This window comes from Pholcus phalangioides, unplaced genomic scaffold, assembly GCF_987345545.1.
Source record: "Pholcus phalangioides strain wild (caught in Gottingen) unplaced genomic scaffold, Ppha-v1.0 ptg000015l_1, whole genome shotgun sequence".
In the NCBI taxonomy this organism is placed as follows: domain Eukaryota; kingdom Metazoa; phylum Arthropoda; class Arachnida; order Araneae; family Pholcidae; genus Pholcus; species Pholcus phalangioides.
In genome coordinates, this window is record NW_028301608.1 from 92,639,417 (window position 1) to 92,775,974 (window position 136,558).

General features: G+C 38.1%; 6 protein-coding genes and 1 long non-coding RNA gene across 8 annotated transcripts; 4 read left to right on the top strand and 3 right to left on the bottom strand.

The window, feature by feature from the left end:
• Nucleotides 1–4,485: 4,485 nt before the first annotated feature.
• LOC149077058 (facilitated trehalose transporter Tret1-2 homolog) lies at nt 4,486–9,437 on the top strand. Its single transcript, XM_089242647.1, has 2 exons — nt 4,486–4,838; nt 8,019–9,437. Exons 1-2 carry the CDS (start codon nt 4,544–4,546, stop codon nt 9,185–9,187), a joined length of 1,464 nt encoding a protein of 487 aa, XP_089098773.1. The 5' UTR covers nt 4,486–4,543; the 3' UTR covers nt 9,188–9,437.
• Nucleotides 9,438–12,370: 2,933 nt separating this feature from the next.
• Nucleotides 12,371–17,529, top strand: LOC149077059 (trehalose transporter 1-like protein). Its single transcript, XM_089244795.1, has 2 exons — nt 12,371–12,815; nt 15,015–17,529. Exons 1-2 carry the CDS (start codon nt 12,530–12,532, stop codon nt 16,187–16,189), a joined length of 1,461 nt encoding a protein of 486 aa, XP_089100921.1. The 5' UTR covers nt 12,371–12,529; the 3' UTR covers nt 16,190–17,529.
• A 7,856-nt stretch (nt 17,530–25,385) lies between these two features.
• Nucleotides 25,386–29,524, top strand: LOC149077060 (facilitated trehalose transporter Tret1-like). The gene is made up of 2 exons (XM_089242330.1): nt 25,386–25,668; nt 28,172–29,524. The coding sequence occupies exons 1-2, from the start codon at nt 25,386–25,388 to the stop codon at nt 29,329–29,331; spliced, it is 1,443 nt and encodes a 480-aa protein (XP_089098456.1). The 3' UTR covers nt 29,332–29,524.
• Nucleotides 29,525–30,213: 689 nt separating this feature from the next.
• Nucleotides 30,214–31,041, bottom strand: LOC149077061 (uncharacterized). Its single transcript, XM_089242331.1, has one exon. It carries the CDS (start codon nt 31,039–31,041, stop codon nt 30,214–30,216), a length of 828 nt encoding a protein of 275 aa, XP_089098457.1.
• Nucleotides 31,042–43,779: 12,738 nt separating this feature from the next.
• LOC149077062 (trehalose transporter 1-like protein) lies at nt 43,780–52,862 on the top strand. Its single transcript, XM_089244797.1, has 2 exons — nt 43,780–44,186; nt 49,343–52,862. Exons 1-2 carry the CDS (start codon nt 43,904–43,906, stop codon nt 50,500–50,502), a joined length of 1,443 nt encoding a protein of 480 aa, XP_089100923.1. The 5' UTR covers nt 43,780–43,903; the 3' UTR covers nt 50,503–52,862.
• Nucleotides 52,863–54,057: 1,195 nt separating this feature from the next.
• Fuca (alpha-L-fucosidase) lies at nt 54,058–69,290 on the bottom strand. 2 transcript variants are annotated; one of them, XM_089244798.1, is made up of 8 exons: nt 68,897–69,290; nt 65,038–65,144; nt 63,358–63,488; nt 61,547–61,680; nt 61,351–61,448; nt 59,606–59,738; nt 56,316–56,486; nt 54,058–54,610 (listed from the first exon to the last, which is right to left on the bottom strand). In XM_089244798.1, exons 1-8 carry the CDS (start codon nt 69,238–69,240, stop codon nt 54,355–54,357), a joined length of 1,374 nt encoding a protein of 457 aa, XP_089100924.1. In that variant the 5' UTR covers nt 69,241–69,290; the 3' UTR covers nt 54,058–54,354. The 2 variants fall into 2 exon arrangements, with proteins under 2 accessions (XP_089100924.1, XP_089100925.1); XM_089244799.1 differs by lacking the exon at nt 68,897–69,290 and adding an exon at nt 66,574–66,967.
• Nucleotides 69,291–92,678: 23,388 nt separating this feature from the next.
• LOC149077064 (uncharacterized) lies at nt 92,679–98,893 on the bottom strand. The gene is made up of 3 exons (XR_016194136.1): nt 98,272–98,893; nt 98,035–98,154; nt 92,679–96,592 (listed from the first exon to the last, which is right to left on the bottom strand). It is a non-coding gene; the product is annotated as an uncharacterized LOC149077064 (long non-coding RNA).
• Nucleotides 98,894–136,558: the final 37,665 nt, after the last annotated feature.

The following is a 136,558-nucleotide window of genomic DNA, read 5'->3' on the forward strand; positions in this document are numbered from 1 at the left end:
TCCAGAGAGACCATCTTGGGATGGTTTGCGCTCTTTTTCCCATGCTGCTTATACAGGGTGTCCCAAAATTGATGGGGGAGGACCCGTTTGGAAAATTAATTAAAGTAAAATGGAAACGATAGAAGCTCAATGCGTTCTGCTTGGGGAAACAGTAAATTTCCAGGCAGACAAAATTCCAAAATTGGAAACAAATTTTTGAAACAGATGACGCTGCAATCTGGAAGAAAACTAAAATACGATATTTTCAAAATATTCACCATTTATAGCAACAACATAGTGTGGTTGTCAGAACAGAATTCACAGTTATAAAAAGTGCAAATGTCTCAGCAGGAATTTCAAAAATACTGAATTTTGGTTTTTCTAAGACTACAGCCCAATCTGTTAACGATTTTTTCAACTCGTTTCGAAATTCTTTTTGAATTCGGTTCAGACCATCCTGGATGCCTGGCGTTTGCATGGCTTTCGGCAAATTTTGTTCTGATACTGCACAATGTTTCATCATTGCACTTCACTCACGATTCGAAATATAGATGGCAGCGCTGAAAAATCAGCCGCTATGCTAGAGAAACGCACTCAGACAGCTAGATACACTCTCACACTTCCGGCATAACTCACTCGGTAGTAAATTGTGCATGGTGATAGACCAGAGTTGTGTTCGATTTCAAAGGAAGACTACACCACGAGTGTCGTCTTTACGCAAGGAGCCCGCCCAGGCACGGTCCGGGGCTCTCAAGTGCAGTGGGGGGCATCAAAATAATGAAGAGATTAAGCATGTGAAATGGTAGGCTCGCATTTCTAGTCAAATGGGGGGGGGGGGGTTCCTCAGAAAAATTTATTGGCCCGGAAGCCCATGATGGTGTTAAGACGGGCCCTGCACACTATATTGTTGCTATTAATGGTGAATATACAGTATTTTGAAAATATCATATTTTGGCATTTTTTTTTTATACCCCAGTCTACATCATGCCATCTGTTGCAAAAATTTGTTACTAGTTTTGAAATTCCGTCTTTCAAACCGAGCACAACTCCAGTCTCTCGTTATGGGCAATTTACTAACCAATGAGTAGTACCGGAAGTGTGCACGTGTACTCAACAAGTTAAAGTTCGCCTGATGCTCCTTGTCACGCGACTTTTGAACGGGAAGAACTCGTCAGTTTTGGTGCACCATTTATACAAAAACATCAATATTGTCCCACCTGTTCAACCACTACTTGTACACGCGGAAACCCGTGCAAACGTCTCAGCTAAAATGGCCTGTGAATTGAATTTAGACAGAATTCCGAAATTAGTTTGAAAGTTCGTTAACGGATGCCTCTGCAGTCTGGAGCAACTGACTTCCGAAATACCGGTGGAGATGTTTGTTCTGAGACTACACTGTGTAGTTGCTGTAAATGGCCGACATTATGAAAAATAACGTGTTTTTTTTCCTTCCCAGACTGCCGCACCATCTGTTGCAAAAATTTAAAGCTAGTTTTGAGATATTTCGTCTTTCTTTCAAACCGAGCACAACTCAAGTCTATCGCCACGGATAATTCACTACCCAGTGAGCTGTGCGGGAGGTGTAAGCGTGTGTGTGTACCTAACAGTCTGAGTGCGCATCTACTGTTGTGTCTGATTTTTCAGTGGTGCCATCTATGTCTCAGAAGTGAAGTGCAATGATCGAATCTTTGTACCGTTTGTAGGCCTGTTGCTCTCTGAGGTGAGATTTTTTTAACGGAGAGATCAGCTCGCATTTGCGCCTCAAAGTTGACAACCACATTGAACAATGAAGGACCGGAAACACCCTGCTTCCCGTCTCAGAGAGATATCGAAGCTTTCCCATGTTTGATAGGTGTATCCGGAAATTTATTAATTTATGTGAAATAACAAACAACGATATACATATATACTATAAAGAATCTAGAGTAAAAATTATGATCATATAGCATCATCCATAGATAATCAGTCCTTGTGTAAATAATCAAAGAATAGTCGACAACCACAGAAAGCCAAATTCATCCAACCACCACTGTGGCAACGGTGGAGTTCGAACCCGGATCCTCATAATACGAGTCATAGGCGGAGATAGACCTGGAAGTCTGGAGGGGCACCTGGGGGCATGATGATGATGATGATGTAAATTCATATATATTCACATTAGATCAGTCGACTCCACCTTTGACGCTGCCCCCCCCAGCGCTCCTCCACCCATGATACGAGTCTACCACTATGATCGCTAGACCACCACAGCAGCTGAGATTCCATCTGACCGCAAAATTTACTGCTTTCCCAAGCAAAATGAAGCACACGGGACATTTCTATTTCTTCTCATTTTTTTTCCCTTCTTCATGACCCGTCAATTTTGTGACACCCTGTATATGCTACGATTTCCACAATGGTTTTCACTGGACTATTTAAAAGCGTCGCACGAATTCGTAAGTAGTTTAAAAATTCATAAAAATTGAAGAAATTGGTATATTTTGATGTTTTTTGGCTTTCGAAAAAATTATTCTCGCGACGGGCGGCTTTTTTTTTTTAAAGGCAACAGAAACAATAGTTCAAATTTCTGTCGATTGAGGGCGCTGCACTCAGGTCCGGCAGGAGAGTGATGGGACACGAAACTTCCCCCCCCCCATCTCTTCTGTATCCAAAACATCACCGGCGCCACAGTGGTGGTCGACTGAAGTTGGTTTTCTGTGGTTTCCAACTTCAAGGCGCGAATGCGAGCCGATCTCCACGTCAAAAAGTCTCGCCACAGCGAGCAACAGGCCTACAACGTAACAAATATTCAATCATTACACTTCACTCACAATTTGAAGTATAGATGGCAGCACTGAAATATCAAGCACAACACTAGCTACACACTCAGACTGTTAGGTGCACTCACTTTGTTCCAGACTCTGCCACGAAGCTGGGCTGGAAGAGATCTCGGCAACGGGATAAGTCCGGTGGCAGAACCCCTGGCGTTCATTCATTCATGTATCCAAAACATTTGTAAAGCTTCAGCTGGCGATTCTTAGCTGGGGTAAAAAACGCCAAAAGTGCTTTGTCTACCAATGTCCCAACCTCAATGAAAACCTTGGATAAGCTCCAGTAACAGGAAAATTCAGAAATAAATTGCCAGTCATACACTCTGTATTTTATAGGACCCGAATTATCATAATTTCTAGTGATTTGCTTTTGCACAGCGCTCTCTGTCGACAAATATTTGAACTAAATTTTTTCTTTATACCCAAAATGAAAAAAAATCTATATATATAAAATTGATTTTCTATGTGTGTTCTCTATACAAATCTACAACTTTAGATCGATCGTCGCCAAATTTTACATACACACCGAATGGGACCCGACAAGCTACTTTAAAATTTCGTCAGAGTAGGGCAAATGCTGCCAAATGGGCAAAAAACTGTCCGGCAACAATGGTTTTTGGGCCTCAACAATCACTTTCCGAACGTTTACTTTGGTTACCGTGGTTCCCTAGCAATGCGTTTCAGACGTGTATATGCCTTTACAATGGTTTGCCATTTCTTCAACGCTGCTAATGTACGTATAATATTTATGCCTTTATAATAGTTTGCCATATTTTCAATACTCCCAGTAATGAGGCTTTTTGAATAGACGCCATGATCATCATCGGCATCGCTTTGAGGGTCGGGAAAAGGAATATAGTGTTCATAGAAATCAGTGTTAAAATTGCTGATTTTAGTGTAGAAATGCGGAAATTTGGTGATGTTTTCTGTCACACATCAATAATTTTAAAAATTGTATTGAATTCTCGATCTTCAAAATATTGAGTTCGCTTAGAGATATACGAAGCTCAGAAAATTAAATATAAATTCATTAGCCGGACCTACTTTTGAGTTGGATATCCATGCAATAACATTGATTTCAACTTCTTATTTATATCCTTTCAATCATGAAAATTAATGTCTCCGTATTGTCTCTTAATTCATTCATTTCTACGTTTCTTTAAATCTAGATTTGTTTCTTTCATGAGTCGCGCAGGAAGTCCTCATATTGGTTACCTTAGACACGGTTTGCATGTCCCTCAAAGAAAGAGCGAGATATCACGTGATCCAAAAAGCCTCATTGAAGAAACCCGGGCAGCGCCAGGTATTATAGCTAGTATATAAATAAAAATTTTCCTTCTTCACAGGAATAACTTTTTCGCAAAAAAACCGCGTTCATATATGCCAATCCCTTCAATTTGCACGAATTTTTAAACTACTGTATTTACGAATTTATGAGACACCTTGCATGTTTATAGGCTATTCTGATCTATTGGCACGAAGCCAAAAAAATTTTCCTTTCTATGATAAATGATCTGAGATATGTGATATACTCTTTCATATATACAATGATCATTCAAATCCCTTTGTCTACGTATCAGATGTTGTTTTTCCGCTCAGCTGTGAAAAGCGCGATGGTTTTCACGATTGTCAGAAGCTGATATAGTTAACGAAAAAGCCCAACACACACAATCCTCGTCATCCACGCGCGATTGACTGGTACTTCCATCACCTTGTCATTCGAAATAGGATCACAGAAAGACTTTCCGTTCAAAATGGACAACGGCTCCACTACTGCGTTATCGTGTGTCACGGACGGAGAAATCCAAACCATGTCCATGAATTCCACGAGAAACGGGAAGAAAAGATTCGACGCGGTTCCGAAAATGTACCTGGCGGCGTTCTCGGCCTTGTTCTTCCCGCTGTCGATGGGCCTCTCGGGGGCGTTCTCTGCTGTCGGCACCGATAACATGAAGCGACGAGAAAGCTGGATACATCCCAATGGAGACGAGATCACGTGGATCGGAAGTTTGCTAGCGTTGGGCGCGCTTTTCGGGGGAGCAATCGCAGGTGAGTGAATTTTTGAGGGCCGATCGAAACGTAATCGGACCGATTTTGTTCCCTTACAGAAGACATATTGTGATAATTACAATGTAAAATATAATACTTCAGTAAAGCAATTATTATAAACTCCAGGGACACTAAATTGCTGCTCGCGAGTTGTTAATGGTTGCTCCCTGGGCCAAGATGTAAAGTTGATGATTTTTTTTTTTTTTTGGAGAAAATAAATGCTCCCTTCGGGGAACCCCGTATGGCGAACTATGTTTGCCGGGCCGGGGGTTAGTATCTCTTACAGAAGACATATTGATAACCATCTGAAATGAACATGTTTTACCAAGTACGGAACAGAACAGACTGAGCGCGACAAGGCTCTGTCGCTTGTACGATTTTAGCTCGTTGCGTGGTCGTGCCGGAGAAAATTCTGAAACACCAGGAGAGGGGAAGAAAAAACAACAACTAATAATTGGGGTCCCTATCACAGGATCTAAATTACCTCTAATCATGTATGTGCATTCATACACCACCACCTATAAGCCCCGTTCACATTTCTTTCCTTACGAAGGAAAAAATGTCGTCAAGCGGGTGCTAGAGAGAACTCCCAATCCTACCGCAATATTTGCACACGTGAACGACGCTATAGAAGAAGGTCTCCGCACGAAGCTTGTGACGTCACTGAAGAAGGCCATTTCGCCTATAGCCATTGGATATATTGCAAAGGAAAAAAATAACGGTAATAAATGCGTCGGCCTGCTATATCCAATGGCCTTCAATGACGTCACGAGCTTTGTGCGGAGGCCTTTCTTCTATAGGCGGTGTTGATTTATAATGGGGGAAGGGGGGTGTTAATTCAGGTGCCCACAAACGAGGGAAAGTTTTTCTCGTTTTTGGTACACCGAGTAAAGGTGTCATTAAGAATATTTCATATTTTCATAAAGGGTGGTTGATGACGTGAGCCTCCACCCCCTTGTCATAAAAAGTGAGCAAACCCGACACCACCACCGTGCTGACGTATGACGAAATACTTGAAACACCCCCCCCCCCGAATGAATATCACGGTTTGTCGGTGTTACCGAAGGAGAGCCAAATTTTCGTCGATAGAGGGGCCAATGCTTAAAAGCGAATCACTAAAATTGTGCAGATCAGAGTCCTATAAAACGCATGGTGTACGATTAACAGCTTATTTCTGAATTTCCATGTTACCAGCACTTACATGAGGTTTTTCATTGTGATGTTGACGAAGAACACCTTTTGGTGAATAGTCGGCTGAAGCTCTTTATGAATCTTTCGGACGCAGAAGACATCGAAGAAGTTGTTTTCCATGGGATTTTGCGATTCTTTATTTCGTGCAGCGTTCTCTATCGACAGAAATTAGAAATAATTTTTTTTTTCTTTACGGATCATTCAAGTATTACGTCGTGTTATTTGGATACTTTTCCCAGTTGGAAGCATGCTTTTTGGCGTGTCCGGAAAATTCACCGCCATGCAATTCAGCAATTCACCGCTAGGAAAATTCACCGACAACAGTTCAATGCGAGTCAGTTAGCGAGGGAGTGAGTGAGTGATTGAGTGAAAGAGCGAGCTACTGACTCCGTGAGTGAGTGATCTACTGAGTGGATGAATGACCTAGTGAGTTAGTGAATGACCCAGTGAGTAAGTGAATGACCCAGTGAGTAAGTGAATGACCCAGTGAGTAAGTGAATGACCCAGTGAGTAAGTGAATGACCCATTGAGTTACTGAGTCAGAGAGAGAGAGGGAGCGAGTGTATGAGTTACTGAGTCAATAAGCGAGTAAGTCAGTCCGTTAGTGAGCGAGCTACTGAGCCCGTGTGCGAGTGAGTGAATTAGCGAGTAAGTGACCCATTGAGTTACTGAGTCAGAGAGAGAGGAAATGAGTGAATATGAGTTACTGTGAGTTAATAAGCGAGTCAATCCGTTAGTGAGCGAGCTACTAAGCCCGTGGTGCGAGTGAGTGACCTAGTGAGTAAGTGATTAAGCGAATGACCTAGTAAGTGAGTAAGGGAGTGAGTGAATTGGTTAGTTAGTTTTTAACCCAGTAGTGTCACAAATGATTAAAAAATCCGATTGTACTATATTATATTGTCTACATTACAATATTGACCTAATGGTATATTTATAGCTTCAGCGGTTTCGGCTCGGCGATGATGAATCAGTCAGTACATGTTATTTTATATACAGTATATAGATGTAGATACGCACTAAAACGGGATTTCTGAAAGTTCATCACCCGTGGGGATCATGAGGTGTTAAAGTGGTATGGGGGGGAATCATCGCTGAGTAAATTTGAAGATTGCAGAATCCACACCAGTGAAGACGCGGGTAACAGCTAGTTCATAGTAAGAAAAAATCCATTGGTTACTGATGATGAGAAATGTTTTTTATAATATCAAAGTGATAACAGGAGCTGATTTTAAGCATTTTAGGGGGTTAATTTATCGCGTATCCACTTACTTTATTATCTTTTAATTCTCTGTTATTATTCCTTGTAACGTTTCGTTAGAAGATTCTGAGTAAAATATAGAGTTAATGGAATTATTGAATACATTCTCTTGTGCAACAGCAAATTTGTAATTTCTTCCGTATCATCTGAATTTCTTCTAATAAAGTCGTTATTAAAACTTTCCGCCATATCTTTAGGATCACTCACTAGGTCACTCACTCACTGGGCCATTCACTTACTCACTAGATCACTCTCATCCACTCACGGAGTCAGTAGCTCGCTCTCTCACTCAATCACTCACTCACTGGGCCATTCACTTACTCACTAGATCACTCTCATCCACTCACGGAGTCAGTAGCTCGCTCTCTCACTCAATCACTCACTCACTCACTCCCTTTTCATCACTCACTGACTCAGTAACTCAATCGCTTACTGACTCGCATCGAACTGTTGTCGGTGAATTTTCCGGCGGTGAATATTCCTAGCGGTGAATTGCATGGCGGTGAATTGTTGGCGGTGAATTTTCCGTAAACCGCTTCTAGGATCAACGGTTGGCCAGTAATATGCGGAAAAGGGACTTTTCGTAGAGAATTCTGGTAGATTTTTTTTTGCACATTCTCATGGGATCCATGCTAATAGAATTGCCAAATCAAAGTGTAATGAATTCATGAAGACTATTATAAGAGAAATCTGCCAAACTTCATTGGTTTTCTTTTTCTATCTAATTTCAGGTTATGTGACCGAAAAATTCGGAAGGAAGGGCGCAATGATGATCTACTCGCTACCTATGATGGCGGGAGCGCTCTTCATCGCCTACGCATCGGACGTCACGTACATATATATCGGACGATTCTTCAGCGGATTCGCTGCAGGAGCCATATGCGCGGTCACTCCTGCCTACCTGGCAGAAATCGCGACGCCGGATGTCCGAGGAATGCTGGGAAGCCTATTCCAAGTAACTGTCGGATTCGGCATGCTCGTCGGAACAAGTTTCGGTTTTTTCCTGACGTGGAGCTGGCAGGCAGCGGCTTCTACGGTGAGCATGTTCTTGGCCTTGGCGACGATCAGTTTCATGCCCGAGTCACCGCAGTGGCTGGTATCGAATAATCAACGCAGTCGCGCTGTGCAAGCGCTCAAGTTTCTACATGGACCGGATTTCGACGCGGAAGCGGAATGCGCGATCATACAAGAACATCTATCAAAGCAGCCTCGAGGAGATGTCAAACCGAAGGAGCTATTGAAGCCGGAAAACTATAAGCCTCTGATCCTATCGCTCGGGATCATCATATTCCAACAACTATGTGGCACCAACGCGCTAATTTTTTACGCAGTAGACGATTTCAAGAATCTCTCGGTTCCCATATCCCCATATGGAGCCACGATGCTTCTCCACACGACCCTTATTGTATCGACTTTAGGTGGCGGATATTTATTAGACAAATTAGGTAGAAAGATATTGTTGGTTTCCTCGGGCCTTGGAATGGCTCTCACCTTATTTGTCCTGGGTGGTTTCACTTACGCAATGTACTCGGACGATGTTCTGCGCAGAGACTATTCGTCGATTCCTCTCATAGTCATCTTTGCTTACATCATGACTTTCTCCATAGGATACGGGCCGATCCCCTGGCTCATGATCTCCGAGATTTCCCCCAACAGGATCCGTGGTTTCATAACTGGAGTCTCCTCGGCGTTTTGTTGGGGGTTCGTTTTCCTAGTGACGAAGTCGGTGGACTTCCTAAATTCAACCATAGGAAACCACATGACGTACTGCTTATACGGCATATTTTGTGTTTTATCGTGCGTTTTTACTGTGGTGTGCTTGCCAGAAACGAAGGGGAAAAGATTCGAAGAAATTCAGGAATTCTTCGAAAAAAAACGGAGTACGAAACTGAAAAAATGAACAGAGAAAAATTGATCGGTTACTGAAGAAGTGTTAGGATCTTATCAATGTACGAGTCAATATGAACGAGATTTGGTTTAGTAAAAAGGTTTACTCGACCCAATCTACTAGGACAAGTGAGAATTAGTAAGAAAATAGTAAAAAAAAGTGTGTGCAGCATATAAATTATCAAAGGGTGACGTCACTCTCCGCTATCCATACAATTTTCAACACCTGGCCGTTGCGAAGATGAATTTCTGGAAAGAGAGAAAATTCAACTGCTTTTGCGGGGAATCGAACCCGCGTCCTTTCACTTTGCGGGTGAACACACTAAACTACAAAAAGGCAACGATTCTCTCAATCTTTCCTTGGAGCTCGTGTACACTGAAAGGGACCGTACATGAACCGCCCGACCTGACGTCCATGTACGGTCCTTTTCAGCGCACACGACCTCCAAAGAAAGATTCAGAGAATCGTTGCCTTTGTAGTCCAGTGCGTTCACCCGGAAAGTGAAAGTACGTGGGTTCGATTCCCCGCAAAAGCAGTTGAATTTTCTCTCTTTCCAGAAATTCATCTTCGTAACATTGCCGTTGCTAGTTGATGCGAAGTACAGAGCACTGAGCTCCCGTCTTCTTCGTCTTGGTTTCTTTACTTAGGTAGAGATATTGATCAGTCAATGGCAAAATGGTTGCTTAAAAACAACCACCAGTAATTTTTGTTTCTTTTAAATTATAGCCTATATAACCCTTTATACAAAATACCTCACTAATACAAAACAATATCAATACACTGTTAACGGTTTTCAGGGGTTAAAACATATTCTACCCCATCAGATTACACTTACTTTCAAAAATAAATCTCGTCGATTGCAAATATTCTCAATATCTACAATATTAAACAAATCAGTTTCACAAAGTGACCACTTTGCCACAAATTGCAGAAATTACCAATGTTTTACAACATAAGTTTACAGAATATTTTGCAATATATTTCCATTTAGACAAAAAATAATATGTGTATATACATGAAAACTCCAACAATGTCACTAAAACCATTCAATGTGATTTCTAAACATTTGACAAACATATTTGAAAAATAAATAATTATAAAATAGAGAAAAAGATTAGAAGGTTACAAATGGTCATCTTCGCAACGGCCAGGTGTTAAAAACCTTTGTATATAAAATTACCGTAGAATTCTTCTGAATGTGATAGTACACGTCCAGACAAACAACTTTTGCGGTAGATTCCAGGGTCGGAACCTACATGTTCGGGGGATACTTGCAATACCCCCGCCCTTTTCAGATGTCACCGAAATAAGGCAACTTTACTTCATTTCATTAATGCATACGTCATTTTCTTCATCACTTTTCATGCTCACATTATGAGGAGCGACAGGAAAATCTCGTGGTCTCCAGGAAATCTCCAGGTTTTCCCCTTTTTTTGGTGACAGTGGTTTAAATTTCTTTGCTAGTAATGCGCTGAAAATAAAAGTCATTTGAGACCCTGAGTTCCAATCGCAAAAATTGTCTGCCTGGAACTTGTGCTTCAACCATTTTGACGTTGAGTTTTGGATCACATTTTTGTTTTCTTTTACTTTTTTTGAATTGTCTATCATAGTGCTTCTCTACCTTTCTGAAAACAAGGACCAGTAAAATGTGTGAAACAATTGGACTCACCACTTGTGTCCCGTATTACGGGACAATCCTGTAATTTTCGTTTTGTTCCGATTTTTTTTTTATGCATTAATCACGTTTTTTCAACGATACTTATTCGAATTTGTAATATTTTACCAAAGTCGTGATATAATATGCTTGAATGGCAAAAATTATAAATACTTATCTCGCATATATTTGTGAGATTTAACGTTGTCCTGAATTTTTTTTTTGGAATTTTAATGATGATTGGTGATTGTGCCTACTTCTGACAATATTTTTGATGGCAATTGGCGATATGTTTTACGGATTATTATTCAAGATCCACAATTTAACGAATTTTTTTTCCTCACTGAAATACGGTCCTCAGATCATTTGAATGTTTTTCTCATAAAATACATTTTTGTCCATTGCGATTTGTGTGTAGCAGCTTTTTATTTCCATACTCTTTCGCAGTATATGGCAAATTGTACGTAAGACAAGAAATTGCATATTTTGGCAAAATTTTGTGATATCACGTAATTAGGATAGCAATTTCCCGCATTTTCCTCGATGATGTAAGGAGAACCTAAGTATGAAGGTTTTTATTTGAACCCATATGAATATATATTACTAATATCAATTGCAACGGGTGAGTAATTTTATCAAGTCTACCTGAGGACCACCTATGCCATAGTTTCCCAACCTTTTTGTCCCATCGCCCCCAATGCAATCTAGCCCATAGAATCCTATGTTATACCAATAGCTTCTACCAACCCCCCTTGAACATTCCATCGCCCCCAGGGGGCGTTAACCGCGTTGGGAATCCCTGACCTATGCCATCGTCACGGACCACCTCTGGTCCGCGGACCATAGGCTGAGAAACGCTGGTCTATATCACTTTATATTAAACAATTTAATGTAAGATATTCCAGCCAACTCACTTAGATAAGCGAATCTTTTTTGTTTTATGCAAATTTGTTTATGCAGTTTTTTTTTTTGTTTTATTAAAATAAGCTGTAGCTGAATTTCGGAAACAGATGGCAGCACTTAAACAGATGGTCTGAATTCCCCAAACAATCAAGATTACGTTAGGCAGGGCCCTTACTAGAAGGGAAAATGGGGGGGGGGGAGACCAACGGAACTGTGTGGCAAATTTTTGGAGGCAACAAAAATACTGCTGCAAAATCGTTGAATTTTACAGTGATGGGGGAAGGGCAAAATCATCCTTGGCAACCCTGCTCCCCCCCCCAAATGCTACTTACAGCTCTACGTTCTGTATACACACTTCCCGGCAATTTATCAGAAATTCCTTACAGGAATGTTCATCAAGTGCATGTGCGGTGTATTTTACATTTTAATACACACTCAGTTCCCGTTAAAAATGAATGTAATTTAATTTAATAAGCGATGGAATTTGTGCCGGAGGCGTTCCGTTTAATTATTTAAAAAACAAAATGGAAGCCTATTTGTCCGATAACATTCTCATTTGGTTATCTTTACTTAAAAGTTTCGCAACGCTTTTGTTTCATCTGATAATTTTACAACGTTATCATCGTGTTCGTATCAGTGTTTTTTCATCAATGTTACGTGGATAAGAGACCTATTTTGAAGTTGGAGCATATCCCGTGCTTATGTAACATAATAAGTTTCTTTTTTCCCCCTGCTCTTAGTTTTTAGCACCGTATTTAGTCGATGATAAAATAAAATAAACGAATCCCTCTGAGAACATGGCTCCTGGCTCTAGCGCGGTCCCATCGAGTGTCTCGGAGAGAGACACCCAAAGCGTGTCCAGCGAAGCTCCGGTGAAAAGATCCGGTGGCTTCCCGAAGTTATATCTAGCCGCATTCTCGTCTTTACTGTATCCGCTTTCGATGGGTATCGCCGGGGCATTCTCTGCGGTTTGCACGGACAACATGAACAGGCGGGGAAGTCGGATACGGCCCGATGAGGACGAAGTCACTTGGATTGGAAGCTTGATAACGTTGGGGTCGCTACTCGGGGGAGCGATGGCAGGTACGTAGAATTATTATTATTTTCAATCGTACAATCCCTCCACGCATGGGGATGTTACGGTGAATGTGATAAATGCGGTTGTTATACATAATAACCGGTTATTACGCGTAACCGCCGAGCATTTTTGGTAAGTTTGATGTGAATATCCTTAAATTTACATTATCATTTGATCATTTTTGTCGTACCACGCTCATTTTTCTGCACACGAGGGCTAGACCGGGACCTACAATTTATTGCCGATTCTGAACGGCAGCCTTGTTTTTTATGCTCATCGAGAGGTTGGTGCGCTAACCCCTCGAGGTGGGGGGGGGGACTCCCTGCGGTAGCAATTTTTTCTCGGGTCATGTCACCATTTTTGTTGTTCCCCTTTGTTAGGAAAGTTATCTGACAAGGACGAACCGGGTATCGATCTCGCGACATCTCTAAAGATCCTTTGGTACTTAAGGCGAATATCTTATTGACCTGGGAAACCGCTCCTAATTTATTTACCATTATCACTTTTACCGAAGATTATACATGGTACCCAAGCGTCGTATGTAAATTTGATAAATTTCCCTGCATTAATCTCTTTTATCAGCGATTACGCATAATACCCAAATGTCGTTGGTAAATTTAAACTCCTTTACGATCACCTACCTTATATTACGTCCAAACGATAGTGGAATAAATTCAAACAAGTTCTCTGTGTTTTCTTCCCCCCCCTCTCTCTTCACCATCGTGAAGCCTCACAGTAACCCTATCAACTGAAGTTGCTTTTTCTTTACCCTCCTTTCTTTCTATATTGCTGTTGATGACTTTTTTTTTACACACACACACATATATGTACCTTTCTACTACATTGTGCATGTAAGAGCGAATCAGACACGTAGGATGAGTGTGAAAAGAGGACTTTCCTTTTGTGTATTTTTTCCTTTCATCTAACGTGCGGTTAGGTCAGGACGAGGTTACCAGATTTATCGCCGGTTCGTAAAATAGAGGTTATATAAATTTGTTTCCAAAAGTTTGTACGTGAAGTGGTTAATAAATACTAAAAAAATTATCACTTTCACCGGTGATTACGCATAACACTCAATCATCGCGTCGTTGGTAAACATGATAAAACGTACTACTTATATGATATACTATGATAATTCATACATGTATTGTATCATTATATCGGGGTACGATCATAAAATTTGCTATTATATCGGGGTCCGATTATATTTATCATACATAATAGACTCATTTGGAATTTTCTTCATATTTATCAAATTCACTAATTACATTAGGGTGTTATGCGTAATCACAGACAAAGGCGATAAGTGTCAAGTATTTACCAAATTTTTGCCAACGAAATTTGGTTATTATGCATAATCACCGGTGAAAGTGATAGTTTTCGGTATTTATCGAATTTTCCAGTGACGGCGATAAAAACAAGAGACAATAAAACTTTTTCATGGTGCTATTCGTATTCAGCAGGTGAAAACCATTCGGAATTGTATGCTTCCATGTCAGAAGCGATTCCATTGTTGTCCGGTGAAATTAGAAGTTGATGTCATCAAAAGAGGAATTAACGGCTATTTTGTAATTATCTCGATGAACAACTGTCTTTCGTAGGCCCAGGACTTTTATGACCTAAAAGCCGACAGAATAATCTGCATAAAAAATGAATTTATACCCTAAGAAAGTTAAGAATACGCCGTAAAAACCTAAAAAATATGCCGTAAATAACCTAATAAGTATGCATTTATAAATAGGCTGGCCATGTTTCTTCGAGAAAAATATGAGAAATTATCGCCAATCATTGTCAAAAATTATACCAAAGATGCACAAATGAAATTTCTAATAGTTAATAAAAATCACTGGAAAAATCGCCAATTATTACCGAAAAACGATAGTCAATTATTGCTAAAAATCACCAATTAAGGGAAATGTGTGTGCGAAGCTAGGGAAGAGAGCTTTTGGGGAAAACAATCTTTCTTCATTATTACGCTATATTATGCAAAAGAATGCTCCAAAATATGAAAATGTGCCTTAAATTCTGAAGATCATAGAAAATTGCCCTAAAATTACTGAAAATCATGAGAAAATGCTCTATCACGTAAAAATAGCGAATTATGCAAAAATTTATGCATGAAAAGCATAACACACACGTACATATAACTCTTTTATAAATCCTTATTTCACAGAAATGACAGGCTTTTTTTTTTATCGTTGTAGGTTACGTAACAGAAAAATCGGGGCGTAAAGGAGCCATGATGATCTACTCTTTTCCCTTCATCGCAGGTTGGCTGTTCATCGCTTATGCGACGACTGTGACGCACGTATACATTGGACGTTTTCTGACCGGCGCGTGCGTGGGGGCCATATGCGCAGCCATTCCAACCTACCTGGCAGAGATATCGACGACGGAAGTCCGCGGAAGATTGGGAAGCCTGTTCCAGGTGAATGCGGGACTCGGTGCTCTCATGGGAACTAGTTTCGGCTTCTTCTCGAACTGGAGCTGGCAGGCAGTGTGGGCTTCGATCGTCGTTGTCTTGGCTTTCGCGTCAATCAGTTTCATGCCGGAGTCGCCGAGGTGGTTGTTATGCAACGGTCAGCGCAATCGAGCTATAAGAGCTCTGAAATTCTTACACGGACCGGATTTCGATGCCGAGTCAGAATGTGCATCGATAGAGAACAATCTGTCTTCGACATCTCAAGGAAAGATCAAAGCCGGTGATTTCTTGAGACCAGAGGTCTGCAAGCCTATAATCTTGGCTATCGGGATCATTGTGTTCCAGCAGTTATCTGGGACCCTCGCAATTATTTTCTACGCCGTGGAGGACTTCAAGAAGTTAGCTGTTCCCATATCGGCGTACGGGGCTACTATGATCCTCCACGCAGTACTGATTATATCAACCGTTTGCAGTGGATTCGTAATGGATAGACTCGGAAGAAAGATTATGTTAGTGACCTCAGGCCTCGGCATGGCCGTCACGTTGTTCGTTCTGGCGGGTTTCACTTACGCGCAATCCTCGAATGCTGATCTAGACAAGAATTATTCCTGGGTACCTCTCGTGGATATTTACGTTTACATCACGATGTTCTCGGTTGGCTTTGGGCCGATTCCTTGGCTCATGATCGCCGAGATTTCTCCCAATAAGATCCGCGGTCTCATAGGTGGTATCGCCTCTGCGTTTTGTTGGTTATTCGCTTTCATGGTTACGAAATCGGTGGATTTCTTGAATTCGAATCTCGGAAACTACGGCACGTACTGCCTGTATGGCGGGTTTTGTGTTTTATCCTGCTTTTTCGTGGTGTTTTGTTTGCCGGAAACGAAAGGGAAGAGGTTCGAGGAAATCGAAGAGTTTTTCAAAAGGAATATAAACAAGAAATCTCTGATTTCACCGTAAAAGTGGTTGCGTCGAACTGATGATCTGTGTAAGCTAGAATATTTTCAGTGCAAGAATTGTTATACATATCGGTTACTCGACATGATGGGGGGGGGGGGGGTGGCGGCAGCATGCGAGAAAATGTAAATCGAATTTCACTCTACATACGAAATCATAAAAAAAACTCAAGGTAATTTTGTTGAACTTTTTGGTTGAATGAAATGAAATGCCAATACAGTCAACCCTTCGCTTACAAACTTAATTCGCTCCTGAAGTCTGTTCGTTAACCAAAGCAATTTTTCCTATGGGAATCAATTTAAAATGAATTAATCCGTTCCCGGGAACCCGAAAATTTCTAGTGCGAGTTTTTTTTTTAAAGTGCATAGCGTTAAAACCAATGAAAGTCATTAAACTAACACTGAAAAACTAATCATAGGTATCAAACAGATGAAATGGAAATTATGTCAGGGCCATGTTCGTTGTCATCTATAACAATCTTAATGACGAAGCCCTCAAAATCTCTGTCAGCCATATTCATGATCCTACAACCTAGTTGACAAGATTTGTCAATAAGAACTATGCAATGTAGGGTATTAAAATAATGTTTGCAGAATTCTTTGACCGCTAGTTAACCCCACATAACCACATATTATTGCAAAACATCTTTGAAAAAAATTCTTTGGTGTAGAGCAGTATTTCCCAAAGGGGGCATTGGTTCGGGATTGGGGGATAGGACAGAATGCAATCGAATGGCTTGAGTTAGGGACGATGGGAAAAAAATCATGGTAGCAGGGGTGCGATGGAATAAAAGGTTTGGAAAACTCTGGTGTAGATCTGAAAGTTTAAAGTGACCTATTGATTCATGAGATAGAGAATAGCATTCATATTTGGGGGGGGGGGGAGCTTTATTCTGATGAAATTTAATTATTCAACCAAAGCTCTATCTTTCTATCAGTCTGAGCACAACTCCGGTCTATCTACCAATTGAGTTGTGCCAGAAGTGCGATTATGTGTACCTAACAGTCTGAGTGCGTATAGCGTTGTGTGTGAATTTTTAGTGGTGCCATATCTATTTCAGAGACAGAGCTTTCAACCAAAGCTCTGTCAAATGAAAAAAATTCGTCATGCGCACACAGGCATTTAAAATATGCTTTTTCATGGTTTAGTCCGTTTTGTATGTTTGCAACTCTTGCTTTTCGCCGGCTTGTGTGTTTGTAAACCAAATTATTTTGTAGTGTTCGTAAACCGAATTGTTCGCAAACCAACCCATTCGTAAACCGAGGGTTGATTGTAGATAGCAACACGCGTCTGTCTCTGAGAGTTTTTTTTCAAAAGAAATAAACAAATAAATCAAATTGTCAGTACACGTTTCAAGTTCAAAGGAATTCCAGAGTCTGACACAGAAATAAGGATTCATACGCGAGCACAAATGTTCACAGCAGATAGCGCCACTATTCAACAAAGAACAACGGGGTTTTCAACCAAAACAGCCGCTTTTATTATGAACGCTGGGTTGGGAGAATCATTCTGGAAATATGTCCCACGCCGTGTCAAGATTCCTTCATACAGACAACTTTCCTAATTTATGGTTTTTACGGACTATCTAGTCAGGAGCGGCTCATGAAAAAATCCATACCCTTGAGGAACCGATTTTTGGAACCCCCCGCCCACATCATTTTTGGTCCACAAAGCTTTTTTTTCACCCTTTCAACTCGGGTTTGGCGTACCTCCTAGAGTGGCGCCCCTTGTGGTCGCACGGTTCAAGAGCACCCCTGGTCAAAACCGTTAAAGATGGAAAATTCATAGCCAACAATTCACCGACAAAGTGACATGGTGAGTGAGTGGATAAGCAGATGAGTGAGCCAGTGAGTGAGTAAGCAAGTGAGTGACTGGATGAGTCACTCACACGGCAATTCACTCAATTACTTATTTTCTCGGTCACTCAACTAGTCACTCGGTAACTCTTACGGTCACTCACTAGCTTTTCGCCAGCTCATCCACCAACTCATTCGATCACTCACTAGCCTTTCGCCAGCTCATCCACCAACTCATTCGATCCACTAGCTTTTCGCCAGCTCATCCACCAACTCATTCGATCACTCACTAGCTTTTCGCCAGCTCATCCACCAACTCATTCGATCACTCACTAGCTTTTCGCCAGCTCACCCACCAACTCATTCAATCACTCACTAACTGATGACGAGAACTGTTATAGGTTATAAGTTTTCCTAAATTGCGCGGGGTGAATTGCTGTTGAATTTTCCAGCAGTGAACTTTTCGTAAATCGGCCTCTATATCTTACAGCCGGGTTTACAAGCTGTTATCTTTTGCGGGCTTCTAGACCAGGATTTTTACGGGCAATAGTAAATTTATAGCGTTAAAAAAGTAGAGAAGAGAAAAAAATATATGATTCGTTCCGGGCGGCAGCAATGAGGGTTCCTACCCATGAGGGTCAGGACTCAGCGCCGTCTTAACACATGGGCCCACCCGGGCACGGCCCAGGGGCCTCACAAAAATGAGATTTAGATGAAATTTTCTAGAATTTACCTGGTAAGGCCTCAAAAAAACCTCTTGGGCTGGGGGGGGGCATGATGCTCTTAAGACGGCCCTGTAATGACTTGACTTTCTACTGAATACACAGTAAATTTTGTACAACAAAAATTATTTGCTTTACTTCATAAAGCAACGGGCCGCGACCACATTCAGTACTGGTCGTTGGGAATGGGGGCGGCAAGGCAATCTTGCATTTCGGGTATCTCCCCATCCTGAAGAGTAGAAGAGATTGCGAATTTGTGTGTGGTGCATATATTATGCATGTTCTTACTAACACTGCTGCTTTTCTAGGCATTTCGGGAAAAGTGAATCGTAATAAAATTTCTCAGAACCCTAGTTGCGTCCATATTTTTGACCAACATATTTTTCGATAAAAAGAGGGGAAAAGAATTAATTTACGGTGATTATTAGGGCTAGAATTTGTGTATGACCTAAAAACCAACCAAATATCGTCCATGAAAAAATGCATTTATGAACTTAAAAAAACTAGGAATTTTTTATGCCGATATTACCTCGGATGACGATATTACTTCGAGAAAAATACAGAAAATCGCTAATCGTTGTCAAAATTGCCAATAATAGCGAATCATTACAAAAAATTGTTAATGGTAAGTCACCATTGGCGAGAAACGAAGTTTGCGATATAGAGAAAAAGATTTTAGTAAATATTACATACGTTCAAGGTACTTAAAAATATATTCTGTGCACAGTTAGTGTCACATTCTAAAAATTAATAAAAAATTTAATAATTTTATTTATTATCAAATAAAATTAGTATAAAAACTGCGATTGCTCTAATAAAATGTACCTTTCATGACCTAGATCTTTTTTTGGCGAAATAAAAAGCAATTCAAAATTTCAGTCACAGATGACGCTGTCTCTCAAAGAACTCAACGTAACAGAGAAAATGTGACATAAAGGGTGTAGATGGCGCAATAACTCAATCAGGAATTGCCATCGACGATATTGACGAGGCTTTAAAATGAAAAACTTTACGAACAGGCGTCATAATCATCATTAGCATCACTTTGAGGGACAGGCACAGGATGATCCCCATAGAAATCAATGTTAAAATTCCCGATTTTAAACCGTGGAAATTTAGTAGGGTTTTCCGCCACATGAATAATTTTAAAAATTGAATTGAATTCTTGATTTTCGAAATATGAGTTCCTTGCAGATACGAGAGAAGCCCCGAAAATTAAATATAAAATAATTAGCGGGACTTATACTTTTGAATTGGATATTCATGCAATAACATTGACTCTTCATCATTTTTTTATTTATATCTTTTGAAGCACTAAAATGAAAATTAATGTCTCCGTATTGTCTTAAAATATCCAACTGCATCAATCCATATAGTTAAGGACGTTTTGAAATTAGTTATGGGGCGCCCATAAATTACATTGAAGAAATTCCGCAGTTTTTATCAACAATTTTTTGAAGCAAAAATAGGCAGATCGATAACTCGAACTACAAGGAAATTTTCGAAATATCTAGCATCCCTCAAAAGAAGAAGAAAAAGATTCATTTACACGTTTTTTTAATTTAGATTTGTGTCTTCCATGATTCGCGCAGGAAGTCGCCATATTGGTTACCTTGTATGTCTCTCAAGAAAGAGGGAAATATTCACGTGATACAAAAATCCTCATAGATCGAGATGGGCCTATGTTTTTGTTACCTTTGGTTCTAGATCCACATCACCTTTTCCCCCCTCTTGTCCCCTGATTTATTGATACATGTCAAAGACATTTATGTGGTTATTCCTTGATAGTGTAACATCAAGGAACTGAAGACAAGAATTACGGAAATGATCTCCTACAATGGTTTGTTCAAATGCAAAAAAAAAAAAAAAATCACGCTTAATATGGCTGCATCGCATATATGTCATGTTCAATTTTTTTTTTTTTTGCATATGTAAAAGATTTTTAAAATCAATTTCTATTTAAAATTCTCACGACTACATTTTCTATGCAGTATATGCAAACAATGGAACAACCCCTCGAATGAATTTTTTGAAAACACTGAAAATGAAAACTCTTTTCTACTATTATTTTGAAATCTGTGAATAGAACGAACCTCTAAGAGGCCCACATCCGTCCCGCAGTTAGCCCATCACTAGCGTAACCAAAGAAAATAATTTGGATATTATTTTCCAAAGAAAACATTGAAAAATATTCATCTACAACCGCGCATATTTGTGTATCATTCATGTATGCGCGTATCGTAATGTGTTTTCACTTAAAAAGAAGCATTAATTTTTTTAGTAACAAAAAATTTCAATAACAAAATACTTATAATTTCTATTGACAGATGGCAAGATGAAAATATTTTAAACTTTAGGATTATCTGTTGGCAAATTGCCGTAACTATTCTGACAACAAAATTTTGCTAGTTAATAAAATCCTGTCTTTCTGTGCAAACTAAATCGTTCATTTTTTCGAATTATTGAATTTTTACCTTTTCTTTATTACCTTTTATCACCTTACGGATATTGAGTGAAGCAAAATTTCCCTTTTTTGAGAAAATGTGCTACCACCTATGGATGAAAATATGCAGTAAAGTATGTGTTTCGTAAAATATTAAACAGCATGTATAATTAAAATTTTTTTTTTCGTGTCATGAACTCAAAATTTCCACAAAATGTCACAAAAAAAAATTCCAACATATAATCAATTTTAGCCAATTTTTTTCCATTTAAATGGGAAATTTATCACTGCATGTAATTTTTTTCTCTCTCTCCACTGCTACATGCTAAGGCCAAAGTGCTAATTCTCGAGAGAGCGCCGACAATATGAACTGAACTTGCCGTTAAATTGAATCTCTCTTTTGCTCTACAAGTTCTTAAATAATTCTCCTACAAATGAAAACCGTACTTTCGCTTCAGAATACTTCTTCAATCAAACAATAATAAAACAGTTTTGAGAAATTTAAATAACATTCAGATAACTTAGGGCGTCAAACTTATGTCTGGAAATTCTCCTGGGGGAGCGCGTGCCTTCGCGTCTTAACTTCTATCAGTTGCAAATTACTGGAAACCTTTAAAAAATATATAAATGAATATATTGAACTAAACTTTGGGCATTTTTTCGTGAAAATAGTACATGTATATTCACAAACATAATGCTTTATATATAAAATTCTAATTTCAATCGCATGATGTTTAATTATAACATGCCAAGTTTTAAACCAATTTTTACAAAATTTACAGAAAACACATGACGCTACAAATGAGACATACTGTATAGAAATTTAAAATGTTAAAAATCCTTATTATTCAATGAGTTATGAGTATTTTCAGTAAATGAATTATTAATTGAGCATGCGCAAAAAATATAAATTTCATTTTTCATAATTTGATTGAAGGATATATAGTCAAATTATGAAAAATGAAACTTCTCGCGCATGCTCAATTAATAATTCATTTACTGAAAATACTCATAACTCATTGAATAAGGATTTGTCACATTTTAAATTACTATTCAGTATGTCTCATGTATAGCGTCATGTTTTCTGTAAATTTTGAAAAAAAAAAAATTCGAAAAGTGCGAAAATGCAAAATATTATTGTCAAAATGCCAATTTTATTTGCATGCAATAATTATGCGAATAAAATTTGAATTTTTAAAAATATATTATTTGTATTTTCGTGAATGAATGTGTTACTTTCACGAAAATTCACAAGAATTTGGAAAAGGTCAGTACAATGTTTTTCTGAAGTTGCAAGCCATTTGCAGCATTCACTGATGCAAAGGGTTGACCAAAAACTTTTTTTCATTATTTAATTTGTTTGCGGGTCCCCGAAATGTACTCATGACCAAATTTTCACACATATTGCACTTGATATAATTTCTAATTTGGCGACCCAAACTTGATTCTCACAGGCTTCAGAGATAGGTCGTATAAATTCACTTACAGTTCCGTTATAAATACCCTCAATGCGTCACTGGTTTCAATAATTTTGAAAGACAAACAGTCCCATGGGTCGCAAAGTTGATCTTGCTGTTGATTTTGGGTCGAGACTGAAAAAGATTAAGAACCCCCCTGCTCTAGGCTGTAATAATTGGTTTTTAGAGCAAACCGCGACTTTTTTTATATGAATTTGACGATTTGTTATTAAATTTTTTTAAATGTTTCCAGGACTTCTCGTCCCTCTGTGCGTTTTATTTTTGATGTAGCCCGGTCTACGAAGAGTGCTCATTCTAAAATGTAGTAGACACAAAGTGTATTTTTTCTAGCATTAACTATGCTCTGTGCACATTATGTGTTTTGTGAAGTTTGACCGTGGTACAGCGCTATCTGTGAGTGAAATGTTGAACAATTTGTTTTTCAATTCATCATAAAAAAGGCTCTCTATAGAACTTTTTTAAATAAATTGGATTGATTTTATAAAATTAATTTTTAAAATTAATTTCCAATGCGCCATAGACTTTCGCCCGCACAACATCCAACTCGGATGTTTATAGCTTTTTCTACAAAAAAAGCAGAAGAAGAAAATAAGAACCTTATACACCCATTTGGTAGGCAATTTCACTTGTTCTGCATGTACGTAAAAGCGCTTCATCATTCTTCAAAAATGATGACTAACTTTTATTAAGTATAACTTATTAAGCTCATTCTTATTTCCCATTACCGGTACAACTCTCATTAGCATTGCATCTAAGCATTTCTAGTGAAATGCAAGCCTAAAACCCATTCTAGGAGAACGGGGGTGGGGGTATTTAGAGCATGAAATGTGCTGGGCTTCAGTAGCCATTGCCTTTGACCAGCGGTCCCTAACCTGTGATACGCGGCGAGTCACGAAAAATGATCAGCAATGGTGGAAAAAAGAACTTATATCAAAATAAAGTGCAAAACATTATTATAAATTACTGAACGGGAACGCTTCTTACTATGTACGTACTCCTCTCATGCATTTTTTTTTCTAGGGACACGAAAAATCTCCTAGAAATTTGAGGGAGAAGCGATCATTTTAGGGAGAAGTAAGCTTACTACCCCCATTCCGATAGGTATGCTTGCATTCGCATGATTTCTACTGGGTATGCACGCATTCTGAGCATTCTGTATGCACGCTTAGGGAGGATACGCACGCATTTGGAGTATGTTTAGTGGATATGCATGACTTCCGAGCATTTTTAAGGAGTACGTACGCATTCTGAGCATTTGGGGGGGGGGGAGGTATGCATGCATTCGGACTATGTATAGTGAATATGCACGACTTCATAGCATTTCTACAGATTTGCACGCATTCTTGCCATATATAGGGATGTGCATGCTTCGAAGCATTTCTAGTGAATAAACACACGTTATGGGCTCTCCAGCACTAAGAGCGATTCGGAGTATTCCTAAGGATATCAACGCCTTATGAACATTTCTAAGAATATGAACGCCTTATGAACATTTCTAAGAATATGAACGCATTATGAGCATTTCTAATGATTTGCACGCATTCAGAGCATTTCGAGTGGCTACGCACTTATTCAGATAATTTTTTTTGGGGGGGGGGTATGTACTCATTATGGACATTTCTAACAGTATGCACGTATTCAGAGCATTTCTAGCTTTATGCATGTATTCAGAGCATTTCTAGTGAATACCCACTTATTCAGAGCATTTCTGGGTATGATTAAATTCTGAGCATTTCTTGAGGGGGAGGGGATTATGCACGAATTATGAAATTTCTAGTGAGTATGTGCATGCAGTCAAAGCATTTTTAGCGGTATGTGCGCAGCATGAGCATTCCGAGGAGATGGGAAGACGTACTACGCAGATTTTTAGCGGTACGTACGTATTCGGAGCATCTCTAAAGATTCGCACGCATTCGGATTATTTCTAGAGTTCATAAGGATAGGGCTCTTTCAATTATAAATTAGGGAACGGGGGGGAAGGGGAATGGTTTTAAAAATTAAATTTAGTATCTCAGTACATACACCCCTGATAAAAAAGTTGATATCCGTTGTATACGAGATGCAATTACGGTTCAGTAGTATATATATATATAGTTGTAAATAAATTAACAATTTCATTATATAAAACAAGTGAGCTTTAACGAAATTTTTTTTGAACTTTCAATCCACTCTTCTAAAATAGATATTTTCCCAAAATGTTCGGCGGGTCACGAGTAAAAGGGCCGAGGGCACATTGGGTCAGCTGATCATACGTACCTGCGTTAAGGGTTCCGAGAGAGTTTTTAAGTTAGAAATACTGTTCTGAGAACAGAGCTTACGGCTTAGGACAGAGGCACACAAACTACTTAGCATGTAAGTAGCGTGCTTTCGTGCTGTGTATATTTCGCCCTTAGGGATTACTTTATATATATTTGCTGCTCTAAAGCGTTATGTTAATTAACCCGCTGTTTATACAGTACGTGCGTATGCTGCGTCATTGCTGGGATTTTTTTCTGTGTGCCATCAAAATGAACTTTCATGGAGTTATTTTAATCAAGGCCATGCTCTTCCTAATATGATACGTCATTGTGTGCGTATCAGATCGTTTCCGCCGCAAATTGATTTCATTATTTTCAAAATCTGACGGTGAATTTAATCAGATATGCCCGAGTCGAATAGACGGTCCGCTTGCATGTTTCGCGAAGAATTTGACTAATACTTCCTTCCGTCGTCTTGTCCGTTGATATTTAATGATTGAAAGGACCTGTGCTTTCGTTCAACATGAACTCTAGCTGCAATAAGGTGAAATCATGCATCAAGATGGAAGAAGTCGATATCATGTGCATAGATTCCGATGTCCAAGGGAAAAAAGTTCCGAAGCTGTATCTAGCTGTATTTTCGGCCCTGTTTTTCCCGCTCTCGATGGGCGTCACCGGTGCTTTTCCTGCTGTTGGCACCGACAACATGAAACGACGCGAAAGCCCGATACGACCCACTGCAGATCAGATCAGTTGGATTGGCAGTTTGATAGCCGTGGGCGCTCTTGTTGGTGGAACATTGGCAGGTAAGTTATATAAAAATCATCACTCGATTATTTCATTATAGCCCCACATTCTATGAACACAGTGTCGTTCGTATACGACCCTGTAACACAGTGTTTCTCAACCTTTCTGAACCAACCAACCTTTTTGAACCCAAGTAATGCACTGTTTTACAAAAGTCTGTGTCCTTTTTGGAGTTCCGACATTTTTTCTCGAATTTCTAGAAAAATACTGGACGAATCGTTTTCGAATTTCGGTCATATAATACCTTATATTCGTGTTCAACATTTTCAGTAAACATTTATTCACTTGTGAGTTTTGGAGATGACACAAACCTGGAGATGACACAAACCTGGAGACAATACAACCCTGTATTAGGGAAAGCTGCAAATGACTTGCAACTTCAGAAAAATATTGTATTAACTATAGCACGTATATTCGCGAAAATATTAAGGTTTTCTATAAAAATACGAATACTAAAAATACTACGAAAGCAATTGACGTATTTTGCTGTATTGAAGGCCCCAATTTCCTTTAATGAAATATTTTGCTCTAATCATAATGAACGTGCTCTCCGTGGAACATACGGTTGATTACTGTGATTTGCAGTAGTCTTTTTTTTTTTCTTTTTCATTCCCCAAAAATTTTGGTAATGCAAATTTGCCTTTAATTACATTTTTGGCAACAATTGACAATATCCGATATTTTCTCCATAAAATATGTTTACCCATATAAGAATGTTACTAATTGAAACAATTACTAATTCAACAACTGAATACTTTTTTTTATCCAATTAGAATCGAGTAATCAAATCTGTCTACAGACTACCTCTGGTCTGCGACCATATTGCAGATTGAGAAACACTGCTGTAACATACTTTGTGCCATTTACCTGAATGATAAGTGGCCTGTTGAAAATAAATGAAAGTGCACATATTGAGGAACCGGATACGCTTCTTTTTAGATCTTAGAGAGATATCAAAGCGTTCTCGAAAGACGAGGGTATGCGGAAATTTTATTAAATGTATGGTCCGGTCGAATAACGGTCTATGTGGTTTTTTTTTCAACCTTTAGAGGAGTCACAATAAAAGTAATCGAGTCATCGCTAAATTAGGAAAACACCTTCTCTGCCTGGAAGTACGATAAACAGTTAGTTATTCCGTCATATTCCTATGTGGGAAGGTAAATTAAAGAAAACAATGAATGCAACGGTGGCATAGACCGTTTGTTCCAATTATAGAACTCACGATTGCAGATATGTAAAGTGGCATAGCAATGATATTTGTTGGCTTCTGCAGGAACTCACTGAAACTACACCATGTTTCTGCTAACGGTGAATAAGTATTTCGAAAATGTTGGTATTTTATTTATTTTTCAAGACTGCTGCGCTATCTGTTACGAAACTTTTAACTAAATATGAAAGTCTGTCTGACAGAAAACTTAATGAAAAGGGAAGGAAAGCTTTTACGGCCGGATTTTAGTATCCACGCTTTTTCGGGCTGCTATGCCGTGTTTCAGACATTTTAGAAGCAGACGTCCACTGCGGTGGACATCACCAGCGCAAGTGGCAATAAGCAAGGAGACGAAACGACCTCCTTGGAAGATCGTGATCAACTGACGCTTCAGCTGAAAAATACGGAAGAATCAAACTCTTCGTTTTGACGTGGAACAAGTGACGTGTCGATGTTGGTGTGACGTGACGGCTTCTGATTGGGTGCGGATCAGAGTCTTAAAATTTGTATGAAGGATCGGAATTCGGAAGCGTTAGTTTCTAAACTGTCATGAGAGAGATTGTCAAAAACAAAAACAAAAACTTAATAGGAAGGAAGAAGGGGGTTGCATTTAAGCAAAACATGGCACCGAGCAGTACGAAAAACCAAGACAAAGGCGGTTAAGAAACTAACGCTTCTGAATTCGATCCCTAATACAAATTGGAAGAATGATCCCCATCCAATTAGAAACCAACACGTCATACCAACATCGACACGTCACAACGAATAGATTGATTCTTCCGCATCTTTAGCAGATCGTCATCATCACTGTCTTCCAGGAAGGTTTTTCCGTTTTTTTCGCTTGCCGCCACCTGCACTGATGATGTCCACCGCAGTACTGGCCGAAAAGTCTGCTTGAAAAAAATCTGAAACATGACATTTCAGCAGAAAAGTATGGATAGTATTAGAAAAGTTACAATTATCCGAAGCAAATTCAGCGATTGCGATGTATTTCTATCTCGTCTCGTTCCATTTTTGATCATTTTTTAAATGGGGACCCCGTCAAATTTGGGACACCCTGGACTACAACAACACTAATATTACTTGTTGTTTAATAAAATTTCCAGACACATGCATCCTTCTGGGACACTACGATAACTCTGAAAAATGTGAAGTGGGGATGTGTCCGGTCCTTCAATGTTTAATATATACATTAATTCGTGAGCGAGCGGATCTGATGAAAATGTTTCAATACAATCAACATTTAGATAAACTGGTTTTTCTTATTTGCTTGACCTTTTGATATTTTATTCCAGGTTATGTGACCGAAAGATTCGGAAGGAAAGGTGCCCTGATGTTTTATTCGCTACCTATGATGGTGGGGACACTCTTCATCGCCTACGCATCAGATGTCACACACATATATATCGGACGATTTCTCATAGGATTATCTGTAGGAGCCACGTGCACAGTCACTCCGGCCTACTTGGCAGAAATTGCGACGACGGATGTCCGCGGATTACTCGGAAGTTTGTTCGTAGTGACTTCCGGATGCGGTATGCTGATCGGCACGAGCTTCGGATTTTTCCTGACGTGGAGGTGGCAGGCAGCGGCATCTACAGTGAGTATGCTGTTGGGTTTGGCGACAATCAGTTTCATGCCCGAATCACCGCAGTGGCTGATATCAAACAACCAACGCGATCGTGCTATACGAACACTCAAGTTTCTGCATGGATCGGATTTCGATGCCGTATTGGAATACACGATCGTAAAAGAAAATCTGGCTTCGCAGCCGGAAAAAATCAAACCCAGAGAACTGTTGAAACCGGAGATGTATAAGCCCATGATCCTATCGATAGGGATCATCATATTCCAACAGTTATGTGGCACAAACGCATTAATGTTTTACGCCGTGGACGTTTTCAGGCAATTATCGGTTCCCATATCGCCATATGTAGCCACGATGCTTCTCTACGCGACCATGCTCGTGTCGACAATAGGCAGCGGGTACGTAATAGATAAATTAGGCAGAAAGATATTATTAGTTTCTTCAGGACTTGGGATGGCTGTCACCCTGCTCATCCTGGCGGGTTACATTTATGTGCAGTCCTGGAATGCTGCTCTGGCCAGTGAGTATTCGTCGATTCCTCTTATAGACGTTTTCGCCTTCATCACTTTTTTCGCTTTGGGGTGGGGGCATATCCCTTGGCTCATGATCTCCGAGATTTCTCCCAACAGGGCCCGTGGTCTCATAACTGGAGTCACTTCGGTGTTTTGTTGGTCATTCGTTTTTCTGGTGACGAAGTCGGTGGTATTTTTGGATTCGAACTTGGGTTCATATGGAACTTACTGCTTGTACGCCGCGTTCAGTGTGTTATCGTGCATTTTCACAGTAATGTTTCTGCCGGAAACGAAAGGGAAAAGATTCGAGGAAATTGAGAAATTTTTCCAGAAAAGGCGAAGTTTATCAAACTGAAGAAAGAAATAACAATTGAATTTTATTGAGCATAAGCAACACAAAGAAATGACATATTGGTATTTCTAAATAGTACCCAAGGGTTCAGATTATTCGTGTTGGGTTCTGTATGTCGACCTATGGCTGACATGGGTCCAATCTTCGATGGAATGGGAACGTTTATCCTCAAAGCAGTAGCCACATTGATGACGTATAGGAGGTGTTTCAAGAAAATAGTTCGAAAAGAATAAGATTTCTACGATTGACTCCAAAATTGTAATAAAATAAATATGAGTTCAAAAATTAAAATTGAACATGTGTTATAATCTGGTTTTGGTCCGAGTGTTACGAAACTTTGTGTAGAGCGGGAATTCTCAAAGTGGGACAATTTGAGTTTTTCTATGAAGACTTGGAAACTTCCAAACTCCCTTCATTTTTTCCCATCAGTTCAAATTTTAAACAATTTCTAGATGACTTTGTGGGGTTTGCCGTCAAGTAAATACCCGACAGATGGCAGCATGGATACTGGGAGAAGGAAGGAGAAAGTCTTTCTGTGAGGACACGATATATCTGTCGACACCACTAATCTACGAACGGTGAGTTGTTCGTCTTCAACCGTTGAGTTCGTCATGTGCCGTCGCATTTCTCTTTCTGTGTAATTAATATATAAATATGTTTTAATAAATAATAATATTCGTTCCCGTGCCGCCCACGCCTTAGTGGTGGCATACAGCTCGAGTGGATCGGGATTGTGATTTTGCGAGTTGCGACCTACCGGAACGCATGATACGTCACTGCCGGTATCGATCAAATATCGACGATTTGTAGTCTTGTCGTAAACGTGTAGCCTGTGACTTATGGAAAGCGGTAAGCTACCACCCACTGGCTGCTGAGTGGCAGCTGCTACTCGTTTCCCGACTTCGAGAAAGTGCAAGGATCTCTGCATTTGCGAGCTAAATTTCCGAAACGGGCATGATAATAACAGTGTCCGTCGTTCAGTTCCGATGCGAAATTTTGACGTGGCTGTTGCGCCGTATTGGAGCCCCTAGAAAATGAACGTCGGTCACGAGAGGTCGATCGTGAACGTCGAAATCTTAGATGATTAACCTGCTCTGTCAATTTGGAAACTTGTTTTTGTAAGTCCGCTATGAGAGGCGAAATCACGGCAACAGCATTTGAAGATTCGTTATCGTTCGCGAGAGAATACGTCACTCTTGGATCAACAGCAACTTCGTGGATTTTATCTGCCAGCGTGGCAAGCTGCGTCAACTCCTCGGTGGAGGCGGAAAGAATAGATTGAATGGTCGTAGGCAACCGCTGGAGCCATAAGTTCTTCAAAAAGTCGTCGTCAATTTTGCCCCTTGATAACTCTCGCATTTGACGGAGCAGAAATGACGGTTTGTTGTCGCCCAACTGTAGGTCCCCCAAAAGTTTACGTATTCGTGTGGCTTCCGAATCAGCAAATTCTGCGATTAATCTTCGTTTCAATGCCTCGTATTTATTTGTTTCCGGAGGTTGGAAAACGAAATCAGAAACGTGAGATAAAGTATCTGCGTCGATTGAGGCGATGAGCGCGGCATATTTAGTTTCGTCTCTCGTGATACCCGATAAAAGAAACGACGCCTCGACTTGGGAAAACCATAAAGCGATGTTCTGGCGCCAAAAAGGTGGCATTTTTAGGCCTATAAGATCGATTTGAGCAGCGGCACCCTCGGCGTTAGTGACATTCATATTGTTGATAGCGAAAGTACGATACAATATACACAATTTCGTAATAAAATGATATGTGCGAGGACCTCGACTTTATATAAAACGGAAATTTACAGTTCCTATATACATGGTTCTGACGGCTCTCCCGAAAAGGACGAAATTGGGACTTACGTGATTATCGCTGAGTGATCTTCAGAAGCGAAAGTATGCACGGCATGCGATTGTCGTAAATATCCAAGCTGTCGGCGAAAATCCTTGGACGAAGGTGACGCACGATGTGAGTTCCCGCGTGAATTGGCTTCACAAATTGTCCACAAGTCCTGGCCTCAATGCCATTTCCATTGATGTCGATGGTACGTGTTTCGAGTCCTAGGGTCACCACTAAGGCGTGGGCGGCACGGGAACGAATATTATTATTTATTAAAACATATTTATATATTAATTACACAGAAAGAGAAATGCGACGGCACATGACGAACTCAACGGTTGAAGACGAATTCCTCATTGCAGCTTCAGAAGCTTCTCCTACCTGGAACTTCAGCCGAAGTCTTATGCGACATTTCCGACGGAAGAGTCAGACCGTATATACCAAAGGACTTTCGACTACAAGTCTTCAAGGTAACTCATGGACTCTCGCATCCAGGAGTGAAAGCAACGCAACGACTCATCACTGAGCGCTTCGTCTGGCCGTCGGTCAAGAAAGACTGTAAAACATGGGTGACATCGTGCATACCATGTCAACGGACGAAAGTGCAACGTCACACGGTCAGCGACTCGGGAACATTCTTGCTACCGAACGCAAGATTCGACCACGTACACATCGATATCATCGGACCACTTCCACCAAGCCAAGGCAACCGATACGCAATAACGATGATTGACAGATTCACACGCTGGCCAGAAGTAGTGCCTGTTGCAGATATCTCGGCGGAAACCGTTGCAAGATCTTTTGTGTCAACTTGGGTTTCCCGATTCGGCGTACCTAGTAGAATCACCACCGACAGAGGTCGACAGTTCGAGGCACAGTTATTCCAAGAACTGGCGCAGCTGCTAGGAATACAAAAACTTCGAACGACATCATTTCATCCTCAAGGCAACGGCCTAGTCGAAAACTTCCATCGGCCACTAAAGGCAGCTCTAAAGTGCCAACTCACCGACCGATGGGTAGATGTCTTACCAATTGTTCTCCTTGGCCTCCGCTCAACCTATCGACCCGAACTCAAGGCCACATGTGCAGAACTGCTCTATGGTGCCACACTAAGGTTACCCGCGGAGTTCTTGGTTCCGAGTACCGAGCAGCCCACGGATCCACTAACATTCGCAGCACAACTAGCGAACACCATGCATAATATTGCGCCCGTTCCTACTGCTAACCACAATAAACTGAAGGTCTTCATTCATCCAGCACTTCAGACATCGACTCACGTGTTTGTGCGCAGAGATGCCGTGAAGCCTCCGCTCCAGTGCACTTATGATGGCCCGTTTCAAGTCATGCAGCGGACGCCCAAATACTTCGTGTTACGGATTAAAGATAAGCATGAAACTGTGTCCATAAACCGACTAAAGCCAGCATTTTTGCTGCAGGAAGATGTGCTACCACAAAACTTTCAGCCAGTGAAAACGACCACAGAACCTACCACTCGTAGTGGGAGAAAAGTCCGATTCCCTGATCGCTATAAATCGTGACTGAAGTCACTGGTGGGGGAGTACTGTGGGGTTTGCCGTCAAGTAAATACCCGACAGATGGCAGCATGGATACTGGGAGAAGGAAGGAGAAAGTCTTTCTGTGAGGACACGATATATCTGTCGACACCACTAATCTACGAACGGTGAGTTGTTCGTCTTCAACCGTTGAGTTCGTCATGTGCCGTCGCATTTCTCTTTCTGTGTAATTAATATATAAATATGTTTTAATAAATAATAATATTCGTTCCCGTGCCGCCCACGCCTTAACTTCTTTCTTTTGTTTTTCCCTTCCAGTGGGCCTTAGTCAAACCCTAAGGGTTCTTAATGTTTTCTGTTCCACGGACACCCTATGCCAAAAAATAAAGAAAAATGAAAGCCACGAACTCCTTCAAAAAATATTCTGTATATAGCAATGTAAAAACAAAGAGTGTCAGTTGTTTTCTCTTCCAAGCTCACAGACACCAAAAGTCTCTTCGAGGAACACTGATAGAGAGAAAGAAGCCGCCGCTTTTGACTAAGTAAATGTAGACAAAAATGGGGAGGGGGCAAAGGCCCCTTGATCTAAAATTTAAGAAGGCAAAGCAAAAACTGGAAGCAGTGATGTATAGAGGAAGAGCGGGATGTAAGGAAGGCAACCCGTACTGGGAATGGAATCCTAGTCGCGCGAAATCACGTGATATATGCTAGTGGTCAGCCGACAGCATCGCTCAACAGGCAATCGGTTGCTTTTTATCTGCGGTGCGGAATGTTTGCGATTAAAGACAAGCAACGTGGTTTTATTCGTTTTTTAGCGACATAGAGTCAGAATTCTCTCGCGAAGTTCATCGGTGAACGAAGGCAGTGTACGGTGAACATACATTGTTATTGACTCGTATGCAGAACTACTACACCACACACTAACTCTGGTCATATTCCAATATAGCTACCGAACGTGTTAGGTTAGTTAGCAGGTGCTATCTATCGGTGGTCACCTCAGACTTGTTACGTTAGGGAAAAGCACTTGTTATTTGTGTTCTTCCCTCGGGATCGAACTTTCTGCGGACCAGACGGCTACCTTGGTGGTAGAGCACAACACCACTGGGGCAGGATGTACAGAACTGAACTGGCACATACGTTTCCGAAAGGGACGGGAATCTGTGAGTGATGATACTTTACCTGGTCAAAGTTACATCGTCATCACGGACGCTTTGGTGAAAGATGTCGACTAGATAACCAACCCAAACAGACGACGCAGCTTAAGAAAGAAACAACAGCAAGATGGTGGAAATGGGTTTTGGTTCCGCTCATGTAAGCGGTCATTACAGAAACTTCACTACAAGAAAGTGAGTGAACACAGTGGAAACGTTTGTGCCGGTCCTGCACACGAATCAATGACGGTGCATGTTCACCCTACACCATCTTCGTCCAACGATGCACTTCTGAGAGAGAGAGAGAGAGAGAGAGAGAGAGAGAGAGAGAGAGCTCCAATATCTTCTACCACTGAAAAACGAATAACTCAACGTTATTACTTTACTCGCAAACAGTTCACAACGCAGATGAAATAACAATCGATTACCTGTTGGAAGATACTGTCGGCCGACCGCCGGCTCACATATCACGTGATTCTTTGCGAATACCTGGGCAAGTCCATTCCGCAGTACGGGTTGCCATCCTTAGATTCCGCTCTACCTCTACACAAACTTTTTCACCACACTCATACAAAAATAAACCAAATTACCTGTTCCGTTTTAATTTGATTCACCCTAAGGGTATGAACACAGTCTACGCGTTTCCGATTCTGGAAATCCGCGTTGTCTCTGATTGGTTAAAAACCTGGATTTCACCTTTTTTAACTTTCAGGTTTTGGATTATTAACGGGAAAAATTTCTTGGAGTTTCCAATTCCTGCCATCGGTGGTGATCGGACCAATCCGAACGGGGGAAACGCTTCGCACATTTGCATAGCTGTCTCACTAGTTGTTGCCGGTTCGCTTTGCGCGAACAGTCTTGGACAAGAAAATTCACCGGAAAGAAAATAAGGATTTCGCGCGAGTCGAAGTACTATTTGCACTAGATTGTGAGCGATAAATGATAGTGATTAAATGATTCACATAAAATGATTTTTGTAAATTTTCTTATGAATTTCAAATTTGGAACTTTGTTAAATTGAAAGAATCGTTCAACATCAATTAGCAGTTAAGAGAAAATATAAAAATATTCACCGCACAAGTTTTTTTTATTGGTTAAGGAAAACTTTATATACAGTAAAACTTCGGTTAACCATCACTTGCTTAACCGTCAGTTTCCGTCATCATCATCTAAAAAAAAAAATTCGGAAAAAACAGCTCCAGGTTTTAAGGTCCAAATAGATCGGATCACTGCTATGGTTTGTGCAAATGCCACCGGCAATCATAGATTACTCCTGCTTGTAATTGGTAAATCCAAAAACCACATGCTTTCAGAAATTTCAAAATGAACGCATTGCCTCTGTGGGGAATCGGTTAAAGCCGTCCGGATATTATATATATTTTTCCTTGTGGTTGGAAGAGAAGTCAAAGCCGTCTAGAGATGACACTCGGTGTTTTGGTTGAGGTGTCACATGTTGTCGCGTATGTGTATGTCCGTTCCATGCGTATGTAGCGATATCCAATGATAGCCTGGATAAATTGGCAGAAATGGCTGATGCCATACTTGCCGCCGCGGAAAGCTCCACTGCAATTCATGCGGTTTCAGCTGAAGCTTCGCAAATGCAGACCATTCTAATGGACATTTCTTCCCGTTTGCAGCGTCTCGAAACGCGTGCTCGATCCCAATCAAGAAATCGCCGAGGATCTCGTCAGCGTTCCAGCAGTCGTGACAGAAATTACCAGCACTGCTGGTACCACTGGCGTTTCAAAGAAAAAGCAACCAAATGTGTCCAGCCTTGCAGTTTCAACCAGCAGGGAAACTAGTTGGGCCGTCACTCGATACTCAGAGTGACGGCAAACTCGAGTGCTTCCGGCTATATCTGTCTGACCAGTCATCTTCCGTGCAGTTCCTCATAGACACTGGCGCTGATGTATCTGTACTGCCACTACGCAAAGAAGATTCCCGACGTCAGCCAGACAAGCTTCAGTTGTTTGCTGCAAACGGAACTGCCATACACACCTTCGGTCAACGACTGTTAAAACTAGACCTAGGACTTCGTCGTGCATTTCATTGGTCATTCATCGTTGCTGCCGTTTCACGTCCAATCATCGGATCTGACTTTCTGCGGCATTTCGGACTGCTTATAGATGTTCGGCGCGGTCAATTAATCGATCCACTCACTCAGCTTCGTTCACATTGCAAGATTGCTGGTGCGGACGTACCATCCCCAGCAGTGAAATGCATCCGGGACAATAGTGAATTTCATCGAATTCTCACCGAGTTCCCTGAACTGACAGAGACTGTAGCAACGTTTAATGCTGTTAAACATGACGTCCAACACTGCATTGAGACAAAAGGCCCGCCAGTTGCATCAAAACCTCGCAGGCTACCACCGGACAAGCTGCGTGCAGCCAAGTGGGAATTCGATCATCTAGTTGCCCAAGGAGTTTGCCGACCATCTCAAAGTTGCTGGGCAAGCCCACTGCACATGGTACCCAAGTGCAACGGCGATTGGAGACCATGCGGCGACTACAGGAGACTGAATGCTGCAACTATCCCTGACAGATATCCCGTTCCGCACATCCAGGACTGTCTCCAGGTGCTAGAGGGGAAACAAATATTCTCCACCCTAGATCTCGCAAAAGCTTTTCATCAAATCCCTGTGAGACAAGAGGATATTCCGAAAACAGCCGTAACAACACCATTCTGGCTGTTCGAATTTCTCTTCATGCCTTTCGGACTATCGAATGCAGCTGCAACATTCCAGAGGTTCATACATATGGTGTTGCAGGGTTTCACCTTTTGTGTACCGTATTTCGACGATGTTCTCGTGGCATCTACAAACGCTGAAGAGCACAAGGAACATTTGCGACAAGTATTCAAACGTTTTTCCGAATTCGGAGTTCGCCTCAATGCTGCTAAATGTGTTCTGGGGCAACCATCAGTTCGATTTTTGGGTCATTTGATCTCTGCAACTGGCGTTGCACCTCTTCCTGAGAAAGTGTCGGTCATCGCTCAATACCCAAAGCCAGACACAGTCAAAGAGCTCCGACGATTTTTGGCCCTCCTCAATTTTTATCGTCGCTTCGTTCCAAAAGCAGCAGAGACGCAGGCACTCCTGCATAAATTTCTAGAGGGTTCCAAGCGAAACGATAAGAGGAAGATCGTTTGGATCAAAGAAGCCGATGAAGCATTCCTGAAGTCTAAGCGGGAACTGGCAGATGCAACAGCTTTGGCATTTCCAGTGGCAGCAGCATCTTTGGCTATTGTGGTAGATGCTTCCGATATTGCCATGGGCGCAACTTTGCAACAACGTGTGTCAGGATCTTGGCAGCCACTTGGGTTCTCCTCCAAGAAGTTATCTCCTGCACAAAAGAATTACAGTGCCTATGATCGGGAGCTGTTGGCAGCTTACTCTGCTATCAAATATTTCAGGCACATGGTTGAAGGCCATTCATTCGTCCTGTACACGGATCAGAAGCCTCTCACATATGCCTTCAGACAGACTACTGACAAATGCTCACCTCGTCAGCTTCGACACTTGGATTTCATTGGCCAGTTTACCACAGATATCCGACACATCAAGGGTGCAGAAAATGTTGTGGCAGATGCATTGTCTCGGGTATCCATATCTTCCATAGACACACCATCTCCCACCGACTTCAAACGAATGGCAGAGGAACAACTCAAAGATGAGGGTATTCAGCAACTACTCACCAATCCTTTATCTACTTCCTTGAAAATCCACTCTCTTCCTGTTGATGAATCAAAGCTTCAGCTGTACTGTGACGTCTCTACAGGACGCATTCGACCACTGGTTCCATCCTCGATGCGTAGGGACATCTTCACTGTCTTGCATGGACTGTCACATCCTGGAGTGAAGGCCTCTGTGAAACTAGTTCAAGAGCGTTTCGTGTGGCCCGCACTGAAGGCTGACGTGACCACTTGGTCACGTACATGCATTAACTGTCAGAAGTCTAAAGTGAGTCGGCATACAAAGAGCCCACATGGGGAATTTTCACCACCTGATGCCAGGTTTGAACATGTCCACATTGATATTGTAGGCCCTTTGCCTCCATCAGAAGGCTACACATATTGCCTCACCTGTGTGGATCGCTTCTCTAAATGGCCTGAAGCCTTCCCTATGCCGGATAGCTCTGCTGATACCGTGGCCAAGGTTTTCTATTCTGGATGGGTTGCTCGGTTCGGTTCACCTAACAGAATCACCTCAGATCAAGGTGTCCAGTTTGAGTCCTTTTTGTTCAAGGCTCTAACCAAGTTCTTGGGAACCAATCGCCAGAGGACCACATCATACCATCCACAAGCAAATGGTCAAGTAGAACGCTTCCATCGAGACCTTAAGTCTGCTATCAAGGCTCATGCAACTAACCGCTGGGTAACAGTACTTCCTACGATTCTGTTGGGTTTTCGAGCCGCCTGGAAGGAGGACTTGCAAGCTACAACTGCGGAAATGGTGTATGGTGCACCTATACGGCTGCCAGGAGAGTTTTTCGTACCTAGTCGTCATCACCCAGATCCATCAAGCTTCGTTGATCAGTTGAAGACCACCATGGAAAATTTAAGCCCAAGACAGACTGTTCGCCACGGAAAACATTCTGTTTTTGTCAGCAAGGACCTGCTGTCTTGCTCATATGTTTTCCTCCGCACGGACAGAGTGAAGAAAGGCCTACAACCTCCGTACGAGGGACCTTACCAAGTACTGTCAAGATCAGAAAAGGTGTTCCAAATACTAATAAAAGGTCGACCAGTATCTGTAAGCATAGACAGAGTCAAACCGGCTTACATCTGCGGTGATGACCTGCCTTTCAATGCCCACAAGCCTTCCAACGATCAACAAGAAACAACAACTTCAAAGCATCAGCAGACAACTTCTAACGATCAGCAAGCAACAACAACTTCACGGCAAGCAACAACTTCACGGCAAGCAACAACAACTTCACAGCAAGCAACCACAAGTTCAAAGCATCAGCAAGCAACAATAACTTCAAAAGATCAACAGATTTCCAGTGACGAGGACCAAACTTTCATGACCACCCGCTCAGGTAGACGGGTCAGATTCAGGTTGCCTTGCAGGTAGTTCTCTCGCTATCGCTGGTGGGGGACTACCTGTGGGGAATCGGTTAAAGCCGTCCGGATATTATATATATTTTTCCTTGTGGTTGGAAGAGAAGTCAAAGCCGTCTGGAGATGACACTCGGTGTTTTGGTTGAGGTGTCACATGTTGTCGCGTATGTGTATGTCCGTTCCATGCGTATGTAGTGATTTTTGTGATTTGTTTTAGTTTAATAAATAAATTGAATAGATTTTATCATCGTTAATCACTACACCTCTCTGTACTACATACTATACCCAATAAAGTGCTTGGATGGACCAAACAAATTTTTTCACAATGGTTCCACAACGTTTTCGCGCCTCAAGTTAGAGCTCATGTGGCCGAAAAGGAAGCACTGCTGTTAATGGACGATGCCCCGACACAATCCTCTTGTGAATTCAAAAACTGATGATGGCAAAATAACATGCTTCTTCCTTCCGGCGAATACATCTCCACTTATCTAGCCTATGGACCAGGGTATAATTGAAAATATGAATCGGGTTACAGAAAAGCTTTTATCGAAGGCTTGTTTTCATCTGACTGTCAAAGAATTTTACAAGAAATATAACACAAAGGACGCTATTTTCAATGTCGCCACTGCCTGGGCTGACCTTATGTTGAAGTTTATATTGATCGTTGTGTGTGTAAAATTGAATGCAATATGTATGTGTATTATTCACTTTTAAAGGATTTCATTTTCATTTTTGTCTCAATCTCGCAGTGAAATCACGAGTACACATGTACGTTACTGTACATATGTATGTTACTGTACATGTGTATTAAGAGATTTCTGTTATCCGTCTTATATATATATATATATATATATATATATACATTCGGTTATTCGTCACACCCCTGGTTCGGACGGTGACTGTTAATCGAAATTTAACTGTAATTATGAATAGTCGTAAAATCATTATACTATGTTTCGTGTGTTTACAAAGGCAGTAAAAACCCATAAAAGGTAAATGCCATACCAACCCTAAGGTTGGCATGCATCCATTTCGTGATCATTGTTCAAGCTATTCTTGTTCCAACAGCAGAAAACTACTTACATTCATTCAGGGGCGTACGCAGGATCGATCTTTGGAGTTGACACAAGAGGCTTGTTGGGGGCACAAAAATTTCGTTCTCGAGAAATTTTGAATTACCACCCTTCAAAAAGCATTTTGAAAACTTCAAAAAGTTTTGCACAGAAATATTAATTTTTTCCTAATTTTCGATTTGCTTGGGAAGGCACGGGCCCCTGTGCTCTCTCCTTACCCGCATACGCCTCTGCATTCATTATTGTTACTGACGAAAATAATTTCCTATGTTATAACTATGCTGCCTTTTCAAACACACAAAATCCTCATAAAGCTTGGAACATGGACAACAGTAATTGAAGAAAAATTGGAACAAAGGTTTCATTTGTGAATTCAAACTATGAATAGATTTGATGGAATTATAATTTGCGGAAGAAACTAATTTATGATGCATTACATCTGGCCGGGAACGCAACCAGATAAACAATGAATATGTCTATGAAGGATGAAAGGGAATGCAATGCCTATACAGTGTAAAAGTATAGCGACTAAATCGCCCGTGCTTTGTCATATTATAAGTACATATGACACGACAAACGAGCGAATTTCCTGGTCTCTTTCATTTTACTGGTGCGGCTAATACATGATGACCTTTATATTGGCCCTTGAACTGAAAGAATTTGTGATCACCCTTGCTTTATGGCAACCCTTTTTCCAGATGCTTTACTGGCAACCACGAGAAATCGACGCTACTTTTATTTTTTTTACTCTTTTTTCCCCTCCCTCCGGAAATAAAATTTTCAGTATAAAGTACAGCAGCCGAAAACCGGCTTGGAATATGTGCACCCTCCCGGCGCGAGTAAACCACGCCCACTCTCTGACTCGGAAACACTCGTGCACCCTTTTCGGGATTTCGGGAACGGCAAATCGTAATAAAAGCTCTGGAATCACTAGTTTTGTCTATATCTTTGACTAACATGTATTAACTGATGATATATTAACAAATACTAACATATATTAACTAGCTATTATACAGGGTGGGTGAAAAGTCCAATACATTCTGAGAATTAATTAAAAAAAAAAATAACCATTTTATTTATTGTCAATGTAGAGATTGACATAAAAACTGCAGTACAATAAAGTACCCCCTTGCGTAGAGTTTCGGTTTTAGATGAAATGAAATCACTTCAAAATGTCAGTCATAAATGCCGCTGTATCACGAAAGACTCGACTTAACATATAAAATGCGAAATAAATAGTGTAGGTGGCGCGATAAATCAATTAGGAATTGTCTGGCCGATAAATTAATCGAGATGAGCCCATGTAATTGCTACCTTGTGGTCTCTTATAGATTTAACTACCGTCTTCTTCCTTGATTTATCCTTTTCGGGATATGCCGAAGACCTTTATGCGGGAGAAACAAAAAGTGCAAAACAAAACAAGAGTTACAAAAGTGATCTTGATTGAGATTCTTTTACAATCTTTTACAATTGACATTAGCAGATACGTGGGTTGAAAAAAAATACAGGGTAGATGAGAAGTCCTGGACATATTTTGAAAATTAATACCAATCAAACATCTGACACAAAAAGGTGCAGTTTGCACTAAAATGCTCATTATGGCCTATATATATATATATATATATATATATATATATGTATATATGTATATATATATATATATATAGGCCATAATGAGCATATATATATATATATATATAAGGAAGGAAAGGAGAGAGGATTCGTTGACTTTGTAGTCTAGTGGTCTAGGGCACTCACCCATCAAGTGAGAGGATGTGGGTTCAATTCCCCGCAAGAGACCAGCTAAATTTTCCCCTCCTGGATTTATCTTCGCATCAGCCAGCTGTCGAAACCTTCGTAAAAGTCATGTGGTCTCCGTCGGAACTCGAACCCAGGCGATCTTGCAAACTGACCATCTGCACCACTGGAGACACAACCCTGCCTTCCTTCGTGTCCCCAGTGGTGTAGATGGTAGCATTCTTGCCCGGTTTGCAAGTGGGCCTGGGTTCGAGTACCGGTGGAGACCAGACGACTTTTTCTTTCAGAGTTCACCTTGCCGTAATATGTAGAAAATATCGATTTTTCCTGAAAAAAAAAGTTAAAATTTCACTCACAGATGGCACTGTAAAACAAAAAAAAAGAAAAAAAAAACGCGACATGACACATATAATGCAACACAAACAGTGCATAATTGATGGTTTTGGTGCAATTTGCGTTACTTAAAATTATCTCATTTCAATATGAGGACCCTTCTTAAAAGCACGGGCTACATTTAAACGGGTGAATTGATGCTCATCTTGAAATATGGAAGTTTTTATGTAACGCAAATTACCATAAATATTATGCACTTATGGCAACACTAATTGTGTTGCATTCTATGTGAAATGTCGAATTTTTCATTTTACATGGAAAATTTACAAATTCGAAAATACAAAACAATAAAGAAATGCAAAAATACAAAAACAATGAAGAAATGCAAAAATGCAAAAGCAATGAAGAAATTGCAAAAATACAAAAGCAATAAAGAAATGCGAAAATACAAAAAATTAAGAATTGCCAAAAACAATTAAGAAATGCAAAAATACAATGAAGAAATGCAAAAATACAAAAGCAATGAAAAAATGTCAAAAATACAAAAACAATAAAAAAAATGCAAAACAGTGCAAAAATACAAGAAAATGAAGAAATGAGAAAATATAAAAAATGAAGAATTGCCAAAAATACAAAAACAATTAAGAAATACAATTAAGAAATGCGAAAATACAAAAAAAAAAAAAATGAAGAAATGCCAAAAATACAAAAGCGATGATAAAATGCCAAAAATACAAAACTGCGCAAAATACAAAAACAATACAAAAATACAAAACGGTGCAAAATACAAAAACAACGCAAAAAGTTTGTCAGAATCAAGAATCAAAGAATCATCCTGTATATATATCCCCGATAAGGAAAAAAAAGTTTCTTTTCTTTCTTTTTCTCGTTTTCAGGTTTGCTGGGATAAATCAGCAATAAATATGGTAGCCTTGTTCTAACCTAACCACACGTTAGAAAAGGAAAAAGAAAGAGAAAGAAAAAGAAAGAGAAAGAAAAAGTAGAAGAAAAAAAAACGAATGAAAGAAAAACTGCATAATAGATAAGCAGATAAGAGTGTAGGTTCACAGTATATTTCTGTTTCCCCCCCCCCACTTTATTGTTGCTCTCTTTCGCTCTTATATGTCTACAGTACCTACATCATATGGGAGAAAAGGTCGGTGTCGACCACCAATCCACCCCCAAGAAAGATGGGTTTTTTTTTATGAGCTTCTCTCCCACCTTTTTCCTTCCCTACGAGGGGAAAAAAGTTGTCATGCCGGTAATTATCACCAAAACCACCCCCAATCTTGCACATGTGAACGGGGCTTAATAGGGGTATAGAAGAAATAAACAGAGATAAAAAGAACAACTTTGTTTTCTAGAGTTACAACAGCATTTTTAACTTAGCGAGAGTTAATTGCATTTTTAATTGGGTTACTGTACTTTTGGAATATATGACATCCATATTTTTATGGGCATCTTTTTCTCAGCCACCTCGTTGGGTATTTTGCCTGTTGTGGGATTGTATTTGTATTTAAAGCGTTATATTAACACCTGCTGCTTACACATTACGTGTTCATGCTACGTCATAGCAGGATTTTCTGTGTGCTATCGAAATAAACTGGCATGGAGCCATATTAATTCACGCGATGCTTTTTCTAATATTATACGTCACTGCGTATCAGATTGTTTTCGCGGTGTTTGATTATTTACAAAAACTGATGTCGACCGATATCAGATATTCCAAGTTGAAGAGTCCGCTTGCATTTTCCGCGAGGGCGGGGTTGATGCTTCCTTCCGTCAGCTCGTCATTAGAAATAAATAATTTAATGATTGAAGGGATCTGTGCTTTCGTTCAACATGATTTCTGGCTGCAATACGATAACATCATGCGTCAAGATGGAAGAAGTCGATATCGTGGCCATGGATCACAATGTTCAAGAGAAGAAAGTTCCGAAACTGTATCTAGTTGTATTTTCGGCATTGTTCTTCCCGCTCTCGATGGGCATCACGGGAGCTTTTCCTGCCGTTGGCACAGACAGTATGAAACGACGTGAAAGTCAGATACAGCCCACTGCAGACCAGATCAGTTGGATTGGCAGTCTGATAGCCGTGGGTGCTCTTCTTGGTGGCACATTAGCAGGTAAGTCATGTAGGTAAGTCAGCACTCGATGATTTCATTACAGCCCCCCCCCCCACATTCTATGAATTTTACTTTGTAGCACAGTGCTTCTCAACCTTGCTGAAGCCAAGGCCCGTAAAATATTTGCACAACAATTAGACGGACCCATCAACGTACAGTATGACTAGCGTAACCGTATTAAAACGGGATAATCTAGTGCAGTGATGGACAAATGCTGCCCGCGCAGAAGTTCTACTCACCCCGCAACAGATTTAAAATTTAATAGTATAGAAATGTTCCATAATAAATTACATTGACCAGCAGAAATTTTTAATTCACATTCATTTTTTTGCCCATTCCTAAAAGAGCTTTACCATTTTATATATATATATATATATATATATACCTTTTATTAATTTTAAACCGAGAGCATCTCTGGCCTATCGCCATGGACAATTCCTATCACTGACCAAGGGAAATATTTTTCTATTCCGACTGTTTTATACAACTGACCAATTTTTAACGTAAATAAAGATGATTTTCATACTTATACAAATTACGGTTATAAATATTAATCTTTCGCATTCAATGTTCGTTGCAGTGGAATCTTCCCTAACTGACACTCCCCGTTAGCGGACACCTTTCTGATCTCCGCTCCCGTAAAATGAGGCTTCTATGTATTTCACTCCCCGTTAGCGGATAGTAAAATCAAGCACTCTTAATTTTTTTTCCAAAACTCTAATTTATTGATTTTTCTTCATAAATCGAAAATTTTTAATATATATGTTACGGTAAAAGCCCGACACGAAGCACAGAAGTCGAGTTGGTAAAAGCCCGAAATACGCTTGAAAACGTATACATTTCGGGCTTTTACTAAGCACTTCGGTAAAAGCTGACATTTCATAACTTTCATCAAAATTAGTGAAAATGGGAATTTTCTAATTTTTATAAATTTGAAAGCTTGTAACTTATCAATCACAACGATCTTGGTGCTAATTAACATCAAAATTAATTAATTAATTAATTAGTCATTCAAATTCGTCAAAATTGGTAAAATTTCGAATTTTTCAATTTTTATAAATTTGAAAGCTTGCCATTTATTAATCACATTGATCCAGATGCTAATTAAAATATTAATTAATTAACTAATTAGTGATTAAAATTTGTAAAAAATCGTAAAATTGCGAATTTTTTCATTTTTATAAATTTGAAAGCTCGTCATTTAACAATCACAACGATCCTGGTGCTAATTAAGATCATAATTAATAAACTAATTAGTCATTCAAATTCGTCAAAATATGTAAAATTGCGAATTTTTTATTTTTATAAATTTGAAAGCTTGCCATTTATTAATCACAACGACCCTGATGATAATTAAAATCTTAATCAATCAACTAATTAGTAATTAAAATTTGTAAAAATAGTAAAATTGCGAATTTTTTAATTTTGATAAATTTGAAACCTTGTGATTTAGTAATCACAACGATCCTCATGCTAATTAAAATCTTAATTAATTAACTAATTAGGCATTCAAATTCGTCAAAATTAGTAAAATTGTGAATTTTTTAATTTTTATAAATTTGAAAGCTTGTAACTTATCAATCACAACGATCTTGGTGCTAATGAAGATCATAATTAATTAACTAATTAGTCATTCAAGTTCATGAATTTTTCTAATTTCGTCAACGCCATCGAGTGCACACGTTCCGGATATTTTAATGATCATTGGCAGTAAACAGTAATTATACAGCTCATTTCGGGATTTTTCATCTCGGGAACAACCGAAACCAATCGGCAAATTTTGGAAAAAGTATGTTACTATATAGTGTTGGGATATATTCAATCGTAATAACTGTAATTTACAAATTCTGAAAATGATTGATTACGATTGTCTAGGGAAATTTATTGAATTTAATTTATAGTAATTGTGCCAGCTAATGTGTTTTTCGAATAGCCAAAAATCTTATTCCTATTAATTATCTTTAAACGAATTTCCAATCAAAGTTGGTTCGAAGAAATGTTCTCTAAATCATTGTCATTGTTTAAGCAGCGTGGGTTCCAAGCGCAGTGAGTAGGAGTTGTTCCATTTTATTTTCTACAATTTTTGGAACTGCTAGAAATCTTGTGTGAAAAAAAAGCCAGCCATATTCAAAACCACTTGTCTGAACTATCCTGTATCAATAACTTTTTACTCTTTTTTTCACAAAAAAGTAATAGCGGCGAGAGACATCATCATCGGATATTATCAAAGCACTATGGCCTTCTTTCGAAGGGCTCGAACACTTTTCAAACGAGCAATAATGCGAACCAAATCCAGCTCCTGGAATAGGCTCTCCACGCAAGCTGCTATGGAATAGGGTATGCCCTATAAGGCAGTATTTCGACCCAGGCGAACGCAGATGCAACTTCCAATGCAGTCCAGCTCCACACCAAAAGATATATCAGAGAAACATCTGGCAAGCCTTTTTCGAGAAGTGTGTACATCAATACAGATCCAAAACGACCATCTGAATAGCCCTCTTGCATAGCCACCATTTGAAGAACATGAGGTCTTACGAATAATACAAGATGATTCAGAAAAGATTAGAGAAATTTTAAGAAGTTATAGTTCACCCAATACAAACAATTGTCATCAAATAATGCATGATCTAACATCAAACGTAAACGCGCTAGTGCCTTTCGAAACGGCCGCTTCGCAAACGTTAAAACGGCATTCCTGTTGAAATTCATCGAAATAAAAAGAACACCATGCATGTATGCAAATGTAACCTGGGGAAGAAAAAGAAACCGTATGCAAATCTGCGTCACAGTGAATAAAAGTCGTGGACTCAGTATTACTGAAGTGCGCCATTATCCAGTACGTTACAACTGTTAGAACGGTTGCACGCTGGCATAAATTTCCAAAGCTGAAGTCCGCGCCTTTTATTCACTGTGACGCAGACTTACGTACTGTTTTCTCTTTTCCCAGGTTACATTTTCATGCATGGTGTTCTTTATCTCCAGATAATTTTCAACAGGAATGTCGTTTTAATGTTTGCGGAGCGGCCGTTTCGAAATGCGCTCCCGCGTTTGCGTTTCATGTTAGACCATGCATTCCTTGATGACAGTTGTTTGTGTTGGTGTGTGTACTATCACCTCTTAAAGTTTTTCCCATCTTTTCTGAATCACCCTGTAGATGGACAGGAGAAAAAAAAAAGGTGGTCGAAAAACTTTTTATACAAAGATTCTCCTACTGTGTTGACCAGGACGGCCTCCTTCATATTTTCAATTTGGTTTTTGTATGGCTCGCTCAACAGATGATGCCCTTCATATAATGGAACAGATTGAGAATAGGAGGAAGGAACATCTACTCACTGCCGTTACCGACATTAAGAGAGCTTTTAATTTTGTGCGTCATGAGGTAATAACTAATAGCCTTCGAATTATGTCTATTCCTCTTCAGCTAAGAAAAATTTTGGAGGACATTTTCTCGGGACGCACCCTATCACTCTTAATATAAGTACAGCACCAGCATCCAAAACGTTGGTTTGAGGTTGCCCCCAGGGCTCATGTAGCGGACCCGCTTTCTAGGAATACTACATTCGATTCATTACTTCTACTCCAGTGGGCCTCGAGTATCACAGCATAAGCCTTTGCCGATGACTTCCTTCTCTTGATGTCTGCTAAGGAATCCACTGAAATTACAGCCTCTGTTAATGCTGCGTTGACACAGATCTCCGAATGCTTACAACAAAATGATCTGCAAGTGGAACTATCCAAATCATCATTTCTCTAGCAAAACAAGAGGAAAAAGAGTCCCACTATGAAAACTAACGGGGAACAAATTAAGTTTGCCGAAAAAGGTCTCAAAATTTTAGGAATATGGTTCGTCAACAAGCTAATATTTTTGGCACACTCACATTACTTACTTAAAAAAGCTACCAATACGCTAGGTCATTTCAGACGATTATTGGGTGCAAGGGGGGGGGGGGGGATACCATCGTAATCTGAAGAACACCCTCTACAGAACTGTACTGTATCGACAGATTGCCCATGGGGCTCCCATCTGGTTTTCTTCACCCTCTGCTCGGCGCCTGGCAAAGATGGACGTGATTCAAAGACAAGCTCTAATTTATATAACGTATCGAACCATGGACACCATGGTTTTACAGATTGCAACTGGTAAACACCCCCCCCCCCCACTGGGATTAGCTATAAAATCTTTTGAGATTTATGAAAATTGGAAAATTCACAATCATACCGATTTGCACGAATCTAAATGACTAATCAGTTAATAAATTATGATCTTAATTAGCATAAAGATCGTTGTCATTAATAAATTACAAGCTTTCAAATTTATAAAAATTGAAAAATTCGAAATTTTACTAATTTTTAAAAATTAAGCCCTAATTAATTGATTAATTAATATTTTAATTAGCATCGGGGTCGTTGTGATTAATAAATGACAAGCTTTCAAATTTATGAAAATCAAAAAATTCGCAATTTTACTAATTTAGACGAATTTGAATGAGTAATTAGTTAATTATGATCTTAATTAGCACCAGGATCGTCGTGATTGTTAGATGACAAGCTTTCAAATTTATAAAAATTCACAATTTTACTAATTTTTACAAATTTTAATCACTAATTAGTTAATTAATCAATATTTTAATTAACATCTGGATCGTTGTAATTGATAAGTGGCAAGCTTTCAAATTTTTAAAAATTAGGAAATTCGCAATTTTAAATAAAAAATAATTATTGGTTTAATGAAGATTTTCCAACTTTATTTGGGAATTATGCACAATCGCCGTAAAAATGATAAATGCAGTGAAATTTAATCAAACTTTCTTTATATCGAGACGATTGATGATTATGCATAGCCACTGGTTTTGTATCAATTTTGTAGTGACATATACATTTTTAACATTAAAATGTATAGGAACCAATTGCGACTGAAGCCAAACGTCGTATAAATGTGAAAGTCGTATAAACGCGGTTCCACTGTATATCGTACCTTCCCAATAGCGGACAAAATTTTTGGTCCCATGCGTGTCAGTTATCGAGAGGTTCTACTGTACCCTGTATATACTTTAATATGTGAGCGTACGCATCTGATGAAAATATTTGGATGCAAATCAACATTTCAATATAAGCCGTTTTTCTTATTTGCTTGACCGTTTGATATTTCATTCCAGGTTATGTGACCGAAAGATTCGGTAGGAAAGGTGCCCTGATGTTTTATTCGCTACCTATGATGATGGGGACACTCTTCATCGCCTACGCATCAGATGTCATTCTCATATACATCGGACGATTTCTCATAGGATTCTCTGTAGGAGCCACGTGCACAGTCACTCCGGCCTACTTAGCAGAAATTGCGACGACGGATGTCCGCGGATTACTCGGTAGTTTGTTCGTAGTGACTTCAGGATGTGGTATGCTGATCGGCACGAGCTTCGGATTTTTCCTGACGTGGAGGTGGCAGGCAGCGGCATCTACAGTGAGTATGCTGTTGGGTTTGGCGACAATCAGTTTCATGCCCGAATCACCGCAGTGGCTGATATCAAACAACCAACGCGATCGTGCTATACGAACACTCAAGTTTCTGCATGGATCGGATTTCGATGCCGTATTGGAATACACGATCGTAAAAGAAAATCTGGCTTCGCAGCCGGAAAAAATCAAACCCAGAGAACTGTTGAAACCGGAGATGTATAAGCCCATGATCCTATCGATAGGGATCATCATATTCCAACAGTTATGTGGCACAAACGCATTAATGTTTTACGCCGTGGACGTTTTCAGGCAATTATCGGTTCCCATATCGCCATATGTAGCCACGATGCTTCTCTACGCGACCATGCTCTTGTCGACAATAGGCAGCGGGTACGTAATAGATAAATTAGGCAGAAAGATATTATTAGTTTCTTCAGGACTTGGGATGGCTGTCACCCTGCTCGTCCTGGCGGGTTACATTTATGTGCAGTCCTGGAATGCTGCTCTGGCCAGTGAGTATTCGTCGATTCCTCTTATAGACGTTTTCGCCTTCATCACTTTTTTCGCTTTGGGGTGGGGGCATATCCCTTGGCTCATGATCTCCGAGATTTCTCCCAACAGGGCCCGTGGTCTCATAACTGGAGTCACTTCGGCGTTTTGTTGGTCATTCGTTTTTCTGGTGACGAAGTCGGTGGATTTTTTGGATTCTAACTTAGGATTACATGGAACTTACTGCCTTTACGCCACGTTCTGTGTGTTATCGTGCATTTTCACAGTAGTGTTTCTGCCGGAAACGAAAGGGAAAAGATTCGAGGAAATTGAGGAATTTTTCCAGAAAAGGCGAAGTTTATCAAACTGAAGAAAGAAAAAGAAAACCGAAGTGTTCATTCAATACAGCAAGACTATGCTTTCACATACATGATTGCTATTTTTAATACTATGCAACAAAAGAAAACTTTTTCCTTTGTTCCAGGGTAGACGTTGTAATTTATGGGTCTCTTAGCCTGAATAATCATGAAAATTATGATTATTCCCCTCAAACTTTGCTTTCTTGGTAAGGCGATTGATATTTGTGAATTGGTCATTTACCACTGGCTGATCGGAATAATGAAAATGATAAAATGAAAAGAACTTTTCACACCGATTATAATTTTAAAACTGTAAATTAGTTTTAGATTGTAAGTCACATATCTCTGGAAGTTTAACAGAAAATAAAATTTGAATTAAAATAAGTTTTTAAATTTGAAATATAATAGGGAATTTTCCCATCTCTTTATTCCCATATACACTTTATCTTCACTTTTTATAGCTCTCAAAAATAATTGCCATATTTTCGATGTGCTCACCCTTATACAGATACATGCTCCAAGTCAAGAACTCTTTGGTGAAGCACCTATGCTCTCTGAATTTTTCGAGATGAGCGTGGCGCATGTTGGTGTAACATTTTGGATATTCTATTTTCGTACAGATTTTTATGTTTTCCCGCAAGCTCAACATGGTTTTTGGTCTAGTGGTTAATTAAGAACCCGTTAAGCACATGAATAGATATATCCCAATCTTCTTTATCTATCTTTGACTCTTTTTCAGAAATTCTCTGCACATTTTTTAGTGCTATTACTAATTACAGTACATGTGATACAAAGCATCCTCCAGGCCCATTTCGAAAAAATCAAAGGAAGCATTTGTGCTTACCCAAAAGAGCACCTTCACCAAAGCATTTTCGACTTGGTGCATCCACATAAGGGGTCATTCAAGTATTACGTCAGCATCGATGGGGGGGGGGTGTGGATTTGCCTACTTTTGATGACAAGGGGGAGGGGGTTTGGATGATCCTTATACGTCATCAACCACCCTTTATGAAAATATGAAATATTCTTGATGGCCTCTTACTCGGTGCGCCAAATACGAGAAAAATTTTTTGGGCACCTGAACTAACATTCTCCGTAATGATAAATCCCTTACAGAGCCACTTCAGCTATCTCTAAATGTTTCACGGATCCTTCAAGTGCTTTGGAAATGTGTCCGGGCATCTGAAGTGCTCTGGAACTGTGCAACGCATCACTCAAGTGATCCGTAATTATGCCGCGGATCACTTAAGCACTCTGGGAATGTTCCGTGAGTAACTTGAGTGATGTAGAACCGCACCGGGGGGCCGCTTAAGTGCTCTAAAATTGTGCCACATGTCACTCAAGGGAATCTCTGAATGTGCCACGGATCGTTTAAGTGTTCTGGAACTTGTAGCGGGTTACTTAAGTGATCATTGAATGTGCCACGAGCCTACTTCAGTGATCTGAAAATGTGCCACGGGACATTTAAATGCTTTGGAATTATGCCACGGGTCATTTAAGCGATCTGTAAATGTGCCACTTACTTCATTTTTACAAAATTGGGTTTGAGGGGCAAGCCACATCACAACCTTCAGGGCCACATTTGGTCCGCGCGTCAAGGGTTTACCATATATGTCTTAAAGGGTGGGTCACAATGAATTACTTAAAGATTCAATTTTGAGTTCTTACCCTTTAAATAGCATTGAAATTAGCAGAAATCGATTATAATAACATATAAAGGTATTTTCTTTCGAAATTTTAATTTTTTTTAATGTTTTTACACTAAATTTTTTTTTTTCCGTCTGGGAGGGGAGGCGCACGAGCCCCCCCCCCTCCCATGCCATTTCCGCGTACTTTTCTGATCCCACCAATATGTGTTAGGAGGTAAGGGGCAGTGCTGACGAAATTTTGCTGACAAGGGGGGGGGGGGAGGGGGTCAGAGTTTTGCTTACTTTTGCTGACGGGGGGGGGGGGGTCAAAAATGGCTAGAAATTTGCTTAAGTAATACTTGAACAGCCCCTAAGAGACAACACATCGAAAATATCATGACAATTATTTTTGGAAGCAAAATGGGGAGTAGGAAGTGTATGGAAACAAAAATGGAAAAGTCCCATTACATTTTTAAATTAAAAATTTTATTTAAACTCAAAGTTTATCTTATTGGCTAGAGATACGCGACTTAGGAAGAGAGATACGACACATTAGGAAATGAGGTCTGCTAACCAGGAACAAAAATCACGTTACATAATGTTATGGTTGCCACTCAATAAAACCTAAACATAATGTTGGTCTAAATATGGGCTATATATTTTCACTTGTCACACATCTTCTTACAACTTTTTGGTGTTTTTTCGCCAAAATGTAATTTTCAAATCATACTCTAATAAATACAAAAAATTATCTTTGGTTGCTATGTATTATTTTGTCTGTAATTATATATCTGTTATTCATCTCCTCTCGTAAAGAGTGCAAAGCCATGTGAGCCTCCAGGCAGAAGAATGTTCTGGGGAAAGGGGGGTAAGCTAACTAGCAGGAAGCACTTGCTTCCAAACACAACCTCGTCTATCGCCATGGGCAATGTACTACTACTAAACCACACATGTACCTCGTCCATATTCCTCTGCGGAACCTCTAACGAATTGGTACATGCGGGAATGTGTGTGTACGTGTAGTAAAACCTGACGTGAAGTTTGTTTCTGTGTAATGCTTGTTATGTGTAGTGCTGCCATCTACCACCAGTTTTTCTAACTATGAGTGAAGTGTAATGATTGAATAATTGATCGTTGTAGGCCTGTTGCTCTCTGTGGCGAGACTTTTCAATGGGGAGATCGGCTCGCATTTGCGCCTCGAAGTCGGGAACCACAGGAAACCAACTTCAGCCGACCACCACTATGGCGACGGTGGGGTTCGAACCCGGATCCTCGCGATTCGAGTCCGTCATTATGACCACTCGACCACCACAGCGGCGGGCAATGTACTACCGAGTGAATTGTGCCGGAAGTGTGAGTGTGTGTACCTAGCAGTCTGAATGCGTATGTAATGTTGTGCGTGATTTTCGGTGCTGCCATCTATATTTCAGAAGTGAAGTGAGTGAAGTGTAATGATTGAATATTTCTACTATTGTTAGGTCTGTTGCTCTTTGTGGAGAGACTTTTTAATGGGGAGACCGGTTCGCAATCGCACCTCGAATAGCAGGAAGCACTGATAAAAAGGGAAAAAAATGAGTGCACCAAAGACTGGCTATTTTTGTTCGTGACTGATTTTTTTTGGGACCACCATTTGAAAGACTACGATTTTCACAACTTCTGTAATTAAATTTGTTGTAAAATACACGGAAGAGTATTTTGAGCACTGTCTTTTTTCCCCTCCCATCTTCATCCTTACATGTTTTAGTTTGTGTATTACCAAAATATCGTACCAAAATCTCTAAAAGGACGTACATATCTACGTCACGTGCCTGCGTACCTCAATACGAATTCGCGACCCACGGGCTTCATGGAAAATTCCAGTTAAGCCCGCACTGTCTGAAAGGTTGGAGACCCCTGTTCTAGAATCATCCCAGAAAATAAAATGAAAACGCATAGAGCTATAATTAAAATTTTATTATTCTTTTCTGTATATACGAACACCAATAAATACTCACAACGAGTGAATTTAATTTCCTCCTTCAAACTATTCCTTCATAATCATCAATACTCGTATCATAATAGGAAAAAACAATTGATATAATCCGTTGAATAACTCAAGAAACGGCTATTTATGGTCATTCTCCCGTCTGGTGGTCATCATAATTCATCCAATAGCGTTCTTGATAATTAGCATCTTTACTTTTCGATGGGTGACGGTAGCAATAACTATGATGATTGCCATCGATTGTACAGACACTATGACGCAAGCACAGCTTTCAGAACCCACGCCCATTGAGTGGTGGTTTTATCGGGCGTCAGAAGTGGGAAATCGATCGTGATGTAGTTCGACGCTGTTGTGGCCCATGACAACGGGCCGCTGACTCCGAGCATGTATATGTCTGTCCCGTCAGGGAGCTCCAGTGATCCCAGTGTCAGGGCGTTGTTCTTCGGCCACGAGAGGACGATCGCATAAACGATGCGCTGCTGGTTGGTGGCGAGCTTCGAAGTGTACCTAAGAGGAAAAATGTATATAGAGTAAATAACTGAGTGTGTTTTGTTATATTCAAACAAATTGTTTGCTCGGCGGATATCTATATAACTGTTGACTTTAGAAACATTCGGGGTAGGCGAGAAGTCCTGGATATATTTTAAAAATTTATTCAAAAAACCAATCAATTGTTTAACCGCCAACAAAGGTGTGGTTTGCGCCAGTGATTAAACAAGGAGAAGAGCAGGCTGGTCTTGTGCCCCGGGAAATGGTCTAGCAGGAGCGCCGAATTCAACCTCAAATTGCTCTTTCTGCATTACACGTTTTAGTCAAAATGCATGCTTGCCCCGTCTGACAAAGGATCTACGTATTTGCGGTCCTGGTTTGCACTAAAATTCTCATCATGGCTTAGACCACATATGCTCAACCCATGGGTCCGCGGGCCAAATATAGCCCTCGGATTCATCTGATGTAGCCCGTGACCTCAAATCTAATTTTGTAAAAATGAACTAAGAGGTGTATTCCTCCGCGACACAGTTCCTGATCACTTAAGCGGCACGCAGCACATTTACAGATCACTTGAGTGAAATGTTAGTAACATGGTTCCAGAGCACTCAAGCTCCCCGCGGTGCAGGTCCACATAACTTAAGTTACCCCCGGCACAGTTCCAGATCACGTAAGTGACCTGCGGTTGGTTGCACATCACTTAAGTGGTCCGCGGAATTTATCTAAATCATTTGAGTCACACTTCGGTGACCCGCAGGTGGACAATGATGAGACATTGTACCAGAGCGCCTCAGGTGATGGCCGCAAAATCAGCACGTTGACCCCCACGGAAGAATGTGTTCTCAGCATTTCTGTCGTTAATGTCTTTACTGAAAGTTCAATTTTTGCTAAATCGATTCTGCTGTCTGTTCCAGAAATCTGCCACAATGACACTCCTCCTATACTGTTTTTTGAAAACCGCCAGTCCATTACGAGACCCCCCCCCCTCCCGTACGCATGTGAATACAGAAAAAGCCCGTTATAACGAGGATCTCTGTCTATTACGCGTAATTCGCACGTGATTGTCAAAAAGCATAAATGATTCTCGAGTGTTAAAGATACAAAAATATCCGCTTATAGCGAGTTATTTATAAATGAAAATCTCGGAACACATTCACTATAACGGCAACTGAAATTCTTGAAAAGCATATTTTCCTTTCACTTTATACATTTATAATTATATTCTTTAAAAATTTATACATAAAATTAACTGGAAAAAGAATGGAATTTTCTTTTAAAAATCTCTTCACCCCATTCATAACTACTACATACATACATACTACTACATACAACTTAAACAGGTCTTAATCATTTTCTCTGCCTTAAATGACATCAGACATTTTTATAGTGCAGCGAATACCACAGTTGCAAAAACTGTTGTGTTCAACAAAGTGCAAAATTTTGTTATACAATCAACATTGTGTGTATGCAGAAACAGTTACGTCTAGATTCATATTTCGGCAAAAGTAGTTTGAAATAAAAGGAAGAAGAAAACTAAATTTATCTAGTTTGTTTTTTTTCCGCGTTTATATGGTTCTACAGTGTACTGTACTGTATATATAAAACGAGAAGTCTGTTATAACGACAGTTTTTGCTCTAATTTTGAACTGTCGTTATAACGGACTTTTACTGAAAATTAGAGGTACAATATCAAGAGAATATGCGAATAATGAAAGCCTCTTACCAGACATCTGAGGCAACGGTATCGTTCTGGTATTTCCACGGGACGCTCCCGTAAATAGCTTCTCCATTCACCTTCAGCCAAGAGCCCAACTGTCTGAGCCTCTCTTCGAAAACTGGAATGATTCTCCCGTCACTTGTCGGTCCTACATTGATTAGTAAGTTGCCACCGCAGCTGCAAGAATTTTGAGAAAAAAATGGCTGTGTTACTATCACCGTTATCAAATCACAAATAATGTTTCAAGCTGCCTACAGTGTGCCCCACAGCACTGTCGCTAAACTGAGAGGGTTCTTTCGTGGTACACGTCAAGACAAACAATTTTTTCTAATGAAATCCAGGGGCACAACCCGCTTTTTTCGGGAATACGTGAAATACCCCCACTTCAAAACTCGCCAAAATATGGTAACCTCATCACATCATTAGCAGCGACCGGTAAATTTCTTGGAGGCAATTAACGGAGGGACAGAAGAAAGAATACACCGTCCCTTTCCCCCTTTAACTGTATATTGTGTGTGTACGCGTGCGCGTGCGTATGTGAGGAGGATGAAATTTTCCCCTTGCTCTCCGAGTGTTACTTAAGTCAATTTTTTTTCTCCCTTTTTTGTGCCATTGGCTTAAATTCTATTCCATGTTGACATGCGTCGACCAAAAAGTCATTTGAGACCCTAGGTTTCCTTTGCAAAACTGGTAGGGAATCGCCTCTCTCATTTCGGCGGTAGATTTCTGGACCATGCTGTATATTCACCAGATGAAGCATGCCGTCTTGGTTTGGCAAAATAGCGATCTATAACATCAGCTCCGTATGAGCCATCTATAACAGTGGTTTCCAAACTTTTTATGTTATTACGGAGCACATTTTCAGAGAAAATTCAATCGTGGAGCACTAATTTTGAAAACACCTAAACGATGTTGATACACTAAAGGGCCACAGAATTAACGATAGCGCTACTCACCCGCATCTGTGAATATTTCAACCCCTTTACATAAGGCTTTTTATAGGAAATTTGAACCGGGTTCGAACCCCACCGTCGCCATAATGGTGGTCGGCTGAAGTTGTTTTTTTGTGGTTCCCAACTTCAAGGTGCGAATGCGAGCCGATCTCCCCGTTAAAAAGTCTCGCCTACAAACAGCACAAATGTAATTCAATAATCACACATACCTCACTTCCTTTCTGAAATATAGATGGCAGCACTAAAAATCAAACACAACACTACATATGCACTCAGACAGTACACACACAGTTACACCTCCGGCGCAACTCACTAGGTAGTAAATCGCCCATAAATGGTGATAGACCTGAGTTGTGTTCGATTTGAAAATAAAAAAAGAAGATATCTAGTTTGACCATTGATAAATAAATCCCTGAAACCGGTATCTTCATTGAACATTCAGTAAATCAAGGGTGAAAAAAGATCAGAAGAGCAAGTTTTTTTCATTGCCTCCTCAGCCACCTTTCTCATGTGTATTCAATGATATTTACATTTTTTTTACTCGTGAAGCGTAGCGAGGGAGAAAAAAATATTGAGGTGAAGGAAAGAAAAATCAATTCTCTCCTGTTACCAATAAAGCGTCTCGATGAGGATGAGGAGAAATAATAGAGAAAGGAAGCTCGAATGTATTTCTATCATCTACACCAGGCTGAAATATCTCGCTCTTGTTCGGGAAGAGCTTTAGAGGGTGTCCAAAAAGTAATAAAATTTTATTAAGCATTTCGGAGATAAAAAGCTACACATATATAGAAAAGAAAACCATCAGCTTCAATTGAGCTGTAATTAATATAATAATAGGTCTTACCTCTACAAAATTCTAATTTGAAGGAACGTGAAAATCAAAGATTTCATGCCATTTGCAGTCAAAAAAACGCAAACTGGTTTAATTTGCAACTCTATAAATTTGCAATTTTATATCGAAAGAAATTCGGCCCGTAACAAGAGAAAAGAAGGAATTTATAGAAAAAAGGAAAGAAGGAAGAAATAAAAGAATTTTCGCGAAAGAGAAAATTTTTCGCGACATCGATGATTGAAAGTAGCACATGGTATTAAATGTTAAAAATTTTGACAATCGGTGTACACATTCTGAGTAATCTTTATATGCCACCATCTCATTGAATAGAATTTCACAAATTTAATCTGTAGTTTTGTTCAAAGCCCGTTCATTTGTCAAGACAAGGTGAAAAAAGTTCAAGAATCCCTCACCAGGTGGCATTTTGGTTGTTACTATCGTGTAGCGCATGTCCGATTCATTTATACCTAGACACTTTTTCCAGCACTCTATCTTCATCCGTTTAAAAGTTATGACCTCTTGAAGATCTCGTGTACAGTGACATATGCGCAGCCTGTTACAATAATTTTCTGTCTCTAAGGATCATTTTGGGATGCCCGGGAGAAAAATTATAAATATATTGAGAAATAAAGATCATGGGAAATTTCACATAATCTTGAATAACTCTTGAAATATGACAGATAGAATCATGAAAGTGACATAGTGATATGGCAATACGAGTACGTTCGAAATGATAAGAAATGTTGGAACACCACCTGGTGGAAAATTTTGGTACTTTTTCGTGCTATCTTGAAATCTAAGAAGGATGGAAAAAAATTTCAATAACCAGCTTGTAGAAAAGCTTTCAGTTAATTAAAAACACACTTGGTTGGGGATAATGAGTATGAAGTAACTGAAAAAAATTAGGTGTGATCACTACTCGGTGCTTTGCTGCTTATTTGGAGTTAATAAGCATTTCTAAGCTGTTGTTATGAAGACAATATCATGTTGCAGATCCCTAAAAACTTTTTATTTTATTTTTATTTTTTTGCCAAATCCAGAGGGAGATCTTCATGGCAAGGGATTTTGAGACGCAAAAGCAGCGGTCCATGGGCTACATGACATTTTTAATAGTATATCATTTGAAGAGCTCCAAAATAATGCTCTTGCAATAAGTGGTTGGGAAAAAAATGTAAAGGTACATGAATACCAATAGAGTGGAATGACTTCAAAAAATTTGAAATTTCTCTGAATACATGCACAAAAATTAAAAGAGGAGTAATTAAAAGCAGTCTGTGTACGGAGAAGTACAAACAAGTATTTTTCGTAAATAAATCACATGCTTCATTGAAACACTGAGGTACAAAAAGTTCTGCCATCCAAGGGCCAATATCTTCACGGATTACCAAGGAATCTGTTGTGGAGCATTTGGCGCTCCGTGGAGCACAGTTTGGAAACTACTGATCTATAACAAAGAATGCGAATACAGAACTTGAATTTTTGAGGGTTGTGAGGAAAGTTAAAGACGTTACCTCACGGTCTGAGCCAGAGTCGTAACGAGTTCTTCGATGGTCAGGTAGTCGGAAAGATCAACGTTCCTTCGGTATCCCCAGGAGCCCTTGTCTACGGTCATTGCGTTTTCCCACTTGTGCAGCTGCAGGGTTTCTGTAAGAGAATAAGGATTGTTAAATTATTTTCATTGACCTTACTTTATTGACCACAATGCCCGTCTGTTAACATAAAGGCAATTTTTCCTGCTGTTTTACTCCCGAAGAGACGAACTCTGTCGTAATTAGTGGCATGACACTCACAAGGTTGGGGTTTACAGGGCGCGGGCCCGAGATTTTTTGCAATTCTGAAACTGTGAATTGACTATGTAGGGGGCCCGTTAAAAGTCTGGCTAGAGGCTCGCCAAAGATTCCAGGGTCTTGCTACAGGATATGGGGGCTCATGATTAGTGGCGTTTGAGCCAGGGGTTGCTGTGGGTGCTCGAACACCCTTAGTACTTTGTAGCGAGGTATAAAGCACCCTATAAGAATAATTCAGAAATTTAAATGTGTTATACTGCATAATTCTCAATCTGAGCACCCACAGTCGTCCTGGTTCTCTAGTACACTACTGAAGCAGTTCTGATCAGTAGCGAAAACAGAATTTTCCCGGGAGGCAAGTCTTTTCCCGCAATAAAATCCTGTAATCCTGACTTGAGACGGAAGGGGAGTTGAATCCTTCATCCTCTCTTTCCGTGCACACGCCAGTGCTTCCGATACTCTTGAACATTTTTTTTTTTAAGGTAGGAGGAATTTTGTGGTTTGCCAAACACATGTTATGTATGACTGAACACATTTCTTTCATGGTCGGAATTGAACGTTGAAGTTACGTAAGAAAAGGGCACAAGGAACCAAACGTGTACAGCGATACAGATCCCGTGAAAAAAACCACGGAGAAACAGACCATGGGAAAACCCCTAGTATTTTTCCTGCATCTGGCGTAGCTGCGCACACTTCTTGCAACGCACAGCACCATCTCGCGATGACCGCTGTCGCTACATGTGTGAAGTTCTGCCCCCTATCTTCCGGGGTTCGTACCCCGCCGGCGCCACAGTGGTGGTCGGCTGAAGTTGGTTTTCTGTGGTTTCCAACTTTAAGGTGCGAATGCGAGCCGATCTCCCCGTTAAAAGTCTCGCCACAGAGAGCAACAGGCCTACAACTTAACAAATATTCAATCATTACAGTTCACTCACAATTTGAAGTATAGATGGCAGCACTGAAATATCAAGCACAACACTAGCTACACACTCAGACTGTTAGGTGCACTCACCTTGTTCCAGACTCTGCCACGAAGCTGGGCTGGAAGAGATCTCGGCAACGGGATAAGTCCGGTGGCAGAGCCCCTGGCGTTCGTTCATTCATTCATTGCCCCCTATCTTCCGAAACAGAAGGTAAAAACCGGCAAATTGGTAACAACTACGTATTGTGGGAAACACCGGCCATGGACCAAAGTAGTCATTGCCCAGTAACCTCGTGCCCTTGGTGTGGGGGGGGGGGTCCCTCCATGATATTTCGATCTGTACTATGATTTTCGAGAATTTAAGTACTGTATATGAATAAGTGGAGTGTTATTTCCACGTAGAAAGGGTCTCCAAATACTTGCTCAAAGGACGACGATGTGGTTAGCCCTGGTGGTGGAAACATTTTTTGAATGGGAGATAATTATCCTGAAATGATACGAGAAAATAAAACTGAGCATCAAACACAGCAAAGAAAAACGTAATACTTACTCGGGTTATACTTATCCGTGCATGTGAAATATCCACCATGTTTGCAGGGTATTCCGGAGCCCCAACGATCGTTTACCACAACGGTATTCTTAACAGGGCTGAAATAAAGCGAATTGTTATTTTTGGAAATACGGCCACGCTAAAAGAAAGCTTAAAATAGCAGTGCAATATCTGCCTACGTGACAGATGTTCCAACCTCTTGTTGTACAGCCATGCTAGGAACTCTGTGCTCTTCCAGTACGTGTCTGGGGCTTCCCAATCACCGTCAGACCAAATGATCTCAGGTTTGTAAGTTGTCACCAGCTCTATCAGTTCGGGCATCGTTTTGACCTAAGAAATTATCGAGTTTCAATTTTGGGCTGAAATTTGATGTTTCGCAAACATCTAGGACAGTGGTTGCTGACCTATGCATAGTACGAGACGGGCCATTCAGAGGTACCCGAAAAATAAGCATTAGTAGCGGGAAAAAATATTAAAAGTAATAAAAAGTACAGATATTTTTTCAGCTATTTTCGCGCAAAAAAACAAAGTTGTACGCGAGCTTCTTACACGTTTCTAGGAGTTACACGCTCTTTCTATACATTTCAAAGATTACGCAATCATCCTACGCATTTCAAGGGAAAAGCAAGCATCCTACGAATTTCCTGGAAAAGCAAGCATCCTATGTATTTTCCTGGAAAAAACATCTGCACATTTCTAGGAGAAAGCAAGCGTCTTACACATTTCAAGGAGAAAGCAAGCGTCTTACACATTTCAAGGAGAAAGCAAGCGTCTTACACATTTCAAGGAGAAAGCAAGCGTCTTACACATTTCAAGGAGAAAGCAAGCGTCTTACACATTTCAAGGAGAAAGCAAGCGTCTTACACATTTCAAGGAGAAAGCAAGCGTCTTACACATTTCAAGGAGAAAGCAAGCGTCTTACACATTTCAAGGAGAAAGCAAGCGTCTTACACATTTCAAGGAGAAAGCAAGCGTCTTACACATTTCAAGGAGAAAGCAAGCTTTTTACGCATTTCTAGGGAAGAGCAGCATCCTACGAATTTCTAAGTAATAGCTAGTATTGTACGCATCATTTTCAAGGGGGAAAAACACCCTGCGCATTTCTGGAAGAAAGCAAGCATCCTACGAACTTCTAGGAAAAAGGAAGCATCATATGAATGTCTAAGTATAAATACGACATTTACTTATTCCTAGACGTACGCATAAATCCCACACATTTCAAGAGGTACACAAGTACATACGGTAAACATCTATACTGTTCTAGGGATACGCTATTACCAAGAACACGCCAGTCTCCTATGCAGCTCTTTGGAGACGCAAGAATCCGACGCATGTCTAAGGAATAAGCAGGAAACACGCATGTCTAGAATTCAGCAAGCATTCATAGGCATTCCTACGAATACACAAGAAACTTATACGTGTCTAGGAATACACAAGAAAGATGCGTGTCTAGGAAAACAAGCATTCGTAGGCATTTACAAATGGTTTTTTTACACTCACGAGGAAACTCGTGAGTGTCTAAAGGTAAGCAAAGCACTTGTAGACATTCCTAGGAATTATCGAAGATACATACGTGCCTCCAACTCATTTCAATGTACACAAAAGCATACAGTGCATTTATAGGGGGCAAGAGCATATATCCGGTGCGTTTGTAGGAGTGCGGAAGTATCCTATGCATGTCCTAGGGAATACTTGAATTCTACATGAATTGGTGTTTCAATAAATTAATTGAAAAAAAGATTGCACAGTTGCAGTACGAACTATTTCGAACTTAAATAAAGCTATAATTGATGGAAAAATTTCTTTTTGTAAAAAAAAGCAAAGAAATGTATTAAAAATTGAAATACGTGACAATAATCGGATCATTTTTTTACAATACAGGACAATACTGTGTGTATATGTCTCTGGCAACCCTTAGATACACAGAAATTGACCGTGTCCAATCCAGACCGATCGTAACGAATATATATATATATATATAATTTATAATCTGTACCAAATGCTTACGTCAACAAAATACCGGGTGGCGTAATTATTCTTCTTATCCAAAAGGTACAGGGGATGGAACCATTCGAACATGGAATGATAAACTCCGAACTTGATGTCGGTCTTGTTTCGTATGGAGTTTGCTAGGTCACCTAAAAAATGACAAAAAGCGCACACATTACTGCTGTAAATTCCAAAAAATGTATACAACACGAGTACTCGACCTTTTGGGGAATGCGGGCTACTGCCTTGGTTTAGAAACACGTCGGGGCCACTTGAGTTATCCGGAAGTGCGCCGCGTGTCACTCAGGTGATCTGAAAGAATCTAAGTGATCTAGAAACTTGCCAAGAGCCACTTAAGTGATCTATGAAATGCGACGGGCCACTTGAGTCATCTGGAAATGTCACTCACGTGATCTAAACGTGTGCCGCGGGTCACTCAGATGATCTGAAAATGTGTCGCGGGAAATAAGAATGATTTGTAAATGGGCAAAGAGCCATTTAAGCCTTCAAAAATACAATGGGTCGTTTAAGTGAACTGTTAATGCGTCGCGGAGCACGTGCCATGGGCCACTCGAGTGACGAGCGTCGCCAAATCCTAAGCAATCTGCAAATGCCACAAGCCACGTAAGTGGACTAGGGGTGTGCCGCAGATCCCTCAATTGATTTAGAAAAGTACTTAGGGTCGGCCCTTAAGTGATCGGGATATGTGCCATTGACAGATTAAATGATCTACAAATGCGCCACAATATCCTGAAGAAATCTGGAAATGTGCCACGGGGCACTTAGGTGATTTGATCCTCTTTCGTGGGCCACTTGAATGGTTTGGTTATTTGTCGTGTGCCTCATCAGATGACTCCGAGGAAATTCACTCCATTTGGCCTGCAGGTCATGGGTTGAGCAGGTGTGATGATATTTATACGGCGATATGATTATATAAATTAAGTTATCCATAGTTATAAAAATGCATACATGGAGTACAGTATCCTCAAAAAAATGCATACATGGAGTACAGTATCCTCGAAAAAATGCATACATGGAGAACAGTATCCTCGAAAAAATGCATACACAGAGTACAGTATCCTCGAAAAAATTCATACATAGAGTACAGTGTCCTTGAAAAATTCATACATGGAGTACAGTATCCTCTTCGTACCTGAGCCAAAACTGACCGCAAAAAATAATGATAACTCCTGATTGATATGTGTTTACTGCAGGGCTGCACAAATCCGAGGCGCCAGATCACCATGGTGACTAAAAAATTGGTATTGGCGCCTAAAATTTTTTTTGCGAAGTTACTAAATTGCAGGCTGAGAGCAGCACAAAATGCTTGGAATTTATAGCAGCATATCTGCCAACATGAAAGATGGTCACTATACCATGAAAAAGTCAAAAGAAGCATTATTTTGGACCTTTCTCACGGTGTAAAAATGTTTTGGTTCCAAAAATTTTTTCTGGCGTTTAGATTATTTTGGAATTTGGCCAGCCCTGGTTTACTGTATGCCAAAATGCTCTTTAAAAAATAATAATAATAAATGATTTGTGTCGTATCTTCACTTGGACAACTTGAGCTTTAGGTACCCTTACGCATAACTCAAGTGTTGATTTGAAAAAAATTGAGAGAAGAGGATATTGTATTTATATTGGATAGTCCAAAATATATATATATATATATAAAAAAATTAGGAAAAAGTAGAAAACCTAGAAGGTCTCTCCTGGGTCCTATATCTTGCGCGTTCCAATTCCAGGACACCTTCGATGGCCAAAGAGTGAAACCTTCGTGGTGCTTACTCGTCAATACAACATACCTGAAATTTTCAAAATCATTTTGAACACAGTGTTCGTAGACACAAAGGAAAAAATACTTAATAAATGAATAGTATAAAACGCGGTAAGTGGTAATTAAGTGGTAAGTCTATGGTAAATTTCGCACTTCCCATCTAGAGTATAGACGACAGAAACTGAACACATTACTTTCAGTACACTCACATAAATGCACAGCTAGGTTCTACGATAATTAATTTCGTCACACTTGTTTGGAGGCAAAATTGTTATAAATTGTCTATGACTGTCCACGGAGGTTTTGCAAGCCTCATTGAAAATAAGAGAGAAAACGGCAAATTCAAAAAAAATTTGGGAAGTCTAAAATAATACGGAAATGTCCCGTAAAATAAAGGTCATATGGTCATACTACACATACAATTTTCTGGCCCGTGAGCAAAGCTGCATTAAGAGTTACAAGCGGCTTTGCCCGTGAGCGACAAAAATGCCGCATATCTGGCCCGCGCACCGAAAAGGTTGTGCACCCCCCTCGTCAAAGTCGATAGTAGAGATCTCGCGACTATGACATCTTTCAGCTCAGACAACATGGGTGGGCTTCAAAACTTAGCGCTCTCTGAAAGTCTTTCTTTCTTTCTTTCTTTTTCAAACCGAACACGGTCTAGGCTCTATCGGTTTTAGCCAATATCAGCCATTGCCCCTGTGAATGACCGGGACTGTGTCGGAGAAAACTTTATTTTACACAATCAAAAAAATAGAATCTCATAGCTGAAAGGTACTGAAATCTGCTATCGACTACGACAGTAGTTCATAGCAGCAATTCACAGTAGTAACTTTTGTCACCCGCGGCTTACTTGCCCAATTCATGGTTTTTTTGCGGCACCCCAGAGTAGTTTAGTAGATATTTTTTCACACTTATAATACAGTAAAACCTCTTTTTTGCGGACACGGGTGGGATAAAAAAATTCTTCCGTAAAAGAAGGATTACCGTTAATCAATGGTTTGAAATGCATACTTATATTATACTGGGGAAAATTATAATATGGCCATAAAACGGGAGTGACCGCATCTGAGGGGGGTGTCCGTTAAGAGGGTTTTTACTGTATAATAAAACGACACAAAGCATAAATAGGCACACACAAATCAATGTATTCAGCTTGGTGCGACGCCCTGACAAAGGTTAGAAACGCAACTTTTTGAAAAACAATGACATGTTTTACGCAAGTCTTATGGTGATTTCCTCGCTTATGGTGCACACGTCAAACACATTTGTGTTGTTTTTACATTCTCAAGTGTAAACGAAAACTTGCTACATAATCTAGGTGCATTCTATGTACGCATTTCATAAACGTGACGCTACCTATTGGTGAAAATTTTAATTATTATTTTATTTTCTTGTCATTAAAAATAATCGAACTAGAAGAAATCGAGAGTACACATTGCAACAACTTTACTCACTTCGCTCCGGAAGCCTGAAAAATTTCGGCCCATCTGTCGGGATCGAAGAATTCAGCCGTGAACTGATTGGCAAAATCGGGATAAGAGAAATCCGGCTTATAATTTTTGGACATGAAATCAACGAACTCTTGATCTTTGGTCAACTGCCAGTCCGCCCAAAACCATTCCGAACCGAAAGCCGGCACCGAAAACACTCCCCAGTGCAGAAAGATACCGATCTTCGACTCGTCGTACCAATTCGGTAGCGGTCTTCTGTCCAAGGAATCCCACGTCGGATCATATTGGCATGTCGCGAAACGGATCACACTCGTGAGGATCACAATCGAATATTTCGACATGGCGATGCTGCTGTTATCACCGCGAGACTATGAGTTTGAAACAACTGTCGTTCGAGTGTACTTATGCGTTTTTCTTATAAGTCGAGGGTGATAAACTTCGATAACTTATCTCTTCAGACGAATTGGGAGGAAAAAATAACGTCAGTGATAAGCAGAGGAGGGAAAAAAATTCCCATTGGATTGTTTACAAACAGATGTTATGGGAAAAAGATATTTATTTCTCATTTTTTAATAAAATTGTAGCCTAAAAACTAAATTTTGAAATTTGATATTCAAGTATAAATCCGATTTTACACAAATAACTTTCATGTTTTGTAATTATATATATAAAAAATAGAATGGTTATAGGGTGACTGAAAATGACCCACATTTCACAAGATATTCCCGTATTTTTGGTCCCGACTTTTTATGTCCAGTTTATCCTGTATTTTCAATTCAGTTTAACTGAGTTTGTAATTTCAACTGAAATCGTGAATGAAGATAATTTTCACATAATAATAATTCAATTATTAATTATACATTTTTTTCCGTAATAATAATGATTAATTCTTGAGTTAAATGTTTATAAATAAGATTTTTTTTTGTGAAACACATTTTAATACCCTTCCAATTTACAGCAGCCTTTCATTTTCGCTTATTAGGGGGCCGTTAAAGTATTACGTAAGCAAATTTTTAGTCATTTTTGACCCCCTCCTTGTCAGCAAATGCCAGCAAAACGCTGACCCCCCCCCCCCCCCCCGTGTCAGCAAAATTTCGTCATCAGTTCTGTCCCTCTGAATCCTAACTCATATTTTCATAAAGGGTGGCTGATGACGTAAGCATTATCCAAACCCCCCCCTCCCCCCTTATCATCAAAAGTCAGCAAATCGGGAACCCCCCCCCCCCCCCATCGATGATGACGTAATACTTGAACGGCCCCTTAGTGATTTTTTTTTTCCTCAGCAACTTTTACTTATAACTGGCGATAACTTTCACGTTTGGCAACTTTTTTTGGCGAGAATTGTATGTATATGTCACAATGTTAGAGATTTTTTTTTCATATATTTGTCTTATTTTTTTTTCAATGAATATGGTCGACCTTATAACGATACATTACATCAGAATTTTACTAATTGAAGTTGTTTTCGGGGTATAATCGAAGGGTGTAGGCTATGTGGTCAGTTCACGTAACACCTTCCTACGTTGAACATTTCGTCGATATACACAGGGGAAAGATAATCAATACGAACAAATACTGGACATTGCCTTTTCATCCTAAAACTGTCAAAACATGCCAACATTCTTGAAATAAATAGCAATTAGCAGAAAACAGAAGTTCAAACAGCCATTTTTCAACGCATGGGACCAACCATTGTAAGGCCAGAAGGTGAATACCTCTCTGGTATATGAGGGCTCCCCATGATAATGAGATCTGATCATGCCCCCTCCCATATCCTGGAGAAGAGCTCCCAGGTTGGGACTTTTGATGGGCTCGCAAGCCAGACTTCTCATGAGTCTTTCTATAGAATAGTGAATTTATAGCATGAAACACAAAAAATGATCGAAATTATCGGGGGGGGGGCATCTACCAGGGTTCCCATGATGCTGCTAAGACAGTCCTGAGTCTAAACTCCACTGGCGTAAGCAAGGGAGAGGTTTTGGGGTTCAACGCCTTCCTTCTCAAGCCGAGATTATGTGGAGTAAACTCGAAAACTCCACAAGTTCATACTTACTACAGCAAAATTATGAAGCAAATCTGTAGCAAAATACGTAGAATGTATTTTATTTAAAAAAAAAAAAATCAAATATTTAGATTTTGAAAAGTGATGCGAATTATCTGTACCCATTTATATCAAAAATGTGAAAGGTACAGAAAGTCCCGTAAATATGGTACATGCATGTCATATGGTACTCACGATTAGAATACTTTGAAACTTTTAAAAGACGAGAGTATTTTTATTTTTCTCGCTACGTACTATTTTATTTTATGAAATGAAAATGCTTACTTTGCTCCCGAGGCTTTGAATATGTCAGCCCATTGGTTGGGATCGAAGAACTCGGCTGTGAATTGCTTGGCGAAATCGGGATAAGCGAAACCAGGCTTATAGTTCTGAGTCATGAACTTGACGTAATCCTGAGACTTCGAAATTTGCCAGTAGGACCAGAACCATTCCGAACCGAAAGACGGAACCGCGAAAACTCCCCAGTGGAGGAATATCCCGATCTTGGCCTCGTCGTACCATTGCGGTAGAGGCCGTTTGTCCAAAGAATCCCAAGTCGGATCGTATTGAGACGAAACGGTCTTCAGGAAACAAATGCAGACCAATGTTATGAACTTGATATCGAACATTTTCGTTTCTCCTTGTGTTTATTGATCGGATGAAAACTTTCTAATGTGATATCATTTACCGACGGGCTAGTCAGTCATATACCACGACGGGTTATCAGATAAGCTCGAATCGTTGTCCTTTGAACCCCCTGGAACTTTTCTATTATATATTTTTTCATATCTCAAACACCCGAACATTATATGACATCATCATCATCGAGGAATATGAAGAAAAATAGCAAATAGACAATAAACAATATTATCTTATCTCCGTCAGCTGGAAACAAGAGAGACGTGAATTTCTGAATCAGTAATTAGTGATTAGGTACAAAGACGCATTTATGGTTTCGCCGCCTGCGGGGTACACGAATTTTTTGCCACCCTTCTCCCATTCCAGTCTAATTTTTTTTTTATTGCTCTTTCCTCGATTTCACTACCCTGTGCTATAACCCGCTTGCCCCCCCCCCCACTCCTACAAGTACACCTGTGTCTCTAAAACCACTCTTTTAGTCATTCAGATGCTTGCACATTGTTTTGGTCACTCACATGCTTGCACATGTTCTAGGCCATTCTTTTGGAAGTTCCCAGATCCGGACTTTTGCTGAAACCCAAGGCCATAGCGAGGGGGGGGGGGGGTGCTAGGGGTCAGTTCTGTCACTCTGGTCCCCCCCCCCCCCCAGAACGAAATTTCAGGCTACCGGTCTGTTGGAACCCCATCTAGACCCTGGCCAGAGGGTTCACGCGCATAGGAAGTCTTCATTATTATGAGATCTGATTCCATGATATTCGAGAGTAAATGTGTAAACTGGTAGGCTGGGGATTCCAGCCCAATAGGGTGTCGGTCCCCTGAATATTACTTGCACGGAGACGCTTGATGTGTGTGTGTGTGGGAGGGAGAGGAGTGAGGGCTCTAGTTTGAGAGATTTGGGAGAAGGATCGACCTTATAATATTACATTTTTGACGAACTAAATCGATTAGAAAATAAATAAATAGGAGGTGACAAGTATTGGCCTAGGGCTCTTTGATAAGGCTGTCTCAACGGCATGGGCATGTACTACGGGAAAAATGATGTTCAGAGGCCCTGATTTGGCGGGAATCACCAACCTACCAAATTACATAATTTAATCTCGAAAACTCCATAGAATTATAATCATGAAACTCTCTTATAGACCTGAGACCCCGATTTGGCCCATACGAATTTAAACTGGTTGCTGCTTAAGAATGGGGGAAGGGGGATAATAAAGCCACTAAGAGGTGGTGCGCACAAGCAATATAAAAATACCTATTCCTTATTCGTATGTAAAGTAGATGACAGATATATATATATATATATATAACAACATATTGCTGGTCACTTTTAAATACTTTTAATTAATGTAATTTATTCTACCCTCGTTTCGTTTGGAAAATTAAAACCGAAAATATTTTTTGTTATCAGGTAAGTGAATATTACGTATAAAAGAACAAAATTGCCGATTTTTATCTTGCATCAAAACAACCTGTGATTTACGAAGATACCATATCTTGCAAGATAACTGAATTTCATCATGGGGGGGGGGGGACATTTGCTGATTCATCATAACATCAAATATATAGATGCATTGAGCAGATATGAATTTTTCTACATCTGAAGGTGAGAAGAAAAAAAAACGAGCAGTGCGAAGCTAATTACTCTTAAAAAAACACATACACAAAACAAGAGAGAGAGAGAGAGAGATGAATGTTCTCTCTCTTATAATTCTCATCAATATGTTTCAATAGCCATTATTTTCTACATTTTGAGTAAAGATGGTAAAAGTGCTTGAATTTTCATGTTATGCCAGTATCGTGTTGCAGGTCTGCCTGCTCTCTCTGCGGAGACTTTAAATGGAGACGGGTTCACATTCACGTCTAGAAGTTGGAAAAAAGCAGAAAACCAACTTTTCAGCCGACCACCACTATGCGCCAAACGATGTTCAAATCTGGGTCTCTACACGATCAGAGCCCGACACGATGCGCACCCGACCGCACAGCGGCACACTTATCAACTGAAGATCCATATCTCAGTAGCGGACGACGATCAAATTATTATCGATCAATCATTAGTCAAAAAATCATTTCGCGGATGCGATTCGTTCTCATGTGCCAAAAGACTATCCGCAAGCAGTAGACAGGCCTTTAACACAATTCTTATAGGCCTATAACACGAAACTTCAAACATGGACGGTTTATGAGATGAAGGCTACTTCAGCACTCTTACAGGACATCTTGTATACACAAAACATGTTTCTTCATGTATCAATTCGTAAGAAGTTGGCTAGAGAAATTTTTACGAAGTGCATATACGAAGTATTCGTTATTATACAGGGTGGGGGCAAAAAGTCCGTAGAAATTTTAAGTATGTATAAAAACCGGAAAAATGACCGAAGTAAAAAACGGTTTGCAGAGTTAGCATCGCTAGGTAACGGGAAATTTTTTTGAGACAGGAAAAAACTCAAAAACAGCCGATAGGTGGCGCTTTTACGAGTGACTTCGGTGGAAATATGCAAATGAGACGGTTATAAGAACTTGCGCTCCTAATCCACAACCAATTCACCGTTGTAAACCGTGTATGTGAACAAGGATGCTGATGAGTGCGAAGGATACAGCTTTGTTGGTGAAGTTCTTTTACATGAACCAGGAATCAGCGACCATTGCCTTGCGTAAATTCCGAGTTCAGAAGAATGTGAGACCTGGAAAAGGGCCTTTAATAGCGACAGGTCTCACAAAGCTTGTTCAGCGGTTTGAGGAAACTGGAAGGCTGGATGATCGTGTTAGAGACAGAGCCGGACGACCTTATTTTAAGGAAGGCACGTTCGCCGCGTGTTGCAGCCGAAATGGAAGCGTTAGCGTCCGAATCAGCTGCAGAGACTAGCAGTGCACGTGACGCTTGGGCTTACCGCCATCCTCGGTACGCAATATTCTTCATGGAATCCTTGATCTGTACCCATACAGATTGCAGTCGTTCCATGAACTTTTACCAGCGGATACCGTACAGAGGGGAACATTTGTGAGGTAGGCTTTCTCCAAAATCAAACAGAATCCCACCTGGGTCTTTAACATCTTGTGGACAGATGCTCATTTTTCGCTTCATGGCGACGTTAATATCCATAACAGCCGTATCTGGGCGACGTCTAAAGGCGCGTATATACACTAGCGCTCGGATCATGCAATGAAAGCATTCGCAATTGGTTGTTCAGTAATTTGTACGGTGTTGTGAACGATTCTTGAGCTGTTTTCACTGGACCCACCTGGAATCGGTTTTTTTAACGAATACAAAGGAAGTTTGTGTACCCACGAGGATTGTGTATACGCGACTTAATCCACACGTGAGTACACGCAGAAACCATAGCATTTCCCCAAAAGTGACAGTGTGGTGTGGGTTCACAGGTTCGTTCATCATAGGACCCTCCTTCCAAGGTTTCTAGAATCCTTCTTTGAAACGCAGCGCCTAGTAAATAGGTGGAAAACAGCTAGTGAATGTACAGCGTTATTTAAAACGTTTCTGCGCGAGAAGGTCGTGCCATGTTTACATGAAAGATGTGCTTTCTACCGTCACGTTTATGCAAGATGGAGCAACTAGTCTCAGTTACTACTCCGGTCAAGGCATCCTTGATACAGACGTTCGGGGAAGACAAAATCATTTGCAGGCGTTGCAGGTTCCCGTGGCCTCCTCGGTCCCCAGATTTGACACAGGCAGACTTCTGGTTATGGGGATATTTGACAATCCGGGTGTATCGATCCGGTTTATCAATCTGTGTATAGACTAAACGAATGAGACGTTTCTTGATGGAGAGACAGAATCGTTAATATGAGAGATTTAATTAAATGATTAAATTATATGATACATCAGAGACCCATCGGGAGCGCATTTTCTTGCATGCGTCCGGTCTCACACTTCAACATCGAATGATACTAAATGATAGTACCGCTACATGGCAGGTGTCTTTCTGCTACGCACCTACATCTAAAGAGCAGGTGGTATTCGCTAACATTCGGCCACCCTGCTACTAGAACGTCCTCGTTCACATGATACATCATTTTGCACAGCACAATTTTTCTGGAGTATATCAACAAATACACTACTTGCAAAAATAAATTATGGAAACTATAAAACACGATACACAATATAAATGCCAAAATATAACAAAGTACTAAAATAAACAAACACACACATAATATGAATTAAAGTCAGAAAATAATGACAGTTCTCTTATAGTACATAGTCTTTCAAATATGATGGCAATTTTCTCGCCCTTTTAGGACGGTTCACTATGTTTGAATCATTGTCAGGATCGCAATAATCCTCTCTCGGTGTACATGCATTTGATACATGGTTATCGTTGATTTGTGTCACTTCACCATTATCATCGTCATTTAGCTCTGAGTCAATAACTTGATCTTCATCGTCAATAAGATGGAATAGTTTCATCTGAGATGCATGGGCTGTTGTTGTATAATTTTTTCGTCTTCCTCGCCCTTGACCACTTTGACGAAAATCAGTGATCTTATATGTGTCTGAAGGCAGTATTCCAGCAACTACCATTGGACCTCGGTACTTTGCTTGTGTTTTGGTGCTTACTCCGGTCTGCTCTGGTAACCGTCGTACCACTATCACATCACCAATAGAATATATAAAAGCAACGCTGTGATGAGCATCGTACATCTCTTTCATTTTCTCTTTTGAGTCCAGAATATTTTCTCGAGCTTGATCACGCAATTTGTTTGGTGACTCATATTCGGAAGACGTTGGCAATAATTCCGGTGGGAAGTAACCGGGTCTTTCGGGTTTGTACCCATGCAGAAGTTCAAAAGGGGACTTGCCTGTGGACTTACTGGGTGCCCAATTTATTGATCTTTGCACTTCAGGCAATACTCGATCCCAATCCCTATGCGACTCAGTTTTAACAGACGAGGTTATCATAGGTATAAGAACTCTGTTTATACGCTCGACTTGACCATTTGCTTGTGGCCTTTGACTACAGATAAGTGTATGTCTGATTCCATGCAATTTACAAATACAAATACAAATACAAATACAACGCCACAACAGGCAAATTGCCCAACGAGGTGGCTGACTTAAGAACATCATGGATCCCCGAGCCCCTACCTACTACTGCTACACCACACATGCACACCCCCCCGCGGAACCCCCCAACGAATCGGTACATGCGGGAATGTGCGTGTACGTGTAGTGCAACCTGACGTAAAGTTTGTTGCTGTGTAATGCTTGTTATGTGTAGTGCTGTCATCTGCCCCCAGTTTTACTAACTATGAGTGAAGTGTTATGGTTGAATGATTTACCGTTGTAGGACTGTTGCTCTCTGTGGCGAGACTTTTTAACGGGGAGATCGGCTCGCATTTGCGCCTTGAAGTTGGGAACCACAGAAAACCAACTTCAGCCGACCACCACTGTGGGGTTCGAACCCGGATCCTCGCATCACGAGTCCGGCACTATAACCACTCGACCACCACAGCGACTACAGTAATCTTCAAATGCTTTTGACGTGAAGCAGGTTCCTCGATCAGTTATAACACGATGGGGAGTTCCATAATCACTGATGAATTCATCAAAGTACTTGAGTACACTCTTCGTGGAGCAATTAGGACACGGTCGTAAACGAACAAATTTCGTGAAGTTATCAATAATGACCAAAAGTTCTTTGTTGCGATGAGAACTGGATATCAATGGTCCTAGGAAATCCATGTGAATAATTTCAAACGGTCTTTTACCTGGGAGTATAGGGTTCAATTTCCCTTGTTTCTTTCCTGACGGTGCTTTTGTAAATGCACAGACCACACACTGTCTCACATGTTGTTTGACGTAGCTCACCATTTTTGGAAACCAAAAATGTTCTCTGATCATCTGTACTACTTTTTCTGCACCATAATGACCTGAAAAATCATGATATTTCACAGCAAGGTATTTTCTCATGGTTCGTGGCATCACAAACAACTTTCGTTGCTTGCAATTAATTTCTTCGATGCGATAAAGTATACCTTCATTCAACTCATAGTTATCAATAGTAGATTTATCATGATGAGTACGTTTAGATATTGGCTTCTTGAGAACGGAAATAATTTTCTGCAATTCTTTGTCCTGAGACTGAATAAGAGAAACTCTATCTCTTTCGTTGGAAATGTAAAATGCCTTGGGATTTACATTAAATTCGCTTGGACCGTTAGAACGAATCCCGTCATACGATGTATTTTCGCATTCTTCCACAGGTGAACGACTGAGAGCATCGACGTGCGTCATATTCTTTCCAGGACAATGTTTCACCTCATAATCAAATTCGTTAAGCTGTTCAGCCCATCTCGCAATTTGAGGCTTAATATTTCGTTGAGTGTTCAAGTATATGATAGCAGAACAGTCGGTAACAAGCGTAAATTTCAAGCCAAGTAGTAACGGTCGAAGTCGCGTCATTGACCATACAACAGCAATGAGTTCAAGACGACTGGAGTGGTACTTTTCTTCATTAGGATGAGTTCTACGACTCACACAGTACACCAGCCTTAGATTGTTGCTTTTGTCACGTTGAAGTAGCATACCTGCTAATCCGACCGCAATTGCATCAGTGTGCAATTCTGTTTTATCACGAGGATCGAATAACTTTAACACCGGTTGTGACACTAGTTTTTCTCGCAAGATCGCAAAAGCATTTTGTTGTTCATCGTTCCATTCAAATAACTGATTGTTCCTAAGTAAACGGTTAAGAGGAAATGCTATGATAGCATAACGTTCTATGAAGCGCCGAAAGAAACCAGTCAAACCCAAAAATCGTCGTAGTTCTTCTTTAGTCTTGGGAACTGGATACTCAGCTATAGCAATTAATTTCCTTGGCCCAGGCTTCAATCCCTCTCTGCTTACCACGAAACCAAGATATTCCACTTCAGGCATACCAAATTCACATTTGGATAGTTTCAATGTCACCCCAGCTGTTTGCAGTTTTTCCAGAACCTTTTTCAATTTTACCATCATGTCATCGAAATCATATGCGCCAAAAAATATATCATCAACAAAACATGTTACAGTGTTCCACAATAGATCACCCAAAGCAACAGACATCGCACGCTGAAAAACTGGAGGCCCATTTGCTAATCCAAAAAATAAACGAGTTGGCTCGAAATGCCCATCAGGTGTTGTAAACGCAGCTTTACGTGATGATTCATCATCCATTGGGATCTGGTTGAATCCTTGACATGCATCAAGAATGCAAAACATGCTAAATCCTGAAAGACGGTCAAGTAAATCATCAAGACATGGAAGGGGAAATTTATCTTTCACGGTTTGAGCATTTAACTGCCTGTAATCAATCACCATTCTGTATTCACCAGTTTTTTTGGGAACAAGTAGTACTGGACTACTGTACTCCGATATACTATCTCGTATAATTCCTTGATCTTTCATTTCAGTTGTAATTTTTCGCAGTATTTTTCTTTCATAATGTGAAGCACGGTATGGAGATCGTGCTACCGGTTTGCTTCCTGGAATTTCATTTATGTGCATCACAGCTGTATTGATGCATCCGATTTCGTCAGGTTCTTTCGCAAAACATGAACGATAATCATTAAGTAATTCGCACAGCCTATTTTTTTCTTGTTCCTTTATGACATCGCCAACTTTAAATTCTCCGCAAATAATAGGTTGTCTATTGCTTGTAATTGTTTTTGCAACCATAACATCAGAAACATCAACACGGGAATCAGGCTCGCTGTTTTCATCATGCCAGAATCCACGCAAAATAACTCTATTTTTCTTTATTGGTATTTGGCATACTTCCTCGACCTGAATTTTACACAATCTATCAAACTCATCGATATTAAGGAACTGTGACTTTCCTTCTTTCCGAATCATGATTAATTCCGGTGAATCGATAACATTATTACCAATGAGTACATTTGGTCCCTCAAAAGTATCGTCTTTTACTATATAAAATGTAATACTTTTCATTACTACATTATCTATGACAACATTCACTTCTGTAATTCCTAGAGGTTTACTAAGACCACCAATACCTCTAATAGGAGAAATAACCTCATTACGAACGTCGGCGTTTACCCTTTGAGAAAAATTTTGTTTCATCATAGATATGTCAGCACCTGTATCTACAACAGCTTCAGTTTCAACCTCATTGATACGAACAGTTTTGTTGTGAGAAGGAATGTTTATTTTCGGCATGAACATAGCTGTGTTCACCAGAAGATTTTTTGGTTTTGTTGAACAATCTTTGGTACCATGACCCTCTTTTTTACAAGATGTACAGAACTTCACCCTTTTTGGTTTAGGACAATCTCTGGAAAAATGTCCCTTCTGGTAACAGTTATAACACGCATTATGGTCTGCAGGTTTACCAGTATCAATGTCCTTTCGCCAATGATAATCTTCTTTCTGTGGTTTGTTTTTGTTAAATTTTTCTCGAGTCAAGTTTTGAGTTGGCGGTCTAGAGCCTTTTGAATATTCATTATTATACACTTTTTTACAAGTGCTCATGACCACACTTTCATATTCATCAAGCATTTCTGTCAACTTTACTACGGTTGTGATTTTTGACCATTCATCAATGAAATGATTACGAACATCTGTATTCACACTACGTTTTAGTTGATCGGTCACGATAAGTTCTTTTAGCCCCTCGAAATCTTTTATTCCCAATCCGCTTATCCATTCCTCGAAATAATTTCTCAATTCGAAACCAAAGTCCTTCCACGTAATTTCCGAACTTTTCTTGTGGTTATTGAAAAGCTGACGGAATTGTTCAGGGCACAATTTGAATCGTCTCAACAGAAGTTTCTTAACATAGTCATATTCAGCAGCTTCCTGCTCAGGTTCTCTGGCAATGAGAGCAACAATTTCTGATGGTAATACACTAATGAGATGCGTAACCCAATGTTCTTTCGGGATGGACATGATCTTAGCCTGACGCTCAAAAGAGGTCATAAATAAGCTAATATCATTCTTCATATCAAATTTTGGGATCAATTTATGAAGATCTACTTTAAATGAACTATCATTTTCCCTCGCTAGACCCCCACCAATTGAACTTAGAGACAGTTCTAACCGTTTCTTTTCCAATTCCAATTCCATCCTTTTCATTTCCATTTCATCCTGACGCTTTCTCATCTCCATTTCATCCTGACGCTTCCTCATCTCCATGTCATTTTGACGCTTCCTTTCCTCGCGCTCATCAATCTCTCGTTGTATTCTAGTTTCTATAACGGTATCGACAAGGACCCTAACAAATTCTTCCTCATAATTCTTCGAGTTTAGAATTAATAGTTTTAAATCAGCAACTTTAAAATCGGGATCAACTGTTTCCCCAAGCTCCTCGGCGAGAATTTTCAAGTCACCTTTTCTCGCTTTCGCTAAGAATGACATCTTGCAATATTAAAAGAAAATAATAATAATAAAAGAAAAGAAAATGACCAGTGCTATGGTATTATTGCTAAATAATGATACGGAATATAGCATTAAATTGACTCTGATCATGAAACGAAAATAGTTCAACTCACCACTACACAGCAACAATAAAAAAATAAATCACTTCACTGCATATACACGAAAAGAAATGAATAAAAAAAAATGAATTCACTGAAAATTAATCGAAATTCGCGCAAAATCTTGTACATCGCACTTGCGCGCTAATATAACCCTCGCATCGTCAAACGTGGAACCATATAATAATGTGTGAAATAAATTCACTGTGGATCAATCAAAGTTTGCGCAAAATTTTAAACATCACACGCGCACTCTCACCATCACAACACCTCGACACATCGGAAACGTCGCAGAATAATATACATCATACACGCACTGATATCTCGCACTGCATATACTAATATCGCGCACTAAATCATCACAACATCAGTCATCATCATATTTTCACCAGCAAGGATAGGTCGTAGAATCACTGGAACATCGGAAATATCGTTGAATCTTTAACCTCAACAGCCATTAGACTACTTCGGGAATCCTCGGGTGACATCGGCAATCGTCGGGAGACATCGATATCTTCGGTAACATCGGAGATCCACGGAATCTTTAACCTCAAAAGCGATTAGTATTCTTCGGCAATCCTCGGTAGACTTCGGATATCCTCGGGTGACATCGGAAACAGCAACCAGCGGACGTAATCGGCAATCATCAGTAGAAAAGAAGAAACTTTTTTTTTTTGTTTCGTCGTCGAGAAGACAAACTTTGCAAGCTGCCGATTGTGGGCTCTAGTTCATAAACATCAACGCACGGGGGATATGCATAGCATCATCGTTATCACTATATATCTATGTCTATGTCATCCCACTTCTGAATTATAGACTAAACGAATGAGACGTTTCTTGATGGAGAGACAGAATCGTTAATATGAGAGATTTAATTAAATGATTAAATTATATGATACATCAGAGACCCATCGGGAGCGCATTTTCTTGCATGCGTCCGGTCTCACACTTCAACATCGAATGATACTAAATGATAGTACCGCTACATGGCAGGTGTCTTTCTGCTACGCACCTACATCTAAAGAGCAGGTGGTATTCGCTAACATGTGAGAACTGAAAGATGCGATCCGCCGAGAGGTGTCATGTATACATCCATTGCTGCACACTGTCGTTGCTGGATTTGTGACTCGCCTGTAATGTGTTATCCCCTGTGGTGGTCGTGTGGAACACATACTGCTGTAATAAACGATTTGGAGGCATTCTGTTCGTTATTTGCGTATCTTTTCTTTGACTTGTGTACGTCAGCGCCCATTGGCGTACGCAGGGGGGGGGGGGGGTTTAGAACCCCAACTCCCCTTTGCGTACGAGAGCGTTTCTAGCCGAGATTATAGTGCTATTTCGCAGGAAAAAACGTATACCCCTCCCCCTGAGAAAAAAAATTGAACCCCCCCCCCCTGAGAAAATTCTACGTACACCCATGTCCGCGCCACAAATCGGCTGTTTTTTTCCGTCTTAAAAAAAATTCCCGTGACCTGGCGATGCTAACCCTACAAACCGTTTTTTAGAAATGAATTACCTCTTGGGTTGGGAAGTTCGAACTTCCGAAACGCGTATGTTCGTTTTCGAATTTTGGGTATATTCAACGTCGATTATTCAATTGCAAAACCGTTTTTTATTTCTGCTATATTTCCGGTTTTTATGAATTTTTAACGTTTCTACGGACTTTTTGCCCACCCTGTATGAGAGATAGGAGTTCGGAAGTAGTCTGGTAGTAGTCCATAATCATCTTTTTAATATTTCTACATTGATGAAACTTCAAAAAGGAAAAAATATAATTTTTTTTCCAAATATTAAATACACTTAACCACTCCGTATGAAAATGTGAAAGAGATTAAATAAAACAGTAAAATTGCTACAAAAGTCTTTTTAATTCAAAAAATTTATTTCTTTTTTCAGTAAAAATGAAGAAAATTCTTCAGTCAAATTTCTATATATATTGTCAAACATTATAACACTTGTATTTTCACCATCAATTTCCCCCTTGAAAAGAAATAATTCATGATATCAAATGAATGGCACTATATGAATAAAGAAATTAAATCGGGGCATTTCTTGATCACGTTTAAAAAAAGCAATGCATGATTCATTGTGTTATCCAATAGAGACATGAAAAATTAACATTAACAAGAAAATCAGTAAAGACATCATACGTAAGACTGAAGTGAATAGAAAGTTTACGCTGTATAAAAATACAAAAAGTTAAAACTCAAGTATTAATGTCTTGTCGAAAAATGTGAAGTTCAATATATTAGAAATGAAAAAATTGTATGATTTCTATTTTTGAAAACATAGTGCATAAATGTTTCATGGGTTATGCGTCAAGCGACTTCCAAGTGATGTTAGTGTCAAAATACTGATGTATATACAGACTTTTGAAATATACTTTTTCTTTTAGTCTCTGAGTGTATTACTCAAATTTAGAACAGAACATATGATAAAAACATAAAAACAGCGACTTCCAAGTGATGTTAGTGTCAAAATACTGATGTATATACAGACTTTTGAAATATACTTTTTCTTTTAGTCTCTGAGTGTATTACTCAAATTTAGAACAGAACATATGATAAAAACATCACAAGATGGATGAAATTCTAAAATAAATGAGCAATGAAAATGTGGTAATAAAATCTAACTTTCAAAAAATATCCCTGGATGACCAGATGCGACAAAAGCATCTGAAAACAGTGAAAGAATTAATGTCAATAAAAATATTTTGAATATTAACTGACTAGGAAAAATTCATTAAAATTTGATAACACTATGTAGCTCATTAAACTGAAGGAGGTAAAAAAAATAGACTAGCTCTAAAACTGTAAAAATACAACATAAATCTGATTCATTAAAAAACAAAATTGATATTAGGTAGCTATATATATATCATAAATACTAATCTGACAAATTGAACGTTTTTGGTACAACCACTGTTGTAATGTCCCCCCACCCCCACCCTCCTGAACTGTCACAATGATAGTATGATGGGATTGAAAATATGAATGACAGTCTTTAGCAAGTTTGAATAAGGCTTGAGAAAAAAAATGGAAGGGAAAATAAAAATACAGCACAAGTATAAAAATTCATATCAGATTGGTGAGTACTTTCACATGGTACATTCTTGCTGAATATTTTTAATGTTTGAGACTTGATGATATAGTTATCATCAAACAAACATCACCTAAAGTAGTCTATAACAATGAACAGATTATATGGTGGTCTTTCTAATTTTTTGCAGTTGAACAGACAAAAATTTGTCAAGATTTTTAAGGTCACTTTTTTTATTGCTGCACTATTTTTATTCTTTGACATAATCACAATTATGCATTCAGCATTTGTGATAGCGCACAACAAGGTTGCTCATTCCCTGAAGAAAGAAAGCAGCATCCTGCACGTTGAACTATTTCATCACATCATTCTACGAAGAGTTGATGTCTATTCAATTTCTCAAACATGAAAGCTGACGACACCAAGATTGAAATTAACACATGGCCAATGCCAAATGTTGAGCACAGGTGCCTATCTACCACATAGCACGGACTTAGCCCCTTATGATTTTTATCTAATACTCCAAATTAAAAAAATATCCACAAGGTACAAAAAATTAGCCAAAGTTGACCAACTAAAATGACAATGAAAGGGTGGAATAGTCCCACTTTCCATCATCAGGGAATGAAGAATCTCATTATGTGTTATGAAAAATATTTCAATCAACTATGAGATTGTGTCGGAAAATAAACGAATGATGCAGCAATGATGTTTCTTATAATGATGTACCTCCAACCGTTCGCCTACAGAAAATAAAAATAATTAAAATCATACCTTATAAAAAATAAATTGCAATTACATTAAAAGAATATAGTAATGGCCTATAAACTAGAGAGAGAGAAAACCCCTCACACTTTCAATTGTGCTGGTTCAGATGGGGGGGGGGGGAAATAGTCTAATGAGAGACTCATTTACATGTGTGAAATCATTCACAATTAAACAATAAAAATTTGTTACAGAAACTTTATGTAACAAAATTCACAGAAAACACATGACAAGGATAACACCGTTTCAAGGATAGCGCAACACTATTCAAATAGTTTAGATAAATTGCTACTGGTGTAATTTTTGGCACCCAAAAAAAAACCAACTTTTTAATGACTTATATATTTTAGTAGTTGTTACTCATTTCCATGGGTTGAGAAATAATTTGAATAAATTTATTTTTTTTTACATCAAATTATAATTGATAAAAAAAAAAAAAAAAAAAAAAAAATCGAACTAGTTGTATAGTTCAAATCAAAGATGCATGCAACAATAGCAATGGCAATATTTATAAGGCTAAACGGCCAAAAATCATTCAAAATCAAAATGAAACTTAAAAATATGGTTTTTCGTCTCATATTTCCTGCAAGAGTTGTAAATATAGTGGTGGCGACACAGGTAGTACAAAAGCTTTGTTGAATATGCAAGTAAATTTATATTAGGCTACATCCCTTCAATGCAATCATTTGCAAAGTCCTGTACCTTTTTCCCAAATTATGGGAGCTGTTGGATACCATTAGCAGAGTGGTTTATACTGATCACAGCAATAGAGCTATATTGAGAGGTAAGTTCAGTCTTATTTTGATCAGCACAACTATATTTCTTCCAGTACTGACCACTATACACCCCACATATGAACACTAGCTTAACCTAATACTGCCCACTTTGCACATGTGCAATTGTTTTAAGCTTCCTTAACCATATCGCCACTACATTATTTACATTCCTCGTATACCATATTATGCATGTACTCTACATCATGACAATAAAATGTTAGTATTTCTCTGCGCTTTTGACACTGAATTTGTAAACAACACACTTTAACATTCACTTTATATTCATCCACCTTCTTTTCAACTTGTTTTTTTCCTTCATGGTACAAATATATATGGACATCTGAGTGGTTATTCAAATGCATCACACAAGCAAAACAAAAGAAAGGAGCAACATCATACAGTGAAACCTGTATGAAAAAGAACATCAAAAGATCATGTTTTGGTTTCATTCAAGACAGGTTGTCACAAAATGCCCGTCTTAACCAAGTATTAAAATATTAGGTGTTTTCTGTCACCATAAAGAAAAAGAAACAACCGGAAATAATTCAGATATCATGACATAATACCAGATTATGATACCATACTAAATCAAAAACAATAAAAAAAAGGCATCAACAGACTAGATTATAAATATATTTTTAAACTAAACATTTCAAAAGGCTTCATAAGGCAATATAGTGACTATAAAAAATTTTAAAAAAATCAAATCATAATCAACAAACTCGTTTACTTTAATAAAATACAAAAAACAAATTGTGCAATTTGTCAAAAAAAAAAAAAATCCTGATAAGTGATCACACATCAGTTACAGTATCAATTATTGACAGCCATTGACTCATTTAAACAATTTGTTCTTAGAAAATGTTCGTTAACAAAAAATTATAATAACTAGAAAAAAATTATCAAATTCCAATAATCAGAAAAGTCACATAAACATAACAAATTAACCACTTTAGGTTCAAAAAATAAATACCATGTTAAATGTGAAAAAAAAAATTGCATTGACTTATTAACGCTCATTTTTTCCTGAACAAAAGTATCTAAAAATAATGCTCTCTCTATTCCCTCTTCACCATTGTTTCCAAGAAACCGAATAGAATGCTGGCAACACACACAAAAGCATTCTTTCATGATAATGACTAGCTGAAACACATTTTTGGTGTAGTTTTAGCACATGCCCAAGCAGAAGACTTTCAATTTATTTTAGTAGTCAAAGTTAATTACAAAGAGTGTACAAAAATATAGAAACACCTTGTGAAACACGACTGAATTCAAATGTTCAAGGTTAGCAAGGTTAGTGCAGGTGCTGGTCTTTTTTCCTCCAATTAAACTTCCTTGACATATAGCAAACTTCATTTGTTATTTAAACAGTGTTCAGCCTAGTGTGAATCATGTTAGAGTTAACAGATTTCAAACATAACAAATTATTGGGACCTAAATCTGCTTCTGTAGCAAGAGTTCTTGGTGCTTCTTATAAGGCATAGTAATATCCAAAATTAAAACCGGTATGATAAAACTGGAAAAACAATAAAAACAAAACAAAAACTCAAAATAAACATTAGCGTATGTGTAAAATCTGTGCTGATAGAAACAAACAAACACTGCATACAGTTGTGAGCAGAAATAAAAAGCCTACAGCTGAAAACGTGACTGCTGAACCAAATGTCTCACTTAAAAACCATATCAGCACTAAAACAATAAAAAGGGAACTCCATAAGCAAGGCATTTATGGATGATCCCCAATTTTAAAACCAATCGTCACTTATAAAAATTTTAGTCAGGTGTTACTGTATTTTGGTCCACTCCTGTATATATTTCAATTTTAAAGCTGTGATTTGTGGCATGAGCAATAAGCAACCAATTACTCAGCTCAAAACTTCTGGTGCATTGTTTTTGCCCAAGAAGGGCCAAACAATGCACCAGACACCCCTATTAGTCTAAAATTTGTGTTAATTTCTATGCAAGGTCAAAAGGCCCCACAGACCAGGCTTTGGGCGAACCCATTCATTAAGATGCTCCTGGTTATATACTAAGCTCAACATAAATGTGTTCATTTATTCATATTTTAAATGAAAATATTCGAAATATTTATTTAAAAAATTATTTAATAAAAAGTCGATGACATCATTTATGTATGTGGCAATGGCATAAAAAAACGTATTTCGCTAAATGAAAGTACGTATTAGAATTGAGCAGTCGAAATTCAAATCAATAAATTCAAAAATAAATAACAATCAAAAATAAATAATAGTTTTAAAAGAATTTCATACCAATCCCAATCAATCAATAACAAAACATTTTCATTGCATAACAAGCATGGGGGGACATATTTTTCTCAAAAACTTTTTCCCCTTAATGATTGTTTTTGTGCATCAGGTAGAATCCAATTAATGTATGGCACATATCAAGTTATCATAGCAAAAAAAAAAAACCCTGAAAAAACAAATTATTTCTCTTTCCTTGCTACTAGAAATTAAATTAAAAAATACAACGGTAAATATAAAATCACTCTTTTCTGTTACTGGACAACACCAAAATATAAAAATGACTAAATTTCACGTATAAATAAAACTATATGATAATAAAAAAAATCTAAGAGAAAAAAAATTAAACATTTTTGTGTAAAAAAAAAACTTCTATCATTATCTTTGGTGTTTTTCACTGAATACAGAATTGGATTTTTTTTCCCCCTTGACTTCCCTGCCATGTTAAAATTGATAAGCACTTATATGAAAATAAGATTTCTCTTCCAAACCTTTAAAGGAAAAAACTGTGCGGACCAATCCTAAAAAAAAGAACCCCACAGTGTGCAGTTTTATGCCAGGATTTGACCGAAACTGGTACTCTTCCATTATAATAGCCACTTGGTGCCTGTTATTTTGTCATGGCAAATTTTCCAGGAGTCATGCATTACCATTTTTAATTTTGTACATCCTTGTTTATTGTTAGTCTGTTAGAGCAGTGTTTAGTTAGTGTAAATTAGTGTGTAGTTACCTGCTAGTTTAAGCCTCCTATTTAGTATGCAGTGTTATGTCTTCTCTTTTTCTGAACTTAGAAATAAAAAAAAAAGTTCAATGCCTAGTGAAGTAGTAGTTATATGAAACCCTTATAGTATGGCACCAGAGGCATGCGGAAAGAAGCAAGACAAAATGCATCAATTGGGTGTTGAAAATGCATGGCATGGTTATAACGGAAGAGTACCAACAAACCAAAATAAAAATTTTGGCTCTAGTCCAATATTTTCACCCTCTAGAAAAACAATATAAAATTTTTTGACTTCTCTAGGGACTTGGTGATTCCATTCCATTTTGTATGTATTGAGACACTGACATGGATTTCAAAAATTTTAGTTCCAGACTACACATTTAGTAATCACAGACAGAAAATTTCAGACACCAACATCAGTTTCTTATGTGCAATGGCAGCCTGGAGCCCATAATTCATCAAGCCCTGGTACATACAGATAAATCCTGGCGAAGAGAAAACTGTTCAAACTTCACATAAAGCTGAACTAGTACTTGCACTTCATATTTTTGCCTAGTTTGGTCAAAACTTGAATTATCTTTCATACTAGTACACTCAAAAAGTTCAGGACTTTTTATTCAAATAAAAAGAATAAGACAAGTCATGTTTATGCTGTGCTTGTTTTAAAGTATCTGCCCCACTGTAACTATGAATTTTCGCCTATGTAAATACAAAGATATAAATGCAAATTGCACCACTATGCCATTACATCCTTCAGCACCTGTTGCTTTTTCAATGTATTTCTATGGAACTTGGAAAGAGTCATCTTTTTGGAGAGAATGTGTTGTTACAAATCCAGCTCGTCCCTGGTCAACCGAATTCTTCATACAGGAAAAAATAAGAGAGGGCAATATTAGGAGGAATAAGCTGATTAATGAAGTACCATACCCATTTTCTTAAGGAGCGAGTGACACTTTTCGGATTCCAAAGTGCAAAGATGAGTCACAAACATATTAGAGGACGTGACAAAAACAACTCTTGCAATCTGTACTTATATCTTTGCATGAATGTTGTTAAAAATTCATAGTTAAACAGGGTATCTACTTCAAAGAAACAAAGCATAACCAGGTATTATGTGACTTAATCTCACATGATAACAAAAAGTTCCCCAGAACTTTTCTAATGACTGGTATATTCAAAACTATTGCTCCCTCAAAAAAAAAAAAATTCATAAAAAATTTAACAAGAATTTTATACGAAGTATGTCGAGAACATTTCCAAAAGCAATAATAGAAAAAATAAATTTGAAAACTTATCAAACTAGTGCATTTGACTTTGTTTTATAATTGAGTTAAATACAGTAGACTCTTGTGCTCTTCTGGCACATATCACACCATGGGTGTGCCAGATTACCAGAAGTTAGTTGAAAAAATTCCATTTAAATAACACAAACTTCACATCTGGGTATAGACGTGCAATAACATGTTTTTCTCTTCTATGGTTTGAAGAAAAACTGCCGCCTTATATTACTGGAGGGGTTGGACTAGCACAAAGCCAGATTAATTTGGACAACACAATGAAATTGTGGCTGATATGAAAATATACAATTCCAAATGGTTTAAACTTTCTGAACACTAATATTCATGAAAAAGTTTTATCTGCTCTCGTTTTGGAGATATATTATCATGTTAAATGTTAAAAAAGCGCTCTAAAAGCAGTATCACTGAAAGACGATGAAATTGTATTCGACACAAAAATTTACAATTTCAAATGATTTGGTGCTGCTGAATAAGAATTTCACCATGAGGGAAAAAAAACTTATAGGCTCTTGTTTTTGAGATATTACAATTTTAACATTTAAAAAATTGCTTTAATAGTGGTATTTTATGGTGAAAAAGTGGAATAACGCTATCAAGGGGAATGGTGAACTTAGATGCTGGCTAACTACTGTTGGGCAATTATTGTAAGAAATGCTCCTTGTACCCAGCACAAGCGCAATGCAAAATGAAATACATGTCAGATATCAATAAATTAACTATTGTGCTTGCATTTTGGTGTATTTTTGTTGTTTCTATGTATTTGTGTTGTTTTTTTCTGTATATATATATTTTTTTCTATATACTTATGTTGTGTTTCAATATAACACATATTATTATTCGCATATTAAATGTGTGATTTTCAGAGAAAACCCTTGCCAATCCAGCTTTTTTTATCATCAAATTAGTGTTCAGCACACTGAATTATATAAGTATTATTTTTGTTTTGGGCACCAAAACTTTGTAAAAATTTGTTGCTCAGTGTTATCAAGAGTCTACTGTATTTATGAAAGACAAACATTAAAATATTTATTCCCCTTTGCGCCTTAGGCAATAGTAACCGAATCCACTTTTCTACTGCAGAGAACAATTTTGTTCAATGATCAACACTGATCAAAACTGGGTGTTCATGTAAATCAAATAAAGGTTGGGAAGAAAATATCTTCATTTGCTTTACGTGTTGGACACACTTACATACTCATTCACATGCACACAAAAACATACATACATATAAACACCTCACATAAATATACATATTGTGTATGTACGTGTGTATATATAATAATAATATTGAACACTCTTACAGTAACTTTTCTTTTAGATGCGAACGTTTGTGCTTGTTGCAGTTGCTTCTGTCACTGAAACGAGAAGGACAACGATCACATTTGTATGGTTTCTCACCGGTGTGTATAAGCAAGTGTGTCCGCAGATTGGATCTCCGGCTGAAACCACGGCCGCACAAAGGACAGTCAAAAGGTCGACTAGATATATGAGTTAACTGATGCCTCGCAAAATCAGATTTTCTGTTAGTACTGTATGGACAATAACAGCAAGCAAAACTGAAGTCAAGTCCATCACTCCCGAGTAGGATTTCTGGCTCAAGTATGACAGAGAAAGTCTGCTTGTTTGATGAGTTCAAATTACACCTAACTGTGAGGGAGAGAGAAAGAGAAAAAGAAGGAATCTAAAAACAAATTTAGTAGAAATTTTCTTTTTCTAAGTATTAAATAATAAAATCATCATGAAAATGTCTTATATCTAACCATTGAAAAGTTAGTAAGTCATAACAACCTAACTACTGAACTGAAAGCTAGAATGGTGATGGGAAAAAAACCACTCAAATTAGTATGAATACATGGAAAACGGAAAAAAAAAATACATGAACTTTTATGCTAGGGCTTGACAAATCAAAAAAATATTTAGGTGCCAGCCAAATTTTTCAGGAGCCAAGCATGATTTTTGCTCAAGGAAAAAAAAGGTCCTAAATGTTTTTTAGACATTTTCAGGACATAATGACTCCTTCTCATGGTTGCTGATCTACTGCAATGAAATAGGACATTTTTGGCCAACCTTCTAATTGTGATTTCAATCTAGCCGTCACGAAAATGCAGAGTAATGTTAGGCATCAATGCCAATTTTTAGTCGGCAAGGCAACCTGGCACCTGGGAATTGCCAAGTCCTGATTTACTCAAAGTAAAAGTTTGAAAGATCAATAAAAGTGCACAGTTATATTTTAAATTATAAAAATTCGAAATGCATAACTAAAAAAAAATTAAATTAAAAACATTGTTCAAGCTGAAAGACATAGTAGCAGTGAATGTTCTCTGAATAACTGATATCAACGATAAATAGTACATTTTTTTATGGTTTGCCTTATAATAGTGCATTGACTGTATAGGAAATTATAAACAGAAAAAAACATTCTTCTACTACAAATTAAATGAGATCATTATTGTAAACATATAAATTTTTAAGAAAATGACAAAATCTAAATAATTGATTCTGCATCTTTAGACAAATTGCGAGGATAAGATTGATAAGAAAAAAACAATTCTTTAAATGAAGAAGCTGCCATTAGAATAAGTACAATCAGTAATTATTTGAGTAAAAAACATTACACTAATATACAATAGGTTTTATATGGAGAAAATTTTTAAGATGGCATTAGTAAGAGAGAGAAGCGTTCATTTCTAACTTTTTTTTTTGAACACGAAATATAGCAGTACAAATCATGCAGCAGGTAGAACCAACAGCAACCACCTAAGTCAGGTATAGTTTCTCATACAAATATTAGTAATTTGGAACAAAATTTTAGAAGGAAAATATGTATTTTTTTCTCTTGGAATTTCTTAAAATTTTGTGCAAATGAACTTCCTGCGTAGTAAGCTTTGAATATTTTTATAATACTTCGGATCATAGAGAAAAATAAGCTGCTTGTGTTTGAAGGCAAAGAAACAACTTTCGCTTTTGCAACTTTTGCAAGATAACTTTAGTAAAGAGTAAACTTGTCATTAATAACATTAAATAGGTTTTTCTTCAAGACACACTATAACCTCAAACTCAGGGTGTGAAACCGACAGACAGAAATGGCAGAAGCCATAGAAGCCTTGGGATTTCATCACTAAAATCACTGTAAAGTTTTCATTTTTAGCAGCTTATGGTAGTGGTTTTCAAATTTTTTCCACCAACCGCTTCCCCCTACCCAATTCATGATTCATCTAAGGCTCCTCAGGATGGTTTGGAAAAATGATTTTCCAATGTAACAGAATCACTTCAGAGCATAAATAAGCATACAAATCAATTTCTTTAGCTTGCTGCAACACCCCTGACAAAGGCTGGTGAGGTCTGTAGGAGCCATGATGCATATTACTTAATTTACTACAAAAATTAAAATTCACTGAGGTTTTCTCTTAATTAATTTTAAATTTTGCAAGATAACTTTGCCTAATAATACTAAAAAAAAAAAATCACCAATGTGAATAAGGCAAACACAAAACTTTCTTGCTGCTGACAAGAGAGCCATAGATTAAAATTTCAGGAAGTCAGAGTTTTTCAACAAATAAAGCCCATGGCCAATTTAGACTTCTATAAAGGCACATACATTCGGGGCCTTCAAAAACTATTTAGCAAATGACAACACAAATCAACATCACCAATCGCAGCACCATGGTTTAAATTCATTATGAGCTGGAATTGTAAGAAAGTTTGAACAGACCAATCATAAATATGACACCCATAGAGTGCCGTGATTCATTAGGACTTTCTGTATTTCTTTATATTTGTCTTATTCGTTGGTGATTTCTTGAGAAATTTCCCTCTGGTCAGGAATTTTCACCCTACATATCAGTTACCTCTTTGGGTGAAGGTGTTCTGAAGAATGAAAGTGACTTTCTCAGAGAGGTTTCTATGCAAATATATTTTGCATACGTAAATAAAGCAAATGTAGTTGAAAATTCCATAGATTATACCAAAAAACTCTATTGAAGAAAGCAGAATGAATAGTCAGCCAGTCAAATATGTTCGTAAAATATGGCTTTTATTCAATAACCCAGTGGTTCTCAAAATGTGAGTCCCCCCCCCCGGGGGCTGAATGGTAGTATTAGAAGCTTCATATTCCTTCATTCTCCCTAGGGGGCTACACTAAGGGGGATGCAGAAGATTATCCAAACTAAAAAACGTCCACAAATAAGAAACTTATTTTCATTTTACACAAAGAAAATAAGAATATATCATACAATATAATTTTATCACATTCTACTTGTAATCTCAATATACCAAGTAAATACTTATACAGAGTGACTTAGAAAGAATTGTCAAATTTTAAAATTATATAGGTATTTTTCAAAATCAAACGCACAGAATAAAAAGTAATGACCTAAAATAAAGAGGGAAATGTGTGTTGATTGTGAACAATATTAATGGTCGATTTTAAGCAAAGAATTATTTAGAAATTAGATGATTCTTTCTAAATCACATTGTACATCGTTTATCCAAATCAAGGGACATAAACCTCTTACAATCTTACTTATTATATCTTATCTTACTTGAAATCAAATCTTATCTTATTTGAAATCAAATCAATCTTATTATCAAATCAAACACATTTGATTTCATAATAAAACAGCACTGCTGATTAAATATTAAAAAATAATTTGATCTCATCCATCACTAATTGTGCAAACTGGAACAGAGTTAAAAAGGTTTTCTGAAAAATGCTTTCATTTTATTACATTTATTACATTCATTTATTAACAATAAATCGGGAATGTCCTGAGAAACTGATACATGGGGTCACTAATAAATTTCTTGTGAAAAGGGGTTCATGATTTCAAAAATTTTGGAACCACTGCAATAGCCTACTGAATACTACATTGTTTGTTCTGCATTAAGTTTCATTTTAGATTTAGGCAATACTAAAGAAAAAGGACAACAGTAAATATTGGCATTTCGTGCATAAATAAAATTTTAAAAGCATGTTGCCAATAATTGAAAAAAAAGTTCAATAAATACTGGATTCAACACATTTAATGCATATAAGCAATAAAACAATTATTTACATAAGGCATATCTGTGTCATAATACTATCTGAAGGGAAAAAAGATTAAGTGCATTACAAGAATTCAAAGACATTACAGGTTTTATGATGGGTATAAGGAAAAAAAAGTCAGTTTTTTTTACAAAAATACAAAGCCAGTATCAAAATTTAAGAAAAAAACATTAACATCTATATATATAATAGGCTCTTGATAATCTGGCTCATCAAGTAATCCAGTGGTTTTAGGCGGGTTTTCTTCAAGCACAGAAGCAGGAAAACATGGCACTACATGCCTGTGTGTAAAAATTTATGTTAATGGGCTTTCTCAATTAATTTCTAATAATTCAGCAATTTCGGTAATCTGATATACCCTGATCTTATATGTGCTGGATTATCGAGAGTCTACTGTGTTATATATACATATTTTAAGTTTTCAAATCGACAAAAAAAGTGGGGGTATGGGAGTGTAACTGGTAAAAGAAATTAAACTTATACAAAAAAATAAACTTTATTAAAACTTGTACTTAAACAGTTATAATTTCCTTTTACTTGTTTTTGATTGGAAGTATCACATTTTCGGACATAAAGAAAGAACACACATAATGAATATTCATCACAGATTCATGTTAGGGTTGCCAGGGTTTTAAAAATGAGAATCTCCACTGGGATCATAAAAAGAAAGGGAATGTCCAGCAACCTCATGAAGGAACGTATTTTAGAATCACTTCAAAATACCCCCTTCCCCTAAGGAGGAGGCTAATACGACTCTAGTTCAGATAATTAACCTCATGCTTTTTGGAAAAGTTTGACAATGAATTAATCAGACAATCTACGAAGTAGAAGAAAAGATCATATCAAAACCTTGACCTAAGCATAGCTTCAGGTTTTATGGGGTGGAGAAGAACCACAGTGGCAGATTTCCCCATATGCTAAGCAGGTTGCAGCCTATGGCCCCCAAGGTCTGCAAAGGAGATGAAAAATCTTAAACTGTTATTTTTTTGAAGAAATTGCTCAAAGATATATTAACACATTGAAGTAGGTCATTTAGAATTTTTTAACTCACATTACAAGTGTTCAAAATGCTTTAGATATAAGAATTTAGATCCATAAATTACCATGTACCACAAAAAACAAAGAATATTTCTCATTTACACAGGACACAATATGCCCCATCAACCCTAAATTCAGCTCTGAGGAGACAGCACATCATCAGTGTCGTCTTAACGTGTAGGCTCACCCGGGCCTCACAAAAATGAGATCTGGTAAAATTTTCTAGAAGTTACCAGGTAGGGCCTCAGAAAAACCATATGGCCCAAGGGCCCATGATGCTCTTAAGATGGCCCTGCACATCATATGTGATTCAGACAAAACAGTTTTTATTTATGAAGTATTTGTGGAAAAAAATTATTTAAAATTCATAAAGGAACTATTCACCAGAGGCAGACAGACAATGTCTGACTAGCATGGAAAAACTTTATACAATGAAACAATGAAACACGTTCTGCAGAGAGTTTCAACTTTATCAAAATCAATAAGTTGAGGGATAAAAAAAAATGTCAATCCCCTAAAATACAGTGTTGGCGCTGCTACCAAGATTACCATCACAACATGGGTAGAGAGATATTTGGGGGGGGGGGGGGGCAATGCTCCCCAGCGTTGAAGGTAAAACCGACTGATCTAATGTATTTGCATATATATGAATTAACATCATTATCACCATGCCCCCCCCCTCCCAGAAGTCTATCTCTGCCTATGCATCAAGGCAACAATGATACTAACTCCACTACATGGCTGGATATAGATGTGGGGGGAATAACTTTCCTAGGTGGGAAACTCAGAGACATTTTTTAAAGGGCAGAAAATTTCAAAAGGGAACAAAAACACTTATAAAATCATTGAATTTTACAGTGATAAGGGTGGCAAAATCTTGTTTGCCTCCCTTTCTCCCAAATCCTAGACATGAGCGTGCTCCACAAAATTACATATATTTAATGGAGGAAGAAGGAGGCTCGTGGATCTTTTCATGACGATGGCAATCAGATTTTTGTACAAAACTTTTGCCGCATCTCCAACATATGTACTGACATTGACGCAAATGAAACTTCTGATGCCTCACTAACAAACTGCGAAAATTGAACTGTGACGAACAGAAATTACAATGATAGGGTTTAACATTTCTATGTATCAACATATGAGTTTTCATATATTTGAGTTTCGAAAAACTTTTGCCACAAACCAAACACCTATGCAGCTTCTTGTCATTGGAACTTGGGCCACTATTTGATTTGAAGAAAGTTTGAGTAACATCTATTCCTTCTACTTGATGGAAAACTTGCTGCACGCTACATGGAACGTAAGACATATATCCTAGAAAAGAATGGGAAATTAACATTCATGAATATCAGGAAAACTTTTCTGTTTATGCTCATGGAATGACAAAAAATAATTATCAGTTGTATTATTTCAAATAGTATTTCTTATATAGCTAAATCATACTATATACAAAGGTGTGGTTTGTTATACTCAGAGAATACATAAAATATAGGAAACCTAAAGGGACCAAAACACTTGTTTGTTATAAGCCAGGTTCACCATAACAGGGACTTAACTATTATTATTCTAGCAGCGATATATCTATGTTAGAGAATCAAGGGAGTTCATGTAACACATACAGGATAGACTATAAGAAGAAATAAATCTACACAAAAACAGCAAATACTTTGCCACAAAATGAATAAAAACTGCTGGCAAGAACAAAATTTTTTTGATAAATTAAAATCCACAGATGAAAGCATCAACTAAGCATTTGTTGCGCTTTTTCAATTTTTAAAAGGCTTGATAACCATCGTGATAACCAGAGTTTTGGTCCTTTCCACATCAGAGACCATTTTATTTCTTATCCTTTGAGAATGGAACCCACAGTGTTCTGAAATGCTTGTAAGTATCAGGTTTTATACCTTATCATTTAATTTTAATTTGAAGAAAAAAGTTCTTACCAGTTTTTTAGAGATAAATCTGTTTATATAGCACATACAATAAGTTTGTCCATGTCGAGAGAGATTACATGAAAAGCAATACGTAAAACAATTATGAAATATAAATAAATAACTCAAAATCTACTTTTATATTCTGAAAATATTGAATTCAAATAAAAGGGGAAAAAATGATGCTGGTAGATTATCGAAGTCGACTACTTGCCACCACTGTGCTTTGAATGAAAATTTTCTTTTAACCATCCAAACAGTCCCTCATCATAAGGTTTGGCTGAGTTTTTCATGGCTAATTGACAGTCATCTTAATAATCAAACAGTACCGAATAAACAATTCTTATAAGAAAGTAAGTATTTTTCAAATGATATTTCAGCGTGAAATGCAAAATTTTCAACTTCATAGGAGAAGCTTATTTGTAAATACCATATTCACTGAAATTGGAACTGAATCCTTTCCCCCCCCCCCCCAAACACACACACACATGCAGAATAAAACCTATTTATCCAGATGTGAATTACAATTAGCAATAAAAAAAAGGAAAGAAAAATATGCATTTTCACAGATAAGTATATGTCAGATTCGAGTAAATACAGTAGCTACATAATATTAGTCCAAATATTCAATGTAATTTCATCGATACATAGATATTATATTGCCCCCTCCCATGCTAGAAGCACAAACGTGAAAATTTGCATCTTTTTTTTTGTCAGCTAGTTGGATATCTTATCTTGGTATCTAAGTTTCGCATGTAATGCGAATGTGCATCCCTATTGAAACATGTTACAAAAATAACTTTAATCAAGTAAACATTCAAACATCATTTTTCCACATTCTTTTTTGTCCAAGGCCATTGACATTTGTGCTTCTAGCATGGACGGGGAAGGACCATATGCTGGGCTATTTTCACATTTCATTAATATATATATATCTTGGAATAGTTCTGGGTGTCTTCTCAATCTTCTCTTCAGATCTAGAAATTGAAAAAAAAAAACAATAATATTTGTAACAATTGATCAACTTTTTTAGTCCATACATTACTAAGGAATTTAGTTCAATTAATAACAGGATCTACAGTAATTTCACATGCATTTTATCTTAGAATATACAGAAAAAAAAACCCTATTTATATTAATTATTAGAGGGGGACTGAATTGCTGATGCTTTTTAAAGTTCAAGAAACTTGCCAATCTAATATAGCTCCAGAACAATAATATAATTTTTAGACAATGAGTAAGTAATGCAATGAGAGAATTTATTCAGTAATACAGCAGCTTCTCGTCATGAGCTGATCTCCCCGTTGAAAAGTCTCGCCAAAGAGAGAAACAGGCCTACCAACGGTGCAAATATTCAATCATTTCACATCTGAAATATAGATGGCAGCACTGAAAAATCAGACACAACACTAAATATGCACTCAGACTGTTAGGGTACACACACTTACACTTCTGGCACAACTCTCTGGAGTAAATTGCCCATGGCGATAGATCAGAGTTGTGCTAAGTTCGAAAGAAAGAAAGCTTCTCTCATTACACTGACTCTTATAACACAGGCATTCAGATATTTCACGCTTTTTAATCAAATTTTGTATTTTTTTTTTTTTTTTATCTCTTGACATGGGAAATACAGTGAAACCCAAGAGCATCTGAGGTGTTTCGAACCTGTGGGTCTTACCATGGGAACTTTATCTAGAACCATAGGAGGAGATAGACTTGAAAGTCTGGGGGCACAATGATGATGATGTCAATGCCCCACCCCCCCTGTATCTCTGACCATGTCTAGAACTTTGGATTTATATGAATCAATTCTGGGGGTGCTTTGATCAGTGCCCCAAGCATCCACAGCACCCCTGGCTACTATGCCACTGGTGAAAACGCTCTTTTGCGGACATCAGTGGAACAAAAAAAATTGTCCATAAAAGATGGGTGACCATTAATCAGGGGGTTTGATATGCATACTTTTGTTATACAAGACAGGGCTTGAAAAATCAAAAAAATAGTTTAACTGAAGCCAAAAATTATTTTTTCCCACTAGGATGAAATATACTTTCCTCGAGAAAAAAATCATTTCAAATAATATAAATAGTAGTCTTAAATAAAATTTTTTTTCTACTTTTCTGGGGGTAATGATACTTCCGAATGTTGGAAGAGACATTGTGGAATCAGACAATTTCGTGCCATCTTTAAACTTCAATTTAGTAAGCACATACAGAAGAATTTATAAGCACTGAATATCGATTTGCTAATAGCCATGGTGATATAGTGCCTGGGATTTGTCAAGCACCGATACAAGGGAAATTATTTGGCAGCAAAAGAGTGGAGTGACCATTAGAGGGGGGGGGGGGTGTTACTGTATAACGAAGGGTTACTGTGTACATAAATTGAACTAATGCAACACAATCAGAGCAGTACTTACACATTTGCACACCTTCCTAAGCATGGTCGTTGTTGCCCATTCAACTGCACAATTTCTGAAATGTTTTTGCTTCATTATCGCAGTGGCCCCATACCAATGTCTGCCAGTCAAAATTTTGAGCTATGGAAACATTTAGCAGGAACAAAAAAAACTTACTGCCACCTTATAATGAAAACCTTGTACATTTTTTTTTGAAAACGACTTTGACAATTTTAGATTGAGAACATCATATCTTACCTTTTACGGCTTTTGAAGAAAAAAAATGGCATCTATAGAGCGGCAATAGAAACTCCCCTTCTGTGTGTTATTCAATGGAACATCCCATCCTTTTTTTTCCCCCTGTGTTCTTGCTGTAAAAAGTTGGGGATTTTAAGGTGAACTTATGCTACATTCCAAGGTAAAATTAGATGAGTCACGAGCTGGGAACATGCAGAGGATGCAACATTGCCAGTTACCTACACTTACCAGAAACAGCGTCAATGATCCAGCATTATCAAGAAGCAATTCAATCATCTATCTTATGGAGTGTGGAATATTCAACGGTCCGTGTCAGATTGATGAAACCTGCAATATACCTTTACTCAGTAGTGGTGGTGATTTCAGTTGATTCCGAGTGATGTTACTGGTAGAGTAACAACGGTTAGTGGTTTTATATGGTTTGTGCATGAAGTTTTACCGTTCTGACAGAATAACAACTGGCACCATTTGAGAACTTGATACTCAGAATTTTGACAGGGCCGTCATTTCAACTTTTTTCAGTGGGGGCAAAGAACATGTACTCAATGCATGTATATATATTGGCATCTAGTGTCCAAAAGGATAGGTACTGCCAGAAATTTTCACCTGGGGGGGGGGGGGGGCAATGGCTCCCAGACCCTTCCCTCAAATGACGGGCCTGTCTGTACACGTCATTTACCCCCCTACACATAAAACATTCATTGCAGTGTGGACTACTATGCCTTAAAGTTTGTCCAGGGACTTATTTTCACATAGGCGAGTGAGAAATTCGCCTAGTGCCCTATGATTTTGAGGGCCCCCGAGGCCTGAAATTTGTCCCACGAGTCCTGAAACCACAATGTAAGTGCAATACGTTCAACAAGTTGCATACATTATATAACATATTTAGTATTGCAATTATTAAAAAGTTTCGTTTACAATAATCATTTCGAACATAATAATAGTATCGATGCTTTGGTTTTGTTTCCCTCAACACAAAGTATGTCTTTGTGTGAAAACATTTGGATGAAGCAATAATTTTAATGAATATTTCACAAAACATGATTTCATTATTATCAATTTGATAACTAAGTACACATAGAAATCAAATGCATATATTGTAAAAAAAAGCAAAACACATAATAGCTAAAACATTGCTTTAGATTTGAAGAGGAGAAAAAGAAATAGTGGCGAATATTTTTCTCTCTTATATTGCTTCAATTCGAAATAATGATCATTATTTCGCCAACCTCCTCATCATTTTTCACTGTTTTCATTTAGACGCTAGCTCAAGTTAAAATTTGTTTAGAGGTACCAACGCGGTGAGCGTACTCCTTTATCCCCTCATATTTTTCCTGTTCTTGATTGTTGTTGCTGTGTGCTGTCATCTGCTGTGTTTTCATTGAACTGGAATTAAGGTTACCGATCCATGATTTTAGTTGTATGACCATATAATCGGATTTTTTACGGGACATTTCTGTATTTACGATCTGAATACTACTATTACTAAAGCAGACATGCACCTCGTCCATATTCCTATGCGGAACTTCTAACGAATTATGTTGGAATGTGTATGTGTGTGAGGATAGTGAACCTTCCGTGAAGTTTGTTTCTGTGTAACGCTTGTTATATGTAGTGCTGCCATCTGCAATCAATTTTTTAAACTACGAGTTTTCCACCTCAATTCATAGTGAGTGAAGTGTAATGAATGAATAATTATACCCTTGTAGGCCAGAATACAGTAGAACCTCTCGATAACGGACATAAATGGGACCAAAATTTTTGTCCGCTAACGGGGAGTGTCCGCAGGGGCGTAGCCAGAAATTTCGTTCGGGGGTGGACCACTTTCATTTCGGGGGGGACCAAAGTGACAGAACAATGGATTTGGCCATCTTTTTCCCTTTTTTCGGTCATTTTCTCACATTTCGGGGGGGGGGGGAACCAGAACCCCCAAGTCCCCCCTCCCCCGGCTACGCCCTTGAGTGTCCGCTATTGGGGAGATAGATATACAGTAGGACCTCGGTTGTACGCCTTTCACATGTATACGACGTTTGGCTTCGGTCGCAATTGCTTCCTATACGTTACTGTGTGCAAAAATGATACACCAGTGATTATGCATAATCAATCGTCTCGATAAAAAGAGTATCAGTAAATTTCACTACATTTATCACTTTCACCGGCGATTATGTATAATTCCCCAATAATAATTTTTTTCTCCGCACATGACACGTGCACTACATATGTTTGCAGTAAAAATTAAAATAAGTGTGAAGAAGAAATGAACGTTCGTAACAACATTATCAGTTATGTTCGCTTTCTTCACATGTATCAACATGTGCAAATAAAACTAACATTACCATTCGGAATCAGCGTACTGGACCACAGTTTTGTTCCCAATTAACTGAAGTTAATCAAGTAATGAATTGACGGATTATCATATTTACCGGTACGACATTGGGATTATACATAATCACCGTCGAATATGATAAATTCCCGATTTATGAACAAAAATTCACAAATTAGAGAGTTTGGAAAAAAATAGAGTTTGCCGGATTTTACTCTGTTCGCTTTTAAGAGTGTCCGCTAACGGGGAAAAGAAATAATACATTAAAGCCTATTCCACGGGACTGGGAGTCAGAAAAGTGTCCGTTAACGGGAGGTTCCGCTGTATTCTTGTAATTCTCATATTGATAGAAATTCCTCCAAGTAATGAATGCTAAGGCTCTGCCACCGGACTTATCCTGTTGCAGAGATTCCTTCCAGCCACGGTCCCTCACATCCTGGAGCAGGGCCGTAGGATCAAAGGTGCATTCACGGTTTCGTCACCTGTGGGATACACGAATTTTGCCACCCTTCTCCCAATTTAGTGTCATTTTCTTTGACTACGCCTTCTCCGCCTTCACCAACTTGCTCCTCCCCACTCCTGCAAGTACACACCCGTGTTTCTAAATTAAGTACAAAGTACACCTTGCTGTACTCTAAAATAAACACCTTTACAAGTACATCTGTGTCACCGCACTATTTGAGCAACCTGTGCAATCCCTTTTGCCCACTCCCATGCTCACACACTTCTAAGTCACTCTTAGTTACGTTAGTGATGTTAGGCATGTTAGTTAGCTCATCACCGTTTTGGTCACTCACATGCTTGCACACTGTTTTGGTCCCTCACATCCTTTCACACTGTTTTGGTCCCTCACATCCTTTCACACTGTTTTGATCACTCACATGCTTGCACACTGTTTTGATTTGCAAACATTGACTATAGAAACATACTATCAGTTACAAGAAGTACAGTCAAACCTCGTTAGTGCGTCACCCGGTTAACACGTCACTCCGCTTAACGGATCACTTTTTGAAAGTCCCAGGCAGGAACTGACACAGCTATGGCTTGCTCCGTTTAACGAGTCACTCCGCTTACTAAGTCATATTTTTGCTCTCCCAAGAGTGTCTCATTAACGAGGTTTGACTGTATTCAAATGACATATGAGGTTATTCAAAATCTGTTAAATTTCCAAGGGGGGGGGGGGGTCGAACACTTAAAAAATATAAAAATGCACTTTTTATGTAGACCCTGTATGTTAAAACTTTCAATTTGTGAAATACAAATGTGGCTCTTAGAAAACATGTTATCAGGAGAAGAAAACTTACAATGGTATTTGGGCTCTGGGTTGCCAGAATGAAAGCGTTTTAAGAACCTGAGACATCTCGGGATTATAAATGTAAGGGTTAATACCTCGATAAATACTGCATTTAAAAACACGAATTTGTTTGCAAATGACTGTTTAGAGCAAAATCTACAATTCCAATTATTAGAAGATTTAGCACGAAGAAACTGTATGAAAATTTTATTTTTACTTTTTCTTAATGTATACAACCAGTCAAACAAGTTTTGAGGCGTTAAGTAACTACACGTCATTTGAAAACTTTTTGTAATTGAAAGTGTGTTTCAAAAGTAATTATTTGTACTGTAAAATTAATCGAAAATTCTGTGCCCAGATGGCAAAATGTATAAGTCACTTTTTCAAAATTTCTCAGTGGCAAATTTGTAAACAATATATTGCCAAAATGCGATACTATGGTTTTTTTTTCACTTATTACAATTTGCCACCTCTGTTTCCTCGTAAACTGAAAGAGAAATTTTGCCACCTTCCAAAAACTTTGACGAACGAGAATCCGAAATGCGAACAACTTAATTTTTTTTAGAAAAAGTGACTTTTATGACATTTTGCCATCTTGAGCACAGAATTCCTAGTTATTAAATCAACCACGATATCTCCGACAATTGATCGCGGAGATTACCATTACGCCGATAATGCTGGCGGGAGTTTTGAAAAATATGTTACATGCAGCGTGACGTTAAAAGTGATAAAAGTTCTACCCGAGGTCTGATTGTATTAATTTTTTTTGGTGCAACGGAACATGTTATGAGTCTGAATTACGGAATAGTTGTGATGGGCTCTCATTAGAGCAAGTGCGATTCATTAAAACAATCACGACTTTATAATTAGGATAATCTCAAGTCTAGTCGGTAGTACGTAAAAAAGAGGGATTATCAATGAAGCAATTGGTACTAGGTGGAAATTTGTAAGCCGAAACTGAACAACCTTCAAAACACATTATGATTAATTTAGAGGAAAAAAAACTATTTTATTAATAGAATGTCTTGTAACACTAATTATGAGTCTATAAATAAGTACATATTATACACTATTACGAATCTATAATGAAATTGAGCAATCTCGAATTTTGGAAGGAAATTTCTCGGTATTAAAGAAATAAAGCGAGAAAAGTGTTTATTTGGGTACGAGTAGGCGAAAAAGATTATAAAGTAGTAATAGTTGTGAAATAAAATGATTATTTGATTCAGAGCGGGAACAAACAAAACAAACTTGCACATTTCGAAAAGATGTACACAGTTCGAGAAAAATTAATTCAAACTTCATTGGGGATTTGAATTTTCTGGAATTACCATAATGCTAATGGAGTCGAATTCATGCTTTCGATGCCTGCGGGATGTACAAATTTTTCCCATTTGCTCTTGTTTTAATCCCATTTTCTTGGCCTCCCATTTCTAGAATTAGCCAGCCAGCCATAGGGCTATTATGCACTTAGTACGTTGCAAATGTATCTGCATGTATTAAATTAAATCTTATTTTCTCGAATTAAAATTAGAGAATGTCTCCGAGCTGAAAAACAACAACGGCAAAATTGAAACTCCTGGTATTAGCATTAATCATACTGTCAGGACCTTTTTCTCGCGTGGGCGAACGAGGCACGTGGCCACAGCCATAAATTTACAGGACCCCAAATTAGGTGCTTTTTGCATTTTAGGTACAACCCATATGCCTCCATTCTCTATTTACGCCTCTACCTCAAAGAAGACTACATATATGTAAATGCCCTAAAAATACATAATTGCCCATGACCTCAACGTATGAGGAACGGGCCCTTCATACAATTCAAAATCAGCAGTAATTTTTAATTACCTAAGCATCGGTACCAAATTTAATGAATTCTAGAAGAATTAAAATTTTTATCGGTACGTATATACATAATACCCCAATGTACCTGGTTAATTTTTAAAATAGTTTAAATTTATAATAAAAATTTATATAAAATCGTTTTGATTATGCATAATACCCTACTGTAATTGACGAATTTAATAAATATGAAAAAATTCACAAATAAATATAGTATGTTTGACCTCCTCCGATTTAAAGGGGTGTCACGACTTCTGAACGTCGATTATGCATAATCACCGGTAAAAGCGATAAATGTCAAGTATTTATCGAACTAACCAGAGGTACGAGCTGAGGTATTATGTATAAGCACCCGTAAAAAATTATAATTCTTTTAGTATTTATCAAATTTGCTACCGATGTGTAGGTATTACGCATAATCACCGGTAATAGTGATACTTTTCTTTTTTTAAAAAACTTAATACTAAAAAGACAAGATGACTTTTCTTTCCGAGTTCACTTCAGCATAATATCCAGAAAATAAATGTTTCCTTGAAGCTTACTGCTGTTTGGTGATTATGCAAAAAACATTTACCGTATAACACCTCATCATCATCATCATCGTCGTCGTCATCATCATCATCATAATCAACAACAACAACCATTTTCAATCCACTGCTGGATAAAGGTGCTCTAAATTTTTCCATTCTGCTCTGTCTGATGCTTTACCCATCCAGTTGACTCCTGCCATTTTCCTGATCTCGTCAATCCATCTTGCGTGGGGACGCCTTCTCGGATGTTTAACACCACTTGATGGACCACAAGTACTCTAGAATACTTGTGGTCCATCTGTTGTCCTGTCTTTTTGCAATTTGTCCATTTCAAACTTTTAATTCTTTCCATGAAATAATGTACCTCTGTTTGGTTCCTTATTCAAGTGATTCGTTTTCTGTCTCTCCTTGTGATGCCTACCCTATCATACACCTTCCCATGCTCCTTTGTGTTGTCTGTAGCCTTTGTATCGTCTTGCTTGTGAGTGTCTATGTTTCAGCTCCATAAGTCAGTGCTGGTAGAACACACTGGTTAAAAACTTTTCTTTTCAGATATAATGGCATGTGACTCTTCAGAATTACACAGTAACATATACTGTATTGCATACTGAAGCATTTTGATGGAAAAAGATAATCTCCTATAATGCTCAGATTGTTTAGTTTCATGCCAAGAGTCTTACACTGAGAGAACACATACCGAAAACATAGGTTTCTCTTTTTTTCAATGCATTTTCTGTGTTAACGGAATCTTTCTCTTAACTTCAAGTGTTTCAAAAACTTTCAAAAAGACAAGTAGAGGTACATCTGGAAAAAGAATCCGAGGGTGGATATGAGTAAATCGGGCTCGAGTGAAAGCATGCTCATAAAACATAGACTCCTGTTTGTATAGCGCATTTTCTATCATTTGAATCTTTCATTTTACATGAAATACTTCGAAAATTAAAACAAAAAGTGAGAAGTGGAATCTGGAAAAATATTCCGATGTAAATATGAGTTAATCGGGCTCGATTGACAGAAATTTTGGTGATTATTGGAGCTAAAATTCAGCTCACGACACGGCTGTTACATGTTCACACGTGCATCCATATCAATGACAATGTTCGTCAGCTGAATCCGTATTCGTCTGCCAAGGCAGAAAAATGACGAAAAGATTCTTCCTCTGCCGAAACATTCGTAAGTCGAAGCGTTCGTTTGCCGAGGTATAACTGTATTCTCGTCTGATTGGCGCCATATAAAAGTACGTGTTGGATACCAAGTCTTCTCAATAGACGAAAGCCTAGGACACGTCAAAAAAGGAAAGATCTCTGATGTCCGAGGCGAGAAAGAGAAGTAAAAAAACACTCAAATCCCGATCTTGTCTTGAATTTCTCTTCTCAATCACTGACACAAACACGCACTCATTCATTACACACACACATACGCAAGAAACAGTTAACCTCTGCCATAAGCTTTAGAGGTTTCTAAAAAGTCACTTTTTTTAAGTCGATTGATGGCATATATGCCAAAAATATGTAGAAAAAAATTTCGATTCTGTTCTGTTTTGCACCAAGTGTTTTGGTATGAAAGTAACATTAGAATGCCCAGATGTGAGGAGGGACTAATACTAACACCATTAACGATAAGAAAATTCGTATCGGCGATCAAAAGTGTCGAATATTTATTGAAATTTAAGCCCATACATGTCGGATTTATTGGAAAAATAGGTGACATTTTCTTGGAAAATTGTTGTTGAAAATTTTTCCAATCGAGTTGTTGCGTAATTCGAATTAACATGTTTTTCTTTCATAAATTACATGCCATGTTCGTGTTAATCGAAATGACATAATTTTCTTCCCGATTTAATAAAAGAATTATGTACCTATTTATCTTGCGGTAACAAATTAATATGAAGAAATTGAATATAAGAACATATTATCCCCAAAGTTGTTGTTTAGCATCAAGTTTGAACAGGTTTTTTTTTCAGCACGTGTTTGTGATAATACGTTTTATACACAAGTATTTACTTTCATAATTGATTCTTGTTTCTATTAAAATACACGGGGAAATTTCCCGCTTCTTCCTCAATCTCTCCCGGGAAAACATCAGCTTATGTTAGTACGCATTTATTTGCATTAGCTTCAAATCCAACATAATTTATAACAAAAAAAAATTGAAAAGATTTCAACTGAAAATGACAAATACATTATTTTTTACTGAAGAAAAGAAGAATAAAAAAAAAATAATAAAACTATTTCTATAAGCAATGGCTCAAATGGCGAAAATTTTACATTTACGTACATAATATTGCTTTGAATGAATTTGTTTTGAAATGTTTGAAATATGAATAACAACAACAGATTTTAAGTGCAAACGTGTGGTCTGTATTCCTGGAATAAACACCACATCAACACTTACCAGAGTATTTTTACATACAAAATGATATTTTCAAAGCAACAACAGGCGAATTACCCAATGTAATATGAATGTAAAAAAAAAAAAATCCATGGACACATATTTTCAATAAATTCCTTTCAAAACGTGCACATTCGTAGTTTTGCACATGTGCTATATATAGGTATACTCTAGCATTATTTACAACGCAAGCAAAGGCCATTTTGAATCATGTGGGTATTGTATGCGTTTCGGTTGCCACCGCCGCGCTGTTAGTGAAGTCTCGATTCCTGAAAATCCGTAAATAACCAATATTTTCCCTCGAACCTGGCCAACACCTTCTATAGCAGAAAGCCTCCGCAAAAGGTAAAGATTTTGCATACATCGGACTGCTATATCCAATGGCTACAGGCAAGGGCATGGCGAGGGGGGGGGGGAAAGAAAGGGAAAAAGATGGCCAACTTTATTGTTCTATCACTTTGGTCCCCCGGAACGAAATTTCTGGGTTACGCTCCTGGCTACAGGTGAAATGGACGACTTCAGTGACGTCGTCAAAGCTTCGTGCGGAGGTTTTCTGCTAAACAAGGTGTTGACCTGACACGGTCATCGTTAGATGGTGCTGTCAATAATGCTAGCGAAGCTCATATATAAATGGGTATGGCTATTTAAGGAACACCGGGAGAACGGGTACGATGAGACAAACTCTTCAGCTATGTACAAGTGACTATGATCTTGTATATGCGTTGGTAAAAAATCATCACGTTCTCTCAGTCTCGTTTCACAGATTTAGGCTGCCGTTAGAAATTTCCTCACTGACAGGAAGCGTATATAACGGATATAATCTCATAGTTGGCGGACACACTGAGAACACGATACAGCTCCGATATCTATTGCACACAAAGGAGCTATGTACTATGCTTGATATAAAATCCTCCGTTTTAAAAAGATGTTTACCACACTATAATTTTTGAACAAATAGTTCTTGTATTCCCGACAAAAGCGGTTCTCGTCAAACTGCCATCGGGGTTCGAGTGTATTTAAAGTTGATTTCATATTCACCAGGGCCTGTTCCTTGGGCCTGGGCCTTAGGCAAACGTGAATTTTTGCCCTCCCCATATGTAGTCTTCTTTGAGGTAGAAGTGTACGCAGGGGAATGGGAGGGCACATAGCATGCCTAAAATACAAAAAAAGTAAGGACCGCCAATCGTAGGCACGTGCACTGTTTGCCCATGCGAGAAACAGGCCTTGATGTCCACCTTGGGGGCTTGAATCCAGCTTGAAAATGCTTCATTACGCAGACCAAGGCCCATTAACTACACGCTCGTCGTACTGTCTTTGTGGACATATACGTAAGTAAAGTATTTTCGTACACACACAAAATGACGAATCTGGGTCACTCGGTGTGTAAACATTCGCATTTTACGAGCGATGTTCTTAATTGTATCGCCTCAGACACATGCGGGAGTGTTCACCTACATCTATCGTAGACTAATAATATCATTGGTTTTAATTTAGTAAACAAGAAAAAGTAACATTGGGAATAGGGTACAGAGAGTTCAACAGGAAAAGACACACGCACATTATATTGACGAAATACTTCCAGCATAATTACAGGAACCCGCATTTTTCTGTTCATTGTAATACAAATAATTAATATTCCAGACTTCTTAGGCAATAAGGTTATTTGGTGTCAGTAAGAAAGCGTTTCGAAACACCCTCGTAACCATGTTTAGGTCATTCTTAACTGTTGCTCCATATTTAAGCCATTAAGTAAAACCTACAATTACTTTCCGATTATTTCTCCTTTTTTTAAAAAAAAAAAAATTCGGTTATAACGACATCAAGGATTCCGTAAAATTTTGTTGTTGTAACCGAGATATCGTTAGACTCGTCGCTTTCTTTCGAACCGAGCACAACTCCGGTCTATCGCCACTACCGAGTGAATTGTGCTGGAAGTGTGAATGCATGTTTCTAACAGTCTGAGTGCGTATATATGCACACATACACACACGTTCTTGAGTGAACTAATTCACTACAAATTCTAGTTTTCAGTTAGAATGTTTACGAGGCGAATGTACACGGGGGGTGAAACACTCCATGTTTGAATAATAATTTTGAATACCTCCATGTTTCACTCCCCCCACCATAAAAAGGTATTCAAAATTATTATTTTTCACAAACACGGATATGAAATATATTTTGCAGTATAAGAACTTTATATTAAAATTTCTGAGCACTCTAACTTTAGATTGGCCGAATTATGACTAAAAGGGTTTTAATTATTTCCCGTATGGAATACGAGCATTATTGAAATAATTCTGTCCGAAGTCTTGTGCGGAAAAACGCATTTCGTAAATACTTCCGTAATTTAAAAACCATTGCAATTAAATTTTGGATGAATTCCAGGAAATCATTTGTTTACATTCGATTGTTGTATTAAAAGAAAACTTCGGAGATTTTCAATTATTTATAATGAATTTGTCTTTTTTTGAAGAATTTAATAAGTTAAATAAATTATTATAAATCGGAATGTAGGTTTGTGTGTGTGTGTGCCTTTCTTGAAAATAAGCGGGGAATAGTTGTTGGAAGGATAAAATATAAAATAATGAAGATATAAAGAAATTTTTTTATAATCAAGTTTCTTAGAAAATGGATTTCTTTAGAAATGGAAAAAAAAAATTATATATTAATAGATTTTCATGGGAATTTAACCGCTTCGCTCACAAGTCATTCGCGAGAAATTCAGATGATCTTTGTTTGACGAATCGACGATAAATACGATACAAGTTTTGATAATCTTGTTCTAACCTAATGGCATGTTAGAAAAAGGAAGGGGGAGAAAGTAGAAAAATAAGGAGGGAAACACACACACACACGCGCGAGAAAGGAATACAATCTCTCTTATCTATAATACTTACTGGTACGAGATAGTAGGTATGAAGTACTTTATATTTCTCTTCCGCTGTGGTGGTCGAGTGGTCATAGTGACGGACTCGCATTGCGGTGACCCGGGTTCGAGCCTCACCACAGTGGTGGTCGGCTGAAGTTGGTTTCTTGCGGTTCCCAACTTCGAGGCGCAAATGCGAGCCGATCTCCCCGTTAAAAAGTCTCGCCATAGAGAGCAACAGTCCTACAAACAGTACAAATATTCAAGTACTACACATCACTCACTTCACTTCTGAGATATAGATGGCAGCACTGATAAATCATATACAACACTAGATACGCACTCAGACTGTTAGGTACATACACTTCCTTCACTAGTAGTAAATTGCCTATGGCGATAGACCTGAGTTGTGCTCGGTTTGAAAAAAAAAAAGTATATTTCTCTTTTCCCCTACCTGTTCCCCTCTTGTGTGTATGTATATAGTAAAACCTATTTCCCCTTAGAATAGAAGTTTTTTCCTCCTCAATCCCGGAGATGAAAAATAACTTTTTTTCCCTAGGGTTGCAACAAAGTTTTGTGGTGATGAGGAAAGAGGAAAGAAAACAGATAGACTTGTTTGGATTTATTCCACTGGTGTTCGGACGCAATATTACGTCCTTGATCGTAAAGTAATCAAACAAAAAAATTTCATTTTTTTTTCAGTCTTATATGTGAAATGTTTTCCTTTTTTTTTTGATTGTATTGATTAGAATAGTGTTGTTTAACCTTTTTACAGCTACGGACCGGTGAAAGTAGTTGAACAATTTCGCGGACCGGCTTAAACAGGAGAAATAATTTGCATTCGTTGTAGCGAGGTTTCACTGTATATTTAAAACAAAAGTTTCATGGAAATGAAGTTGGAAGTCTTCTGAAATATATGTGCGATCTGAATTTTGTCTTGATCGATGTTTATTCAAAATGTTGACTCATCATAAGTTGAACTTTAGAAACTTTGCATTATCACTATTAAAAATAAATAAAATAAAATATGGGGAACTTCGGTTAACGAGCAATCCGCATAACGAGCAAAAGTTTTGAACAAATTTTGATTTGATTAACGAGTGATGATTCACATTACGAGTAAAAATTTTGCGCTTTATTTATTTTTACGTTATCACAACTGAGCTGACTGAGCTGATGGTTTTTCGCTTTCATAAACACAAGTGCTATGAAATTGTGGATAATATTCTCCCCTACAGTCTTCGATCAGCGTGCCTAACTCGAAAAATGAACAGCCCCTACGAACGTGACTGTTTACCATATGAAACAATATGTAGCATTGTAACCACGCGTATGTGCGCTTGAAGATTTTTTAATTTCTGCTTGGAGAAAAACTTTGGGCTGATTGTATTATCGACTGTGACTTTGAAGGGAAGCTCATGAACAAGGGCCACCATTTCCGAAGGGATTGGGTAATTGGGGAAGACCATGAGGCGGGAGGTGCATGAGCCCGACATTCAAGAACTAGTAGCGAAACATGGTCAGTGCCGTCTTAACGCATGGGCCCGGGGGCCTCGAGAGAAGAGGAGAATCACAAAAATGAGATTTGTTTGAAATTTTCTATAATTTACCTGGTAGGGCCTCAGAAGAAAAACCACTTGGCCCGTTGGCCCATGGTGCTCTTAAGACGGCCCTGAACATGGTCCACAGGCAAGCTTATGGATCTCCATTGCGCGCAATAGCAAGAGCTTATGCACGTGGACCTTATTATGATTAACGCAAGAGCTTATTATGATCTCGTCTGAGGAAGACGAAGAGAGAAATGAGAAGTCCCTTCACTTCAAATGAGATTAAAAGAGATATGTAGAAAGTAGCAATCTGTACAAAACCTTATAGAAGAAAACCATTCCAAATAAAGCTGTAGCAGTGTGAATAGTAAATCTGTGCGATAGTGCGATTTCCCATTTCCGAAAAAAACCAAAAAAAGGAGGGCAAAGCAAGTGTCATAGATAGGATTCCATTTTAAAGTCGCACAAAAAAGAATAAGTTTACAGACGGTGAGTGCAGTGCATAAGTCGTCCCAAACGGTAGTCCTCCTCTCTGGTCGTTTAGAGTAAGTTAATTTGTAAACATTATATCATATTGTATATTTTATTTATGGTGTTATTATTTTTTAAATATTTTATTGTATTATTTATTATATTATTATTGAGTTGCATTATTGAATGAATGACGTTTTTATTAGTCATTTTCATGTAAAAGAATAATTGTGGAACGGATTATCCAAGTTTCCATTATTGCCTATGAGGAAGTTTTATTTGTATAACGAGTGATTCGGATAACGAGCATGTTTGTGGAACGAATTAAGCTCGTTAACCGAAGTTCCACTGTATTGGGGGTGGGGGAGGGGGGAGGTAAATGTCGCTCAAACTTATATAAATATTTATTAAGTCTACGGAGGTGACACTTTACGTCAAACAATATTTCGATGGTTTAGTGAAGTTTTAAATCCGGGATTTTAATTCTACAGATGGGAATCGGAGTGGATGACACATATTGCATCGCGGATAACGGTGCCATGAGGTGGAAATCTACGACAACCAGAAAAATTTGAACTCTCGCAACTAAACAGAGATTTTCGAAACATTCCTAAAATTACATGTTCACGAACATTCCTTTAAACTAGTTGAAGGTTAAATCACGGAATCGATATTTAATGTACAACATGGCTTTGAAACGCAATGAAAACGACACATTTTTAATGACCCTTTTTTTCCCTTTCTTCTGGATCACCGAAAGCAAATTTCCATGAAACAGAACAGAATTTAATTTATTTCGTCGTTTCGCAGCCCAATGAGGCTGTCCGACGACTTACAAATAACCTTTCGGAGGCGTTTTTAAGGAGAAAGACAAGTTTGTACATGTATGTGTAAAGCATGAGTGTGTGTTTGTGTAGAGTAAACAAAAATCCAGTCCAACGTCATGTCCAAAGTACAAATGCGCTCTAAAAGATCACAATAAGGGGGAAAAATTATTCAATATTAAAAGAAAAGTCGTTGGTAGAGAAGGACCATATAACACATACAATACATATAAGACATATAGATAACACATACAATACATATAAGACATATAGATAACACATACAATACATATAAGACATATAGATAACACATACAATACATATAAGACATATAGATAACACATACAATACATATAAGACATATAGATAACACATACAATACATATAAGACATATAGATAACACATACAATACATATAATTTTTTTTTCATGATCATAACCCCAGTATTGGCAGCCATTTGCCTCTTGGGTAGTGTTATTTTTGCGAATGTAACTGTTATTTAATAAAATAAATTGAAATTGAATATAAGACATATAGATAACACATACAATACACATTACACATAAGACATATAGATAACACATATAATACATATAAGACATATAATACATATAAGACATATAGATAACACATATAAGACATATAGATAACACATATAAGACATATAGATAACACATATAAGACATATAGATAACACATATAAGACATATAGATAACACATATAAGACATATAGATAACACATATAAGACATATAGATAACACATATAATACATATAAGACATATAGATAACACATACAATACACATAAGACATATAGATAACACATACAATACACGTAAGACATATAGATAACACATACAGATACAAGAATGAGTACAATATACCAGTGGCAAAGTAGATAAAGTGGGATATAATAGGATGACTTACACGCAGAACTAATGAAAATAGAAATGCACAATCTAAATATATATTTTTGTCAAATTTATCTCTCCTTTTTTCTAATTCAATTTTTCTTTTAAATTTCTTCTTTTTTTTATATATTTCTTTTTTTCTCGAAAACATTTATAACAAAAATAATAATAGAATACATAATTTTCTTTATCAGTAGAGTGTCCAGTCAGTGTGCAATATCCTTTTTGGCCTATGGTATATTGTTGATGGTATATGGTGATGTTAATGAAATAAGCGCCCCGTTGAAAAGAACGGGACATTTAGAAGAAAAATTTTCTCTAAGGCAATTCTCGCCAAAATGTTGACAACTGCCAGCACAATCGCCAAATACTGCTTAGAAATAACCTTAGGCGAGAAATGCAGTGCCACAAGTGTGCAGTGATTCAATCGCATTTCGGGCGCGAAAGTACCAAAGAATGTTTAGAGGTGTCGCGAGTTACGTACCCGGTTCGCCCTTGTCAGAAAAAACTTCCCTGACACAGGGGTATAACAGAACGGCGACGTGACCGCAGAAAAAATTGCTACCGCAGGGAGTCCCCCATCGACGGGTTAGCGCACCAACCTCTCGATGAGTACAAAAAAAACAAGCCTACCGTTCGGATTCGGCAATAAATTGTAGGTCCCGGTCTAATTGGTGCGACAAAAATGACCAATTGCATTTCATCGGGAAAATTTTGAACATAACAAATATTTAGTCACATTCATCATTTCATTATAACGTAAGTTATAAATCATGCAAATTGCCTTCATCCCTGATTCTAGTGATGTTAATGAAGTAAACTAATCTCTGTTGAAAAAAACGAAGATGTCGGGAAGGGTCAAAGCGCCACACATGTGATAAAACCTTTTTCTCAACGTTAGGTATAAATAGAACAACAGACGAGCATTTCTTGAACATAACCAGCTCTAATCTCATTAATTTCTTCTCACTATTGAAACAGAAACAAAAGCGATAAAAAAAAAAAGTGTTGCTATATCCAAGTTTACTTTATTCGACGTTATAAGCAAGGTTCGTTAAAATAATTTTAAACTGATTTTTTTTCTATGGCAATCAGCTCTGACCACCAGTTATTGACGTTATAGCAGTTAAAACCGAAGTCGTAATCACCGAGTTTGACAGTAATTATTATTTTTCTCTTAAATCGAATGTTTCCCCCCCCCCATCTGTTCGCTACAGAAGCTATAAATTAGCTGTTCTAAAAAGAGTTCTATAATTAATGCTTAGATTGAACTTTTTTGTTTCAATTACAGCAATTTCCTATAACGTATGACACAGAGTGACGTCTTATGTACAGAAAAATGGGGGGAAAAAAAACACATTATATTATAATAAATAAATAGCAAATGAAGTTCAATAGTCGATGAGAGGAGTCCCGTTTTCCGAGTAAAATTAAGCTTGTTTTAATTAGGACTGAATAAATGAGCGACATCATTAATATTTTGTTTCGAGTGACGCTAATCCTCTTATTTTCTTTCTTCCTATTATTAATACGACAAATTCAGTGAATCTCGAATGTATTAATTTGTAATTCACAAAAATCTAACACAGAACCGAGTTCATGGAAAATTAAAAGGACCACAAGACTCTATGAAAATACACATTGTGACAGCATTTTTCAACGTTCCTTAGCCCAAGGACCAATAATAATGCCGGAAACAATTCGACGGAACCTTTATCTAATGTATTAGTAGCGTGAACGTACAGGGTGTCCTGTAAGTCACCCTTAATCTCATCAACCATTCTTCGTAGAGATACGATTCCAATTTAAAAAAATGTGTTGAAATATCACCCTCTACCAACTTTGAGAGTAAATATAGTGTCATGAAATAGAAAATATAAATTTTTATACGCACCCCCCGTCCTCTAATTTCCCATTACAAAGTTGTTGCCCTGTTTATCCTGAGGGCAACAAATACGCATTTTCCTATTTCCAAGTGCAACATTCGCTGAGACATTTGAATTCAAGAAATGGGGAAAAGTTGGGAAAGAATAGCATAAACTAATGGGCAACGCTCCTTTCTCTCATTTCTGCTACTCTTTTCTAACTTTTCTCCCATTTTTGAATTCAAATATCCAAATACTGCACATGGAAACATGGAACTTTTTTTGGTTGGCCTCGGGAGAGACAGGGCAACAACTTTTCAATAGGAAGTTAGAAGACGGGGAGTGGGTACGCTCACAAATCTAATATATTTATTTTATGACACTATATTTTCAATCTCGAACTTGGTACTACAGGGCATTGGCGTAAACAAGGGGGGGGGGGGTTAGGGTTCTAACTCCCTCTTGAGCCAAGGTTATAGTGTTATTGTTCAGGGAAAAAAGTAACCCCCCCCCTCCCCAGAACGAAAAAAAAATCTGAAACCCCCTCGAGAAAATTCTGCTTACACCTATGCTACAGGGTAATATCTGAACACATTTTGAGCATTTTTTGAACTGAACCATATATCTACGACGAACGGTTTATGAGATAAAGGTCACAGTAGGACATACAGAACACCCTGTATTTTTGTGAAATATGACACGTAACTGCCGGAATACAATACATATAATACGGGAAATGTCCTGTATTTCAACAATTGTGATATTCCTGCTAAGTTCATCAATTTCAACAAAGTTTATTTGAGTTTGCAATCTTTACTAAAATATCCTGAATGAAGTTAAGATTATTTCATTGCTAATAAAAAAAATGAGGAAGATTGAGAAGAATGTATTAAGATTTAAACAAGAATATTATTTCATGGCTTATATAAATTATATTATGATAGTTATGCCCGCAAATACAGCCGAATACCGTTATAGCGAAAATCTCGTTTTATAACGTACAATTCCCCCAGGTAAGTTTACGTAGAACCAATGCAGAAAACAAAGAATTCCTTTACAACTAAATTTCGTTATAACGAAGCGATAATCTTCGGTCTCTTGGTGTTCGTTATAACGGGATTCGACTGTATAAATATAAATTGTACATGTTTGTCATGTTCAATGTTTTTTCTCTTGAACTGCATTTCAATTCACTGTTCAATTGCAAGTAGTCCTTCAGTTTTTGAAATGTACGTAAATAAATGCTGTGATATTTCAGCAATAATTGATTTGGGTTGGTGGCAATTAGCGATGTCCCGTATTATGCCGCATTTTAAATTCCAATTTTCTTTATTTCCCTTGATGGAAATATGAATATTTATAAGAAGAGTATATAATTTCCTGATATAATCACAAATGAAGAGCAACGGTAAAGGGTAAATACACGGGAAAAAAAACGACATTCTGAATGCATGTCGACACACTACGGGCGACGTCTTGAGGATAGAAATGTAACCACTGTCACGCTGACCGGGGATCCCACTTGGGTTGGTTTAACAAATCTTAGCTCCCGAGTGCTCAGCGGAAAAAAATATACGTCTGCTCAAGTCAAACGCTGTGGTCGGAATGAAGATAAGGGCCTGCATGTAAGTCAAAAGCAACGTTCTCATACATGTCACATAGCAAATTCATAGTGAACCGGTGATCCCAGAGGCATACTTTCCGAAAGAAAATGTATCATGATAAATGATGTGTAGAACTCAGATGCGTCTTTCATATTGCAACGAGTTGTGTATATAGTATATATAGTTATTGAAATAAAATAATGAACACTTTTCTTACGCACACCTTTCGTCACAAAACCTTAAATATATTAGTAAAATGATAATAAATCAGTAAATTAATCGCAATGCCATGACTTAGGTCCTTCCGGAGCATGAATTGTAAGAAACTTGGAACAGACCAATCAAATAGTTACATTTCACAAGCAGCCAATGAGAACGTTGCATTAGACTTATATGCAGGCCCTCATATTCATTCTGACCACCACGTTTAACATGAACAGATGTATATTTTTTTCCGCTGCGTAATTGGGAGTTAAGATTTAGTAACCAGCACAAGTGGGATCCCCGGTCAACGTGATACCACATCCGTAGTGTGTCGACATGCATTAGAGCCCTGTTTACATGGGAAATGAAATATCCCGGGAAGTTACAGTAACAGGGATTTTCACTACAACCCGTTTGCGTGGGGTATAGCTTATCACATGGGTTGGGTGGTGGTCACACTGGTTATCACTGGTCACATGGGTTGAATGGAAGTGGTTGGCTAAAGATGGTTGACGAAGGAGCTAACGGTAGTTTTCGCGGCACAAAGGATTGTGGGAGAGGAGGTCAAGTCAGCCACCATTATTCCGCAAAAAGATGGGACTCGTTTGACGGATCACGTCCCTCCTTTTTTCCCCCATGGGGAAAAATAGTGCCATGCAGGTAGTAAACGCCAAAAGCAACCCCTAATCTTTGATATGTAATAAACGGAGCTTAGGAATTTCGTTTTTTTCCCCCCGTGTATTTGCCTTTATCGTTGTTCGTTTGTGATTAATGCTTGTGTTCAATGAGTGAACGGTTCTTACCTTGTATTATTTCTAAGCTAAGATTCCTATGTGTGACAGAAGATACTATGCACAAAATAAATGTTGCGAACCTCCTTCTTGTGGGCAATATTATCAAATACATTAAGAAAAATATCTATTTTTCGTTGTGTCTTTCAGACGTGTCAAAATACTGTATTATGAACAAACACCAAAGATTAGTTTAAAAAAGAATCCTATATTGTACTTGAAAACTCTTACATCACTTTTATTAGAAATCCGTCCGTCTCGTATTTACCCCAGACAGAAAATAATTTCGGATTTTAAGGCTTCGATTTCAGAAAACGATTTCTTTCTTTTTTTTATGATTTCCGAAACTATCCTTATGTGTTTGTGTGTTGTTATATTGAAACTTGAAGATCTTTGTAAATATTTACAAAAATTTTTCTTCAGTTCTGTTTGTATATACGAGATTACAATTGATAGGAAGACACTATAAAAATTGTTTTCTCATCGCTATAATTTTTGGTGAATTTGTTTTTTCGATAAGTTTCAGTAAATTTTTTATACAGGGTGTACAGTTCTCATACACGCATTAACTGTCACAACAGTGTTAATAGAACATACTTTCAATCACAAAAAGTACCAAAATTTTGTACTGCAATACTGCTCTTCGATACAGGGTATCCCATAAATCCGTAAACAGTTGAAAAGATTTGGTAAAAAAGTAAAGGAATCGGTATATTTGAATGCAGTTTGAGAAAAAGTTATACCAAAAAATAGTTCAAATTTTTGTCGATAAAGGAATGCTGCATGAAAGCAATTCATTGGAAATATGGCTTTACTGGAAAACTGGCTGTTTGATTTACAGCTCATTTATGAATTTTCCTGCTAGGGGTCATTCAAGTATATTATTGCGTCATCATCGATGGGGAGGGGGGTTTCCGATTTGCTGACTTTTGATGACAAGGGGGGGGAGGGAGGGTTTGGATAATGCTTACGTCATCGACCACCCTTTATGAAAATATGAGTTAGGATTCAGAAGGGCAGAGATGATGACAAAATGTTGCTGACAAGAGTGGGGGGGGGGGCCGTCAAAAATAGCTAAATATTTGCTTACGTAATACTTGAACGGCCCCTTACTAACGGCGACATAAGCTTTTGATTTTGATGTTGACGTTGGTGGATGAAGCACATTTAGCCAGGTTGTTTTACCTCAACCACGAGTTGAGCGTTTTGTGAACGTTTCGGATGCAGAAAAGATAGAGGAGGTTGTTTTACATGGAATTATGCGAATTGCTTTCGTGTAGCGCTCTCTATCGACAAAAATTCGAAATACTCTTTTCTGTAGCAAAATAATAATAATTTCCCTTGGTGAGAATAATTTTTTCCCGAACTGTATTCAAGTACGCCAATTCTTTTCATTTTTATGAATTTTCAAACTATTTACGGATTTATGGGACGCCCTCTATCTCACGTAGACAAAATTCCTTATGTGTATTATACTTCATGGATTTTCCCTTTTTTTCGGTGGAACCACCAATCGTATAATCATAAATCACAAAAATATCATATTGTAGACTGTAGTGTCCAGGGACTCCCGGCTTTTGTGTTGTTGGCACAAAGCCGGGCACAAAATTTCAAATTTTTGTCGACAGAGGATGCTGCATGCACGAAAGCAAATAACTTAAATATGAAAATCAGAATCCTACACTATATAGGGTGTACGATTTACAATTCATTTCTAAATTTTCCTGTTACTGGCTCTTTCATAAAGTTTTCATTGTGATGTTGAAATTCGTGGGTAAAGCACTGTTCGTGAAGTTTTTACCTCAGCCAAGAATCGCCGGGTGCAGTTTTACGAACGTTTCGGACACAGAACAGATTGAAGAAAGGTTCGGGCCCCAGAATACTGTGATTTGCTTTTGTGCAACACCCTTTATCGACAAGGATTTGAACAAACTTTTTTTCTGTATTAAAAAAAAACAAAAATCTTCATTTGAGATTAACTTTTTCGCATTCAAAGATACGAATTCCTTCAATTTTTATCAATTTCCAAACTATTTACGGAATTATGGGACGCCCTATAGAAGATACAAACACTCCGCCTTGTAAAACATGACGTATGTTTAGATCCACACAATATTTCAATATTTATTTTCATTGAAAATATGTTCCTATGATCAACGGTTTCAAAACTGAAGAGCCAAAAGCTCAAAACTTTTATTTGCGCCCTGAATGCTTCGATTCTATTTCTTGGTACTTAGTTAAGAATTCGAATTATAAAGCTTAATTTACTAAAAATAGCCCTCGATACGCTTTTCCAATTACGGAGTAAAAGTTAATTAGCTTTAAACGGAAAAATCCTTTTGTAAACATATAGCCTATATATATATATATATATATATATATATATATTATAAGCGGTAAAAATTATTTATTCATATAATCTTATGTTTCGTACATGAATAAATAAATATAACGTAACGAATTCCGCGAACTCTCCGGAAATGTCACGTAATCTACGGAAATAGCAACGAATAAATGAAACACAGAGAGAATTATTTTAAATTAGGGATAATGACAAATATATATTATAGCACTCTTTCTTATTCTATGGTGTATCTTTTTTTCTCTTCTGTACATGCTTACGTGCACAATGTGTACCTAAAATGATTATACATGTTTCAAAATTTATTTATAGGAAACATTTTCCGCTGAAATCCAAAAAATACAGTTAAACTCGATTATAACTACTTTAGTTGTAACGGCGCCTCATATACAGGGTGATTCAGAAAAGATGGGGGAAAATTTTTAAGAGGTGATAGTACACACGGATACAAACAATTGTCATCAAAGAATGCATGGTGTTACATGAAACGCATTTCGAAACGGCCGCTCCGCAAACGTTAAAACGGTATTCCTGTTGAAATTTATCGGGAGAAGAAGAACATGCAACTGTAACCTAGGGAAGAAGAAACCGTATGCAAATCTATGTCACAGGGAATAGGCGCGGACTCAGTATTACTAAAAGTGCGCCATTATCCCGTACGTTACAACTGTTAGAACTGTTGCATGCTGGAATAACTTCATAGGGCTGGCGTCCGCGCCCTTTATTCACTGTGACGCAGATTTGCATACGGTTTCTTCTTCTTCCCGGAATACATTTGCATGCACGGTGTTCTTTTTCTCCTGATAAATTTCAACAGGAATGCCGTTTTAACGTTCGCGGAGCGACCGTATCGAAACGCGTTTGCGTTTCACGTTAGACCGTGCATTCTTTGATGACAATCGCTCGTATTGGTTTGTACTTTCACCTCTAAAAGTTTTTCCCATCTTTTCTGAATCACCCTGTATATAACGTCAGTAATTGTTTGTCCCAGTTATATATTAACACACTTTACATCCATACGTGCAACAAGACAATACCAACCAGTCCCCTCCATTTGAAAATGGGGCTCTTTCCGTAGAGAGCAGGCAGACCTTCAACGAGGTACTTTTACTATATGAAAACTGAGACATCTGCTTTTTTCACTGCAAAATATGGAAGACAGATGGTAACACCAGTGTAAAACGAAAGAAGTAGAACTCTCACGGCATAAATACATTACAGTAACACACATACACATACAAAGCGTTCCGTCATGTACCAATTCCTTGGGCTCGGTAGCCCAGGTCGATAAGATACTCGCCTCAAGTACCAAAGGATGTTTAGAGGTGTCGCGAGTTCGATACCCGGTTCGTCCTAGTCAGAAAACTTTCCTGCCACAGGGGTACAGCAGAAACGGCGATATGACCACGGAAAAAGATCCCTACTGCAGGGAGTCCCCCATCAAGGGGGTTAGCGCACCAACCTCTCGATGAGTATAAAAAATAGGCTGCCGTTCGGAATAGGCAATAAATTGTAGGTCCCGGTCTAATTAGCCCTCTTGTGCAGAAAATGACCGTGGTGGGACAAAAATTATCAAATGCACCAATTCCTTTAGAGAAATGATTACGAGATGCATTATGTACGGTTAAATACAGTTGGACCTCATTATAACGGACTATTAGGGGTTTTTCGTTTTAATGAAAGTCCGGTTTGTAACAAATACTTCTTATAGTGGTGTCTAGGTGTACATCAATGAAAGTTCAGCAGTTAGCTATAAAAATTGCTTACCCTACTGATTGATTCTTAATTCGTGGGACAAAGTTTAGGAGGCGATAGAACACTAATAGATGCTCAAACAAGCATTTTTCGTCGAGGAATATGCAGTGAGAAGATTCACGGTGTATTAAATAACTCAGGGTCCATTCTATCCATCCCGTCGAAAACTTTGAGCAATTAGATCATATTCCTTCCACTCCCCCCCCCCCCCGACAATACCTACGTAAGTATACCTACAAGCATATTCAAGAAATTGAGTCTTTCTTCATATCTCAAGCGTTGCGTGCCAACAAGATGGTGTGTATGTATAGTCACCAAAATCTTACAGCATATTCCAGTCCAGGACGAACTGATCCTCGGAAAAGCGGAAGAATGACTTTAGGAGAACGCGAAGATACCTTTTTGAAAATGAAACCGAGCATTCTATTCGAATTTTTGATCATCGCTGAACAATATTCAGAAAACCTAAGCCGCTAGTCAATGAGAATTCACAAATCGATGACCCTATAAAGAGAAACGATGGCACTCTCCGCTGTTCGTACGAAGGCCTGAGATTGAGATGCATATAGTTCGGAAAGAAAATTCACATTCCTCTGTGCGGATGTGAAATTGGAAATTAAAGTCAAGGTAAAAAAAATATTCAACTGATAAAAGAATAATCTCTTTATTACAACTGTATATAATATTACAACTTTTTTTAAACTGTGTGTATTAATAGGGACCGTTATAATGAGGTTCTAATGTAGCGCTTTATTTACCTCCAAGGGCTGTTTATAAGCCGTAATTAACGATTTCGCTGACAACTGGCAAAATTTTTGGCGAGCATCAGTGATTTTTCGTGTTTATGATCTCGAATTTTCGACGGTAAAATATGGTTACTTATCGCAATCAAATTTAAACTCTAGTATATATAAAGAATTTGATTGCATCTAATTATATTTTTCATACTGAAATGGTTGAAAGTATCAACCTGGGTTATAAAGTATAAATTTCACAAAGTATTGATGCCGTTATAACCGAGTTTGATAGTGAAAAAGAACTCGCCAATGTGTTTTCATGTACAGGGTGGGCAAAAAATGCGTAGAAAGTTTAAAAATGAATTAAAACCGGAAAAATAACCGAAATAAAAAAACGGTTTGCAGTGTTAGCATCACTAGGTACTTGAAAACTCTTACATCACTTTTATTAGAAATCCGTCCGTCTCGTATTTACCCCAGACAGAAAATAATTTCGGATTTTAAGGCTTCGATTTCAGAAAACGATTTCTTTCTTTTTTTTATGATTTCCGAAACTATCCTTATGTGTTTGTGTGTTGTTATATTGAAACTTGAAGATCTTTGTAAATATTTACAAAAATTTTTCTTCAGTTCTGTTTGTATATACGAGATTACAATTGATAGGAAGACACTATAAAAATTGTTTTCTCATCGCTATAATTTTTGGTGAATTTGTTTTTTCGATAAGTTTCAGTAAATTTTTTATACAGGGTGTACAGTTCTCATACACGCATTAACTGTCACAACAGTGTTAATAGAACATACTTTCAATCACAAAAAGTACCAAAATTTTGTACTGCAATACTGCTCTTCGATACAGGGTATCCCATAAATCCGTAAACAGTTGAAAAGATTTGGTAAAAAAGTAAAGGAATCGGTATATTTGAATGCAGTTTGAGAAAAAGTTATACCAAAAAATAGTTCAAATTTTTGTCGATAAAGGAATGCTGCATGAAAGCAATTCATTGGAAATATGGCTTTACTGGAAAACTGGCTGTTTGATTTACAGCTCATTTATGAATTTTCCTGCTAGGGGTCATTCAAGTATATTATTGCGTCATCATCGATGGGGAGGGGGGTTTCCGATTTGCTGACTTTTGATGACAAGGGGGGGGAGGGAGGGTTTGGATAATGCTTACGTCATCGACCACCCTTTATGAAAATATGAGTTAGGATTCAGAAGGGCAGAGATGATGACAAAATGTTGCTGACAAGAGTGGGGGGGGGGGCCGTCAAAAATAGCTAAATATTTGCTTACGTAATACTTGAACGGCCCCTTACTAACGGCGACATAAGCTTTTGATTTTGATGTTGACGTTGGTGGATGAAGCACATTTAGCCAGGTTGTTTTACCTCAACCACGAGTTGAGCGTTTTGTGAACGTTTCGGATGCAGAAAAGATAGAGGAGGTTGTTTTACATGGAATTATGCGAATTGCTTTCGTGTAGCGCTCTCTATCGACAAAAATTCGAAATACTCTTTTCTGTAGCAAAATAATAATAATTTCCCTTGGTGAGAATAATTTTTTCCCGAACTGTATTCAAGTACGCCAATTCTTTTCATTTTTATGAATTTTCAAACTATTTACGGATTTATGGGACGCCCTCTATCTCACGTAGACAAAATTCCTTATGTGTATTATACTTCATGGATTTTCCCTTTTTTTCGGTGGAACCACCAATCGTATAATCATAAATCACAAAAATATCATATTGTAGACTGTAGTGTCCAGGGACTCCCGGCTTTTGTGTTGTTGGCACAAAGCCGGGCACAAAATTTCAAATTTTTGTCGACAGAGGATGCTGCATGCACGAAAGCAAATAACTTAAATATGAAAATCAGAATCCTACACTATATAGGGTGTACGATTTACAATTCATTTCTAAATTTTCCTGTTACTGGCTCTTTCATAAAGTTTTCATTGTGATGTTGAAATTCGTGGGTAAAGCACTGTTCGTGAAGTTTTTACCTCAGCCAAGAATCGCCGGGTGCAGTTTTACGAACGTTTCGGACACAGAACAGATTGAAGAAAGGTTCGGGCCCCAGAATACTGTGATTTGCTTTTGTGCAACACCCTTTATCGACAAGGATTTGAACAAACTTTTTTTCTGTATTAAAAAAAAACAAAAATCTTCATTTGAGATTAACTTTTTCGCATTCAAAGATACGAATTCCTTCAATTTTTATCAATTTCCAAACTATTTACGGAATTATGGGACGCCCTATAGAAGATACAAACACTCCGCCTTGTAAAACATGACGTATGTTTAGATCCACACAATATTTCAATATTTATTTTCATTGAAAATATGTTCCTATGATCAACGGTTTCAAAACTGAAGAGCCAAAAGCTCAAAACTTTTATTTGCGCCCTGAATGCTTCGATTCTATTTCTTGGTACTTAGTTAAGAATTCGAATTATAAAGCTTAATTTACTAAAAATAGCCCTCGATACGCTTTTCCAATTACGGAGTAAAAGTTAATTAGCTTTAAACGGAAAAATCCTTTTGTAAACATATAGCCTATATATATATATATATATATATATATATATATTATAAGCGGTAAAAATTATTTATTCATATAATCTTATGTTTCGTACATGAATAAATAAATATAACGTAACGAATTCCGCGAACTCTCCGGAAATGTCACGTAATCTACGGAAATAGCAACGAATAAATGAAACACAGAGAGAATTATTTTAAATTAGGGATAATGACAAATATATATTATAGCACTCTTTCTTATTCTATGGTGTATCTTTTTTTCTCTTCTGTACATGCTTACGTGCACAATGTGTACCTAAAATGATTATACATGTTTCAAAATTTATTTATAGGAAACATTTTCCGCTGAAATCCAAAAAATACAGTTAAACTCGATTATAACTACTTTAGTTGTAACGGCGCCTCATATACAGGGTGATTCAGAAAAGATGGGGGAAAATTTTTAAGAGGTGATAGTACACACGGATACAAACAATTGTCATCAAAGAATGCATGGTGTTACATGAAACGCATTTCGAAACGGCCGCTCCGCAAACGTTAAAACGGTATTCCTGTTGAAATTTATCGGGAGAAGAAGAACATGCAACTGTAACCTAGGGAAGAAGAAACCGTATGCAAATCTATGTCACAGGGAATAGGCGCGGACTCAGTATTACTAAAAGTGCGCCATTATCCCGTACGTTACAACTGTTAGAACTGTTGCATGCTGGAATAACTTCATAGGGCTGGCGTCCGCGCCCTTTATTCACTGTGACGCAGATTTGCATACGGTTTCTTCTTCTTCCCGGAATACATTTGCATGCACGGTGTTCTTTTTCTCCTGATAAATTTCAACAGGAATGCCGTTTTAACGTTCGCGGAGCGACCGTATCGAAACGCGTTTGCGTTTCACGTTAGACCGTGCATTCTTTGATGACAATCGCTCGTATTGGTTTGTACTTTCACCTCTAAAAGTTTTTCCCATCTTTTCTGAATCACCCTGTATATAACGTCAGTAATTGTTTGTCCCAGTTATATATTAACACACTTTACATCCATACGTGCAACAAGACAATACCAACCAGTCCCCTCCATTTGAAAATGGGGCTCTTTCCGTAGAGAGCAGGCAGACCTTCAACGAGGTACTTTTACTATATGAAAACTGAGACATCTGCTTTTTTCACTGCAAAATATGGAAGACAGATGGTAACACCAGTGTAAAACGAAAGAAGTAGAACTCTCACGGCATAAATACATTACAGTAACACACATACACATACAAAGCGTTCCGTCATGTACCAATTCCTTGGGCTCGGTAGCCCAGGTCGATAAGATACTCGCCTCAAGTACCAAAGGATGTTTAGAGGTGTCGCGAGTTCGATACCCGGTTCGTCCTAGTCAGAAAACTTTCCTGCCACAGGGGTACAGCAGAAACGGCGATATGACCACGGAAAAAGATCCCTACTGCAGGGAGTCCCCCATCAAGGGGGTTAGCGCACCAACCTCTCGATGAGTATAAAAAATAGGCTGCCGTTCGGAATAGGCAATAAATTGTAGGTCCCGGTCTAATTAGCCCTCTTGTGCAGAAAATGACCGTGGTGGGACAAAAATTATCAAATGCACCAATTCCTTTAGAGAAATGATTACGAGATGCATTATGTACGGTTAAATACAGTTGGACCTCATTATAACGGACTATTAGGGGTTTTTCGTTTTAATGAAAGTCCGGTTTGTAACAAATACTTCTTATAGTGGTGTCTAGGTGTACATCAATGAAAGTTCAGCAGTTAGCTATAAAAATTGCTTACCCTACTGATTGATTCTTAATTCGTGGGACAAAGTTTAGGAGGCGATAGAACACTAATAGATGCTCAAACAAGCATTTTTCGTCGAGGAATATGCAGTGAGAAGATTCACGGTGTATTAAATAACTCAGGGTCCATTCTATCCATCCCGTCGAAAACTTTGAGCAATTAGATCATATTCCTTCCACTCCCCCCCCCCCCCCCCCCGACAATACCTACGTAAGTATACCTACAAGCATATTCAAGAAATTGAGTCTTTCTTCATATCTCAAGCGTTGCGTGCCAACAAGATGGTGTGTATGTATAGTCACCAAAATCTTACAGCATATTCCAGTCCAGGACGAACTGATCCTCGGAAAAGCGGAAGAATGACTTTAGGAGAACGCGAAGATACCTTTTTGAAAATGAAACCGAGCATTCTATTCGAATTTTTGATCATCGCTGAACAATATTCAGAAAACCTAAGCCGCTAGTCAATGAGAATTCACAAATCGATGACCCTATAAAGAGAAACGATGGCACTCTCCGCTGTTCGTACGAAGGCCTGAGATTGAGATGCATATAGTTCGGAAAGAAAATTCACATTCCTCTGTGCGGATGTGAAATTGGAAATTAAAGTCAAGGTAAAAAAAATATTCAACTGATAAAAGAATAATCTCTTTATTACAACTGTATATAATATTACAACTTTTTTTAAACTGTGTGTATTAATAGGGACCGTTATAATGAGGTTCTAATGTAGCGCTTTATTTACCTCCAAGGGCTGTTTATAAGCCGTAATTAACGATTTCGCTGACAACTGGCAAAATTTTTGGCGAGCATCAGTGATTTTTCGTGTTTATGATCTCGAATTTTCGACGGTAAAATATGGTTACTTATCGCAATCAAATTTAAACTCTAGTATATATAAAGAATTTGATTGCATCTAATTATATTTTTCATACTGAAATGGTTGAAAGTATCAACCTGGGTTATAAAGTATAAATTTCACAAAGTATTGATGCCGTTATAACCGAGTTTGATAGTGAAAAAGAACTCGCCAATGTGTTTTCATGTACAGGGTGGGCAAAAAATGCGTAGAAAGTTTAAAAATGAATTAAAACCGGAAAAATAACCGAAATAAAAAAACGGTTTGCAGTGTTAGCATCACTAGGTTACGGGAATTTTCTTAAGACAGGAAAAAACTCAAAACACAGCCGATAGGTGGTGCTGGTACGAGCGACTTAGGTGAAAATATGCAAATGAGACGATTATAAGAACTTGCGCTACAACCAGTTCACAATTGTAAGGGGCCGTTCAAGTATTACGTAAGCAAATTTTTAGCAATTTTTGACCCCCCCTCCTTGTCAGCAAAAGTCAGCAAAACGCTGACCCCTCCCCCTCTGTCAGCAAAATTTCGTCATCAGCTCTGCCCCTCTGAATCCTAACTCATATTTTCATAAGGGGCGGTTGATGACGTAAGCATTATCCAAACTCCCCCTCCCCCCTTGTCATCAGAAGTCAGCAAATCGGAAACCCCTCTCCTCCCCCCCCCCCATCGATGATGACGTAATACTTGAACGGACCCTAAACCGTGTATGTGGGTCTGCTGCACTCTTCCGTTACTGGATTTGTGACTCGCCTGCAATGTGTTATCACCTGTGGTGGTGTTCATGTGGGACACATACTGCTGTAATAAACGATTTGGAGTTTGTTATAAGCGTATCTTTTCTTTGACTTGTGTACGTCAGTGCCACCTATTGGCTGTTTCTTGAGTAATTTTTTTTTTCCTGTCTCAAAAAAAATTCCCGTGACCTAGCGATGATAACCCTGCAAACCGTTTCTTATTTCGGTTATTTTTACTTTTTTTATTCATTTTTAAAGTTTCTACGCACTTTTTGCCCACCCTGTATATTGCATTATGTCATTGCAGGGGGTTTCGAATTTCGAAATTTTAGGAATTTCTCACTTTTCTTTTAAAACCTTTCTTTCTAACGCCTCTAACAATGTCTTTCGATATCTCTGAAGAATTTTTTGAAGGTTTCCACTCAGAAAATAAATGAAATTAAATAAAACGATTCCAGTATCGTGTTTTATTGAACCCTAAAAAAGAAATATTCAATGGAATGTTCCAAGAGCAACGACCAGACTATAAGAGGAATCCATTGAAGTACTTATAAAAGAATTTAATTATTACGGTGCAGTGATGATCGCAACAGGAAAATAATTGATTTTTGCATAGGTATACGTAAAAATAAAGAGGATTATTTCTTCGCACTTTTGATTTTTTATTCTATTAATAGCACTTTTGACGTGTTTGAATAATATTTCAAAGTAGAGAGGTATTGTGGTGCGTTAATTGGAAATGAAACTTGACGGGTCACTGACATGATATTCTTCTTTAGTATGAACTTCAATTACAGCGAAAAGTGTGATTAAAGCGTCCGCACAATTTCATATTATGAATGTTGATTTGAAAATTAAAGACGGTATATATATATATATGAAAGCGTTATAACTTCCATTAATTATGAATATTTTGATTCAAGAGTAAGAAATAATATTTAGCTATTATAATGGAACCGAATAAGGGAAAACGTATCTGCGTAGCCAGAAGAAGGTTTTTCAGGACAATAGTCTGTCATCGGTTAAAGCCATAGAGTAATAATGGTAATATATATCTTTAGTCTATGGTTATATATATATATATATATATATATATAAAGCAGGGGCCTTTCTCACGCACTTTCTCTCTCGGAGCTTTTTGTCGTGACCCTGTTGTTAATTTTTCGAAAATGGTTGGGAACATTGAAAGACGATTCATTCTAAGATAAATGAAAGAAATAATCTTGGAATTAATGAAAGAAATAATCTTGGAATTAATGAGAGAAATAATCTTGGAATTAATGAGAGAAATGATTCTAAATTAGTGAGAGAAATAATTTCTTAATAATTGAAAGAAACAATTCTCGAATCGATGAAACTTCAGAGTCTTTGAAACAACGAATTTCAAATCTAGGAAAAAAATTACATAAATTAATAAGGAATAATTTCGTAATTTCTAATATAGAAATAATTTCACAATTAATAAAGGAATAACTGCATAATTATTGAAAGAAATCATTCCAAGGTATATTGAGAATGGAATAGCTTCAGATTTACCAAAATAAATAATTATAGAATCATTTAAATTGATTTCAGACCGAAATTAATCGGAATTGGTTAAATTAATCTGTAATCATCAGAAACTTTTCCAGAACCGGTAAAATACATTATTTCAGAACTAATCACAATTGATAATATGTAAAATAAATAATTTCAGAATATACTTATATAAGCGTCTTTAGTTATTCCTTTGTTCAATTTGAGGCCTCCGTTGGCCCTTTTTATCAAGATATGACTAATTATATGAGAAGTCCTTGTAAATCTGGACTCCTTACAACTACATATACCTCAGCATTAGTTACTGACCCGCGGGCTTCGTGGGAAGTTTCAATCTGTCCCGCGGTATCTGAAAGGTTGAATATCCCTGGGTTAAAGTATTGGGTGTACAACCTCCGGTCTGTGGGTGAAATTCGGCTCACCAAGAGGTTCAATTCGGCCAGCGCAAGGTGCATAAATTTATGAATGTACACAACGCGATAGAAGCCTAGGCTGACCATATTTCTTTGATAAAAATACGGGAAATCGTGATCCATACTGGATATCACGCACCAATTATCGTAAAAAAAATTGTTAAAGGCAAGTAGAGCCACAGCCCAAAAGGTCAAAGGCAAGTAATGTTGCCAATTACGGGGTAATGTGAGGTAATTTCCACTAAGAATGATTTCCTCTGCTCTATTTCAGTAGGAAGCAGTATTGAAAGTCAACTCTCGAGACAGATAATTGCTGTTATCTTTTAAACTTTCTAATATTTTTGATTTTTTTTTTTCCATTTGAATTAGGAGTAGCCTTGAACTTCATTATTATCAATACACCTGCAGCATAAAAACACGGGAAGCGAATATATATATATAATCCTAATATCAATTGTTTGAAGTTATTTTTCATGCTAATACCGAACGATATCCTTACTTATATCCAACTATTTCTTGGATTTAATCCATTTCTTAGCCTACAGATTATAAAAAAATGCCACCTGTGACACTAAAACAATACCATAAACTAGAGATCACTTACTTAAAACAGTAAAAAAAGCAACTAAAATGTAAAAAAATCAGCACGTTTCGTGTGCTGATGTCGTCTGCCAAAAAAAGTGCTTTAGCAGTCACGTCACGCAGTTTAGTTCCGAGAAAAACCGCATATAACAAGCATTACACACAAACAAACTTCACGTCAGGTTCACTACACAGACACGCGCATTCCAACATGCATCAATTCGTTAGAAATTCCGCAGAGGAATGTAGACGAGGTGCATGTGTGGTTAACATTTAGTAGTTCCGTGACCACGCCCACTCAGCCAAGGATATAAGCATGACTTCAAAGGGATGAAACAGGCCGTACTATACAGCCCTGATCGTATCTCAATCAGTGACCAACAATGGGAAGGATTATCGAACTGTTATGGAGCTGAAAGGAGCCATAAAGGCACGATAGCGTTCTTTGCATCGAAAAAGTATACAAAACTGTGTATGAAAAGGAATGCTTTTGAATGATCTGATGCTAAGGCAAGACTAATAAATATGTAAAATATTTTTGTGTGTAATCTAGGAACTTCAAAATGTTTTTTTGAAACTCTTGCTTCCATACAAGCATTGGAGTACACAAACAAAGGGGGGGGGTTGGGGTTCTAACCCCCCCCCCCCACCTCAAGCCAAGATTATAGTGTTATTTTGCAGGAAAAAACTTAACCCCCCCCCCCCGAGAAGAAAAAAAATTGAAACCCTCCCCCCTTTGAGAAAATTCTGCGTATACACAAGTGTACATAAAATACTTTCATACTTGTTCTTATACTTGTTGCACACGCTGTATGTATGTATTTATTCACATATCCGAAATTTGATAATATGTATATGCAGCTTTTTGTGTGTGCGCGTAAATAAATCTCTAGAGTTTTTTTGTTGCTGCGTCATCTAGTTTCCCGTTTGTCGCTATTTTCTTACTGTGCCTAAATTCATGGAACAGACCGTATTTATTGTTTTTCGCACACAGCACCAATACGCAACATCAAATAATTTCATACTTCAATATGTTATTGAGGTGGAAGAGGAGCTAAGAAGAAAACTAACACCACAATGTTTTTGTACTACTGTTACGATCAACAAACACTCTCTTATGTATTTTACTTCTTGTTTTCGCTGCAGGGAAACCAACAAGAGTCATGTTCAGAAACCACGAAATCGATCTCAATGCGATTTTTTTCTCCTTTTACAGACACATAATATATAAATAATCGCCAAGGAAAAGAAAATAAGAATAAGTAAATAGAAGAGGGAAAAAAATAATCGAAAAACACATCTCAAAGGGAGATTATAATGGTTAAAAAAAACGTAAATATAGTAGAAAACACGAAGTTGATAAACAAAAAATAAACTAAATCACGTACATTAATTTTTTCAGGCTTCTGAATGTTTATTTTTCTTTACACGGTAAATAAATTTTCATCTTTTTTTTAAAGTAGGAATACATTTAAGATTTAATCTGTGTGTTAATGTTATGATTGGCTTTACGCTTGTGAGTTTTCACTTTGGAAACATATTTTCGTTTGTAAAATAATATATATTGGTTTTATCATCATTCTATTTCACATCATGATGTTGCTACAATAGTTGTAAATAAAAGGAAATTTTATTCCTTTAGTTAATTCATTAGTGCGCAAGATCTTTTTTGGACAAAAAAACATAAAATGAGATGCAATAAAATACCGTACAACGTACGCAAAATTGTTATTTCATTATGATTAAGCTGACCATATTTGATGGAAAAAAACATTCGGGAAATCAGGATCACATAAATACGATCATATTTAATTTTCGCAGGAAAAGTTGCCAAAATCGGCAAATATCACTTTTAACCTCTTCACTTACAAGCTGCTGGCGATAAATTTGAAGGATCTGTATTATACGTATAGCCGATGAATGTGGTAGCCTTGTTCCACGTTAAAAAAAAAAAGAGGAAGACGGGGTAAGAAAGAAAAAAAGAATTAAGGGTGGGAAGGAACAGTACAGAGAGATAATTGTATAAGAAAGTATTGGTAAAGTTTCTTGTTTTTTCGTCCTCAACTAAAAACTTGTTTTATAGTTTGCCTTTTTTACTTGTTCTCTTCCTCACTTCTATGTGCAAATACAAATACAAATACAAATACAACGCCACAACAGGCAAATTGCCCAACGAGGTGGATGACTTAAGAACATCATGGATCCCCGAGCCACTTTTTGGAGGCCCTACCTAGTACTGCTACACCCCCCCCCCCCCACGGAAACCCCAACGAATCGGTACATGCGGGAATGTGCGTGTACGTGTAGTGCAACCTGATGTAAAGTTTGTTTCTGTGTAATGCTTGTTATGTGTAGTGCTGCCATCTGCCAATAGTTTTTCTAAATATGAGTGAAGTGTTAGGATTGAATGGTTTATCGTTGTAGGAATGTTGCTCTCTGTGGCGAGACTTTTTAACGGGGAGACAATAGATAATAGAAGGATTACATTATATGAGAGTGGGGTCGGGGGGGGGGGGAGAATGACGTGAGAAGGAGGAGGGGGGAGGAAGCTGAGTAGAACCGCCACCATCGTTATCAGTTGATCGTTATCTCGTTGAGATATCACGATGGTGGTGAGAGAACGGGGGGGGGGGAACACACACAACTGTTTCATATGATTATAGTAACCCTTCGCGATCAGGATAAAGAGGTTAAAGAAATAAAGTGAATTTATTCCACTGGTGTTTGGACGCAATGTAACCTCCCTGATCGTAAAGAGGTTAAATAATCCTCGCCAAGAATTACAGAGAAACAAGTCTGGCAAAATATATTTTACGGGGAAAAAATCAACCTCTGAGACAAGTATGTGAGATTGGTATTTACAGTCACATTAATTATATCGAAATTAATAAATCATGCAGATTATTTTCATCCCGGATTCTAGCAAAGAAAATGCATTAAAGCAAGAATGCTCAACCCTTTGGAGAGTGCGGGCCACTTCATTCGTTTGGGAACGTGCTGCGGGATACTTGAAATAATTGGAAAAGTGCCGCCTTGAACCGGTCAGGCGACATGAAAATGAGCCGCGGAAATTTGAGTTAACTGGAAATGTGCCGCGAGTCACTAAAATGATCTGAAAGTGCACCGCGGGCCGCTTGAGCGATCTGCACATGTGCTGCCAGCTCTTGAATAATCTGAAAATGCATCACTGAAAATAGAGTGATTGCACATTTGAAATGTCTCGCAGATCAGCGATGTAAAAATCTCCCTCGTTTGCACCGTTGTTCGGAGATCAGATACGAAACAAAAACCATCGTCGAGTTGCGTAAACTATCGTAGAGGCTGAAGCAACGTGATTGGCTATATAGGAAAAATTACGAAAAAAAAATCGAACAATCGCGGAATAGCGGTGCACTCGCGAAATATGCCCACCGGCCACTGAAGTGATTCGAAAATGTGCTTAGAGCTGCTTGAGTGGTCTGAATATGTGCCATTGGAAGGTTAAATGATTTGGGAATGTGTCGTAATCCACTTAAATGGTTTAATAATCTTTCGTGGGCCACTTGATGGTTTGGTACTTTGTCACGCACCGAGAGACACCCAGGCTCTATCACACAAAGTGATCTCAGCGCACTGTCTCATGGGAAATGTGTCTCCAGTTTGTCGCGGACCACATCTGATGACTACGTAGGACACATTTGGTCCGTGGGTCACGGGTTGAGAATTCATGTTTTTCCCCTATACCCCCTTAGTTTGCACCTGCTGAAAACCAAATGAAAGCCTACATTTTTAAAGAAAAAGGTCGGACCATTTTACGGGGGGGGGGGGGAAGTTAGCGATTTCCACTATTCCGAAAGAAGTGAAGGGAGATATTGATATTAAATATATAAAAGGTAATTCCGAAAGGACCCAAATAAAAACGGATCTAAATGCAGGTGGCGCTGAAGAGTTTTCACTTTACGTATTTGGGATCTGGCGTATTTCAAGCTAAATGATCTGCTGATCATTCTGGCGTATATCAAATTTCAAGGCTGTTCTTGTTTCTGCTGCTTATTGTTTCGTTTTTCAAAAGTGATTTGTTCATTGGGAACATGACTGATTGCTGCCCTACGCTACGGTGTATTTTTACTTGCAAGCATCGATGTAATCCCGAACATCCGCTGACGTTGGTCTCGGACACCGGATATTGTATTACAGTTGTCGGAAACGGATGAACCAGAATGGTTTAGCTCACCTTCGTTCATTAGAGATCAATTTACAATAATGCCACAGGCAGACGCGGATTGCATTACACAGTTGTGATTTAGACCTATGTACAGGGTGTCCTGTGAGTCCCTAATTCGGCCTTTATCTCATCAACTATTCGTCGTAAATCTACCATGTATTCGTAGATGTATGGTTCTAGTTTAAAGAATGCTTAAAGAATGTTCAAAAATCACTCTGTACCAGAGAGTTAAAACAGTGTGCCATAAAATAAAAAGAATCTACATTTTTATACGGTTTCCCCCGCCCCTATCTTCTAACTTCCAATTAGAAAGTTGCTGTCCTGTCTCTCCTGGGCCAACAAAACACATTTCACGTTTATAAGAGCGGTAAGAAAAATAAGAAAAATTTGTCAAAGGTCAGTTAAGTCTCCATTTAGAACCAAACAAAATTTGCCGAAGTCAAGTAAAGTTGCCAGCTATTGTTAAAATTATTGAAATATCACCAATTGCTGAGAATGATTGGTACTGCAAGTCAAAATGTAATTCACTATGTTTGGCAAATACGTGAGATGAATATGTTTATTTCAGTATAATTAATTATGTTATAGTCGTAATTATCATGATATAATTTATATACAAATACAAATACAATGCCACAACAGGCAAAATGCCCAACGAGGCGGCTGAGACAAAGATGCCCATAACAAATATGGATGTCATATATTTCTCAAAAATACAGCAACCCTATTAAAAACACAATCAAAAAATTATAAACAATATATATATATACATTATAAAATACTATATAATGCCCATAATGTATTTATGGTTGTCTTATAAATGTAAGTCATAAAAATAATCTTAGTTCTCAATTTCAGAAATTCAAACTGAGCCTTGTTGAAAATGAGGGGAAAAACAGGAGTTTTTATAAAAATAGTTGCGACGGCCAAAATTACAGGAATGCCCCGTACAAGTCATCAGCAGAGCCGTAGCTTATACCTTTACTGGTCCCCGGGGCAGACATTTTCTGGGAGGGAGGGGGCAATTAAAAAGGAAAAAATTATGCAAAATAAAAGTACAATCATTGTACATTTGGCTCGGGGCCCTGGGACAGTTCCCCCGGTTGCCCCAGCCTAGTTTCGGCCCTGGTCATCAGCCAAAATGGGCAATTTTCCAACAAGGCGACTCATGTTATTTTATTCAAGTACATCTGTGAACGCGTTAAATAAAATAAAACCAAATCTTTTTATATAATATAATAAGTTGTTATAAATAAATTGTTAGCTTCTTATATCGAATTTAATATTTTATAATT

What these genes read in the sequence shown, in the direction of transcription:
- LOC149077058 (XM_089242647.1), top strand. Translation starts at nt 4,544, where the DNA reads ATGGACAACGGCTCCACTACTGCGTTATCGTGTGTCACGGACGGAGAA. An exon ending in TTTCGGGGGAGCAATCGCAG is followed by an intron (nt 4,839 to 8,018) that starts GTGAGTGAATTT and finishes ATCTAATTTCAG; the next exon opens with GTTATGTGACCGAAAAATTC.
- LOC149077059 (XM_089244795.1), top strand. Translation starts at nt 12,530, where the DNA reads ATGGCTCCTGGCTCTAGCGCGGTCCCATCGAGTGTCTCGGAGAGAGAC. An exon ending in ACTCGGGGGAGCGATGGCAG is followed by an intron (nt 12,816 to 15,014) that starts GTACGTAGAATT and finishes TTATCGTTGTAG; the next exon opens with GTTACGTAACAGAAAAATCG.
- LOC149077060 (XM_089242330.1), top strand. Translation starts at nt 25,386, where the DNA reads ATGAACTCTAGCTGCAATAAGGTGAAATCATGCATCAAGATGGAAGAA. An exon ending in TGTTGGTGGAACATTGGCAG is followed by an intron (nt 25,669 to 28,171) that starts GTAAGTTATATA and finishes ATTTTATTCCAG; the next exon opens with GTTATGTGACCGAAAGATTC.
- LOC149077061 (XM_089242331.1), bottom strand. Translation starts at nt 31,041, where the DNA reads ATGAATGTCACTAACGCCGAGGGTGCCGCTGCTCAAATCGATCTTATA.
- LOC149077062 (XM_089244797.1), top strand. Translation starts at nt 43,904, where the DNA reads ATGATTTCTGGCTGCAATACGATAACATCATGCGTCAAGATGGAAGAA. An exon ending in TCTTGGTGGCACATTAGCAG is followed by an intron (nt 44,187 to 49,342) that starts GTAAGTCATGTA and finishes ATTTCATTCCAG; the next exon opens with GTTATGTGACCGAAAGATTC.
- Fuca (XM_089244798.1), bottom strand. Translation starts at nt 69,240, where the DNA reads ATGTTCGATATCAAGTTCATAACATTGGTCTGCATTTGTTTCCTGAAG. An exon ending in GCATGGCTGTACAACAAGAG is followed by an intron (nt 61,449 to 61,546) that starts GTTGGAACATCT and finishes GCTTTATTTCAG; the next exon opens with CCCTGTTAAGAATACCGTTG. An exon ending in CACGGATAAGTATAACCCGA is followed by an intron (nt 59,739 to 61,350) that starts GTAAGTATTACG and finishes ATTCTCTTACAG; the next exon opens with AAACCCTGCAGCTGCACAAG.